Source organism: Phacochoerus africanus, chromosome 1, assembly GCF_016906955.1.
Source record: "Phacochoerus africanus isolate WHEZ1 chromosome 1, ROS_Pafr_v1, whole genome shotgun sequence".
Lineage (NCBI taxonomy): Eukaryota > Metazoa > Chordata > Mammalia > Artiodactyla > Suidae > Phacochoerus > Phacochoerus africanus.
This window is the reverse complement of record NC_062544.1, coordinates 141,888,664-142,032,842: the sequence shown is the minus strand read 5'-3', so window position 1 is coordinate 142,032,842 and position 144,179 is coordinate 141,888,664. Positions and strand designations below refer to the sequence as shown.

General features: G+C 40.9%; 2 protein-coding genes across 5 annotated transcripts; both read right to left on the bottom strand.

Annotated features, from left to right (window-relative positions):
* Positions 1-45,953: 45,953 nt before the first annotated feature.
* Positions 45,954-74,311, bottom strand: EDEM1 (ER degradation enhancing alpha-mannosidase like protein 1). Of its 4 annotated transcripts, none has more exons than XM_047779615.1 (12): positions 73,639-74,298; positions 67,423-67,495; positions 64,394-64,497; positions 63,277-63,448; positions 61,742-61,925; positions 59,564-59,738; positions 57,967-58,087; positions 57,335-57,505; positions 55,195-55,268; positions 54,310-54,406; positions 52,201-52,404; positions 45,954-49,926 (listed from the first exon to the last, which is right to left on the bottom strand). In XM_047779615.1, exons 1-12 carry the CDS (start codon positions 74,160-74,162, stop codon positions 49,837-49,839), a joined length of 1,989 nt encoding a protein of 662 aa, XP_047635571.1. In that variant the 5' UTR covers positions 74,163-74,298; the 3' UTR covers positions 45,954-49,836. The 4 variants fall into 4 exon arrangements, with proteins under 4 accessions (XP_047635571.1, XP_047635579.1, XP_047635587.1 ...); XM_047779631.1 differs by lacking the exon at positions 45,954-49,926 and adding an exon at positions 52,773-52,899 and having other exon boundaries at positions 52,338-52,404; positions 73,639-74,311; XM_047779638.1 differs by lacking the exon at positions 45,954-49,926 and adding an exon at positions 52,777-52,899 and having other exon boundaries at positions 52,341-52,404; positions 73,639-74,311.
* A 6,669-nt stretch (positions 74,312-80,980) lies between these two features.
* On the bottom strand, positions 80,981-136,972 carry ARL8B (ADP ribosylation factor like GTPase 8B). The gene is made up of 7 exons (XM_047779601.1): positions 136,635-136,972; positions 95,880-95,960; positions 93,815-93,888; positions 93,110-93,203; positions 90,074-90,141; positions 89,716-89,786; positions 80,981-83,216 (listed from the first exon to the last, which is right to left on the bottom strand). Exons 1-7 carry the CDS (start codon positions 136,929-136,931, stop codon positions 83,167-83,169), a joined length of 735 nt encoding a protein of 244 aa, XP_047635557.1. The 5' UTR covers positions 136,932-136,972; the 3' UTR covers positions 80,981-83,166.
* Between the last annotated feature and the right edge of the window lie 7,207 nt (positions 136,973-144,179).

The window sequence follows — 144,179 nt, the reverse complement described above, 5'->3', positions numbered from 1 at the left end:
GAATGTGCTTATTTGGGGAAAAGGTCTTTGTGGGTGTCATTAAATTAAGGATCTCCATGTAAAGTCATCCTGAATTAGGTGGTAGCCTAGCAGTTAAGGATCCAGCATTGTCACTGCTGTGGCAAGAGTTTCATCCCTGGCCCAGGAACTTCCTCATGCCCTGGGGGTAGCCAAAAAAAAAAATCATCCTTGATTCACTACATGGGCCTTAATCCAATGACACATATTCTTCTAAGAGACAGAGGAAGTCAGAGACACAGAAGAGGAGGTGGCCCTGGAGCCCAGGTGGGTATTGAGTGAAAGAGTAACAAACGAAAGGTGATATGGAGCCATCAAAAGCTGGATGAGGTTTGGAAAAATCCTCTCTTAGAAATTTTGGAGAAAACACGGGCCTGCCAGCATCTTAAGTGCAGACTTCTGACCCACCAAACTGTAAGAGAATAAACTTCTGTCATTTTAGGTCTCCAAGTTTGTGGTAATTTGTTATAGCAGCCACAGGAAATGACTACTGGTTTCTGGCTTTAAAGAAATTAGCTAAAGGGACAACACAGGCAGATTTTGCAGGATATTCACACATGAAGAGACAAAAGTGGAGTTCCCTAGCGGCTCAGCAGGCTAAGTATCAAGCATTGTCACTATTCCATGCCTGGCCCAGGAATTTCCACATGACATGGGCTCAGCCAAAAAAAAAATAAAAATACAACAGTAAAGCCCAGTGTTATTAGGTGCTATGTGAGCTGCACAGATTTTAGAGACCAGGTATTCATTCATTCCATAAAGATCAGTTGATCTCCTCTTACACTTCAGTCTCTGAGAACACAGCCAAAAAGAAGACAGGAATAATTCTAGCCTCACAGAGCTTAAAGACTGAGTAAAAACTGCAAAACTCAAAAGCCCTTAAGGGTCCAGGCAGGTGACAGAAAACAATGAGGTAGGATGGGTTGATCTTTCTTTCACTCTTCCACTTTTGATAAAACAAGCGTATCAAAAAGTACTTTTTTACTGTAAAAAAAATAGCACAATTATGATGATAAATTGCAACAACACTCACTTCATTTGGAGAAAGAGGATAGGAGAGGTAGAGACTGTGGCAAAGCAGAGCCACCCACACAATGTTGTAAATCAACTGTACTTTAATGAAAAAAAAAAAAAAGTAGATACACACACACCCCAGCTGAAGGGCAGCTTCCTCACCAGCCCCAGTTGCTGCCATATGGAAATGGGAGCACAGTGTCAGAATTTTTAAGACAAATCAGAATTCTAGGGTTTTGACTGCCGTCTCCTTCAAACGAAGGCTCAAACATTTTAAAATGATAAGCTGGAAAATAGAGCAGTGCACGTAATCCAGCCCTTGTGCCTCCAGACCCTCCGGCTCAGGTATGAAATTAGTTCGAAATAGGAATAGCTTGCTATGAACTGTACCAACCAAAGAATGCACGAAACTTGTGAGAACTGAGATGGACCTTTAAAAGTGGGGAATATTCTTGGCAAGAAGAGGGAGCATATTCCGGTTCAGGAGAGTCTCTCAGTGAATGGGAAGCTACCATCAAACCTCTTCAAGGCCTTTCCAACCCCAGAATGCATGAGCAATGTGCCAGATAAGGAGAGAAAAATGTGTGAAGGGTAAGAGAGACTGGCAAACTGAGATAAAAGAGCCTCCCTCTTTAAACTCTGCCCTCAGGTGGATCAAGTGGAAAAGCAGAGATTCCTGATTCTTTTCATTGTTCACACTTCGATTCTGAGAAGGAAAAACCATGTTTAACGATTCTCTCATGGGAATTCTAAAATTCAGAGACATTTTAGTGGAAGAGAAGGAAGAGAAGAGGGTTGAAAAAGCTGAAGCTGCTTTTATGCACTCATTTATTTACACTTGCAAAGCATCTGCAAAGTCCCAGCAGTTATTTTAGGAGCTGAGGATGAAGCTGTGAATAAAACAGGCAAAGCCCTTTTGTACAGGGAGCCTCTGTTGCAGTGACAGAGGAGAGATAACAAAGAAATAAATACATAAATATATAACACGTCTGTTGTGCCAGCCATGCGACTCTCCGGGAAGGAGTTCCAGTCAGAGGGAACAGAAAGTGTAAACGTCCTGAGGTGAAACTGAGAGCAGGCTGTTTGAGCACTAGTGTAGGGGGCAGAATTCTAAGAGGGACTCCATGATCTCCTCCCTCCCTTGCATTACTCCCATGACTATGTTAAAGGAATTTTGCAGCTGTAATTAAGATTACTAATCAGTTGACCTTTATTTAGGAAGATTATCCAAGTGGACCTAATCTGATCTCATGAGTACTTTAAAAGCAGAGTTTTCTCCAGCTGGAAGCAGGAGGGAAAGGCAGACAGATTCAAGGCATGAGAAAGATCCAAGTCACCCTTGCTGGCTTGAAGATGGAGGGGACCACGTGGCAAGGCATTTGGGTGGCCTGCAAGAGCAAAGAGTGGCTCTCAGCTGACAGCCAGCAAGGAAGCAGGGACTTCAGTCCTACAACCACAAGAAACTGAGTTCTACCAATAACCAGAAAGAATGTGAGAGTAAACTTTTCCCCAGAGTCCCCTGACAAACGCCTGCAGACCAGCTGATTTCAGCCTAAGCAGAAAATATGGCTGAGCCTGCCTATACTGTTGACCTACAAAACTATGAGATAACAACACAGAGGTGTGTTTTGAACTGCTACAATTGTAGAAAATTATTATGCAGCAACAAAAAGCAGATAAAAATAGCAAAGAATGGATTCCCACTGCAGCACAATGGGATCAGTGGCATTTCCACAGCGCCACAATGTGGGTTCCATCGCCTGCCAGCACAATAGGGTAAAGGATCTGGTGTTGCCATTGCTGTGGCATAGGTTGCAAATGCAGCTCAGATCTGATCCCTGGCCTGGAAGTTCTAAATGCTACATACAGGGTGGCAGGAAAGGGAAGGGAAGGGACAGCAGGGATGTCAATAGGACAAGAGAGGAGTTAACAAACAGGACTGTTGAGAAAATGAGATCTGAGACAGCCAAGGCCAGAAAATGCACAATTTTTGTGTGCCTTGATCAGGCCATCAGATTTATGGTAAATGAGATGGGACACCCTTGGAGGGTTTGAACAGAGGAAGCTTGGCCTTGACTTGTTCCTGAGAGCTCAGCACTGCTTAATGAACTGAAATCCATTGAAAAAATTCCACTGACAGTTCATGATGACCTCTGGGGGCGCTGATAAATACTTGATTATGAAATATTCAGAAGAAGCTGGCAAGACAAATGGAGAACAGCCAGAGAGACTGGGAGATGGAGCATATCAAATACAGCATTAGAGACAGGCCAGCTGCTGAGAAGAGCAAATCCATCGAGAGAGATTGCATGAAGCAGCCTGAAATGCAGCCATGCTTCCCACTCTCTGCAGCTCCCACATGCACAGGGGAATGCTTTCAGCAGACACGTTTCTCTAACGAAACACATCTGCGTTGTGCAAACTCAGCTTCAGGAATATCTGAGGTTTGCCCCCGCAGCACCCTGGCAAATGGTTAATGTATGATTAAACCTGATGATTAGCCAGGGCCAGGAATTTGATGGCTAATAGTCAGAAACTCAGGGAGCAACTTTTATTAGTGGTTTAGTGCCTGGCCAGAAACTGCCTCCCAGAGGGAAGTGGGGATGGGAAAAATGACTAAGGGGCTCCATGGTGGGAAAAATTAAACTGTAGACCCATGTGTCTAACAGCCATAGATAGACAGGCAGAGCTTCTCCCACACACACACCAAGTCAGAAATATCTCAGGTATAATTAAACCCTACTCCAGAAGTTAGCACCTTTTTGTAATAAGAATCTTTAATTGCAGCCCTCACTGTTCTGCTGCCTTGGCAAAAACCCTATCACTTGACATTTGAGAGGTTTCTGTCCCATTTTCAAAGAACAGTCCTGGTGAAGATAACCGCCTTGGTGAAGATACACTTGAAAATATGTCTTCTTACCTCTGAATGCCACCCCAACCTGGTGCTGAATCTGTCCATACCCTCGCTCTGCCTTTTCTGTTTTCCCACCCCCATTTGTATCATAATCCTTGGACTGGACATGCCATGGGGACCTAATCGCAGGAGGGTACCCCAGCAGAAAAGCACAGAGGTCTCCACATCCCATGGAGCTGGGGGAAGGTGGCTTTGTGTGTCTGGACTGGCAACTTGTCCTTGATCTTTGTTCCTGGGAACTGTGAGCTCCTGAAGCAGGATGAACTTCTTGGATTTGGGATTGGTGACTGACGCTTTCTTGACTTATGTCTGATTAGTTTTATCCCCACTGAGAATTTATCCTGCATTTCCATTCTTGCCCACATTTGCTTTCCCCTCTCTCTCTGAGATCCATGGGCAGAGCCTAACACTGTTGGAATAAACTGTAGCTAGGAATTCTGTAAATGAGATATAGTCATGAATCAATCACAAAGGGTGATTATGATGATTTGGAAGATAAAGCCCCCAGCAGGTGGTTGGCACATGACACATGCCAAATAAACATGAGCCATTTTTAGCAGGACAGCAGGTAGATGGATGAGAAAAGGATAAGGAAAAACAAGACTCAGAGACAGTGTTGTGTGAAGAGAGGAGACTTAGGCCTAAGGAAAAGAATTTCAGAATCCATTTACATGCAGGAGGCCCTATGCCACTGACCCTGTTTCACAAGCCTAGATTCAGTACTGTAGTCACAGAAACGCAGACTCTTGCACTTGAGTGTTTGCGTAAAAGGTGAGTGTTCTGTGTTTGATAATTCCAGGGATGGAAAACCCCTTTGAGTCATGATTTAGCCTTCTCCATCACAGTTGTGACAACAATAGTGTCTTCACTCAGTGAATATATATTGAGTGTGCAGGTATTAGGCAGAAAGCAGTAGGGGAGATAGATAATAAACATGCACCTACCGTAAAGAAGTCATTACGGTAAAAAAAGGTGCTGTGAATAACAGGAAGGTGTCTCTGATACAGTGGTCAAAGAAAGCCTTCTTGAGAAAGCAACATTTGAACTGAGATTTGAGGCAAAGAATAATTTATCAAGCAAGCAAAGGATGGGAGGAAGGCAGCAGAAGCATGATCTAAGGTAGGAAAATAGGTAATAATACTTATCAGATACTCATATACCAAGCCCTGGGCACATAATCTCCTGTGAACCCACAACGCTGCAAGGAAAGGTACAATTTTCCCAGGAAATAACTGAGGTTAATAGAGCTCAAGAAAATCACCAAGGCAGATGGCAAAGCTGGTGGATACTGAGCCACATCAGCATCTAGCTGTGGTATATGGCCTTGTTATGGAAACTCAAGGTCAGAGCAAGTCAATGAGCCAACCAATAAGAAGAAAAAGACAGTGGAGTTCCCATGGTGGCTCAGTGGCTAGTGAACCTGACTGGGATCCATGAGGATACGGGTTCAATTCCTGGCCTTGCTTGGTGGGTTGGGGATCTGGCACTGCCATAAGCTGTGGTGTAGGCCAGAAGCTACAGCTCTGATTAAGCCTCTAGCCCCTGGGAACTTCCATATGCCACAGGTGCAGTCCTAAAAAAAAAAAAAAGAAAAGAAAAAGACAAAACTTTCAGGCCACAGCTAAGGGCAGCAGCCACCATGACTGATTTCCAAAGATTCTTCCCAAGAGAATTGTCATATTAGCCACGGGGCTCAGAATGATGGTCTTGTGCCAGGCACTGTGCTAAACCCTCCACAAGCACTATTCATGCCCTCCTCCCAAAACCCCATAAGGTAAGAAGCACTGCACTCCCTGTTTTGCAGGATGAATAAAGGGATGTAACACCCCTCCCCTGCACCCCCTCCTCCACCACCACCACATCACACACATACCCCAAACAGAAGCCAAGACTTCCATCTGGAATAGCAGCTGCAAATGTGAGTGATAAGGGAGATTGTGAGACTTTAAACCATGTCATAGGAGCATTGGTTTAAACCAGTTTAACCTCGGGGGAAAAAAAAAGAATGCAGCAGAGAGTAGGGATCAGACAGGGCCTACAGGTATAGTTGATTTACAGTGTCATGTCAATTTCTGCTGTACCCATAGTGAACCAGTCATACATATATATATATGTGTATGTGTGTATATATATATAATTTTTCTCATACTATCTTCCATCACATTCTATCCCAAGAGATTGGATATAGTTTCCTGTGCCGTACAGTAGGACCTTGTTGTTTATGCATTCCAAATGTAATAGTTTGCATCTACTAACTCCAAACTCCCTGTCCATCCCATTCCCTCCACCCTCTCCCTTGATAACCACAAGTCTTTTCTCTATGTCTGTGAGTCTGTTTCTGTTTTGTAGATAGGAATCTAAAATATGGCACAAATACCTGCAGGTATTTAAAAGGTTATCTCTTAGGGAAGCTGAACTAGTTTTGTTGACCTCAGAACACAGAACTCCACTCATTAGGTGTAGCAGAGGCTGCCAGAGTCCTACCCAGCTCCCCTGTACCAGACCGGTCCTCTCAAACCCAGGATGCTGGGAAGGCAGGGTGCCAAGTTCTGACAGTAGCATCCTTTTCTGGAGAATTTGCACAGGGGATGCTACCACAAAGCAATTGAATGTTCATTCTATTGCAATCTATCAGAACTGAATTCTGACACATACAATGAGAAGTGCAAAAAGACTGTTGATTCAGAGATAAAATAAATTCCATAATATCCTGATTCCCTCCAGCAACTAGACACAAAAACTGAAAAAGGACATATGGCACCTGTGAAATATGGATTTGGACTTTCTCCCTGCTAATATTTTTTTTAATCCCTGGGGCTTTCCCTCACTTGGATTATTTACAGGTCAATGATTTCCATTCTCTTCACATTCCTAACATTTGCCTCCTTGCTTTAATCAAGGAATGATGGAGGTAAAATCAAAGATGTCTGGCTGTAGCAAAAAGCAGTTGTGAAAAGCAGTACGCCAAGATTAAATATTTATGCTGTGGCAAACTAGCTAAGTGATTGTAATATCAAAGGATAATAAATCATCTGGAAAAAAAGGGAAGAAAAAGCAATCCATGTGAACAGTATAATTGCCTTTCATCAGGTGCTGTTGAGATCTTGATTTTTTTTTTTTTGCCTATTCATCTAACAATGATCATTTCTGACTTTCTTTTTTCTTAAGAACACATTTCATTTCCCTCCCCTAAGGCACTCAGATGAACAGTGTTCTTAGCTAAAGTTTTGTGAAGGAAACACTAAATTCCATATTTTGTTCCCTCTGAGAGGAACATATATAGTTATCTGTAGCCTATGTCTCTTTTTTCAATGGCTCCCACTGTTGTTACATGATTAAGAAATTGATTGAACTCCAGGAGACTGGAGCATTTCAAAGAACAGCCATGTTCAAATTACAGATTTCAGTAAATGAGACATATGAAAAATTAACAGCAGCCAACTGGCCAGTATTTCTCAGCCCTCACTACCCTCCCCCACCATCAAGCCCAAGGGGCCAGCGGAATAAATGTAGATAACAAAAGAGAAATGATAAGACTAATGTGACATCTCTTTGCCGTTACTGTTTCCTAAAAACCTACTCTTATGGTATTTTAAACAGTACCATCCATCCTGTTGCAATTTTTTAAATATTTACCGTTTATTTCCATTATAAATCCTTCAACAAGGTCATAAATTGCCTAAAGACTTATCATCAACTGTTCATTTCCAGCAAAAATGACCTGATACTTACAGAAAGCTTAGCATTTATAGAATGTAGTTCTCCTGATTTTAAAATTTTATTTATAAAAGCTTTATCAAGATTTGGAGTTACTGTCGTGGCTCAGTGATTAACGAATCCAACTAGGAACCATGAGGTTGCAGGTTCGATCCCTGGCCTTGCTCAGTGGGTTAAGGATCCAGCGTGGCCATGAGCTGTGGTGTAGGTTGCAGACACGGCTCGGATCCCACGTTGCTGTGTCTCTGGCGCAGGCCAGTGGCTACAGCTCCCATTAGACCCCTAGCATGGGAATCTCCATATGCCGAGAACACGGCCCTCAAAAAGACAAAAATAAACAAATAAATAAAGTATACAGAGAGAGGACAAGATGGCGGAGGAGTAGGGGGACAAGCTTGTCCTCTCCCACAAACACAACAAAAAAAAGCACATCTACAGAATAAATGACTCGCACAGAACACCAACCAATCGCTGGCAGAAGAACCTAAACTCCAATAATGGCAAGAAGTTCGTGATATTATGGGGCAGAACGGGAGAAAAGAGGAGAGTGAGAGAAGGTGAATCCAAGCGGGACGGGCGCTCCCGAAAGGGAACTGCGGAGGAGAAAGGGATCCCGCACCCTGGAAAGTCACCTACACGGGGGAAAGATCAAACGAACCGGAGGAATCTCCAGATGCAGAGAAGAGTGTAGCAGTAAGTTGGAGTACAGAAAAGCCGATCAAGAACCGAACGGACCATCTGAACTACAGGCACAGTCACCAAAAATTGAGATGCCTGGGAGGGGGCTGGGCACCGAGACCTCGCCTCCGAGGGTTGGTCACCGAGAAAGGGCCGGGGGACGCCTGGGTGGGGGCTGGGCACTGAGACCTAGGCTCCAGAGGTTAGTCCCCGGGCTGGGGGGGCGGGGCGGAGCGGAAACTGCTTGGGAGATCTAGAAACCATTTGACCAGGCAGAGACTGCCTGGGAGACTAGAAAACAAAGCTGTCGCAGAGGAAGGGAGCAATACTCTAGGGGCAGGGAAGTGGAAAGCTGCATCAGAGGGAACCTGGGGAAAGAGCCTGGTCTGCGCCCGTGCTGGGGAGGGGAGAGAAGAAGGGGTGGGTCCCCATAGAATACCCCCCACGCCACAGCAAGCTTACAGGCCTGCTAGCTAGCTGAAAGCTGTGCTTCCCAGTGCATCCCCTCCCCCCACCCCCGCCACCCGCTACGCTCTCGCTGAACCTGGGGCTGCCTGCCATCCAGGAGGGCTCGCCTCAACAATTGCCTGAAGCCTACCACCACATCCAGGAGGGCTCGCCTCAACAATTGCCTGAAGCCTGTCCCTGCACAGGCCTGCTTGCCCTTTGGAGGGGCTACACTTCTGCAGAGTAGCACCAAACACCACCAGCCCCCGAGAAAAGGCCTGCAGCCCAGAAAAGCTAGAACAAGCCTAGCCAGGCAGTGAATAGATCTGCCTAATTCCCAGATGGTTTTTCTGAGTCAGGCTGCCCCAGGGAGGAGCCTCTTCAGTTTCCAATGGCCCTGCTACCAGCCCAAGCCCCCAGGGGGTGCCCTAGTGGATCAGCTGCATAGGACTGCCAGCTCCAGGCAGGACCCCCTACAGCCCAGAAAAGCTGCAACAAGCCTGGCAAAGCCGGGAAAAGATCTCAGACAGTCTTTCTGAGTCGGGCTGCCCTGGGGAGGAGCCTCTTGGGTTTCCAGTGGCCCTGCTACCTGCCCAAGCCCCCAGGGGGTGCCCCACTCCCACGGAATAGCTGCTCAGCACCACCAGCCCCCTAGAAGAGCCCCTGCAGCCCAGAAAAGCTGCAACAAGCTTGGCCAGACTGTGAAAAGATCTGCCTACATTCTCAGGCCAGCCTTCTGAGTTGGGCTGCCCTAGGGAAGAGCCTCTTAGGTTCTCAGTGACCCAGATAGCTGCTCCAGCCCCCAGGGGGTGCTGCACTCCTGAGGAACAGCTGCCCAACACCGCCAACCCCCTGCAAGAACCCCACAGCCGAAAAACACCAGAGCAAGCTCTGCATGACCAAGTGAAATCTGCTACCATCGTGCTGTGGACCTCCCAGTCCTGTCTGCCCTCAGGAAGTCCTCCTTTGCTTCAAAGAAACACTGTTAGCCCCATCAACATTCCAGAAAAGCCACACTGCCTCAAAAAAGATTGACCAACAACGCCAGCCCTCAGGAAATATCCATGGCAGTGACAAGGCAAACACTGCCCGATCACGGAGAGTACAACTCCTTCAGGAGAAAGAAAACAACAAGCAAGATGAAGAAGCAGAGAAACCACCCCCAGTCAAACCAACAGGAGAACTCACCTAAAACAGTCAACAATGAAACAGACCTCTGCAGTCTGACAGACCTGGAGTTCAAAAGAGAAATAGTGAAAATACTGAAGGAATTAAGAGAAGATATGAAGAGTAATGCAGATGCCCTCAGAAAGGAACTAGAAAATATAAGGAGGAGCCAAGAAAAACTAGAACATTCATTGGCAGAGATGCAAACTGAAGTAAGGGCAGTAAAAACCAGAATGAATAATGCAGAAGAACGAATCAGTGATATGGAAGATAGAATAATGGAAATCACTCAATCCGTCAACAGACAGAAAACCGAATCAAAAAACTGGAAAGCAGTATAAGAGACCTATGGGATAATATAAAGCGGGCCAATCTACGCATAATAGGAATTCCAGAAGGAGTAGAAAAAGATAAGGGGATGGAAAATATATTTGAAGAAATTATCGCTGGAAACTTCCCAAATCTAAAGGATACTGGGTTCAAGATACAAGAAGCACAGAGGGCCCCAAACAAACTGAACCCAAATAGACCCACACCAAGACACATCATAATAAAAATGGCAAAAGTTAGTGATAAAGAGAGGATCCTAAAGGCAGCAAGAGAAAAACAGAATGTTACCTACAAGGGAACCCCCATAAGAATATCAGCTGATTTCTCTACAGAAACAATACAGGCCAGGAGGGAATGGCAAGAGATATTTAAAGTGCTCAAAGGAAAAAATATGCAACATAGAATACTCTATCCAGCAAGAATATCATTTAAAATAGAAGGGGAAATAAAAAGTTTTTCCAACAAACAAAAACTTAAAGAATACTGCAACACAAAACCCAGGTTAAAGGAAATATTGAAAGGGCTTCTCTAAACCAAAAAGAAAGGAAGGAAAGGGAAGAAAAAAGAAAAGAAAGAAAAAAAAGAAGAAGAGGAAGAACTAGGACTGAGGAAACCGCAATCAGAGAGCAGTCACTCAAATAAGCCAGCATAACGATTTAATCATGAACACGCCTCAAACAAAATAAAATTAAAAAGAAAAAAATGAAAAAGAGTCATCAAAGCCATAAAATGTGGGCAAGGGACGTTAGGAAGTAAATAACACTTTTTTGTTTGTTTGTATGTTTCTCTTCTTAATTTTAATATAGTAATGAAGTGTTTGAACTAACAGGACCATCAGGCTCAAACACACAATTATGGGAAGGGGTTAGCATACTTAAAAAACAGGGCAACCACAAGACAAAACCAAATATTGTATTTGCAAAAAAATGAAAAACAAAAATACACTCAAGCAGATAATAACCGGAGACCATCCAACCAAAAAGAAAAAAGAAAAAAAAAAGAAAGGAAGAATGGAGAACCATAGAATCAACTGGAACACGAGGTTCAAATGGCAATAAATAATCATCTATCAATTATCACCTTAAATGTCAATGGAATGAACGCCCCAATCAAAAGACACAGAGTGGCTGAGTGGATAAAAAGGCAAAAACCTTCAATAGGCTGCCTACAAGAAATTCACCTCAGGAAAAAAGATACATATAGATTGACAGTGAAAGGGTGAGGAAAAATATTTCACGCCAATAGACATGACAGAAAAGCAGGAGTCGCAACGCTCATATCAGACAAAATAGACTTTAAAACAAAAGACATAAAGAAAGACAAAGAAGGACACTACTTAATGATTAAGGGATCCATCCAAGGAGAGGATGTTACTATCGTCAACATATATGCCCCAAATACAGGAGCACCCAGATACATACAACAAATATTAACAGACATAAAGGGAGATATTGATGAGAATACAATCATAGTAGGAGACCTCAATACCCCCCTCACACCAATGGACAGATCCTCTAGACAGAAAACCAATAAAGCAACAGAGATCCTAAAGGAAACAATAGAAAAGGTAGACTTCATTGATATCTTCAGGACACTACATCCAAAAAAAGCAGAGTACACATTCTTCTCAAATGCTCATGGAACATTCTCAAGAATCGACCACATATTGGGACACAAAGCTAATCTCAATAAATTTGGGAGCATAGAAATTATCTCAAGTATCTTCTCTGACCACAATGCCATGAAATTAGAAATCAACCATGGGAAAAGGAAAGAGAAAAAACCTACTGCATGGAGACTAAACAACATGCTACTAAAAAACCAATGGGTCAATGAGGAAATCAAGAAGGAAATTAAAAACTACCTTGAAACAAATGATAATGAAGACACAACCGCTCAAAATCTATGGGATGCTGCGAAAGCAGTGCTCAGAGGGAAATTTATAGCAATACAGGCCTTTCTCAAAAAAGAAGAAAGATCCCAAATGGACAACTTAACCCTCCACCTAAACGAACTAGAAAAAGAAGATCCAAAAAGACCTAAAGTCAGCAGAAGGAAGGAAATTATAAAGATCAAAGAAGAAATCAATAAAATAGAGACTCAAAAAACAATAGAGAAAATTAATAAAACCAAGAGCTGGTTCTTTGAAAAGGTAAACAAAATTGACAAACCCCTGGCCAGACTCACTAAAAAGAGGAGAGAAAGAACCCAAATAACCAAAATTATAAATGAAAAAGGAGAAATCACAACGGATACAGCAGAAATACAAAAAACCATAAGAGAATACTATGAACAACTATATGGCAACAAGTTTGACAATCTTGAAGAAATGGACAATTTTCTAGAATCTTACAGCCTGCCAAAACTGAATCAAGTAGAAACAGACCAACTGAACAGACCGATCACTAGAAATGAAATTGAAGAGGTCATAAAATCACTCCCTACAAATAAAAGTCCAGGACCAGATGGCTTCACAGGTGAATTTTATCAAACATATAAAGAGGAATTGGTGCCCATCCTCCTTAAACTCTTTCAAAAGGTTGAAGAAGAAGGAATACTCCCAAAGACATTCTATGATGCCACCATCACCCTCATTCCAAAACCAGACAGAGATACCACCAAAAAAGAAAACTATCGCCCAATATCATTGATGAATATAGATGCAAAATTCTCAACAAAATCTTAGCCAACCGAATCCAACACATACCAAAAAAATTATACACCATGACCAGGTTGGGTTCATCCCAGGTTCACAAGGATGGTTCAACATACGCAAATCAATCAGCATCATACACCACATTAACAAAAAAAAAGTCAAAAATCATATGATCATCTCAATAGACGCAGAAAAAGCATTTGACAAAGTCCAACATCCATTCACGATCAAGACCCTCGCCAAAGTGGGTAGAGAGGGAACATTCCTGAGCATAATCAAAGCCACTTATGAGAAACCGACAGCAAATATAATCCTCAATGGGGAAAAACTGAAAGCCTTCTCACTCCAATCTGGAACAAGACAGGGATGCCCACTCTCACCACTGCTCTTCAACATAGTTTTGGAAGTCCTAGCCACAGCAATTAGACAAACCAAAGAAATAAAAGGCATCCATATAGGAAGAGAAGAGATCAAACTGTCCCTGTATGCAGACGACATGATACTATACATAGAAAACCCGAAGGACTACTTGAACTGATTCATAAATTCAGCAAAGTAGCAGGATATAAGATTAACATTCAGAAATCAGTTGCAGGATATAAGATTAACATTCAGAAGTCAGTTGCATTTCTGTATACCAGCAATGAACTATTAGAAAAGGAATACAAATATACGATACCTTTTAAAATTGCACCTCACAAAATCAAATACCTCGGAATACACCAGACCAAGGAGGTAAAGCACCTATATGCCGAGAACTATAAAACTTTAATCAAAGAAATCAAAGAAGATGTAAAGAAATGGAAAGATATTCCATGTTCCTGGATTGGGAAAATCAATACTGTAAAAATGGCCATACTACCCAAAGCAATCTACAGATTCAATGCAATCCCTATCAAATTACCCATGACATTTTTCACAGAACTAGAACAAACAATCCAAACATTTATATGGAACCACAAAAGACCCAGAATCGCCAAAGCAATCCTGAGAAACAAAAACCAAGCAGGAGGCATCACTCTCCCAGACTTCAAGAAATACGACAAAGCCACAGTCATCAAAACAGTGTGGTACTGGGATCAAAACAGACAGACAGACCAATGGAACAGAAGAGAGAACCCGGAAATAAACCCTGACACCTATGGTCAATTAATCTTTGACAAGGGAGGCAAGAACATCAAATGGGAAAAAGAAAGTCTATTCAGCAAGCATTGCTGGGAAACCTGGACAGCTGCATGCAAAGCAATGAAACTAGAACACACCCTCACACCATGCACACAAATAAACTCAAAATGGCTGAAAGACTTCAATATACGACAGGACACCATCAAACTCCTAGAAGAAAACACAGGCAAAACACTCTCTGACATCAACATCATGAATATTTTCTCAGGTCAGTCTCCCAAAGCAATAGAAAATAGAGCAAAAATAAACCCATGGGACCTCATCAAACTGAAAAGCTGTTGCACAGCAAAGGAAACCAAAAAGAAAACAAAAAGACAATTTACAGAATGGGAGAAAACAGTTTCAAATGATACAACCGACAAGGGCTTAATCTCTAGAATATATAAACAACTTATACAACCCAACAGCAAAAAAGCCAATCAATCAATGGAAAAATGGGCAAAAGGCCTGAATAGACATTTCTCCAAAGAAGATATACAGATGGCCAACAAACACATGAAAAAATGCTCAACATTGCTGATTATAAGAGAAATGCAAATCAAAACTACCATGAGATATCACCTCACACCTGTCAGAATGGCCATCATTAATAAATCCACAAATAACAAGTGCTAGAGGGGGTGTGGAGAAAATGGAACCCTCCTACACTGTTGGTGGGAATGTAAACTGGTACAGCCACTATGGAGAACAGTTTGGAGATACCTTAGAAATCTATACATAGAACTTCCATATGACCCCGCAATCCCACTCTTGGGCATCTATCTGGACAAAACTCTACTTAAAAGAGACACATGCACCCGCATGTTCATTGCAGCACTATTCACAATAGCCAAGACATGGAAACAACCCAAATGTCCATCGACATAGGATTGGATTCGGAAGAGGTGGTATATATACACAATGGAATACTACTCAGCCATAAAAAAGAATGACATAATGCCATTTGCAGCAACATGGATGGAGCTAGAGAATCTCATACTGAGTGAAATGAGCCAGAAAGACAAAGACAAATACCAGATGATATCAGTTATAACTGGAATCTAATATCCAGCACAAATGAACATCTCCTCAGAAAAGAAAATCATGGACTTGGAGAAGAGACTTGAGGCTGCCTGATGGGAGGGGGAGGGAGTGGGAGAGATCGGGAGCTTGGGCTTATCAGACACAACTTAGAATAAATTTACAAGGAGATCCTGCTGAATAGCATTGAGAACTTTGTCTAGATACTCATGTTGCAACAGAAGAAAGGCTGGGGGAAAAATGCAATTGTAATGTAGACATGTAAGGATAACCTGACCCCCTTGCTGTACAGTGGGAAAATTAAAAACAATAATAATAATAAAATAAATAAATAAATAAATAAAGTATACAATTAAGTAGTTTTTTTTACCATTTTCACAGAGGTTTTTTTTTTTTTTAATAACCTGTTTTGAGTAATTCTCTTGTTTTTGTATTGGTCTTTTTTGGAAAGAACACCCTCAAGAAAAATCTAAAAGCATTTTTAACCTCATGAACTTAAACTCAAAGAATCAAAGTCTACTTTTGTCCTATCTTATGACTTCTTTGTAAATTTCTATATTACTTTTGGAAGAATTCATTCTACCAGCTGAAGCCATCTGTGCCTAATGTCAGTACAGAGGTGATTTAATTAGGTTGAAGCTACAACTGTACTGTGGAAAGTGCGGTCGAGCTTTCCTACCGGAAAATAAAATCTATGCTTCCCTCAGTGTTCCTATTGTTGTTGTTGTTGCTTTGTTTTTTTTGTTTGTTTTGTTTTTTTTGTCTTTTTAGAGCAGCACCCTTGGCATATGGAGGTTCCCAGTCTAGGGGTCAAATCAGAGCTTCAGCGGCCAGCCTATGCCACCACCACTGCCACAGCAACGTGGGATCCAAGGCACATCAGCAGCCTACATCACAGCTCAGGGCAACACCAGATCCTTAACCCAATGAGCAAGGCCTGGAGTGAACCTGTGTTCTCATGGATACTAGTCGGACTCATTTCCACTGAGCCACTACAGGAACTCCTTACTCAGTTTTCCTTAGGGACATTTTTGAGCCCAGATCATTGCCAGCTGATCTTCTCAACTTCACATTTGCTCACGGCAAGTGATTTATTAGCAGTGGCGCCAACATTAATTCATAGTGGAAAAATCTTTATAAAATATCAGTGAACCAAGTTTCCCTTTTCACTGTGCTGCCTACTTGAGTGTATGTGTGTTATTTGCATACACACACACATACACACACACACACACACACACACACACACACACTTGTCATTCATAGCATGGCTCATAGATCTGATTCTGTTATGTTTTCCTTTTACAAAAGAAGACAATTAAACATGAACAGTTACTGTTCATTCAATTCCCAAATGTCATTCCCTCTCACCCCAGGCCTCCTGAACCTCTGGGAGGAATAGGGCCCACAAACCTGTATTTTAAATAAAATTTCCAGGTGACTCTGATGGCCCAACACTGGGAAACCTAGGTTCCTCTGGCACATATAAATATTCAAAGTAAGCAGCAGATGGCTTCCCAGCTGATATTCAGGGAGAGTGATGCACCAGAATTAAATCCCAGACTCCTACTGTTTGCATGTTTTTATCCTCCCAAAATTCCTATGTATTAGGAGGTGGGGTCTTTGGGTGTTGATGAGGACATGAGAGTGGAGCCCTCATGAACAGGATCAGCTCCTTATAAAAGATCCCAGAGCACCCTCCCCTCTTCCACCCTGGCAAAACACAGCAAAAAAAGCACCACCCATGAACCAGGAAGAGGGATCCCACCAGAACCCCACCATGCTGGCACCTGGATCTTAGACTTCCACCCTCCAGAACTGTGAGAAATAAGTTTCCATTGATTACATACCACCCAGCTGTGGTGTTTCCTTATAGCAGCCCAACAGACTAAGACACTGTGTGTACTGCTAAATGTCTACTCTAGACCACATACAGGAACTACAGATAAACAAGACTCAGCCCTCGACTCTGTCTAGTGGGGATCTGGACACATAAATTAATAAAGTACAATAAAGTATTACAAGTACAAAAACAAAGTCTGTATGGTATAAGGCTGATTCAGGGAAAACTTTTTAAAAACACCTTCAGGTTTCCTATATCTCCTCTTTCTTCTGACCGACCCTCCCAATCGTCCACCCAAATACCTACTGCATACATAGAACACACATACACACACCGTATACGCACATACCACACAACATATACTCCCTGCTCATACAACAAATAGATAGGGTTGTCAGATCTAACAAATAAAATACAGAATGCCAGTTCAATTAAAATTTCAGATAAACATATTTGGGGCATATTTATACTGAAAAGAAATTCATTGTTTATCTGAAATTCTAATTTAACAGAGTGTCCTATATTTCACTTGACCTCTCTCTCTCCTACACACACACGCCCTCTACCCTATTTCCACACAGGTCTATTAGATGGCTGGGAATCCCCACAAGTAAAGACAATTCTGTATGACTATATTTTTTGCCTTTCTGTATTGTTTTGTTGAATGTTTAGAAGACATATTTTTTACATTTGAACTTAGAAATCTAAAAACTTTTCAGAAATTTATAAAACCCATATTTAGCTCCATTAAGCCATCAGCGTTCCTGAGAATGTTCTCCCTCCTCACCAGTGGAGTGAACTGTGAAAGGGAGTGTCATGTTTCTGGCAAAAGGTGAGAGCTTTAGAAAGGGCAAGAACAGAGGTCCACCACAAAGGGCAGCTAGGAATGGACTCTGAAGAAGGCAGCCAGGGGGACCCTGGACCTGGAGATGGCTAAACGCTGTGATGGTAAAAACCAACTACATCAGTAATAGTCATCAAGTTGGCTATGTTTGGTTGTGCAGTATGTACACAGCAAAAGGGGCTCATTCAAAGCACGAGGGGCTGTACCCTGCTTGCCCCTCCTGGTGTCCAGAGCACATCTTTTTCTAATTTACATAAAAGCCACATAGAGGCTAACAACAGCCTAAGTGAGTTGGCATTTAGGCAAAATTTTTATATGCTGGCTACTGTGCACAATGGCTTAGGATTCATGACACCCTATGGAGATCTCCCTGTCACAGAAGGAGCACCAGTAGGTAACCTGGGCACTCATCTATTTCAGACATTGAAAGCTGCCACTCTTTCTTGAGTCTGGCTTCCCTCCCAAGGGACTCCTAAGAGAGGTAAAGAATTGTGTTTGCCTAAAATGGCCAGCAATGTGAGCTTCCAGCCTGGAAACAATGCAGTGTTGCAGGTGCTTTGACCAATGTGAGTAGAGCAGAGTCACTGCAGATGGCTTTGGAGGTTGGGACATAACAGTGAGGCACTTTCTGCCTCAAGTCCAACCACCGTGAGGCTGCTGTGAGGAAGACACGCCAGGGACAGACTCTGAGTCATCCTCCTCCAGGCACCATGACTATGCAGGAATGAACCTTCAGGAGAGTCCAGGCCCCTGAGGGTACATCACCACCAACTTCTGAGTCTTCCCAACTGAGACCCTGACATCCTGGAATACCAACATGCCAGACATGGGGGACAATACTTTGCTTTGCTGACCCATGGCCTCCATAGGCATAAGTCACTGCATATTGCAGTAACTTGTCACACAGTCATAGTACCTGGGGCACCAAGAATCAGTAAGCAGCAAAGATGACTTTACTTTCTCATCATGGCTTTCTAGAAACAATGCTAAACTATATCCAGATTTTTACACACTGCTCCTCTCCTCTGGGAAAGTTTAGTTTCCTCAATAGTCAAACACCACTGGGCTTGCAGAGCCCTCTCCTCTGGGAAAGTTTAGTTTCCTCAATAGTCAAACACCACTGGGCTTGCAGAGCCCACTCAGCCATGGGGTGGGACAGGAAATCTTGCAGGTACAATTGGGCTACAGTTCCCCAAGGAGAGATGTTATCTGATGCCTTTTCATCTTTTTCCTGGAAAAAAAATTGTGAGGCTGTGTCGCTATCTGATCACAGCTCTCTTGGGCCTTTTGGAGGATATAAAACACAAGCTTCTCCCTAACGTGTATAAGAACATGCCTAAAAGACATAATAAGCAACCACAAGTTTTCAATCAAGGCTTGTTCAACAGAGGGTTTGCAAACATTAATAATTCTCTTATTTTGTGCAGAGGGAGATTCAGCCCATCTCGGAAAAGACCCAGAAACCTTAGACCCCACAAAAAGACTGTTAGAAACTAGCTACAGTTCATCAGTCCCATCAATCACCATGAAATAAAGAAGTCATTACATAGTGTCATCAGGGGTCTCAAGGCCTACTGCAGGGATTTTTCTGAGGGGCTCCTGTGATATTAGCATATAGTTTAAGTAAGCACTTGCAATGATTTAATAAGGCCCAAGAGGAGGTCCCAAATCATCTCCGTACCTTCATGGGACTCACAATTTAAGCTATTCATTGTTGCCAAGAAGTAGAGTAGCTAGGATCCACCAACAAGCTTTAGATCGTTTGAAGACATGCAGTGAGTGCTTTTTAGGAACAAAAATAACGGTGCTCATTTTCCATGATGACATCAGCAAGGACAAGAAGGATGTTCCACTTGGAGCCTCTGCTGGCAACAAACCATGAACCCCATGGTACAGAGAGCATGTTCCTGAGACTCCTCTTTAACCAGGCTTGTTGATGTTAGGTACTAACAGTCGGCCTGGAAGAGCCGGCATTAACCCCGAGTCTCATGTAGAAGGATGAGGTGCAAGTTACCACCAACTCTCCCAGAACTGACATGAAGTAATGGTCCAATTACTGGCCTCAGTCCAGTCAAATCCCAGCCTAACCACCATCCTACAAAATCTTGAGAAAGTCACACTAACCTCTTTGGAATTCTTTCTCATAATCTGGAAAATGAGGAATTTGGACTAGCATAGTTCTTCCTAGAATGTGTTATTTAGAATACTAGTCTTACAAGATGTTTCATAGATTAAAAAAGAAAAAAGGAAGATCTTGTGACCAGCTAAGTTTGGAACATGCCGCATATTGCATCACACCATTGGCAAATCACAAGATGCATTGACACATAAGAGTTCTGAGAAGTCCAACATTAAGGAAGCTTGTTTCACTTTGGTAACTCAGCATGTCCAAAACATGGTTGACCATGGAACAATCCTAAACTGTAACTCCTATTGACACTCAGGGAATGGTTGTCTGGAACCCATTTGGGGAAACACAGGCTATGTTACTTTATTCATTCACTCATTAGTCTTCCTAAGTTCCAGAAATCTTTCATTCCACCTTAGTTTGCTTGAGTGGGGCACCTGCCAAGGGGTTTATTGGAAAGCCAACCAGTCAGAACCAGATCAGAGACACAACATGCTTTCTGCCAAATTTGGCTGAGGGACAGCCCTAGGTGTCATCCTTAGGACTCTGGCAGGGAAAATAGTAAATAAAAGAGTTTTCTAGGAACAGAAAAAGCCTACAGAAGTGCTAAGAAATATGTTCATTATCACACTGAGGCATCATATTATTCTCTGTGATGCTACTACCACCTTTTAATGATTGCCAACTTGACTGGGATATGCCATTCCTCCTTAATAGCCCCCGCAAAGAGCAAAAATGTTCACCTTTTTCTCAGAAGTAAACAGTTCTGAACAATTTTCTATGACTGTTTGGGGAACTGAATATTTATCTTGCTCCACTTCCAATAAAATAGCTGTCCCTAATCCAAAGATAACATCTAGGTTTCAGACCTATTCTTACCCCTCCTAGAACTCCTGGGGAGAGGACTCTAAGGCCTTGCCTGGAATGATGGAGAAAATTTTCTGTGATTGATTAATGATGTCTACAAGGGGGAGCGGGGATAGATATGCCTCGGATTTGCTATCCTGGCTCTAAACTACAGTGTGATGGAAGCCACTCTTGCAAAACAACAGGATTGTTATAAAAATTGCCACAAAAATCAGTCATAAATTAGCAGAGGAAATGTAAGCAAATTCTTGTTTTTTTAATGTCGCTCTTTTTATACCACCAGCACTCGAAGAAAAAAAAAAAAACGTGAAAAATGAGTCCATTTTATTACACTCCCAGATCTTGCTACTGATTCTAGTGGGATTAGAGTTAATAAACTTCTGAGATGGAAGATTGAGTTGTAGTTGCTGCAATCCTCATTTTATTTCATTACAGATAATATGTACTCGCCAAAAGTAACTTTATTATTCTTCTGACAACTTTTATCTAATTCAGAAATGGGCAATTCTAGCTGTGAAATGTGTGTGCTGCATGCCAACATATTCAGAAGTTGGGTGATCCTTGAGTGCTGGTTGTACATGAAGAGGGGGCTGTGCTTCGTCCCTCTGGGTCTCTATGTAGCCTCTGTGGCTCTAAGATGAAATTCACATGAGCATCTTAGTCACAGCTGCTTCCTCCTCCTCAGTTACTACTTTGAAGTGAGGAGGGCAGGAATAACAAAGTTGTTCTGGACTCTGCTCTGTTTTAAGGGCACTTGGGTTGCACCAGCCTGTCAAGCATAGCCTAGAGTTGCTAACCTCAGCCCCTAAACACTGCCTCCTAACTGTGCAGGGAAACTGGTCCTGCTTTAAGCAGGGAATTTCAGAAGACCCATATTCTAGATGGGTGCTGTCCAGCAGCACTTTCTGTGACAATGGAAATGTTCTATCCTCTGCCTCTCCAATAGTGTACCCTATGTGTCTACAGAGCACTCATCATGCAGCTGATGTCTCTGAGAAAGTGAGATATTTAACTTCATGTCATTTTAATTAATATAAATAGCCACTATGTGAATTTGGTCAAGTAATTCAATTTCTCCAGCCTTCAGCTTCCCTAATGCAAGCTCTTCTAGCTGTCTCTACCCAGGATAGCTACTGTGGCCTCCTAACTTTAAACCTCCTTGCTAATTGCAGATGGTAAGCACTAATAAAAATAAAAATCGAACTTAAAAAAAAATTTAGCTAAAAAAAAAATCTATCAGTTATTTCTCAATGCTCTCAAGGTGAAGGACACAATCACCAAAAGGGCCAGCTGATAAGGACCTTTGTGGTCTGCTCCCTCCAACCTTCCCAGCATAATCTCTCCTTGTAAGGCCCTTGCCCTCTTGCCTCCAGCTAATTTGACCTGTCCTTGTCCCTTGAAGCTCTAGGCTCCTAGAGCATTTGCACACTCTTCTTTTACCATTCTTTGCCCTCCTCGTCCCTCTTTTTCTCTACTATATTCATTCTTTCATATCTTTGAGCTCTCAGCTCAAGCATTACTTCTCCAGGGACACCTCCAGTGTGGGTCCCAATCCCCTATTGTAAAATGTCTTATGATTGTAGTCTGTACCATCAGAGCCCCAACATCTGCTAATTTCAAGTTCATGGCTCCAAAATAAGGGGGACTATGGCCTACGGCCTTGTCAGAATTGTAGTAGCATCTCAGAGGGGGAGAACAGAGCTGGAATATTTAAGAGATTTGGGGGGAACTTAAGGCAGCTTATTCAATGAAAGTTCTGATGGGGCCTGGGAAAAGTTCATAACAATCATTTAGGATTGGTGGGCACTGCCAGGCAAGGACTCTGAACGAGTCTTAGAAAGTCATTTGATGAGCCTAGTTAAGAAAACTGTTGCCATGAAAAATTAGTAATTACCCTAATGAGAGCTAGTTGCAAAATCTCAATTTGGATAAATAGATTTTCCCAAGCAACAGAGCTATTTGTAACATCAACTTTCTGGAATGGTAAGTCCCGTTATTGTAGACAGTCAACAGTAACCTTTTGTCAGTGAATTCCTTGAGCTGGGTGCTGTGGATTTCTCTTCTTCTCAGCTCCAGTGGGAACTTGTAAGTATGCATATAGGTGATTATTTCATTAACAATTCTCTGTCCCTCTAGGCTGCAACCCCATGAGAACAGAGACTATATCACCTTCTCAAACCACTGCCGGGTCCTAACACTTACTCTCGCACAATGTCTGGCAGTAAATATTTTTTTCACAGATAAGGAAATGAACATAAGGAAGGAGTGGACCTGTGAGCTTTTGCACAGAGTAGGAGGTTAAGGGGGGAAAAATCCTAAGAGGAAGTAGTTGTTACTTGGAGAACAGCTCAGAATGAATGAAGCTCATGCCACTTGATTAACAAACATGTTTCTTGCTGCAGAGATCCCCTCAAGACACAATCTTGCTCTGCCTCTGTCTTGGGTATCTATAAATGCCTACTTCTGTGCCTTGCTCCTACTTTCAGGAATCTAGGCCCCATGGCACTTTCTTCCCACCTCACCCTCTTCTATAAAAAACCCAAATCAAACATATACTATCCATTTCAATGAATTATAATCATAGAGCCTTTCTTCCAGAAGTCTCCTCATCATCCATTTTGTTTCTTGTGGAACCAAAGCTTTCTCCCTCCTAAAGGAAACTCAGGCCTCAGGTAAGCAGAGGGTAATGCCACAAACATTCTCTGAACCTATTCTGTGTACACACACTTCCTGGGCAAGTCTGAGGCAGCAAAGGGGGTTGACAACACTTCTGACTATCTGCAAAGATCTCTGTACAAGGGTCCACCCTGCAAGACCCTGGAAGGCATGGTTGGGTTTCCTTCCTATGCCTGAGGGGTCATCCATGGTCCTTAGGAGCTGTGCTGGCAGATTGTACTTAGGATTCCTGTGTGATGAGGACTCCCTCCTCAACCAAACTTCATCCTGAGCCCTTTTATCAACTAGGCCTTGAACTTGACTTTCCACATCCTTGGCCTGCTGATCCCAGTTTTAACAAAGGATCCTAAGTCCATTTAGCAAAAATCTCCCCACCATTGCTATTAATTTTCTTTTAGCAGTTTTCCATCCATTGACCCACTCCCTCTATTCATGGGTTATAAATTCCTAGCTGTCTTTGCCATATTCAGAATTAAGCTCCATTCTATACTGGCATCTCCTCTGATTGCAGTAGCTTAAATAAAATCTGTCTTGCCTTTCTTAACAAATATCCAGTACAAAAATTTTCTTTTACATGTGAATTTACAAGGAGACTCCTATGAGTGGGGCATAGTTACTTATGTCCACATTAGCATCCTCCCATATTCCAGGTTCTGGGAATCCTGGAGTCCTGGACTAGGGTTCTCTTCTAATTGTTGAAGACAAAAATAGATCTCAAACAAGCTTAGGCAAAGGAGGAACATACTGGTTCCCATTTCTAGGGATCCCATGGCAGGACTAGAGATGGGGCTCAAAATTCATTCTGCAGAGAATGTCTCCCTGCATCTCCCTGGCTCCATTTTGCCTTTGCTGCCCTTAATCTTAGGCAAGGTCAAGTCTCACTTGATCTATTTTATCTATAAGGGAAATTTCCTCTCATTCCATCCATTTAAATCTCTCTATAAATGCTCTGAATGACCCTGCCTAGGTCATACATTAACCCATGGACCACTCCCTGGTCCCCAGACGAACCTGAGACCCATTTCCACCCTAGGGCAGAGATGCTCCACCTTTGGTCAGCAGCCTTACTCAAATCACATAGAGTAGGGAGGGGGAGAAACTCAAAAAACAAACCACATGGTGGCACTTGTCCACTACTCTAGTGTTATTGCGAGTGTGGTCCAGGGACCAGACATCACATGGGAGCTTGTTAGAAATGCAGGCTCCCAGACCCCAGCTCAGATGTGCTGACTCAGAATCTCAGCAATCTGTGTTTTAACAAGCCTTTCAGGTTATCCTTATGCATACACTCTCATCCACTGCACTTTTCTACCCTCTTGGGCAGAAGTCACAAACTGAGGAGCAGTAGTTGTCCCAAGAGCTGCTACTCCTGGAAACAAACATAAAGAATCTTGAAACAAGGCTCATCCAGCACTTACAAAGTCTTCTCCATCACCATTCATCTCCAAATGGGCCCTACAACGTGTCAGGCACTGAGCTAGAGCCTACATATCCAGAAACAAATAAAAGCCTTTTAAATCATACAGAATCAAAGATTTTTGGTCTAGAATAAGCCTAATAGAATAAGCTCACCATACTCTATTAGGGAGGTTATAAAATGATACAAAATTTCCAGAGGGAAATCCAGCAATCTATCCCAAGGATCATAAACATAATTGTGCCCTAATAATTCCACTTCTAGAAAAAAAAAATCCTAGGAAGTGAACAGTGATGTGGATCCAAGTTTACATATAAACCTTGGTAGAACCGTGCATCAGAAAAAACGATGAAGGCAATCAGAATAACCAATAATGGAGTTCCCGTTGTGGCTCAATGGATTAAGAACCCAAAGCTATCTCCATTAGGATATGAGTTTAATCTCTGGCCTCACTCAATGGGATAAGTATTCCCAGTGTTGCTTGGCTATGGCATAGGTTGGCAGCAACAGCTCTGACTCAACCCTAGCCCAGGAACATCCAAATTGTCCACAAATTTATCAGCTTAAAAAAACACCTTTTATCATATCACAGTTGGTGTGTCAGGAATTTGGGAACAGCTTCACAGGGTTCTTTTGTGCTGGTCATTTCATGGAGCCGAGGTCATCTGAAGACTCCCGCTAGAGAAGGTCTAGCTTCCAAGCTCACCTTGGTGGTTGTTGGCAGGACACAGCTCCTTGTGGCTTATTGGCCAGTGGCCTTCTTCAGTTTCTCATCACACAGAGCAGTTCACACCATACCAAGTAAGCCAGAAGGCAGGAAACATTGCCAGTAAGACAGAAGTCACAGTCATTGATGACTTGCAAGGGATATCCATTTCTTCTGCCATATTCTATTCATTCGAAACACCTGCTGACTGGGGTCGACCCTGCAAAAGCCCTTGCAAGCAATGTTGCCATTCAATGCTCAATGCCATTCAATGCCGAGATAAGTGTTCACCTACTGGCCCCAGGAGCTGTACAAATGGATTGCACCTATTGCTGTGAGCTTACAGAGACACCCAAGTCCAGCCCACACGCAAGGGGAGGGAATCCCACAGGATCAGAAGCTCACCTGGCCTTTCCCTTCACCCTCAGAAATTATAACAGAACAGAGCAGATTTTGAACACCTGTTGGTTTCCACTGAGCCAGACATCAGGGGGAACACAGAAGAAGCAGATGCAGACAGTGAAGAAAGGATTAAACATTTAGAAAGATCACCTGTGTAAACATCAAGACTGAAGATGACAAATATTAGAGAAGCACAGATGTGCAGCCAGAGGCGACTCGGGTCTCTCTCTGGAGGGTGTCCTTAGAACTAGGCCTCAGCCAAGGCCAGAAGAGATTTTTTTTTTAACTTCTGAAAAGAAACTGCACAGATACTCAGCAGAGTGAGAGCAGGAGTCTCTGCCTCCTGGGAGGGGCACCCATCCCCTACTCCCCACAGCACCACCCAGAGTATTGGGCCTCCAGAGGAGCACAGCTCTCCCTTCCTTGAAGAATTGTTCTCAGGTGGCAGGAGCCTGCTGTCCCAGAAAGCTGCATGCACACCCCAACTAAGGGCAGGGGGCCTGCCTGGAGAGGGGATAGCACAGTAGTGCCAAGGCCAGACCCCCTGATTCTCCAGCCCTAGTCTGCTCCTTCCCTTTAACCATATGCTTCCCTTACACACTTATATGATTTTTCCCTCAAAAGTCACATACATCCAAATATGCACCTCAAGTTCTGCTTATAGGGGTACTGACTTAAGATAGTGATAGAAGAGACAAGATGCCTGGCACAGCTGAAAGGGCTTGTCCCCCAGGGTGTATGCCAGGTACCAAAACATTGCAATTGGTAAAAGCTACATATCCTAGCAACAGGGAGGGTACTGAGGAGGAAGTATAAAGTGATCCTATGAAGAGAATTTGTTTAATGTTCATTGCAGCAGTATTTTCAATAGCCAAGAGATGGAAGCAAGCTAAATGTCTATCGACAGAGGAGTGGAAAAATAAGATGGGGTACATATATATAATAGAATATTATTCAGCCATAAAAAAGAATGAAATAATGCCATTTGCAGCAACATAGATGGAAATAGAGATTATAAATGAAGTTAGACAAATACCATATTATTTATATTCATAATCTAAACTAATTATACAAATGAACTCATTTATAGAATATACTCAAAGATCTCAAAATCAAACTTACTAAAGGGGAAATGTGGGAGATGGGGAGGAATAAATTAGGATTTTGGGATTAACATATACAAATTTCTATACAAAAAATAGATCACTAAAAGGACCTACTGTAGAGCACAGGGAGGTCTACTCAGTGTTCTCTAATGACCTATATGGGAAAAAAGAATGGATATATGTGTGCGTAAAACTGATTCACTTTGCTGTACACCTGAAGCTGATATAACATTCTAAATCAACTATACACTAATACATTTTTTAAAAGGAATATTTGCAATTAAAAAAAAACTCAATTGAAAAATGGTCAGAAGAACTAAATAGACATTTCTCCAAAGAAGACATACGGACAGCCAGTAGACACAGGAAAAAATGCTCAACATCATTAATGATTAGACAAATGCAAATAAAAACTAAAATGAAGTACCACCTCACACCAGTCAGAATTCCATCATGAATAAGTCTACAAATAAGACATGCCGGAGCAGGTGTGGAGAAAAGGGTACCCTCCTGCACTGTTGGGAATGTAAATTGTCAGAACCACTATGGAAAACAGTATGGAGATTTCTCAGAAAACTAAATATACAACTATCATATAATCTGGCAATCCCACTCCTGGGCATCTATCTGGACAAAACTACAATTCAAAAAGATACATGCACTCATATGTTCATAGTAGCACTATTCACAATAGCCAAGACATGGAAACTACCTAAATGGCCATCAACAGGTGAATGGATTAAGAAGATGTGGTACAATGTGTATAAAATCAAATACTACTCAGCCATAGAAAATAATGAAATAATGTCATTTGAAGCAACATGGATGCAACTAGAGATTCTCATACTAAGTGAAGTAAGTCAGAAAGAGAAAAACAAATACCATATGATGTCACTTATATGTGGAATCTAAAATATGACACAAATGAACCTATCTACAAAACAGAAATGACTCACAGACATGGAGAACAGACCGGTGGTTGCCAAGGGGAATGGGGGAGGGAATGGGATGGACTGAGAGTTTGGGCTTAGTAGACGCAAACTATTTCAATTAAAGTGAGGTCCTACTATACAGCAAAGGAAACTATATATAATCTCTTGGGACAGAACATGATGGAAAATAATATGAGGAAAATATATGGGTTACTTTCCTATACAGAAGAAATTGGTACAGCATTGCAAATCAACTATACTTTTTTTTCACAAAATAAAATACATGTATTTAAACACAATTACATTCACACAGATTATTATATCATGGATCTTAAGGAACAGATTAAGTGACTCCCTCTGGAGAAGTGGAATGGAAAATATGCTGAGACAAATAGGAAATTTATTCTATACTTTATCCCATTTTGTATGGCTTTCATCTTTACTATTTAGTATTATCTATTACATCTCAAGTTTTCTTTAAAAATTAGCATTATATTAAAATTTTTATATTATGCAACTAAAATTTATAAAGAAGAAAGCCTTATATACCATTAAATATTTTATATAGCATAATAAAAAGAATAACTTAACTGGAAAAAATAACAAAAATAATATACCCTCTGAAAATAAGTAAAATATAAAATGCATAAATTGGTTAAAAAACAGTGTACCTATATAAACATGTCCTCATGATTTGTTACATCTTATTGATTCTTCAATATAGGCATTACACCATTCTAGGTGATGTGATAAACAAGACATTATAGACCTTACATTGTACCATGGAGAGAAATGGTTATTAATAATACAATTGTAGAACTGTATTATTTAATGTACAGTTGCATTATTTAATAATAATTATCATAAATTCTTTGATGGAGAGGAAATCAGAATCAGATATAAGAAGACTTCAGCATTCCAAGAATGACGTCAAATGACCCCTTTCATGGTGGATTATGCACTTATTTACTATGAGATATATTTCCTCTCCAGAGATTCCTTGTTTTTGTACCAATTGTAGAATTTTGGTTTGCAGTTATTCTGAAGTTTTGATATAAGAGTCTATACGTAAATGAGATTGTTTTAAGTTGTTGTTCTCTTAATTGCAAGTTCATCTCCAGTGTCCTGCATTTGTACCCACCTCTTCTCAGGATTTCTGATTTTGGTGGTATAATTGTGCATAGATGATTTCGTATCTTGACTGTATATATACCTCTACTGGTGAGCCTTATCATTTGTGGAATTTTTGTCTCCTGTTGCTATCCTTTCTTTTCTGCCTAAAGAAGTTCCTTTAGTATTTGTTGTAAGGCTAGTTTAGTGTTGCTGAATTCCCTCAGCTTTTGCTTCTCTGTGAAGGTTTTGATTTCTCCTTCAAATCTGAATGAAAGCCTTGCTGGGTAGAGTAATCTTGGTTGGAGGTCTTTTCCTTTCATCATGTGAAGTATATCATGCCACTCCCTTCTGGCCTGCAGAGTTTCTGCTGAAAAATCTGCTGATAACCTTATTGGGGTTCCCTTGTATGTTACTTGTTTCTTTTCCCTAGCTGCTTTCAAGATTTTCTCTTTGTCTTTAATTTTGGTCGGTTTGATTAATATGTGTCTCGGTGTATTCCTCCTTGGGTTTATTTTATATGGTACTTGTTGTGCCTCCTGGATTTGAGTGAGTGGTTTCTTTCCCATGTTAGGGAAGTTTTTGGCTATTATCTCTTGGAATATTTTTTCTGTCCCCTTCTCTCTCTCTTCTCCTTCTGGCACCCATATAATACAGATGTTGGTGTGTTTAACGTTGTCCCAGAGTTCTCTGAGGCTCTCTTCATTTGTTTTCAATCTTTTTTCTCTTTTCTGTTCTGCATCTGTAATTTCCTCTAATCTGTCCTCCACCTCACTTATTTGTTCTTCTGCCTCCTGTATTCTGCTATTAGCTGCTTCTGGTGAATTTTTTATTTCAGTTACTGTATTTTGCATCTCTTCTTGTTTAACTTTTATATCCTGTATCTCAGTGTTTCCTGTAAGTTATCCATCTTTGCCTCCAGTTTATTTCCAATGTCTTGCATCATCTTCAGCATCAACAATCTAGAGTTTTTCCTGGAGGCTAAGAATCTCCTCATTGCTTAGCCGATTTTCTGGGGTTTTTCCTTTCTCCCTCATCTGAGTTATAGTTCTCTGTCTTTTCATTTTTATAGGTTTTTGGTGTGGTGACCTTTTTACAGATAATAGAGCTGTAGCCTCTCTTACTTCTGGTGTCTGCCCCCCTTGTGGCTGAAGTCGGTATGGGGGCTTGCTGTAGGCTTCCTGATGGGAGGGGCTGATGCCTGCCCACTGGTAGGTGGAGCTGATTCTAATCCCTCTGGTGGGTGGGGCTTAGTCTCTGAATGGGATTAGAGGCAGCTGTGTGCCTGAGGGGTCTTTAGGTAGCCTGTTTACTGAGGGGCAGGGCTGTGATCCCACCTCGATTGTTGTTTGCCCTGGGGCTTCTCAGTGCTGATGGGTGGGGCCAGGTTTTCCCAAAATGGCCACCTCCAGAGAGAGGCAGCTGCTGAATATTCCTGAGAGCTTTGCCTTCAATGTCACTCCCTCACAACAAGCCACATTCACCCCTGTTTTCCCAGGATGTCTTCCAAGAACTGCAGTCAGGTTTGACCCAGATTCCTATGGAGACCTCACTCTGCCCTGGGATCCAGTGCACGTGAAAGTCTGTGTGTGCCTTTTAAGAATGGGGTCTCCATTTCCCCCAGTCCTGTGGAGCTCCTGCGCACAAGACCCACTGGCCTTCAATGCCAGATGCTCCAGGGGCTCCTTCTCCCAGTGCCAGATCCCCGCACATGAGGGTTTGATGTGGGGCTCAGAACTCTCACTCCTGTAGGTGAGTCTCTCTCTGTGAACCAGTTGTCTGTGGAGCTTCCCACCTGGAAGGTATGGGGTTGTTTATATCACAAAATCACCCCTCCTACCTCATGATGTGTCCTCCTCTTTGTCTTCTGAAGTAGGGTATCTTTTTTAAGGTTTATGGTCCATTTGGGTAGGGATTGCTCAGCTTTTAGTTGTGAATTTTGTTGTTTTTAAGAGAGAAGTTGAGCTTCAGTTCTGTTATTCTGCCATCTTAATCCTCTCTCCCCAAGAGCATGTGCTTTTTTAAATCAACTATACTTTAATAATAAAAAAGTTTTGTTTTGTTTTGTTTTGTCTTTTCTAGGGCTGCTCCCATGGCATATGGAGGTTCCCAGGCTATGGGTCTAATCGGAACTGTAGCCACCAGCCTAACGCCAGAGCCACAGCAACTCGGGATGTGAGCCGAGTCTGCGACCTAAACCACAACTCACGGCAACACCAGATCCTTAACCCACTGAGTAAGGCCAGGGATTGAACCTGCAACCTCATAGTTCCTAGTCAGATTCATTAAGCAATGCGCCATGACGGGAATTCCATAAAAAAAGTTTTTTGAAAGGAGTATGTGTTGTTTATAAATGAACTGGCATCATAAACTCAGGTATTTGAGGGGAGAAAAAAAAAAGAGTAAGAGATCTGCTCAAGAATGGGGCTGCAATTCTCCAGGAGGTAAGTTAAGGTATTGACCCTGGACCATTATTGGTTGGCTGCAGCTCATGGTCACCAAGAGCATTATGGTGACAATGGTTCTGATCCTCCCCTCCCAGATCTGCACAAGAGAAGGATGATCAATTAGTGATAGCTGACCTCAAGGCAGGAGTGATGCACCACCCTACACGCCTTGGACAAGCCATCTCTGAAGAACAGAGGTGAGAACCAAGCTTTGGAGCCAGTGACTCCTAAAAATGCAGAATTGCTGACTAGCCGTAGGGCCTCAGGCAAGCCTCCACCTCCTCTGAGTCTCACTGTATTCATTTCCTATGGCTGCTGTAACAAATGAACACCAGCCTGGAAGTTTAAAACAACACACACCCATACTCTTATAGTTCTAGAAGCCCAAAGTCCAAAATCAGTCACATGGGCCCAAAGTCAAGGTGTCAGCAGGGCTAGTTCCATCAGCGGCTTTGAGAGGGGCACTTGCTTCCTTGCCTTTTTCAGATCCCAGTGGCTGTTTGTAGTTGTTGGCTCCTGGGCCTTTCCTGCATCTTCAAAGCCCATCACTCTAATCTCTGCTCACATCACCTCTTCTTTGTCAACTCTCTCTCTCCACCTCCCTCTTAAAGAACACTTATGATGATATTTAGGAACTAAAAGAGGAACAAGGATACCATCCCCCTTGCAAGACCCCTGACTTAAAATCTGCCAAGTCCATAGAAGGTACTATTCACTAGCCCCAAGGGATCAGGACCTAGATCCAGAGGGGCCATTATTCAGCCCCCAAACTACCCTCAGTTTCCTCATATGGGCAGTGGGAATATACCTGTCTTCTTTGCATTTTTTAAGGCCCATTATGACACTCAAATATTAAGCTCTTCCTCTTCTGTGAGAGTCCAAACTCTGTCTTCAAATTCCAGCCCCACTACTGAGCAGTAAAGAATTTCTTTTTGCCCAAAGATCGCTCTGGAATTTGTCCTCAGCTTCTGAGAGGTAGTTGATGTCCTACCTGAAGGGATTGTCTTTCTTTAAGGCAGGGACAGGCCACATCCAGTCTTAGAGTAGGGCTGGCCATACCTGTCAGTCATGGGGTTGGGTGCTGGCTATGCCCAAAACACCAAATGTGCGATCTGGGTTTGAGGGGTAAGCCTTGGTCAAGTTGAATCAGCTGACCTGGAGACTGTGTTCAACCACAAGGCAATCACTAAGCAATCAGATCTATATAATGAAGTCCCAGGAAAAGCTCTAGACCCCAAAGTTTGGATAAACATCTCCTGGTTTGCAATACTCCATGCATATTGTGACATATTGATGCCAAGAGGGTAATGCACCTCAAGGATCATAAAAACATCATGTGCAAAACTCTTCTAGACTCTGCCCCATGCATCTTGCTTTTTGGCTAATTAACCTATACCCTTTCCTTATAATAAACTGTAACCATGAATCCACTGGCTTGCAGTTATTTCTATGAGTCCTTGTAGCAAATTATTAATCCTAAAGGTGGCTTGGAAGAGGTCAGTAATTTTTTAGTTGACTAAAATTCCTTGTCCTTGGGGTCAGAGTGAGGAAAATCTTACACAGAAACTTTTTTCTTCAACTCTGCAGTTCGGTTAACTTGAGACAAGGACTTACCAGCTCAGTGATCTTGGACAAGTCATTTCTCTGCACCTCGGTGGCTCACTCTGAAATGGTGATAGCGGATAGGGTTGTTATAAGGATTAAATTAGCTAATATATAAGTAAGCATTCAAAAGAGAGCAGGCTTCCTACATATTAAGCCTGAGATCATGAACACTTAATGGGGACAATATCATCAAGTGGGTAAAATGGTTCTTGGAGGGAAAAAAATCTTATATTTTTATGCATAAAGCACAGGTATGCCTACCCCAAATAAACAGAAATGTAGTATACCTATGGTATGAAAATTTCATGATGCAGGCTTGGGAAGGATTAGAAGAGTTCCTTGTGGGGGAAAATAATGCAGAAATTGTTGAGAAACACTGCCCTAGATGGATAATAACTATGGTGATGGTGGTAACAGAGCCTCAAGGGTTCCAAATGTCTGAAATATAGAAATGGAATCATTCTGTTACTTGGGCAGATTCCGAGTTTAAGGACTGGTCAGTCCAATCTGCATTTCCAGCAGCCGTACCCCCACCCCCTCCAGATCCCCTCCCAGGCTATCAGGGCTTCAATCTGGGGGAAAAAAATGCTTCCTGCTTCTTCCAGTTAGCAGCACATTTACAGCCAAGCCTGGTGATTTTCTCCCCCACGTGCCTCACCCCTGCTTTGCATATTATTAAAACCAAATCATCTCAATGTCTGGGCTGAGAGAATTTTACTTCTTTCCTCACTGAAATCTATTTAGAAATTGATGGATGTGTGAAAAGCACATGCAATGTAGATTAGCCTCAGAGTGACTGGTTTTTCATAATTCTGAGCAAAAGAGAAATTACTGCCCTTAGAAGGTGTCATCTATCTGCATACAATTTGGGTTAGAAAGAGAACATTCTTATCAGTACTTTATTATACAGCTCTCAACCCAGGGCCAGGAAACAGTGTAATTTGAGACAATGAATATCATCAATGCCATGAATTCCATGTAATTGTATTTCATTGAGAAAAAGAAAAAACGTCTCTCCTCCACATGCTTGTGCTTCTTTGGGGAGGGGGAGGAGGAGAAAAGGGAGGGGTTGCACTAGACCATCTGGACCGCCAGAATAGAGATGAAAAATAGAACCATGGATCACCCCACCACTGAGAGCCTAGTCACATGTTTCTGAAACTCAAAATATGAACACAATTAAGCTAAGGTAAAAAGAAATCAGCTTGACAGCTAATTATTCTCTTCAATCAAGCCAATTTTTACTGAACTCCTACTATGGGCCAAGGGCTGTGACAGCTGCTCAGCAAATTCTTTGCCTTTGCTGAATCCAGCCCTTGTAACAGAAGAGGTAAAGACTTCACCAGAAAAGCGGCAGAGCCAGGATTTGAACCATGTTTTATGAGTCTAATATTATGACCCTATGAGACTCAAGGGAAAGAAAGAAGTTCTAGCTGAAAAAGTAAAGCACTGTCCTTTTGAGCTGAAAAGTCCAGGAGTAAGCACTTCAGGGATGGCTGGATCTAGTGGTTCATACAACAGGATCAGAACTCACTCCTCCTCTCAGATCCACTTCTTCTGGTGGGCTTTGTTTCTCAAGAAAGCTGATCCTGCATAGAAGCCCCTGAAAATCCCAAGCTTAAAATTCTCACAGCTTGGTAAACTGCAGCAGTTATTAAAAAGAGGCTTTTCCTTTCTTTCTCTCTCCACCAGTTTCTAGGACAAGCCCCAGGGCTGAATTTCCTTAGGGAAGCTCAGAGTCCATGGCTGAAGTATTCACTACTGGGGGCAGTGAAAAAAGGCTCTTATTGGTCAGATCTGGGTCAAGTGGCAACCCCCACAAACTGTTGGTAAGGATCACAGAAATTTTTAAAATGAGTAGCAATGGAGATCAGGATGCTTTTCCCAGAACAATGATTAGGGCAGCAAAATACAGCTCTGTATATCATCCAGGAAAATACAAGCAGCCTCTCCTCCCTTCCCCCACTTCCTCCCCAACCCCAAATTCTGTCCTCTTACCCTCTTTTGCCCTCATAGATCCTACCATGCTTTGACATTATAGTATAAATGTATTTATTTCTATAAAGGCACAATCTTATCAGTATATTCCCCAGTATCCAGTAGAGCACTTGGCACAGAATAGCTGTTGAATATTTGTTCCATAAAAGAATGAATGAATCAGAAGCACCAAACCTGCCTCTCAACTGGAAACAATATAGAGTTTAGGCGATGGAGCATGTTAGAGGGGAGGATAAATGACCAGCAGGCCAGTAGGTGTTTAGTAAATGCTCAGCACATGTCTACTCAGGAGACCAGCGAACTAGCCCCAACTCCCAGGCCTCTAGCAGGAGCAGGATAAACTGGATAAATACAGAGACCTGTCCCAGTGGGTTGGGAGGAAGCCCCACTGGCCCTCCCAGGAGGGCATCCTGCCACTCACTGCACAGCTTTCAGGCCCCACCCCCCAAATGATCCCATTCCATAATTCCTCTGTGGGTCTCATGAATATGCAATTTGGGTAATTTCCCAGGTGCTGCTGCTTCAGGAATCAGTCTGAGAACCAAGCTGTCCAGCCACCAAAGTGTTTTGTTTTTTTTGTTTTTTGTTTTTTGGTTTGTTTTTTGTTTTTTTGTTTTTTTTTGTCTTTTTTGGGCCACACCCACGGCACATGGAAATTCCCAGGCTAGGGAATCGAATCAGAGCTACAGCTGCTGGCCTACGCCACAGCCACAGCAATGCAGGATCCAAGCCGCATCTGTGACCTATACCACAGCTCATGGAAATGCCAGATGCATAACCCACTGAGTGAGACCAGAAATCAAACCTGTGTCCTTGTGGATACTAGTCAGGTTCATTACCACTGAGCCCACAATGGGAACTCCAAAAGATGGCATTTTCTAAAATATTTCCAATGTTAGTGGGCAGCTACTGAGTTCCAGGGTATCCATGGGACTATACAGCAAGGGAACTGCTTAGAAGAGCCAGATTCTTGAATTTTAATCCATCAGTCCCTGAAGAGAAGCTCTTAGACACAGGATGCTGTGTGGGTCACCCCAGCAAACTCCCAGAGTTGTGGTTCTCAAACCATGATGCTCTGACCACCGGCCTCATAACCTCCTGGAAAGATCCTTAAAAAGCCGATTCTGACTCAGGACCACCCAGGAATTGTTTAGCAGTCATACCAGGGGATCTTGTTTGTTTGTTAAGATACATAGAGATTTGGGAGTGGCTCAGTGGTTAACGAATCTGACCAGCATCCATGAGGACTCAGGTTTGATCCCTGGCCTTGCTCAGTGGGTTAAGGATCTGGCATTGCTGTGAGCTGTGGTATAGGTCGCAGATGCAGCTTGGATCTGACATTGCTGTGGCTGTGACATAGGCCGGCAGCTACAGCTCCAATTTGACCCCTAGCCTGGGAACCTCCATATGCCACAGGTGCAGCCCTAAAAAGAAAAAACAACAACAACAACAACAACAAATATATAGAGATTTGAGAGATTTGCTGTGAGGAATTGGCCTGGTGATGGAGGCTGAGATGTCCCACGGACCATTGACCACAAGCAGGAGACCCATGAAAGCCAGTTCAGTCCAGGTCTGAATGCCTGAGAGGCAGGAGTGCTGATGTACCAGGCAGAGGAAGAATGAGAGGCAGGGCAGAGAGGTAATTTGCCCTTCCATTGCCCTTTTATTTATTTATTTATTTATTTTTTTTTGGTCTTTTTGCTATTTCTTGGGCCGCTCCCGCGGCATATGGAGATTCCCAGGCTAGGGGTCGAATTGGAGCTGTAGCCACCGGCCTACACCAGAGCCACAGCAACGCGGGATCCGAGCCGCGTCTGCAACCTACACCACAGCTCACGGCAACGCCAGATCCCTAACCCACTGAGCAAGGGCAGGGATCGAACCCACAACCTCATGGTTCCTAGTCGGATTCGTTAACCACTGCGCCACGACGGGAACTCCCCATTGCCCTTTTATTCTAATCAGGCCTGCCATGGATGGGTGACAGCCGACCACACTGGTGAGAGCAACCTTGATTCCTTGGCCAGCTACCAGGGTGGAGGTACCAAGCTTTCCCAGCTAAGATCCCCAAAGAGACCAGGCATGGTCCTACATCTCCGAGTTGAACAGGAGATTCATATTTAAGTGTGGGAACCGCTGCCTCAAGGACTGCTGGGTTGTGCCTGAATGTAACTAGGTCAGTAACAAGAATTCTCCAGATTCTCTTAGAATCAGTGCCCCCAGCCACTGAAGCAGCTGACTGAAGGCAAGAGAGGAAGAAAGGAAAGAAGGATTTTCTAAGCAGATGTGTGCCGCATGTGCCAGGCCCCTTATATACACAATTGCTTGAATCACTTGCAAAACCCTCTGGGATGGGATGAATTAGCCCCATTTTCCAGATGAGGAAACTGAGACTCAGAGAGGTTTACGAGCATGCTCAGCTAATAAGGAGCCAGGATCAAACCCATAATGTGGACTCCAAATACTGCCAGCTGTCTGCCAGATCAGATAATGGGAACAAGGCAGGGCAGTAACTGTTAGAGCAGGCAGATAATTAGGTACGAGCAGAGAAGGGGGACAAGGGGCCACATGGCAGGAAACCATGCATCATGCAAACAGCAGGGTCCATGGGCAGACAAAGCAAACCCGGAACTTCCAGACTGACAGGAAACCACACATTTTGGGGTGACAAGTGATTTGGGGAGGCAGACAAAGAAAGGTGGAAAGGGGTAGGAATCTTCAGCATCCCAAAGTAAACTGTTGCTTATTATGCCCTGATTATAATAAAATTAGCTATGCAGATTAAAAGTACCCATCATGCACTGACACCATGGCACTTACAATAAAAGCTAAATAAGGGCAAAAATTCCTCCTCCCTTTGGGAAGGTGGAGCTGGGTTGAAAAGTAAGGAATATGACCCCCAAACCCCACTTTCCCAGTAATATCCTGCCCATGCAATTGGAGGCCCCTTATAACCAGCATGTCAGAGGAGGGCAGAGCAGCTGCTCACCTCTCTGCCAGCCTTTCTTTTAGAGGTATATTTCTCACTTAAATAAATCCTCCTTTTTCTTTCTCAAGTTCTTCCTCATTTCTGAATTCTTTCTGCAATGAGATAAGAACCTAACCTTTAGGAACATCACCAGCATAAAGTTCTAGAAGATAAGATTCCACAGGAACCAGAAGGCTCTAAGGTTCAGAGTGGAGGCTCATGGTGAGACACCGTGAGGAAAGACAGCCCAAGGAAGTGATCATCTGGGAAAATCCGAGATGTGCAATGCTCCCTGGGCACTGAGAGACCCCCTCCCCAGCTTTCTCTAGAAGGATGCACCTGTCCAATTTCATATCAAGCTGAAAGCAACCTCACAAGATAAAAATGAAACCATCCACCTGAACACTGAGGAAGGCCTGGTGCACTTCCAACAGGCCCATGCTTGTCCTTTCTTACTTCTTCTTGTTCTGAAATATTATCACCTAACTCAGCAACTTGTGATATTTCCCCAGTTTTACTCCCTGGAAAACAGCAACCTTGGAATTCCCGTTGTGCCTCAGTGGTTAACGAATCTGACTAGGAAGCATGAGGTTCTATCCCTGGCCTTGCTCAGTGGGTTAAGGATCTGGCATTGCCATGAGCTGTGGTGTAGGTCACAGACTCGGCTTGGATCCTGCGTTGCTGTGGCTCTGGTGTAGGCTGGTGGCTACAGCTCTGATCAGACCCCTAGCCTGGGAACCTCCATATGCTGCGGGAAGCGGCCCTAGAAAAGGTAAACACACACACACACACACACACACACACAAACAGCAACCTCAAGACACACGACATTTTGAGTCTTAACAATATCTGTAAAAGAGCTTGATCTTGGGAGGCAGACCTTACATTGACGCCCATTGTCCTCACTGTCATTCTTACTCTTACTCATATTTCAATGGGCAGCACACGGCCAGAATCCGATGCAAGATTCCGAAGGACCATGAAATTACATTTTTGCATGCTGTGTTTAAGGCATGCCAATGGCATTTTTTTCTGTACCACTGGGGTTAAATCTCTAATTTTAAAGGCATCACAAGAAAAAGTGAAGCAACAGTGGTCTCTTGTGGAACTTAACAGTATGTACAACAAATTTATAGAACTGAAATCATACAGGATATTTTGAGGCCCATTGGTAGAAAATGCCCTGTTTTCAGAGTGGATGGTTTGGGAAGGTGCATGCCTAACACCTGAGGCCATATTTGGGAGCCTTTCCTCTGGGCCAAGGAAATGTTCTTCCTTCTGTCCTCCTCCACTACCCAGGTAAGTCTGGAGCAGGTGTTCAAGAGACATTGCTGAAATTCAGGGTTCCAGTGAGTTGTACTGGCATTGTGTTATGCCTACAACTGTCCTTTCTTCAAATATCACTTTCCAGGTGGGGCCACACTACTTGAAAGACTTGCCCTCCTGGACGCCCATTGAAAAATGGGCTGGAGCCCACCGACAGCCTCTCCTCTTGGTTTGTGTTTATGAAAGTCAAGGAAAGCCTGAGACTGGCATAGGTGTAACAGAACTCAAGGGCTTGGATGATGCTCAAAATACTTGGAGGATTTCTCTAACAAATGATGCACACTGTTTTATTTTCCTCAATTTTGATGAACATGTTGCCTTTTTTTTTTTTTTTTTCTTTTACAGCTGCACCTGCGGCATATGGAAGTTCCCAGGTCAGGGGTGAAATTATAGCTGCAGCTGTGACCTATGTCACAGCCACAGCCACATCGGCTCTGAGCGGCCTCTCTAACCTATGCTTGTGGAAACACTGGATCCTTAACCCACAGAGAGAGGCCAGAGATGGAACCCACATCCTCACAGAGACAACATTGGGTCTTTAACATGCTGAGCCATACTGGGAACTCCATCTTGCTAATTTTTTATGCTGTACTGGAGCAAACTAAATTGTGACTTGTATTTCCTGATTTGGGAAGTTGATTTCACATACAATGAAATTCATCTATCATGAAACTTGATAAACATCTAAAAAACATGTGGACCAAACAAAGAATGCAATTAAGAATGGGTCCAGGCTAAGAATAACACTGCTGGCCCTGGGGTGCCTCTCCCTCTCTAAGCATGTTCTCTCCAGGGGTGATCCCTGTGCTTACTTTTATGATAATCATTCCATGGGTTTTCTTGATAGCTCTCCACCCTTGTTTGTAGTTCTAAGCAAGACATTTGGTTTGGGTTGCTTTGGAACTACAAATGGCCCATTGTTAAAACCACCCATTACTGAAAAAGGCAGAGGAAGCAGCTGTCTCAGTGGTTTCCAAGGGACCCCAGGTCTTGTAAAACTGGCTGGATGGGGGAGGTAGGAAGTTAGGATGGATGTGCCTAGGGAGGATGTGCCAAGTAGATAGGGTCCCCATTCCCACCCCTACTTCACCAGAGCTATGAGTTCTGGGTTACTTGCTTGTGGGGTAATCTGTTTTATAAATTCAATCACTGTGTATTTTTTTTTTGAAGATTTTATATGCTTGTTTAAAAGATTATAAACCATTGTTCATATTAGTCTAACTTACAGAAAGCCACTTCAAGAAACTGCCCATGGATATACAGCTGTCCCTCAGTATCTGCAAGTGGTTGGGTTTAGAACGCCTGTGGACACCAAAATGGGCAGAGGCTCAAGTTCCTTATGTAAAACATCATAGTGCAATAGTGCCTCCATTTCCATGGATCCAGAAAGCTGACTGGTACAATAGAGCTAGTGTTTAAGATCTGGGTGATGAAGCCACCTACTGGCTGGGTGACTTTGGGCTGAAGCTTCACTTCTTTGAGCCTCTTTCCTCATGTGAAGAATGGGAGTAATGACTGAACCTCTCTCATTGGGTTAGTCTAAGTGTTAAAATAGATAATGCATGGGAAAACTTGCTATGTTTCAGGCTTAAAATGTAAGCACTAAATGCTGGCCGTTGCTGTCTTAGTTGGTTTTAAAAAATCCAATCAGAAATATAATGTCATATCCCTTACATAAATCCATGTAAACTTTTCTGCCTCAGAAACACTTGTCTTCTAATGAAGAATTAGGCTTGGCTTGGCTTGAACAAGATGCCAAGAACCCAACTCCTTTCCCTCTTTGCTCTAGCTGCCAGGAAGCTGAGGCTCTGTAATCAGAGTATTGAGGGTATACATTAGGAAAAGAGTATAAAAAAGAGCCATGAAATGTGTATATATTGATATAAACATACAGAGAGTAGTCAAAGGGTATGTAGCCAAAATAAGTATAGGAGCAAAAGAGGTGAATCAGGTAGTTTTAATTAAAACACTGTAATTTTAATGGATTTTGTGTTATTGTGGTGTTTGTTAGCTTTTTAATCATTGTGCTTTACAGCAATTTCTCTTCTCATCCTAAATCACCTTCACTTTTAGATTCACTTTCATAACTTTAGATGATTTTTCTTAAAGGTATCCCTCTAAAACTTGAATCAACCCCTGCAGGACATGGAAAAAGTGAAGGCGTCCTTCATTCTGGGAGATTTTCCAAGTGGCACAATTGCAAGGAAAGCTTTAAGCAGGGGCCTCATACTGTGGCCCCAGATTGGCAGCATCAGCCTGACCTGGAAACCTGTGTGCAATGCATATTCTCAGGTCTCACCCCAAACCTGCTGAGTCATCAACTATGGGCTGCATCCCAATGATCTGTGTTTTCACAGACACTCCAAGTGAACCAGAGGCACTCTCAAGTCTACAAACCACTGGCTGTACTGGAATCCACTTCAGGTCCTCAAGGCAAAAATATGCATTTGTACTTGTACCTGAAATAGATCAGCTTGAGACCTGACCTTTCCCTGTTCCTACTGGTTGGCAAACAATGTCTCACTGCAGACGTTGGTTCCATGAGAACAGAGGCTGAACCACTTCGGCTCATCCCTGCTGTCAACTATAGCACAATTCCTGCTAACATCCCTCCATCCTAGAACTCAGAGGGAGGCGCTGACACTGGCCTTGTGTCGCTACATTTGTTAGGACTGAAAAATTAAGTCAGACTTTTATGCTTAGCGTATAAGTCTGATAGGGCCAATTAGTTTGAAAACAAGGACCAGCTTGGCCAATTCAGTTAAATGATGGTTGTGTTTCCTAAATTACATGAGTTTGGTCTACAGCTACAAGGTTTTGATGTAAATACATTTGAGAAGTCATAAGATAAAGGCACTTATTTTTTGATATTTATTATCAGAAAGATATCACAATTAATAAATTTTTTAAATTTCCCAACACTTTCTGAGTATTTCAGGCAATACAAGATTATTCTTTGTTCTTCTTGAAAAAAAAACAAAAAATAGAAAGATAACAAGATTCAGCCATGAAAAAGAATAAATAATGCCATTTGCAGCAACATGGATGGGGCTAGAGACTCATACTAAGTGAAGTCAGTCAGAAAGAAAAAGACAAATACCATATGATATCGCTTATATCTGGAATCTAATATATGGCACAAATGAACCTTTCCACAAAAAAGAAAATCATGCACATGGAGGAGAGACTTGTAGTTGCCAAGGTGGAGGGGGAGGGAGTGGGATGGACTGGGAATCTGGGGTTAATAGATGCAAACTATCACATTTGGAGTGGATAATCTGTGAGATCCTGCTGTATAGCACAGGGAACTATATCTAGTCACTTGCGATGGAACATGATAGTGTGAGAAAAAGAATGTATACATGTCTATAATGGGGTCACTTTGCTGTATAGCAGAAATTGACAAAACATTGTAAATCAACTATAATAAAAAGATAAAAATCTTAAGAAAAATAATAATCACTTGATAAATCTTGGAAGGCCTTTCAGGAACATATGCCAGAAATTGCAGAAGTAAATGAATGATTAATGATTGAACAACAAATATTTTTGCAAATCAGTGGTTTCCTATTCTTTGCTTGCAATGAAAATGAAAGAAAGCCCCATTAATTTGTCAGCAAATGGATTTTTAAAAATAAGTTCTTATCATAAATTATTGTGTAATTTTTGGCATATTGCTCAGAAGTTCAAAGAATTAAGATATCTGTATCTATAGATATTTACTGTAGTATATTTAAAAACTCTATCTAGTCCCACACACTTATTTATATGAATGAGGTTAGATCTACAAATATGAGAACTACGATGATAATTGGTACTGAAACCCACCTCATTCTAGCAATAAGTAGTGCTCATCCAGACACACACAATTCAATTAGAGATGGGGGGTGGAAACCTGCTATCAAATAAAAGGAAATCTTACCAACAAAATACTAGTAAATTTATAAATGTTGTTAACATAAATAATTATCAAAATGTTTATGCTCTTTACATACTAATTGTAATGTTAGCTTAAGCCTGAAATTTCTTTTTTTTTTTTTTTTTACTTTTTGGGGCAGCAGCTGCCAGCTATGCCACAGCCACAGCAACTCGAGATCTGAGCTACATACGTGACCTACACCACAGCTGATGGCAACACCAGATTCTTAGCCCACTGAGCAAGGCCAGGGATTGAACCCACATCTTCATGGATACTAGTCAGGTTTGTAACCTACTGAGCCACAACAGGAACTCCAAATCCTGAAATTTCTTAATACTTAGAGCCTCATGATCACAGAAAATGTGTTAAAACTTCTATTTGTCAAATTATATATGTTTTTGTGGCACAGTTTGATTGCATACACAGCAAATTTTAAAAGATCAAAATGTACTAAATCTGTATGAAATTCTGTGGTGGAAAAGGAAAAAAAAAAAAAAAAAACACTTGTTTGAATGTATTTTTAGAGATGATGAGAGTTCCCATCATGGCTCAGTGGTTAACAAACCTGACTAGTATCCATGAGGATGCGGGTTTGATACCTGGCCTTGTTCAGTGGGTTAAGGATCTAGTGTTGTTATGGCTGTGCTGTAGGCCATTGGCTGCAGCTCCGATTTGACCCTTAGCCTGGAAACTTCCATATGCCACGAGTGAGGCCCTAAAAAGAAAGAGAGAAAGACAGACGGTGGTAAGTAACAAATCGCAATGGTTTGTAGATTTCACTAGATGGATTTAAAAGTGTAAATTTCAGTATTATTTTAAAACCTCCCTATTTATCCAAAAGATCAGTTTAGGGTGGCCCACATGGGTTTTCCAGCAAAGGAAGCTGGTTCCTTGGCTCCCTTTTGGTCTTCTTGCTAAGCAGGTGTCAAGCTTTTCAAATAATCAGGCTGTTTTCTCCAAGAATTAGATTAGCCTGCCATTAAAGGTGGCCCCCTAGCCCTGCTCCCCTCAGAGCAGGGCTTCCTCCATACACTCCATGATGCAAGAAATTCTTGCCTTGGAAAGGTAGATATTTGAGGACCAAACTCATGAAATAGGGCATTTCTGTTGTGTGAGGGAGTCTTACTGCCTCCTTCACCCATCCCCACACAGGCAGAGGTTATTCCGAGTTGTAGGGAAGGGCCCTGTTCCAAGCCTCTCCATGCCAGCCTCAGTTCTTACCCTTCTTTGGGGTCCCAGTTTAAAGATCCTAGAGCTTATACTGGGTATCAAATCTAACAGCCCTGATTACAGGAAACACACACACAGAGCCTGTTGTGTACCAGGTACCATTGCAAGCATTTTACCCATATTAATCCATTCAATCCAACCTATGCATATGGACCATTATTATCATCTCCCCATCTAATAGATGGGAAAACTGAGGCCTAACCAGATGGTTTAAGAGGTTTAACCTGGCACCAGGTATGTCACTGGAAAAGCTAGGACTGTACCTCACACGGCATGGGTGCTGAGTCCCCTTGCTCTCCAGCCACGTCCACACATAATGCTCCAGAGCACTCACTCCACGCCACCAGGGCCCAGCACCTTATAGGGAAGATCCCGGCTAAGGCGGGATCTGTGGCTTTTTAGCTGTTGGCTTGGCTACTGGGCCTGCCTGAATTTGTCAAAAGGATTATAAACCCAGAGTACTTCATTAACACGCAAGGTTCTGACGTCAGCAAGTGCTTCCAATCTCAACTGCCCTTCACCCTGTTGTAATTCATGGTTTTTCTAAAGGCCCATCAAGTTCACAAAAACAAAGAGCTGGGACACCCAGATGTTGGAGAGGCTGAATCAGCCATCTCCTTCCAGCTCCCATCATGACTCAGGCAGCAGTGGGCACAAAGGCCATCCCTCTGAAGCCCTCCTAGCTGGGGCTTCCCCTGGACCCACATCCCACATCAACCTCATTGTACCACTACTGCCATCCTCAGCTGTAAAAGCTTAGCAGAAAGAGATTGCCTTGCTTCAGATAACACAGAGAATGGCTTCCAGGCTCTAGAGAGACTCAGATAAATGGCACCAAGAAGTGAGAATGGCACCAGATAAATGGCACCAGTCAGGGCCTGGGAGAAAAGAGGCTAAGGCAGAGAGGAGAGCAGGGATAGGACAAGGCCATTAAAAGTGGCTCTGACCCATACATGAAGGACCCTTAAATGAAGGGGCGAAAGACAAACCTGGAGTGGTATTCCTCAGGGTCTACCCGTAAAAACAAAAAAAAAAATTTTTTTTTGCTTTTCAGGGTTGCACCCGTGGCATATGGATGTTCCCAGGCTAGGGGGCTGAATCAGAGCTGCAGCTGCCAGCCTATGCCACATCCACAGCAATACAGGATCCAAGCCACATCTGTGACCCAAGCCACAGCTCACAGCAACACCAGATTCTTAACCCACTGATGGAACCAGGGATGGAACCTGCATTCTCATGGGTACTAGCCAGGTTCCTTACCAATGAGTCACAGTAGGAACTCCAACAAAATAAAATTTTTATTCATCTGGTTTACAGTTTTAAAGACTTTGTTCCCTTGTTTGTCCTGTGTGTAACGTGTACATGTGAGTATATAAAGGGGAAACAAAATGACAACTCAAAAGAATCTTTTAATAAAAATTACTCATAAAAATGCTAATAAATTTCAAAGAGCAAGATATTCCTTAGTACATTTATAAAAGAACATTTGATCCTTTTACAAAAACCTCCCTTTTAATTTAAATACATTTCTTATTTACAGATTAAACATAAAATATCATCTATAGTTGCAAAGCATATTGCACATTACAGAGAGAAGCATTTGTATATTTCAATAGAATTTTCCCCAGAGTTTCCAACTCTAGATTTTTTGTAAAAACAGATTTACCTTTTTTGTGCATAATAAATAAAAATGCAGCTTGCGTTTTGCTTTTTAAAACTAAAACAACATACCTTTAAAAATATTATTTCTCTGCCTCTCAGAAAGAGGGAAGGAGATAACGAATCAGGAAGGTCCACAGGTACTTAACACTTTCACCAGATTCACATCCCAGTTCAATAACCCTGAGCCCTGCAAAACCAGGGGACACACAGCCAAGCCACCCCACCTTCTCACTTTCCTAAGAGTCCCTGCCCTGCAGGGGACAGGCTGGATACCTGGGAATGGAAAAACAAAGAACTTTCTTTAATGTCCCTGCTCAGCCACCCTGGGGCTAGGGCAAACATCCAGCCTGATCTGTTAACAAGCACTAAATTGGAAATCCACACAAGAGAAAGACCTCTGGCAAAAAAAGAATGTCTGATGTTGAGTCTACAAAACCCAGAGCAAAGGATTACAGTTTGCAATCATTTAGTAAACTGAGCTAAGAAAATAGCTAAGAGGGTTATTTTTCTTTGGTGGGGGACCTGTAGGTGGAGGGAAAGAGGGAGGAACCAAACTCAGACCGTTAGAATATACAACTAAACTTATCTGTCTAGGGAGCTGTAGACACCATCCTGGTGCCTAAGTAAAGAGCCAACTACAGAAGTGGCGTGTGCATGTCCCATGATTCACGACCACCTCAAGAACCTGGTGGTTCCCGCACAGAGCGAGTTCTGGCAGAAGATTTGAAAGTTCTGAAGGAAAAGATGAGAAAATGAAGCTGTTTTTTCATGAAGGCCAGCACAACGAGCAAGTCAGCAAACACTTCCTTTGTCACCTCCTCCTCCAGGAAACGGAATTCCTCAGTCACACCATCTCAGCCAGCAAAGGCTGCCCTGTAATGCTTGGGAAATCTGGGGTGGGAGTTTTCAGCTCCACCCAAGCCTTACCATAAGGCAGCTTTCCACAAAGATTTTGCAAAACCATTTTCACTGTGTCAACCGAATCAGTCTAGATACTAGCTCTGTGTGGGAATACAAGGATGGTGCAGGCTCACAGCAGTTCCAAAGGATGATGTCGGATCAAGATCAGGGTGTTCCTAGGGCAAATCTCCTCTCCTCGGTCCTCCCCTCCCAGATACCTCAGGACACAGAGCACAAGGAACAGCAAACACCTGGCAGGATCTGTCCAGGTGTTGTCATTCTGACCTTCAAAAAGAAATTAAGTTTTGAACATGGCTCAAAGAACCTTCTCTGTAACTAGCATGGGACAGCATTCTGGTATCAAGTAGCACCGTTCACCTAGGCGAGGGAGTCTAGAAGCTCAACAACCAGGATCAGAGTGAGTCACTCACCCCCAGACTCACAACTGGTACAAGTCCAGTGCCTGGAAGTCAAGAGGGTCTGAGACGTAATACAAAACATACATCATGTCAGCCGGTAGCCCCTGAGGTGTCTTGGCAGCACAAGAGCCCAGGTCCCTGATCCAGAGCAAGAGCGGTGGGATGCCTGAGCCCACAGGAGGGGGGAAGGTTGGGATGTGATAACCTAACAGTGTGAGCACAGAAGCTGGAGCAGGAAACCAGGGAAAACCAGGGGGTGGGGGCTGCAACAAAGGAAACAGATACACGAAGGGCCCACTTTCTTCCCTGAGGTGCCCCATTCTCCCAAACAGTCCCTCCTCAGTTTACCTGGAGAAAAGGTACAGGGACATTTGTGCATGTGTGTGTATTTAAAATGGGACACTTTGGTTTTACTGAATCAATGAAAACATTTTAAATATATATAATATTCTCAAAGAAAATTTTCTATTCAGTAGACAAGACAATGTTGATAAACAGAATGCTTCTGAAATAAAAAATAAAATAGAAGCATTTGACTTTTTTTTACTTTAAAACAATTGGCACACCAAATATTTAAAAGGCAGAGGTGACACATTACGAAAATCCCTTTTCTAAAAATCTCAAAGAACTGAATTACATAACTATCTTAAAATCCACTAACACTTAAATTTTCAAGAACAATAAAATTTCTCCCTTTTGATTGAAAATGCAATGGCTTACACAGTACTTCCTTCTAGCTTTAAAAAGACCAAAATAAAATCTTTTGAAGTATGCCAGCAGTGACGGGTACACAACATGACGAGTGAAGTTGGAGGTTTTTAAGAGACATCCTCCCCTTTCTGCTGAGATTCATTTCAACCTCTGACATTACAGGGAAGCCAAGCTCGGAGTTCAAACCTACCTCAGCTTTCTATGAGCACTCAGCACAAGTTTAGAGAGACATAATTCCGTTTTGGCTTAGGAAATAAGAACAAAAAATGAAGGAGGCGTTTTAGCACAAGTTTCTCCTTATATATGCTTGCTTAAAATATCAGATTGAAAGGCAAGGAATGGCCAAGGCATTTCCAGAATCTTCCTTATTGATATCCATCCCATTCCCCTTTCACTGTGGTCCCACCACATAGCAATATAGAACCAGCCTGTCAAAATCCTAGCAGCAGCTGTGACATCCAGTGGCCCAAACCAAAATAGTATAAGGCACTAATCTAAAGCCTGTATTACACAGAAAAGTGGCTCAAGGATGCCAGAAAGTCATCTGATCATTTCTTTCTCCCTGACTTAGCTAATTGGCACTAGACACAGTAAACAAAAACAAAATAATTCTAACCCAAACATGGTCAGAATTAAGAATCCTTAGTTAGTAAATATAAGACAGATGGAAGCTCAGATGATCATGGGTGTTTTTCTCTCCCTAAAAGGCACCTGTTTCTGAAACTGTGGGAGCTCCTCGGGTAAATTCACAGTAAATGTAAAACATCGTCCAAAAGATCTACTTGTTAAGCTCTTAAATGGTGATATGACAACTTAACAGACTGCCTGTTATACTCTGGTTTCTCTTCAGGTCGTATAAAGCTTTTGCCTTTTTTTTAAAAGACTGCCTGTTAGAACTCGGATGAAACTGTTTTTCATTAGCAAATAATTTGTAACACTGTGATGATCACTTGGGGCACAAAGGCATAACTGGATGACTTTTCCCAGGTGACCGACGATCCCGGGTGGGGAGCTGGGAGAAACCCCACCTTTCCAATGAAAGAGAGAGGATGACAAATGCAGTAAGTAGGGATGTCAAGTGAACCTCAGGCCCTCTTGCACAGAAATCAATCCATGGACAATCTTCGGGCGGAGAGGTAGCCAGGCTTGGCGATTCCAAAGTCGGGAACTCTAAAGGTCCAGCCAGACGCCTGTCCAAGTTGCTGAGGAACAGCAGCCTGTCCCAACGAGCTGATTTCCTCATACCTTCTCACCTCAGAGTAAATCCTTAAGACAAACAGGGTGTTTTATTGAACAGAAGAGAAACACTAAAGAATGCAAGAATCTACGTGCTGAGGGGAGGAGCTGGAGAGAATTCCTGCAGCATCGTGGATGGCCAGGCTCCCATCCTCCTCCACTTCAGACTGGGTCTCAGCCTATGTCCAGCTGTTTTAGGTCCAGTTTCCAATGAGGCCACACGGGGGAGAGCAGGTCAAATCAAGCCAACCATCTGGTCAATCTGCCGCATGTAGATGCTCTTTAAGGGCAGGGAGTATCTCCTTTCATCAGGAACACGATTGCACTGAAAGAAAACAAAATGAGGGATGGGTTTGAATTCTGAATTAAAAACCCATGTGTTATTCCTCAGGAGACGTGACTGGATGGCATCACCTGGGGTTTCTTAACTGAGGGACTGTCAACACTGTGGGCCTGTCATGTGCGCTGCAGGATGTTAACAGCATCCCTGGGCCTCTCCCACTAGTTGCCCCCCGCCCTCCAGCCCCCTGTATAACAACCAAGAGTGTCTCCAGACACTGCCCCATTCCCCTGAGGACCACCAGTGTAATTTAATTTCCTCATTTTATAGAAATGGAGACCCAGGAAGGCTAAAAGACATGCTCGTGCAAGTGCAGAGTGAGCAGCACTAAAAGCTTCATCCTTCTTGGGGTCCTTAATCCACCCCAAATTGTAAAAACTGCTTTAGCTAGTTGAAAATACCATTGTTTCTCTGAGGTTATGGTTCTTTTCACCCACAGCTAAAACCTACATGCTAAGGTGCCTTTTTTTTTTTTTTTTTAATTAAAGGTTTCCCCTCCCCTCTCTTTCAAAGGAAATTTAAGTTTGAGAACCCAACATGCTGTCTGGAAACAGTTTCCACATACATTCATTACATGCTCTGCCCCAAAGAAGCATTTTCCCACTGCTATGTACTTAACTCGCTACGTCCCGATCCTCATCTTGGCAAGACCAAGACTGACAGGCCCTTTGGCTGGTCCTGACCCTCCCCCACCTAGCTTTCTGTAGATGCTGTGGTTTCTATCTGGACGCCCTTTCCTGAGAAGTGCCCCTCACCATTCCAGGAGCTACTAAGATACCATCTCTTCAATGAAGCCCTCCCTGTTTTCTAGGCAGACTAAGTCCTCCCTCCTCTGTGTTTCAACAGCACATCACACAGTCTCCCACTGGCAGTGGCTATGGGGGAACAAATCTCTGCACTGGGCCCTGAGCTTGTGCAGCACCAGGACCCCTCTGCTGGGCCCACAAGCCCAGGGCCTGGCATAACCGGATCAGGCCTATTAGAGGAACATCTCCTTCAGTTCAAATCCTGGCTCCACCACACAGCTCCATGTGACCTGAACCTCTCTGTACCTCCCTCTTCCCATCTGTGAATTGGGGATATTGAGGGGACCTACCCCTCACAGGGCTGCTATGATCAGTGAACACATCCCAGCATTTACAGTGCTCAGCATGTGATAAGCTCTATAAATACATGTTGGCTATGATTATTATTTCTCCTTCTAGTGGCCTTCCCTTTCCTTCCCAATCATGCTCTGTTCACCTAATCTACACTCCACGGCCTGATGGACACTTCAGGGACTTATCTCTGCTCGGGCCTATCAGTTCAGTTCAGAGGCTGATGATGTAGCTCTAGGATGAGACATTAAGGGAAAAATACAGTCTGGGATGAGAGGGCCTGTAACCAAAGTGGCCTGGGGGTGGGCGGCAGGGCTCTTGGCACCTGAGTCTTTTCTGAAGAGAGAGATGGCATCCCAATCCATTGTGAGCAAACGAGGTTTGAGTCACCTAATGCAGATTTAATATCACCTGATGCAATGTCCACTTCCCGATCCTCACATCCAAACCATCCTGTTAGATTCAAATCAACACAACTACTTGGGACAGCTACAAGAATCAAGGATTTCTGCTCCCAAACCTTCCCCAGCGTGTCCGGGTAATATCCAGATATGCTCAGCAAAGCCCCATTTTCAGTGAAACCCAGTACTTCCTGCACTTGGACAGCACACTCATCAAACATCACAATGACTGCCGATTGCCATTCTTTCCTCTCCAGCCGGGGGATGATTCTGCCGTTTGCCCCTCTGGAGCCTCTCCATCCTCCTCGCCACCCTGGCCCCAAAGGCTGGCAGGATGGGCTCTATCAGTAGGTTCCCTGGTCTCTGGCTTCTAGCAAAGCCAGCTGACGGGAAGCTCGAACAGACCAGAAGAGGGAGAAGGAGCACAGTGTCCACTCTGCTGGCTCCCTTCCTACAGTCACTGAAGCCAACCCAGAGCAGTAGTTCCTGCCCACCCCCTGCCAGTGCCTCTCTGCGGCCAGTGCCTGTGACCACTCCCTCCCCACTGTCCCCTTCAGCCGGAAGTTGGTAACGGGCCACTGGTCAGTGGTTTCCTTACATCCTGATGACACCTACAGAAATGGCCTCTTTCTGAAACTCTTCTCACATTTCCCCATCTGAGTGCACCATGGATACTCTACCAGGAAACTCTGGATGAAATTGTGATTAGTAGTATTTTCTCTTCCTCTACATGCAAACCACTCCTGGAAAAAGCAACTCACATTGGAGCTGGAGTTGATGATTTTCAGTTCGTGAGATTTAGGCCTGTGCACAGACTTTTCCACTTGGTCCTGCCCTCCCTCTTCAGAAAAGAACTCCTTCCAGGGTGATTCGCGAAGATGTTCATCCACAGACACAATATGTCCCTCAGTTGTAAACATGTATCTGGTTCCAGATTTGTGTACTGGATTCTCCTCATCAAAGAGCTAGAGGAAGAAATGGGAAAGAAGACTCAATTGTAGCATGTTTAAAACTAACCCCCAGGGGTGAGTCCCAGACCTCTTAGCAAGAAGCATCTACTCCCTCTAAGGCTAAGCCTGGCTGCAGGGCAGGATCACCAGCTGTGTGAAAACGCAGATGCTAGCACTTCCCTGACCCTGCCTAGACCTAGAGATTCAGAAAGCCGGGGACTGAGACCCAAGTGCCACTAGCCTGTAAACACCGTGGACAGTCCCCCCTCACTCTCCTGAGAGTTCCCAAGCTGCAATTCACCTCAAACACACCTAAGCCCTAAATTGTAAAATGTTGGGAGGAAGGAGGTACATGGTCCCCAAGGCCTAGCACAGAGCCTTACACACTTGCCACCGTCGGGTTCATTCTTGTTGGGGCTCTGCTGGCACAAGGGCACCCAAGGCAGTCCTTTCCTTCAAGAGTGGGTGTGGGGAGGAGGAGGGTACAACAGAGGCATCTAGAAAGAACACCTAACCCAGGAGGGGACAGGTAGGTGTGGAGAGAAGGCAGGTGTTCAGTGAATGATGAATGAGGCAAAACTTAGAAAAAGAACTCAGAGATAGATGGAAGAAACTTTATAGTCACCTCAAGTATGTTAAAGATGAGGAAAAACAGACTCAGCCCAGCATGCCTGTGTTTACACAGCAAGGGTTCCTCACCTGCCCCAGACCCTGAGCTCTTTCCTCTGGAGCACCCTGCAGGGACTCTTTCATTCACTCTAGAACTTGCCTGTGAACATCCCAGACACGAACAAACCAAGAGATGCTGGAAAGGGATGCCTGCCAGTCTTTGGGCAGCTGGTCTGAGCCCACCTACTGGGCCATGTGTGAGACCTCCGCTCACCATGGAACCTGGCAGCAGGACAGGTGACGCCCTGCCCCCACCCCCACTAAACCCTGAGGCCAGCCAGTGAGCACGCCGCCTCTGCTGTCCACCATGAAGAGTGACGCCAGCAGCAGCAGCAGCATCATCTTAAAGGATTAGATATATGTTTCCAAAACCTGGCTTTGACACAATCATTTGAGCCACTTGTCAAAATGATGGATTCCTGAGCCTGCTTCTAAAGAGTCTGATTCAACACGGCTATAATCTTCACTGGGTGATTTGGATCCAGCCACCCCCAGGCCTGGGAAACTGTCGCTAGTGATGGCTATCTTTGGATCAGCCCAAATTCTCCACATTATTTCCCCACCAGAAAATCCTGACCCTCTGTGCCTTGAGAAAGTATCCCCTCATGTGCAGCCATACTAAGCACTACCAGAGGGGAAGAGCACAGCCTCATGCACTGATGCAGACCCCACGTGGCCTATGGAACTTTGATGTGGAAATGGAACTGGACAAAGAGCCAGGACTGGGCATAGGGCTCAGATCTGCCATGCAGTCACCCCGAGAACCCATGAAGGTTGCCTGACCTCTCCACATAGATGGTAGTTCCCATGAACACTGGTTAGATGGTCCCAAAGGTTCCTTCCAGGTCCAAAATTTACTCTCTCCCCAAACACATGTGGATGTTTTTGGACAGAAAGCCAGGTGGGATGCGGGGTTGAGAGCACAAAGGAGGTAAGAGCTAAGGTGCTGCTCTCTTCCTCTGAGAAGCTGCCCCAAGCACCTCACTAATGTGGGTCCTCTGGGAACTGTTACCAGTATGTCATACAACATGTAACTGTAAGTTTCTCTACACGCACTTGGCAAAGCACGAGGCCCCATGAGGCTGGAAACCATGGAGGAGATAGCAATACACCTTTGCTCTGAGAGTGCTATGTCTGCACAAGGTCCAGTCCAAGGGCCCAGGAAGTTATGTCAGATGGAATGCAGAAGGAAGTTCTGGCTTTCAACAGTACCACTGGCCGTACTCTGGAGTGACCCTACAGCACACATACCAGATACAAATATTTGCAGGTCTCACTGAGAAAGAAGCTCTCCATCCGGTCCTCCTTGGATTTGTCGATGACGTGATGCAATGTAGCATACCCACACCTGCAAGACAACTGTCCAGTGAGCCTTGCCTCTGCTCCTCTCCACCTGCTTGTTAATTTAAGAAGCTGAGCAGTCTACTAATAGAATAATCAAATACCACATGAAAAACTAATTACGGCAGGTTTAAGGGCTGTCTCTTTTAGCCTAGATTGCCTACAAATTCATTAAAAAGTGGTGTGGCTGCCAAATCATCACATTAATGATAGGAGAAGGGGGTGAGGAGTGGAGAGTATTTGCCAAAAACGTAACACAACACCAAGAAAATGACTGGTAGCAAATTCAAACTGAATGATTTAAATTTTATGTCCCAATACTTGTAAACGGACTTACCATATATGGATAGTCGAAAATAGTATTTCGTAGGAAAATACTTACAATATTATTCTAGGTGAAAAAAGTAGGTGACAAAACTGAAATATGAAGTTTTTTATATATACATACATTATACACACACACACACACACACACATGAATGTATCAAAAAGTATAAGCCTATGTACTTAAATGCTGATTGTGATTCTCTCTGCACATGGAAATACATTACTTAAAAAGAACCATATAATCTGCAAGAACCTTACAGGGATAACAGTGAAAAACATTTTTCTTTTTTTGGTTCCCACTATAATGGAAAGGTTCTACTATACCAAAAACAAGTGATTTCCCTACAAAATTAACATTAATGACCTGCTGTAGAAATTAAAATGCAAAATAGAACAACATTTCCCTAGAACAACTCAAAATAAGTCAAAGGTGGCCAAGAGAAAAAGGAAGGAACTTAGAAAACTAACTTGGCTTTTGTGTACTTTTCCAGACTCTGCAGAATATCCATTCCTACGTGGAGGTAGAAGGGATTCTTGGTTGCCTAGAGAGAACATGAGAGAATGTGATCCAGCAAGGGCCTGGAAAACACACTATCAGCAAACATCGTGGTGACTGCTGGAATTTCCTGAAGAGATGAGTCACTGGCCAAGGGAAGGCACAGACTGGTTCACTTCATCGTGAAAGGTGGCGAATGTTAAAGGACCAAGGCGCTCACTAGGTTCACGTCAAAGTGCACATTCAATCTATTTAACAGAGACCAAAACATGCTCCAGAGTAACAAGACACCCCATCTTTGGCTCTCCTGAGGCCCACCCCAATCAAAAATGAAACAGTGCCTCACTGACAGTCCCATATCTGAGAACAAACCCAGCTTCTATCTTGCCTCAGAGTGCTAGAAACTTAAGCTTCAGGCTCAGAGAAACAGGACTCTGCACCATTCCACCTACAGCTTATGAAGCAGGGCTAGGAAACAAGACTACTCTCAAAAGATCTGAAGAGGCCTCCACAAGCTTTGCTCTAATTGCCCTAAGAACTCAATAACTAGGGTATTTCCTCTTCTGTCACATGCTCATAGATTGCTCTGTGAGGGGAAAAAAATTTCTCTGGGAAGATGAGACTTTTACCCCAAAACAGTCTGAAAGTCAGGGATCATCTACAATTTGTACCCAGTTCCAACCTGCAGCAGCAAAAGCAAAGGCCCGCAAGGTTAGCTGTCTTTGGATTAAGCGAACAGAGTGGCTTCAGAAGGCAAAGATAGAAAGCCAAAGATTTTTCTGGATTCTAAGAAAACAGTCAATGTGAGGAAGAAGCTGCAAGAGGAAAGATGTAGCAAGAGATACAGAGGCATAAACCCAAAGGCAGGAGTCCCGATGGTGGTGCGGCGGAAATCAATCTCACTAGGATCCATGAGGATGCGCGTTCAATCCCTGGCCTCACTCAGGGGTTAAGGAACTGGTGTTGCTGTGAGCTGTGGTGTAGGTCACAGACATGGCTTGGATCCTGTGTTGCTGTGGCTGTGATATAGGCCGGCAGGTATAGCTCCAATTCAATCCCTAGCCAGGGAACTTCCATATGCCTCAGGTACAGCCCTTAAAAAAAAAGAAAGAAGAAACTCAAAGGCAACAGACACAAGCTTCAGAGGAGAACTTGGGCAGCAGCAGCACATCCTCCTCAGGGCATAAGCGGCCTGACTCTATGCTGAGCTCAGGGAGGCCGAGGCCATCTCCTCCCACTCCTGAGAGGCTACCTAAAACTCACAAGGTCTTTCTTTAAGCATGGGGTCAACAAGCATTTTTGTAAGATTTCTCCCCATTTCAGAAACAGATGTCAGAGGTTCAATATTAAAAAATGATTAAATAAATCTATATCACAGTACTAATCTTACTACCAGAGCTCATAAAAATAAGCTTGCCCACTATACACACCTGTTGCAGGTCTGCTGAGTGCATACAAGGCCTGCATATTGCAAAGTGAGCAGCTCCTGCCGAGGTATCTGTGAATGGCTGAAGCTTTTGGTATGGATGCATGTATAAATACCTGCCTTAAACTGTGGGAGAGAGGACTTCTCACAGTTCAAGTGAGATTCCCTCTGGCATTCAAGTAATTTCACAAAAAATGAACACTAAATTTTTTTTTTTTAAGAACCAAACAAAAATAGATGTTCAGACGAAACCCAGATGATTCCCTTTCCAATTAAGAAAAAGAACTTTTTTGTCTGAATAATTTACACAGACCAAGGTCCCATAGGACACGAGTACAAAAAAAAAGCATCCCCAAAGAGTTCTTTGGTCAAATAAACTTTGGAAGACAGTGAGTACCAAATCCTCCTCTTAACTGTTTAAGGATATGAGAAACAAGCCCTCCAGTAAAGATACGATTTGGCTTTGCAGGATGTAACTTAAAAACATACATGATAACAGATACCTTCCCCCGTCCTGTGGAACTGTGATGGCCACTCGGCACTAATGAGACTCTGGGCAGGCGATGGCTCCAATAGCGTCACTGTGAAACAGCACAATTTCCCACTGGGCAGCAATTGTGCTAAGAACCAACTACTACAGGTCTCCCCAATACTTAAACTCACACAACTTTAACCAATTCTAGTACCTGGTATAGGAGATAAGTCGACTCCACCAGCTCTGGTCTCAACGGGTAGAAAAGCACGTCAGGGGCCTGCAGCTGCCAGTTGTACCTCTCGGGGAGGGCCCCATAGCGCTTCCATATGGCATAGTAAAAGGCATGCAGGCAGATGGCATCTTCCACATCGCCTATCAGAACCTAAGGAGAAGCGTGGTCACCAGGCTAAGATACTTTTCTCAGAATATTGAGACCTGACACAGAGGCCCCTCTACCCACCGTTTATCTGACCCACCAACATGACTGGAGATGAAACCAACCCAAAAGTTGCATCCCAGACAGACACCACCCCTCTTCCCCCAATCTGGCCATCAATGCCAAATTCATCTGAACTGCACAGAACAGGAGGTTCAGTGTATCCATAGACAAAGTCGGACAACTGATAGATGGATCAGCCAAAAATCACACATAGTCACTTTCCGAGCATGGCTTTGCACATATTTATGGAGTAATTTTCAGAAGGAACAATAGTGATACATTATGCTATTAACATCCCAAATCAGAAGGAGCCAGAAAATGTTCTGGTAGCATAAAAAGAAAAGGGGGACAGGGGAGCCTTTTCTAATGACTGCTTTTTCTCAGCAAATGTGATTGCAAAATACCTGCAGTCCGGGGAAGAAGGCCTGCAGAGAGTCAATCCACGTGTTCATCAGCTGCCCACTGAACATGTTCACATTGACGTAGAGTGGCGGGTCCCCTTCTCCTTCATTACAGGCTTCCCGACTGAGGATCCAAGCAGAGCCAAACAGAGACATCAAAGGGAAAGAAGACCCACACCCACAACAGAATTCCAGCTCCGTCCCTCCAGCAGCCTCTGGCAGTCTCACATAAATGGAATCAACATTAACCTTTTCTCCTCACTCTTTAAACCTTTGGAGACAGACTGCCTCTACCGGTCACTATGAGACTCTAGCATAAAGAGGACATCTACCATGGAATAAAAGTTCTAAACTCAGCCATGGCAACACCAGGAATTCACTGCATTTTGCAGAAAGCACTTTAACACTCAGGCTTGAAAATACTTCCACATAATTTGGTATACAGCACAGGCCAGATTTGACCTAAGTGAGGAAACCTGGCTATTTCTGCACCCCCAAAAAAAGTCTCTTCTTTAATAAAACCCTGCACCTTGGGCCTGGAGGAACACAATAGAGCAAGATGCTCAGGTATTACTATTCAATTTATATTGGGGCTTTAAGAAGAATAAAGAACTGAACTCTGGCCAAAGAGCCTCTTACTAAAAACACAGCACTTGCGTGAGTGAAGGTGGAGATGGGTTCCAAGAAAATCTTACCATGCAGGCAATTAAGTAGCTTCACTTGCATCAGCAAAGAAATATACACAGGTACACAAGAGAAGACCCAGGGAAGAGAGAGGGGGAGTCAGGGTAGAAACCACTGCAGCTTCGAAGGGCAGCTGATTGCAAATGGACAAGCAGCAAATAATGCTGTTTTAAATAAATCAGAGGAGGGAAATGTGGTAATTGTCCTTTCTCTCATCAAGTATAAAGGCTAATCAAAACAGTTCTTTGGGAAGTGAAAAGAACCCAAATAACTGTGCTATATCACAGCTGTATCTGCAAAGCCCCACGGTGAAACAAAGGGATGTGTCACTTCTTGTGGCAGTCAGTCTCCAGGTGGCCCCCAGTGACCCCTGCCTCCTGGCTGTCACATCCTTATCAGTCCCCTCCCATACCACATCAGCCTTGGTCTATGTGACCAAAGTCGGGCAGAAGTAGTGTTTGTTATTCTGAGACTAGGGCATTCATTCTGACCTCTCTCTCAGATTGCTCATTCTGGGGAAGCCAGATGCCTACAGAGGCCCACATGGCACAGAACTGAGACCTCCAGCCTCCAGCCAAGCCTGGAAGGGGACCATCCTGCCCCAACTGAGCTGTGACATGGCTGCGGCCCCCATCAGTAGCTGTGGACAACCTCGAGAGAGACCCTGCTCCTGGTTTCCACTCAGAAACTGGGTGTTAAGCCAGTTTTAAGCCACTACATCCAGGGTAATTTGTTAGGCAGCAGTAAGTAGCTAATATCCTCTTCACCCCTAAAGGCCCAACAAACAACTAGGAGGCAGTAAAATGAAAAAAGAGACCAAGAGACCCTGTGAATTTATGTTGAGAAAAATATGAACATTTCATGGTACATTCTATTTTCTTTGCAGGGCAATAAAAGAGATGTTGAGGAAGCATACCCTCTTCTTAAGTAGTTCTGAATACTCTGATACGCAGCATTAAACATTTCTAGATCTTCTTTTTCTCCAAAGAGAATGTAAGATTTCAAGAGGTATTCATAGAAGGAGTCCAGTCCGGCACCCAAGCCACTCTGCTTTCCAACCCAATGGCCCGTCTGAATGTTGACAACATTGCCTGTGAAAACAAGCAGAGCTCCTCAGGTCCCAGTCAGGGGGCATCTGGGACTGGGGGAATAGGGAAGCGGAGAAGTGGAGGCCTCTTCTACTTCAGCCCCAGTGCTCCTCAGCACCTTTGTCCCTCACAGGGAAGAAGAGAAAGACTGACTGAGTGGCCCTCACAACTGGGATCGGTCCTATCAGCACCATGAACAGTCAGGAGATCTTTTGAAATATACGGTGTTTAACCACTGACACAAAAATGGGGAAAACACTGAATTCAAAAGAAAAACAGGTCTGTCTGCCATTGTGCTTTTCCAGATACACAATGCGTTTCAAAATCCAGGAGTGTTGTTCCTCAGAGAATTATGAACCACATGATTTGTATTATGTATAAAATGGAAAAAAAAAAAAAAGAGAGAGAGAAACAATCCAAAAGTCCAACATCAGAAGAAGAGTTAATGGACTGTCATGTAGATTTTTAAAGACACTAGCTATGAAAACAAGATAACAATTTGAAACACCTTCGTGACTTGCCAAACATTAAGGCAGAATAAAATATTTATATTATAATTTGAAAGGTTACAAAAGATGCAAACACCAGGCTGTAAGGGCTTATGGAAATTTTAAAGTTGATAATTTGGGGTGATATTGGTGATGGGGTGACCAATGGGGCAACTATTTTATTCCTACTGTTATCGATAAATACAATTTTGTAAACAAATTTAAGAACTTAAGGAATAATCAAAAATCACTTTTAGAAGTTCTTGTCATGGTGCAGTGGAAACAAATCCGATTAGGAACAACGAGGTTGCAGTTTCAACCCCTGGTCTCACTCAATGGGTTAAGGATCCAGTGTTGCCTTGAGCTGTGGTAAAGGTGGCAGATGCGGCTCAGATCTGGCATTGCTGTGGCTGTGGTTGTGGCGTAGGCTGGTGGCTACAGCTCCAATTGGAACCCTAGCCTGGAAAGCTCCCCATGCCGCAGGTGCAGCCCTAAAAAGACCAAAGACAGAAAAAAAAAGATCACTTTTAAAAAGCAGTGCTTTTGCAATGACATTCTATGGCTCCAAGGCCAGCAATCCAGTTCCCATGAAATGGGGAAAAAGTTTTTTTTCAATATAAGACAAACAAGAGGCAAAATCTATTTTAAAATAACATCTGAGGAGGTCCCAATATGGCTCAGTAGAAACGAATCTGACTAGTATCCATGAGGACATAGGTTCAATCCCTGGCCTTGCTCAGTGGGTTAAGGATCCGGCTTTGCCATGAGCTGTGGTATAGGTTGCAGACGTGGCTCGGATGTGGCGTGGCTGTGGCTGTGGCTGTGGCTAGGCCAGCGGCAAAAGCTCTGATTCAACCCCTAGCCTGGGAACCTCCATATGCAGCCCTGAAAAAGGTAAAAATAAATAAATAAATAACATCTTGAATTGGCAAAATACAGATAATTATTGAAGGTAGATGATGAGTACATAAAGGTTCATTATACTTCCTCCTACTTCCATATGTGTTTTAAATTTTCTGTAATTTTTAAGTAACATCTTAACCCAAAATTCTCAAGAAAAACAAAATAAAACAATATCTAGTACAGGTTTAATCTGGGCTTTCAACCTACTACTCCATGCTGAGATTTTTTAAAAAGAGAAAGCCACTCTGCCAGTACCTCTAGATCCCTCTATTTGGAACCTTCTACTGAAGCAATATAATCTACCTCAGAGACAGTGCTCTTTGTAGCATTCCCATTAGCAATTATTTCCAAGCAAAATATGCCCAGAGAATCATATCAGAAGGGAGCCCTCAAATAGCAAAAGACCTTCTGTCCCATCAAGCCTTACAGCCTCACTCTAAGTAAAAAGTCCCAATAGAGAAATTAGATGCAGCTGACACCAAGGGCCATTCTGAGTTGTCAATTTTCAGAGTCAGTGGTACAAAAAAGGAGCAGTGGAGAGGAGGGAGAGTTCCAGAGAGATGGAGAGAAAAGGGGCGATGCATGCAGTCCCAAGGGCCTGACAGGTGCCCATACCTAACAATCCTGTGCCGTTGCTCCGCAGGTTCCAAAGAGCTTTCACTGCTCGCCTGGCCACCCACTCAAACGTGGAATCCCCCAGCAGTCGGCTCAGAATGCCAAACTCCACCAGGAGGGAACCAGCACCGGCCGTGCATGTCTCATTATTGCTGTCAGGAGGAACACCAGTCTTTAGATTCACCTGGGGACAGGAAGAGACAAAGAACTTGTGGCAAAATTCAAGGAACCCACAGGGCTAGAAGGCCAGGTCACAGCTACCACACTCCACTAATAATCAGGCTTCCTGCAGCGTGAGTATCACTGCCTCCCACTTTACATCGAGATGAATATAGGAGTAAGTTTAAAAGACACAAACAAGATAATACCAATAGCAGAGCCTTGTGCTATTAACAAGAATAAGTCCTGGGGGAATCATTATAACACTACTCACTAATCTGCCTCTTTTCAGCAGGTTCTCTTCATGGTTACACAGCACCAGGCTTTGGCATTAGGAACAAAGGCAAGCTGTGGAATCACTTAGAAATCTTAAGTGAGCTGCTATGAACTCACTCCTGCTCAGCAAACAGAAACAAATCTCAAACCGGGAAAGAATGAGTGAGTACGTGACAGCCTGTTTCATCACTGAGGCTGGGTGGTCAGGCAATTATCCACTGGTTACCTAAAGGCTGACTCAATTCCCAGAGGAGTTCTGGGCTCAGCAAATCTAATGCCACAAAGATAGAATCTCTTACCAGATCTTGCATTTAAATCTGCAGCTAATTTGCTGGTGTGTGCAGGCTTTATTTAAAAGATCCACTCGAAGTGGTTTTTTTGTTTGTTTGTTTGTTTTGTCTTTTTGCCTTTTCTAGGGCCGCTTCCGCAGCATATGGATGTTCCCAGGCTAGGGGTCAAATCGGAGCTGTAGCCACCGGCCTACACCAGAGCCACAGCAACTCGGGATCTGAGTCACGTCTGCAACCTACACCACAGCTCACGGCAATGCTGGATCCTTAACCTACTGAGCAAGGCCAGGGATCAAACCTGCAACCTCATGGTTCCTAGTCAGATTCGTTAACCACTGCGCCATGACAGGAACTCCTCGAAGCGTTTTTAAGAACATTCACTGAGCTCCTACAATATATGTACATGTGAAAGTGTCTGGGAAATGGACCCAAGTCAGAAATGATAAATTCCCCCCACTGTTTGGTAGCATTGGATATAAATGCCACATGCAAAAGGACTTAAGAATACTGAGCCTGGAAAAAAGAAAGAAAGAAAGAAGGAAGGAAGGAAGGAAGGAAGGAAGAATACTGAGCCCGGGAACATGACTTCCTTAAGGGGAAGAATGAAGTCAAATATGTTGCTGCATGCCCAGCACACAGCAAGTGTTCAGTAAATGATGAATGAATTAAAAACTATTTATATCATATTTAGGTCCAAATTCTTCTCTCAAGGACATGGCTTTCCTCTTCCACATCAGCCCCACTCCTACCCCCAATAAATTCATCAACAAGGCATTTTCCCTCAGGAAGGTGGTGAGGCAGTCTACCTACCCGAGGGTAGGGGATGCCTGTCTTGGTGTTTTCAAAGGCAGGGAGGAGCCTCACGGCCAGGTCATGGGCCATATGCAACAGCTCATTGTCATAATCCTTAATCGTCATGTCACCAAAGGGCTGCTTGGAGTCAGTTATTATTCTGTGGGCAGAGAGAAGGCTTCCCAGGACCCTAATGAGAGGAAGAACAAAAAAATAATAAAATCATGTTGACTGTAAATGTGTACAATCCAGTTCAGAATGACAGAAGCAGGCTCACATTCCCCATGGATTTAGCACTATCTGAAATCAGAGGGACAGAACTGAATATACCCCTGAAGTTCTCTCTGCCCTAATAGTAAGCCATCAGCTGTTGGCGAACCACAGCGAGAAAGCGAACCATTCATCTGAGGCTACTGAGAATAATCCCACTTAAAGTAATAACTATGTTTGGTAATCTTCATCATCCCATCGGAAGGGAGCGTGCTACTCATTCTCAGAATAAATATCACCTCTTAGTATTAATAAACTACTCTTGGTTTCTCTGACTTGGAAGGAAAAACTTAGCTGTAGAGAAACATAAAAGAGCAAGACAACAAATACTAAGCAACTTTGTAGTTCTGGCTGCCAAGCAACAGGAAATTCTCCAACTTCAGGCAGAGAGGCGAGGTGAGGAAGAGAAAAAGAAGATGACTGACTCAGAGGTAGGGGCCACCAGCTTCCATCTCCATCCCTGAACAACCATGAGTTCATGTTCCATTCCAATGATCCAAAGTGGATCATGATATTTTTTCAGAATGTTTTCATAACTTTAGTTTTAAAGAAGTGTTACATCTGCAAAGTTATATGGTAATACAATTTCCAAAAAGTTTAAATAGAAAAGGAAAACAGTCACAATCTAGCAAACCAAAAGGGCAAGATATAACACAAGGGCCCAGCACGTTAAGAGGGAGGGAGGGAGGAAGAAAGACACATGAGGAGCGAATAGACCCAAATGCTCAGCAGTGGTCTATCATAGGTGGTAGGCTATCATAGGCTTGGACCCTTGACCTGGACCTCGTGGCTGGTGGACCCTCACAGGAATTTTCTCCTTACACACATAAAAGAAGGCTTCAATCCGTTTTAGGTACTCTTTTACCTTATTGTGGCTTCAAAGACTTGGACGGTGGAATCTTTGTCAAATGAAACTGTGTTGATCACTAACTTGACTGCTTTCTGGAACTCGGATGAATTTCCCATTATCTTTAAAAAGAGGAACACAAACCATTACCACAGCCTGAAGTGAAACTGAGGCTACATGATGGCAGGGAGGTAGGTCACTTCATCTGAGTGTCTCTAATGTGTGGTTTTACCATTTGTGGGAACAGAAACACAAAAGGCAGAAAAGCACAGTTATCTCTTAAAATATGTTCTGGGACAGACATCAAGTCCATTTCCAACAACTCAAGAGTACTAACTCCAAATGGCGAAACTGGGAAAATAATTCTTCATAAGATCATTAGCACTCCTCATTGATCACACTCCACTCTCCCTCAACTTCAACCTGATCTTATTTAGCATGCAAGGCATTATAGTTCCTGAAATTCCTGAAATGAGTAAAAATAAGCCCCCAAACTGAACAAACAAAAAACATAACTTTGCTCCTCAAGTAACTGGACAGCTTCGGCGCTTGGCTCCCAGGAGACCAAAACATCTGGGAAACTGACTTGTGACTTGTTACCCAGATATCTGAACAATTTGAGAAACAGGGTGTTATCTTTTAGAGCATAACAGCATAAAACTAATGACATTCAGGACAATCAAAACATAGACATAATCAGCTCTACGTCCTTTGTAAAAAGTGATCTAGAATTATGATTTCTATCTTGGGTGCATGAATATGGTATTCTAAGCTTCTCTCTCCTATATGAAGTGCAAATTGGGTGTAAAATTTGATACTTAACACTGAACTGAAATGCTTTCATGCTATTCAAAATTTCATGACAATTCTGGGACTGTAATGACATCATAAGGACACACATGAAAACTAGAAAAAACAATTTCATTCAGACACTACCTCTTTCAGGTATGTCTTATTTCCTAGTATTTATTGGTCGTGTGCATTTTTTTTTTTCTTTTCACCCCCCTCATTGTTATTTTGCTGTAACATGCAGAAAAAGTACAGACATTTCTTTTCTGGCTTTCAGATCTTTCTTTTTAAAGGATTATGCAATCACGCTGCAAGTTGCATCAAATGGTCAAGGGATTGCTATCGTCCAAATGTTTCCAAAACACACCCGTTAAAGTTTGTTTAAAATGTTAGCAAAAGAAAAGGGAAACCTCAACAGAAGTGACACCTGAAAAATAAGCCTGAAGTATACTTTAAAGACCGGATATTCTGCAATGAAACCACAGAGATGGGGTTGTTTCCTTACAGATGTTCACCAGCAGCAATATCTGTTAGCAGCTGCAGGTGCTAATATGGTCTAAATCACGTGGGGGGTGGTGAAAGAAGCCAACAACTTTCAATTACGTGTTGTAATTTACCATTTTAGACAGGAACAGAAGAGAGTAACGAGGCTATGAAATCATTCACTTAAGAAAAGCTGGATTGGACAGAAGAGTTAAATGGGTTTCTCTACTGTAGAATTTCTCAGAGCCTTTAAAATGATGGTGTATACTGTGGCTCTCCAATTAAGATCACAGACTTGGAAAATTTCTCCAGTTCATTTGGAACAGAATTCTTCTTTCAGGGAATTTACCCTTGGAATCTGTGTTGGGAAATGTCAGATTAGTAGAAATTCATTTTCCTGACATATAATTGCACTCCTACTAAGTATCAGAAACCATTAGGTGTGGAGAGAGAGCAGTGATTAACAGAGACAAGGTCTCTGTATTTAATGAGCATGGCAGGGGGATAAACAGACACAATACAGCAAAAAGACAGAGCTCAGGGAGAAAAGACCAGCTTTCATAAGCTATCTATGAGTCCTGGGACTTTTTTTAAAGCAACACTTGCAGGCTGAGTCAGCCTCTGCCACCTTCAACAAGTTAAGTGTAATTAGGGTGAACATACGTGTCTGGGCACATTCTGATCAGTGATGGTGGATAACTCAAAAGTGGAGCAGCAATAACTTCAGAAGGAGATATTGGGAAACTTTAACTGCCTTGCAACTGGCAGGATGAAACCCCGGATTTCCTATTTGACCAGCCTAGGAGGATGTAGACAGACCTCTCAAGTTCCAACAGTTCTACTACTAACAAGATCCTGCTCATTCATAGTGTAAGCTTGAAATAGCATCACCCAATTCTAATTCTGGACAGCTTTAAATTCTTTTTAAGGAAAGAAAATGGAGGATTGACATTGATGAGAGTAAAAATTTTCTACTGGTAAAGGCTGGCTGGACAATGAAGGGGAGCAGAGGTAGTAAAATCTTATTTACTCAGAAAACTTTTAAACGCTATGTGGAACTGAGTCCCCTTGCTGGATTCTAGAGCAAAAAGTCAGGAAGCAGAGCAAGCACACATGGCAGCCTGGTAACAGGTACCCTCCATAGGGCTTTACTGCTTTCAGTGCGCTTCTACAAATCTGTTCCAAGGTCTCCGGAGGCCTTGAGGGAACCAAGAGATGAGGAGGTAAAGGTGGTCCCTGAGTTGGCAGCCCAAGGCTGGAAGGGGGGTGTCCACAAAACACGGAAAGCAAATAAAAGGAAGCTGTTAACAGAGAGGGTCTCTGTGCAGAGGTGGGGGGCCAGGGCTCAGATTCGCTCTCGCTCTTGGGATGCCAGGCCCCAGCTGACGTTTCAGGGGATCTTGTCCTGTGAAGGCCTTAAGATCCTGATGACTTATCTTGTTCTTCTCAAATCTTAACTAGAGTAACTGTACACTGGTTCCTTTAAGGAATGAAATAGTGGGAAGCTGGGAGAAAAACAGCTTCTCCCAAAACAAAAATACTTTCTTCTCCCTTTTTTTAGGGAAATCACATTTCCCCTCTTTTAACCTCCGACGCTTTTTTTTGCTCCCAGCATTAAGCTCATTAAAATAAACAAAAGCTATCAGAGCTATGAATACATTTTGAGTATTAAGCTTCCTGGAACTCTCATTCCTGGAGGAAAATTAATGTTAATTAACTCCAAAATACTTTATCTTAATTAATGTTTAAAAATAATAACAAAGCTGAACACTTACTGCAAGTGTATCCAATGCATCAACAAGAGTCAATGAATAATTCCCAAGGACATCATTGATGTTCAAATTTGAACTGAAAAACAAGGAAAATTAAAATTAAACAAAGGCACTTTACTTTAAAAGAGAAAAAAGATAATAAAACTAAACAACCATCAGAGACTAAAATTGTTGGAACCTCTTGTTTATTCAGGGATTATTGTGGGTGGATCAGTATGGTGATGGTCCTTCTACCTCACAAGTGATGGTTTCTGTAGTGTCACAGGATAGCAGACACATGCACACTTATACTATGGTGGAAAGAACACGGAAACAGGAAGCCAGGGGACGGGAACAAGAGTCACTGCGCTCTCTGAGATTCTGTTTTATCACCACAAATGATCTCTCCGTCCAGCTTCAAAAAGCTCTGATTTCGAAATCGTTAGGAATGAAAAAGGAGAGCCTTGTCACATGACCTGCAAATAAAACTTCAGAAACCAGACACTCCAGCAGATTACACACAAAAAGAAGCAAATAAATACCTCAGTTACAGTCTCAATATCACTCATCTGTCCTGTGGGTGGGGGTAATAAATTATTTGCTTTATTCCCTTTCTTTTTTTTTCACTAACATCTCACCCAAAGGATCCCCTCCTGCTCCATCAAAACTAAAGAGCTGTTTTTTAACATGAACCAAGGCAGGACTTCTCTTTATCGGAGCTGCATTAATGCTTCTGCCACACACCTCCTGCCCCATAACCAACACCAATTTCCGACTCCAAAACAATCTTAAGACACCAACCTCAGGACTACAATAAGGATAAATGAGGATAAATAAATAAATGACACTAAAAATGACAAAGATGACACTAGTACATCTGGGAAAGGTGAGGAAAGATCAAGAGTGAAAGTAATAAAGTCAGCTTGACAAATTCTAGGCAGTTCAGTTATTCCTCTGTCCCATTCCCACACACCCAGCAAGTAACTGCAGAAGCTTAAAAAGACTTGAAAGTAAGGCAGAAGAAAAAGATCTAAGTAAGAAGAGAAAGAGGATGACGACTGAAGATAATGTTCATGAAAGACCAGTGAAAAAGCCCTGGTTTTCACCAGATTCACCAATATTATGATGTCTTCCATCAATTCCCCAGACCACTTTACTTACTCCTTGGATGTCTCTAACGGGTTGCCTCCCTGTGGCAGTAACTCCTGGGTCCCTGATGGCTGGCTCTGCTCTAGGCCTCCTATGTCCTCTGATCCTGCCTGAGCCTCTGTTTTATGCTGGATATGCCACTTAATCTAGGCAAGCAGAATCAGAGATGCGTTTTTTGAAACATGCTATCTAGAAGGGGCTATCTAGGAACCAAAGCTTTCATCTCTCACAGGCTGTGAAGCCAGCACACTGCATGGCTGAAAAACTGCACCTGCTTCTTCGGGTGGCTGATTTCTTCCAAATACATTTATATGATTGCAAGAGGTCCTCGAGAGGCAAGAGCTGTGGGCTCAAATAAGCACTTCAAAGGCAGTGCCAGCCAGGAAGAATATAGGAGGTGTCGAAAGCTGGAGGAGAGGAGAAGGTCGAAGTAGAAGGGAAATCCTTATTCTCAATTCTGCCAACTCAAGAACATTCTGTTGACCTTAAATATTTATGTATGTTGCTCTGCTGCCCAGAAACAGAGCTGGCTCCAAAAACCCTCCTTATCAGAAAATGGGTACCTTGTCTTTTTTTTTTTTTTGTCTTTTTGCCATTTCTTGGGCTGCTCCCGCAGCATATGGAGGTTCCCAGGCTAGGGGTCTAATCGGAGCTGTAGCTGCCGGCCTATGCCAGAGCCATAGCAATGTCAGATCCGAGCCGCATCTGCAACCTACACCACAGCTCATGGCAACGCCTGATCCTTAACCCACTGAGCAAGGCCAGGGATCAAACCCATAACCTCATGGTTCCTGGTCGGATTCATTAACCACAGAGCCACAACGGGAACTCCCATCATTCAGCATGCAGCTAGATGGCAAGTGAAGCACATGTAACGGCTCTCCCCTGGGTAACACCCTCATCTGTGGCATGTCACCCTCTACCTGCACCAGCCCTGGCATGTCTGACTAATTTGGATCACTGCACTCCTTCCAGATTTTACTGTGCTTTTCCTTTCAGGCTATAACTAAAATGGATCCAGTTTTTAAATGCTTCTCCATAGAACATCCAAGCAGTCGCTGACAATGAACGATTGTAAGAGTGGCCACGGCGGCGGGGGGTGGGGGGGGGAGCCTATTTGTAATAACCGTGGTGGTTTCTTCTCTCCAACTCAGACAAATGCACTCAAAGATCTAAGCTGTTAATTCTCTTCTACCAGATAATTGCTACATACTCTTTCAAAATGTGCAGAAAGGGAAAAAAAAAAAATGTGGGGAGGGGAAGGGAGGAAGAAGTAGACTCCACAAAACCCTATTGGTTTAACAGTATCAAATTATCATGATTCCACACATGCCAGCCTACCATGCAGGTGAGACTGTGCATTTGTCCCATGCAGATCTGGATCCATGGCCAGCCTTACCTGATCCCTTCTAAGTGCCTCAAGCCAAGAACTCAATCTTTCAGTACAAGGCAAGGCTCAAAAGTGCCCATATTTCCACACAACCAGCTGCTGAACCATGAAGACTCTCCACTTAATTCACCATGTGTGACTGTTCATGACATTCCCCCCACTCTGAATTTGTAAAGTTCTTTTCACCTCAAAACAGAGAAGTTGGAAAGAACTATGGCCTCTGATAGAATATTTCTGATTACGCAGCTAACCTAATGGTAAAGTAACATGTGCAAAATTAAACCTATGTGTTAAAAAAAAATTCCCACATATACTTAATCTGTCACAACTGTTCAGAAATCTATCTGGTGCTGCGTAGGAAGAAAGGTAATATAAGAAGTAGTCCCTGTGTTCAAGGGATTGATAATCTGGGGAGACAAGACAAAGGGAAAAGAAGGAAAGCACACAACAGTACTCAATTCTCAGTCAATGTCAAAATGCGAAACAGCAACTCAGAGGAAAGGAACTAAAAGGAGAACAGAGTAGACAAGGACAATTATCTTCAAACACCTCAAAGGTGTCATGGAAAAAGGCTTGAGCCTGACCGTGAAGGAGGTGAGGATTTCAGAAAGAGGAATGCAGAGGAGGCCATGTAAAACTAGGGGTGCCTAGGAGTCCTTCTGGAGGCCAATATCCATTTGGTTTGATTTGCTTTTTTGTTTGAAGAACAATATGGCTGGGGAGAAAGCAAAGAAGGATCATGCGCCCAAGGTCTGAACTAATAATATTCACAAGATTGCAAAATGTTAACATCCAAATTTACTTGAAGAAACTTTTGAATTTCGATCCTCCAACCCAAATTGGGGATGTGAGAGGAACAGAATTTGCATAGTGATATAAAGCTGGGCAGAAAGATTTGCTATTTTTAAAATGTGCTCAGGTTTTATCTACTTCATGTAAATACTCCTTATCTTACCTCCAGTCAAACAAAAGAGGCAAGAGAAGCCTCAAGTAAATGTGACTACAAAGAAAAGACACACAAGTTTAGTGCTTATATTTTGCTTGTGTACCTTTCACCTAATATTCTTATGGTCATGCCATTCTGGTTTTTCAAACAAATCACTGAAATACACTTGATAACCATCATTAGAATACCTTTGATTAAAATAAGTATCTGAGGAGTTCCCTTCATGGCTCAGCAGTTAACAAACCCGACTAGGATCCCTGAGGATTTGGGTGGGATCCCTGGCCGCCTCACTCAGTGGATTAAGGATCTGGCATTGCCATAAACTCTGGTGTAGGTTGCAGATGTGGCTTGGATCCCCTCAAGTTGCTATGGCTGTGGTATAGACCTGCAGTTGTAACTCCAATTGGACCCCTAGCCTGGGAACCTCCATATGCAGTGGGTGCAGCCCAAAGAAGCGAAATAAATAAATAAATATCTGAAAGAATTTTTATTACTGGTTGCTTATTTCAGGGGATGTAAGTGTGCCAGAATGACAAAACTCTGGTTCTAAACTTGCCTTGAAAATACTAAAGTCTGAGAGGAATTAAGTTAAAGGAAAAGGAGCAAGAAAAATTAACTTTCCAGTCTTTTCAAGTGGCCACTATGAGGATCTAGTCAAGGCCGCTATAACCCGAGTTCTTTTACCTTCTGAAAGACACCAAGGTTTACCAGCCACAAGGGTGATTATTACCTGTGGGCACAACCCTTTCCAAATGCATCGCCTCAGTCTTTCCACTTCCAACTTTCCAACAGCAGCATATCTACTCAAAGCACCCTGACCTCAACTTACCCAGATTGTCACTTAACAGTCAAACCAAACCACACCTCAGCAGTCATCATCCCGAAGCAAAGCCCCACCAGCAGCTACCACAGGGCCCCAGCAAGCTAGCCAGGGCCACCTCACCCTGCTGGAGGGGGGCTCCAACTCTGCAGAGAGTTCTCAAGGTTTATTAGGAAAAGCATTAAAATGTCATAAACTCACTCCCAGACCATCATATTCTTAATAGAAAGTGTTATCACAAGTCCTCCTTAAATGGTTCTCCTTAGGTCTATGCCATAAAAGGAAGCCTGAGAAAAAAAATCTGTGAGGGAGAATAACTCAGTGTGTTTGCTCTTGCAGTACCATGAGCACTGGTGAGAAAATAAAATTAAGATCCGAAATACGTACACACACTTTGATTTCAACTACATTAAAAGTGTGCAGGCATCTGGGCAGGAGTTGGCAGGAAAAATAAATTAAAAATAACTGCCTGGTGGGATTTTAGGCTTTTTTTTTTTTTAATTTTAACTTTTTTCCCCAAAAAACTGAGATCAAAAGAAAACACATGGTGCCACGGGAGCGGCCCTAGAAAAGGCAAAAAGGCAAAAAGACAAAAAAAAAAAAAAAAGAAAAAACACATGGGTATAAAGTCTGGTATAGTTAAGCTAATTAGGGAAAACAACTCAATTTCATACAATATGAAAAGGCCCAGTAATTTTTTCCAAAATTTAATAAAAATTTTTCTCAAAAAAATTGACTAAAAATATATTTATACATATGGCCAGTTATACATTTAAACTATATCAGCCTTTACATGTAAAGTGAAACACGAAAAGTACCTCAACAGTTTCCTACAATTTTAGAAAGGCCCAGTCCTTTTAAGTTAACCTGCCCTGTGCCCTCATGCTCTCAAATTGAAATTTATGACATGAGTTTGTAGATAATAAAACCATTTTTAAAGCTCTTCTGCCTCCTTTACTCTATGGGCTTCCTTTTTAGAACCTGAGAAGTGGCCTTTGCTGCTTTTCACCAGGTGAAGGAAAACACAGGGCTCACTGTCAAAAGGGGCCAAGCAACGGACTCTTCCACTCCCGCCTGAGAGGAGGAACCCAGAGGAAGACAGTCACCTATCCAGCCATCAGGGTCAGTCAGAGCACACCGGTTCCCTCCAGCCAAGAGGTCCTCAGCTGGGTGTGCTGTCCTCTTGGACTCTGAAGTCAACAGCAATGACCCTTGAAGCTCACTCTGCAAACAAGCCTGGTCCAAGGGCAGGACTGGTCCACCTTTCCTGACAGCCCTGCCACCAGACCGGGGAGAACCTGCAGGACAGACCCTACAGTAAGGCAAAGGAATCCCATCCTGAGCATCAGGAACCCAAATGTAGGCCTCACAGCCTCCCTCCCTTCCACCTAACCATCCTCAGCCTAAAAAGCAGCCTCTGTGATGAAGGAGAAAGATTGTAGCCCTGCTCTGCCTCAGATTCACTGCCTGGCTTTAGAAGTCCCTTCCCGGGATCAACTTCTGAATTTGTATATTTCTATACAGAAAAGTGGGGAGTAGGCTAGGTGGGGGAAGGTAAGGGCTAGTTCTGAAGCTACATTTACAAGGGATTTCATCTTGATTTTATGTTCACCTGGAGAAAGGGCTGAAGATGGGAGTTTAAGGTCCCCCCAAGTCACCCCTTGGTACTGCCACTGTGCCCTCTGTTCTCTGAGCCTCAGTTTTCCCATCTGTAAAAGAGATTGCGCAGACAGCAGTCCAGTAACTCGGATTCCGGAAGAATCAGGACAGAGGGCAGACATCGGCCCTTCCACTTACCCCCAAGCCCCCAGCACCCTAAACACCCCGGCACCCTTAGGGGGACCCGGAGGACGGAAGGCAGCACCCACCCCCGGGGTCGGAAGGAAGTGCGTGCGGTGAGCAGTCCCGGGCGTCCGGCCGGCGCGGGGTACTCACGGGTCCCCGCGGTCCGGCCCTCGGCCGCGGCAGTGGATGGGGTTGAGCTCGTCCTGGGGAAAGGCGTGCGCCATGTAATTGTCGTAGCCGAAGACGAACATGCCCCGCGCCAGGTCGCGCATCTGTGCGCGCAGCTGAGGCGGGAAGGCACCACTGTAGCGCTTCTCGTACTCGTCCCGGCCGCGGTCCCGGCCGCCCAGCACGTAGCCCCAGTGGGCCGGGCCACACACACCCGGCCCTGGCCGCCTCGGAGCCCGCCGCCGCCCCGCAGACGCCGCCGCCGCCGCCGCCGCGGGAACCGGCGGCTGCAGCCACGACGGCCCCCCAAGCGTCCCCGGCCTGCCCGCGGGCCCCGAGGCAAGAGACGCGGGGCCGTCGGAGCCCCTCAGGCGGTGGAAGCCGAAGCTGAGCGGGAAGCGCTGGTAGAAGCCCATGCTGGGCCCCAGCCCGAAGACGAGCCACAGCACTCCATGGAGGCCAAGCCGGAGGAGCACCAGCCCCAGGACAAGCGCTCGCCATTGCATGGTCGCGCGGGCGCCGCGGGCATTATTTTAAAACGCTGGGGACCTTCCCCGCCGACCACCGCACCCCACGTCCGCCTCGTAGCCCCGCTCACTTCCCCTTTAAGGAACTTCCCCGTGACGCACCAGGAACTAGCCCATTGTCCCCCACCCCCAGCATTCCGGGCCCAGCCGGCCAGGCCCCGCATTCGCCCGCCCAGTCGCCCGGATTGGCCCGGCCCCGGCCCGGCCTCGCTGGGCGAGGCGTGGGACTCCCTCAGGCGCCATAGGCCACCTGGTTGCCCCCAACGCCACGAGGCCCCGCCCCGTCCTTTCGGCCCCGCCCCCAGGGCGGTCCGGAGTCGGCCGGGCTGGCGTGGCGAGTAGGAGCAGCTCGGGCTCCGGAGGAGGGAACTTCCAGCCAATGGGAGCGCGGCACGGAACCTGCAGCTGAAGGCTGGACAGGGACGTGGCCCAGGACCCGCCCCGCTCCAGTAGAACCGGCTCCGCGCTGGGACCGGAGCTGTATGTTAGGGATGGTAACAATTAAGACATAAGGAACGAGGAACGAAAAAAGGACATTTCTATATAAGGCAGCTACTTTGGCATACCAAGGGCAAGTTTTTTTTACATGGTGGGGGGTGGATGTTGCGGTAAAACGTTATCTTCTTGAATTACTTTTATTAAAACACCCTAATTTGTTTTCTTTTAACTTTTTAAATTTGAACCCTTTTTATTAAAACGCCCTAACTTGTAAGAATCGGTCATGGTGATTGTAAAATACACATTCCCAGGTCCTGTCCTAGACCTATAAATAGAGGGCCCGGGCAATGTGTCTAACAAACACGCTTCGGCAATTCTTAGTATCCGACAATTCCAGGAAATACTGAGTTAGGCTGAGTTGCCTTTGTCTCAGAAATACGACCACTTTAAAAAAAAAAGATAAAGAAAAATGCAGGGGGGAGGAGTCAAGGCTGCTTGCCGCCACCACCCGATTATTTTTACCAGATCTATTCAATCATATCACCTCCTTCCCCTATCTCTCCTGTGCACTGTAGCAGTGACCTAACCTTTGACGTGTGGGATAGGTTCCTGGTCAAATCACTTTACCTCTTAGTATCTACTTACCATAATAAGTAAGGTTGAAGATGTCAGCTCTGAAGGGCTATTGCTTTCATGTAATGGCTCAACGGTTTGGGGGTTTTGTTTTGTTTGCCGCATTTGGAATTGTCTGCTAAGATTTGCCCTCCTTAAGTTTAGACCATGTGCCTATTATACTGAGGTTCCTGAAAAGCTCAGGAAGCAAGACCTGATGAGTGGCTCAAGCCAGACTGGCAGAGTAACCAAGGGAGTGACTAAGAAGATGACAGAGTAGTCATGTGGCACATCCTCAGGGTCAGAAGACTTTTAGCAATACAGAGGAGGTATAATGGAGACTCTCTGAGAAGGAGCCCGAAGAAACATGATTGTAACACAGGTGGCTGGCACACAGTAAGACCCTTTTTGTTGACTGACCCTTATTCCTGTCCAAAATACCGACAGGCCTGCCCAAGCATCGAAGGAATGTAAAAAGAGTTTGAGCCAGGGTCTTTTGCCTACAGGTATTCTTTTCCTACTTTTTCACCTAGGGACCCTGATGAAAGTTCAACATCAGGGCTTGATCCTGAACGTTCAGGTCTGCCTTCTTGAAACTTGCAAACTGAATATGAATATTAAAGGTCATATTATATATTTCCTTCCTAAGTTATTGCAAATTTTTACTTACCAGCAGTCAACTACAAACCACATTGATAATAGCTCCTGTCTTCACACTGGAGACAAACTCTAATAACAAATCTTTTTTCATAACCAGAGAAAACCCTCTAACTTCTAAAAGATGCTTTTCATGGAAAAACTGACAATAGCTGCCAGCCATATATGTCTGGCAAGTTTCAAAATACTTTCCACATGTGTTCTTATTTAAGCTTCACAAAAAACCTTGTAAGGTGTAGTCCACAAGCCATAAGGGAAGAAGTCAGGTTGGGGGGACTCAAGTTCTCCAAGTGAGTTGGCTCTAGGAAGAAAAAAAGGCAGATCAGGCTGGTCTTTCACACTTCCGTCCCAGTTTACTGAAACCAGCTAGCCCTCAAAAGCCAAGAAAGACTGGTCTTTCTACTCTTCCCAAACCAGCAATGCTGACATTAGTGTCCTGCAAGGCACATCCCAGGATTCAGGGGCCATAGTCAGAAAATGTTTTCTCCTTGAATTAAGCTGAACCAAGGGGGTACAGAGGTAATTGTGTTAGCTCTCTATATTAGACTAGACACCCCTCAAGGTAAATGTGGCTGAAAAGACTGGGACAATACCCATATCCAATTAGAAAGGCCAATCTTAAAAACCAACTCTTTAAGAAACTGTTTTGTACTGGGTCGTTCCACAAAGTATCTTACAAAAGCGTGAGGGGACTGATTAAAAAGAAGCCTGAAATGCGTTAAGGTAAAAATTGCTTTACTCTGGGTGGCGCCAAAGAGACAACTAAGAACCCAGATTCAGAAGACTGCCAGAGTTTAAATCTTAGCATTGCCCTCTGAGTGACCTTGGGAAGTTTTAACTTTTCAGGACTTACTTGCTTGTCTGTAAAATAAGGGTGATAAGAACAGTACTTACTGCATATGGCTGTGAAAATTAAATTTATTGTATACAGTGTACCTACAACACGAGTAAGATAAAAACTCAACTCTTTCTTGAGACCAGCATTTGATAAAAGTAACTGAAACAGACACAGCTGAGGACTAATTCAATAACTAAGCCCCTATTTTCAAAGCACTATTTTAGAAGAAAAATGTGTCTAAGGAAACCAAGTATAAAATAGAACAAGGGCTAAAACTCAACACAGTTCAAGAGCAGTTGCAAAAGCTTTGAATCCCCAAGTCTAATTCCAGTTCTATTCAACTCAACCTATTCCAGCTTCCATACATCACAGTCTTCAATCTCTGTGATTTGGGTTATATCCCACAAGGTGACCCAAATTCAGTCTCCCTCTTTGCGAGTTGAAGATGACTGCTAACATCTATTTCAGTTCCTTTAAAGATACCCTCCACTGAGAATAAATAACAAACATTACAGTTTTCAGGATCAGTCTTGTGAGGCTGAATGGGTGAATCAATGCACTAGGTTTCTAAAACAGTAAAATCAGAAGAAAGCTCTGGCCCTTTGATATCCCTAAAGGGTAGTCTCAGAGCTTCTTAGATTAAATATCGGGGTTAAAATGGCCTATTAAAAGAAGGGGGTTTTCTATTTTAAGAAGTTTATAAGTGATTTATTATCCAAAGCAATAATTTAAAAAAAAATCAGGTGATGTGATGATGACTTTTAAAACTAATTACTGCTTCTCTCTGAAGCAATACATACTTGCTTTATAAAAGAGGGGTTAATCTAAAGAAAAAAAAGAAGGGATTACCTACAATTCCATAATTAATTTGGTAAAGATTCAACTTCAGAAGTCTAGCAATATTGTTTTCTCAGCTAGGTATGAAAAGAAAAATTTCAAATTTGTTTTAAAATTGAACAGTAATTATCACTCCTACCCATTTTATGGGCAGAAGTCCAGAGGTTTGTCAACACATTCTGTTGGCAAGACACAGGGGACACAGACTGGTAGGAAAAAAACCCAAAAAACAAAAAACTAGCACATCCCCTGAGGACAATTTATTAATTCCTAGCAGAAGCATAAATGCATCAGCCCTCTTTGACTCAGACATGTTTCTGTAAATTGCTGCATATGTGTACATAATGATCCACTGCAGTATCATTTATAAAAAGCAAAAAGTTATAAACAACCCAGCTATCAATAAGAACCACTTAAATAAATCATGGAACCCCTACACAGTGAAAACCACGCACAATGAAATGGGAGCCATATTGCTGTGAAAGAGAATGAGGAATTCTCTACGTTATTGTCCTGGAAATATTACCAGAACAGAGTAAGTGCGAAAAAGCCATGCTCGAATACCTCTATACAAGCAATTAAAAAATATATATACATATACATGTATTTCTGCTTGCCTTTTGTAAGATGTTACGTCCAAGTCCAGGGTAGTTTCTCAGTCATGGATGGGATCTAGAGTTCACTTATCTTTTTTATATATTTTCCAATACCTAAGTCATGTAACTTACATAGGAGAAAATCAACTTAATCAAAAAATAAATGGGGGAGTTCCCATTGTGGCTCAGTGGTAACAAACTTGACTAGTATCCATGCGAATAAGGGTTTGATCCCTGGCCTCACTCAGTGGGTTAAGGATTCCATGTTGTTGTGCACTGTGGTGTAGGTCAGAGATGAGGCTCGGATCCGGTGTTGTTGTGGCCGTGGTGTAGGTTAGCAGCTGAACCTTTGATTCTACCCCTAGCCTTAGAACTTCCATATGCTGCAGGTGTGGACCTTAAATAAAATAAAATTTAAAAAATGGAACTAGAAAAAAAGTGGAGAGCTCCCCTTACCACTTGTTCTAACTACTAAACCATTAAATCAAATGCAGCAATTTTCCATCGAGGACTGATACTCATCCCCACCCATGTGCCATACCCCCAGCCTTTAAGTTACTGATGCTCCAGAGAGAGTAGAAATGATAAGTTCTTAATCCTTCTTTGAAGGGTGAGGAGAGCTGGCAGTTTCACAAATTGCCATGTCGTATGACAGACAATTTCTTCTTCCTTAGAGAATTATACAAAGAGAAAAAGGAGTCATCTAATTCACGTACTGGGTAACAGTAGATAGAAATGATGGACCTCTTGAAATGTAGAAACAAAATGGCACATTATGTGATACTGACTGTACAAAACTGAAGGTAGACCAAAGCTGTAGATTACAGAAGAGCTGGCTGGAGACATCATTTTTCTGCAGTCTGGGAGAAACACTTTTAAAATTTTTAAATGATTTTCAAAGTATAAGCCTGTGTGAATACAGCATTTCCTTATGTAAGTTACTGTATCATTCTGTAAAATGTCTGTGACCTCCAGCTCTTATCTATGTTAAAAATAAAGCTATGATATGTAAAAGTACCTGTGGTTTTGGATTATTTTCAAGCAGAAGGAACATGTAACAGAAACATAATCACTAGAACACTAGGACCAATGGGCATTTTCATCTTTCTTCCTTGTTTTCTGTTTCACCACCATCCAAATCTCTAGGCTGCTAGAACCACAGCATGTTAGTGGGATAAATTAATTAGAAATCCTCTACTCTTCATTTTACAGATGGGAAAATTACAGAGCCAGAGGGTGTTGAGGAACTCACCAGTCACATAATCAGTTAACAGCAAAGAAAAGAACTCATTCTCCTAAATGCCTTTGATCCAGCACTCTTGACAGAACCAAGCTACATTAGCATTACAAGCTGACAATTCTTTCCCCACCACAACCATTTTAGGAATGCAAGCCCTGCAAGGCCCAGTAAAATGAGGCTACAGCATCCTCACACCTCCTGATTCCAGCCAGGAGACTTTCATTACTGTAGTCACCAGCCACATGGGGATTTTAAAATAGAACTCCCTTACTGAAGAGAGGGCTTGTTAATGAAATAGAATAATAAATGACTACTGACTACTGTTGCTCAGATTAAGGAACTTCCCATTGATTCTGTCTAGCATGTCAATGACTTGCTTCTGTTTCCCTAAGAATATTCAAGACATACCAATTACAAAAGTACCCATTTTTACTAATAGCTGAATTTTAAACAGAAATTGTGTGGAGGATATTTACTAATCAACAGGAAACACCTGCCATGGGTGTTTCCCTGCAAACTGAAGGGAAGTCGAACAAGCCTAGTATCTGCTTTAACTGTCTTCCTTTTCAAGCATCTTCACTGATAAACATGTGGCTGAGGGTACAACCAAATGAAAATATTTCATGTACTAAACATGGTGGTTTCCCCCCAATGCCACATTTTTAGAAAAAAAACAACTCAGCCAAATGGATGTTATAGTCATATTGCCAGCTACAGTAAATTTAAGCTTCTGCTCCAGTTCTCAATTTGCCAGACCATTGAGAGGCTGGAATTATCCATGCAACAAGATTTCAGTGTAAATGGAACCCACAGAAATAGAATACACAAGGCAATTAGTTCTTTGGTCAAAAACAATAAATACAAAAGCACACACTTTCTAATACATCCAATTTAATTGACTAATTCAAAGGACTAATTTTAGAAGTCTCGGTTTTTGAAAGCAAATATAGACCTAGAATGGAGAGTAAGCTAAATCTATATCCTCTCCCCATGGCCGCCCCTAACATATACCCACCTCCTTCAAAAATCTTTAGTAGGAAGGTGATGAGAAGAGGACCAAACTGATTGCTGGACTGAACAGCTTGGCTCTACCCATCCAACAGAAGAATTTAAACCTGATATCCCAGGTACCTCTGTCCTAGAAATGCTAGATCACACATTCGATTGGCCAACAAGGTCTGGCTGTACAGAACGACAGTGTGGAGAGAGGAAGAGCCAAGCTGAATGTCTCTCAATAAAAATACCTGAAAATTATTTCCCCCATAGCTGTGATGGGATAAATGTTCACTTCTATAGTGCAAAAGACATACTGAACAAAATAGGCCAAATGCTTTACTTTTCTCTTTGGGAAAGCCATGTTTGATATTTAAAATCTTTTCATTCTGAAACTGAAGCAGTAAGTAGATATGTCTTGTAATTCCAGTTTATTAATAGTTTTGTTATGATTTTTTAGAACAAGTGGATTACAAAATGCTTAACTAGCTCTTGCCACTTATATTTAAAAATTTGGTGTATTTTGATAGTAGTAGCATTTCCTTGACCAACAGCACCCCTCCAAAAAATGGCAATATCAATTCTGTGGATATTTAAAAGTTTATTTCTACTTTAACTAGCCCACAGACCCAATTCTTTGAGAGCTGAGCTGATTTCCTTCCAGCACATTGTCTACAGACCCTGCTCATGGTAACTTTCTTTCCACTCCTTCCAAAAAAATCAGCACCTTCCATCATGGTGCACATTTTAAGTTAAAACTGTCAATACAACCCTCAAAATGCAAGTTTATTGAATAAAACTGAGAAGAGCAGTCAACAGACAAAAAGATGCATCCACCTAAATAAAAAAAATTACGTATTTACAAAGTTCAGTAACTGTTAAGTTTCACATGCAGAGGTTAATGCACAGGAAAACGTTGATAGTAGTGTTTAGCTGTCTTGAAATGCTGGAAGCAATGAGCAGACACACAAACACATTACGGTTTAGCTTCGGTCAATTAACGAACCTTTGCGGTCCCCACATGGTCACATATTTTAGTTCTGATTCCTTCTTTTAGGCACAAGCAAACTGCCACATTCTTTGTAATGGTTCACAGTGACCATTAATGGTGTTGAAGTACAGAAGCAAGTATAAACACCCCTTCATTTACAGAACCATCCATCCTATCAGGGAAGTATGCAACATGCTTCAAAGAGTAAGAACAGAATTTTAAAAGCTGAGATTCTACTCATAAAAATGTGAATGGAGAAAAGCAAGTAGTGTCTGTGCAACACGGTGCAGTATTTTGTACAGAATATTGTTAAGGCCATGGCAGTCTATAAATTAAAAAAAACTTCATGTCGACTGCACTTTGAGTGCTCAACACGTTTGGAAATGCACTGTTTACATGAGTGCTGCTTAACAAAAGAAACAAAATCACACATAGTGTGAGGCAACACATAAGCGCATGTACCATAGCGTTTACCTACTACAGTGGTCTATGGGAGTAACAATTTACATGTGAACCAGTATTAATATGTCCCTCTATGTATATGAAGATTACTAAACTACAAACATGTTCATTTAAGGTTTCATACATCTCCGTATCATGGAAGCAAACAAGAGACAGCATCACTTCCTCAGTTCTCTGTGATTATTCGACGACCTGCAGACGTTGTGCATGATTACATCAGGGAAAAGCAGGCAGGTCTAGAGTTGTCACAATAATCAAGATGTCTAATGGCATCGGACAAAAGAGTGTCAACCTTACATCAATAAGAGAGAAAAATAAGAATTTTTATTTGCAAGTATCTATTGTGCTGAAAGTCAACTTTATGACTGGATATAAAAAGTCAAGAGTTAGAGTGTCATGCAGCAGCACTGGTTTAATGACCAGAGACAGAAAGAACAAACAGGTGTTTGAAGAGTCTGACAGTCTTAACACATTTTATTACATTGGCTGGAATGCTCTAAATTCATGAAAGCTTTTGAGAAAATGAAGCTTCAATTCCCAACCCCTTTAAAAAGTGTGTTGAACCAGGAAAAACAAAAGAAGAAAAAAGAGAGAAGTAATGATCTGGACAGATACAAAACAGCATGTCTCAGTTCCTCCCATATCCCGGCTGCTATCTGAAAGATGAAGAATCCTCAGAAAGCAGAATGTTTTCAAAATTCATCATGTAAGATCTCACCAGTGTAAAGAACCAACACCAACACTGATCTGGTGCCTCTGCTCACTCTCTGCAGACCAATTTTTAAATTCCTAAGGTGTAATTATACATTTCACATGCATTTGTGAGATGTGTCAACATTATGTTTATATCCCACGAGTCAGGCTAAAGATTTTCTAAATACTGTGTGGCACTAGAAACTTCATGCTGTATCAAGTCAGTATCAGTATTAAGCTACTGGACTCTATAATGAAATATCATAGATAGACATTTACTGAAAACCAATATAAAAACCTGGCCCAGAAAGACCAGAACAGAAATATGCAATTTTCTTGACTTAAGATGGTCAAAGTGTGTTTTTTAGAAAAAGCTCTACACACTGTTTAAGACAAGTATGTATAAGAAGCCTTTTTGAGTGTGCTGACTTTATCATGACAACTCTAGATGATTCTTTATGAAGGATTAGGAATACACATCTTCAGCAGTGCACATGAGAAATAAAACTCTTAAAAAGGCAATTTCTTGGGTTTAGGAAGGACCGTATTCTGGGAAGTACTTCAGAGGAACTGACAATAATTCTAGGATGATAGCCAGGAAGGACTGGAAGACTTCAGGAGATGCTTCAGCTTCTTCTGGATTTTGAATGTTGAATAAGCCACTGAAGGGTGATATCTAAAGATGGAGGGAAAAAAAGTGAAGACGTTAAGAAAGCAAAGTTGAAAAATTAAATACCAGAGATAATATCTAAAATGGCAGCTATTTCAGGAGTTCCCCTTGTGGCTTAGCAGAAATGAATCTGACTAGTACCCGTGAGGATGAGGATTCGATCCCTGGTCTCACTCAGTGGGTTAAGGATCCAGCATTGCTATGGCGTAGGCCAGTAACTGTAGCTCCAATTTGACCCCTAGCCTGGGAACTTCCATATGCCAAGGGAAGGGCCCTAAAAAGCAAAAAAAAATTTTTTAAATTTAAAAAATAAAATAAAATACAGCTGTTTCAAAGCATATGCTGGGTCTCCCCTCTTCTTTTCTGCTCCTTTACTACTATACCCATAGGTATCTATGTCTATCTATGATTCTTCATATCTGAGTTTTTAAGAGGTTAATCTGGAACAAGAGACTGAAGAATCTATGATCTAAAAGTTAAATTGTGTACAGAACAACTCATGCTTTCCTTTCTTTTCTTCTTATTTATTTCACTTTTTAGGGCTGCACCTGCAACATATGGAAGTTCCCATGCTAGGGGTTGAATCTGAGCTACAGCTATAGATCTACGCTATAGCCACAGCAACACCAGATGTGAGCCACATCTGCGACTCTATGCTATAGTGTGCACCAATGCCAGATCCTTAATCCACTGAGGAAGGCCAGGGATCAAACCTGCATCCTCATAGAGACAGTGTTGGGTTCTTCACCTGTTGGGCCACAATGGGAATTCCAACTTGTGCCTTCTTTTTTTCATTTAAAAATTTACTGATTGCCTAAAGGATCAAGTATTGTATGTGAAGTTCCAGGAATGCAAAATAATGGGAGAACCCCTCTCTGCCCTCAACGAGCCTTTAGTATTATAGTTGGAAAATATACAAATAATCATTTGGGTTTGGAGGATGGTCTCCATAGAATTCCGGAGAAAGAAACAGCGAAGGCAAAAGAATAAAAACAAAGGCATGAAACTATGTAGAGCTCTGGATGGATTATAAGTGAGGAGATGTGGCTGAAGCACAGGGATGGAGAAGGGGGTTGCCACTCAGCTAAGGCTAAGCAGGGGATTTCAAGCTCACCCTCTGACATCTTGGGCTGGATAATTCTTTGCTGGGAACGGGGAGGAGAGAGCCTGTTCCATGCACAGCAGAGTATTTTGCAACACCTCTAACCTTTACCACAAGATGTCATTATCACCACACACACACACACACACACACACACACACACACACACACACTCATCCGCAGCTCTGACAGCAAATAATGTCTCCAGATATCCCAAATGTTCCCTGTGGAGCACAACTGCCTTCAGTGGAGAAACACAGGCCTAGAGGGAACCAGATAATCTTGCATGCCATTTTAAGATACACCCCGAAGTCTGGATTTTATTCTCAAGTAAATAGGAAGTTATTGGAGAATTTTAAACAGGGAAACTATTTTAGTTTATTGTACTAGGATCGACAACGGCAAAAGAGGAGAGCAACCTGGAGGGCTGCCATCATAGAGACTATTATCACAACAGGAAAATGACGAAGTCCTGAAGCAAATCAAAAATGCTATAGGAATGGAAAGGAATAAAACGAGGTGCATGTTTAAAATATAGAACTAACAGGACTGACCAAATGTACCAGAATCTACTCTGGGCCTGAATAAGTGTGTGTGTCACAGAGATGCTAACTAACCCAGTGGCTAAAGGAAAAACAGCCTTGAGAAAAAAAGATTAAGAATTCAGCAATCAGCACAGTGAGCCTCAGGTGCAGAAGGTAACACATGGAGCTGCCGAGCAGGTCATTTCAGTTTTATGGATCTAAGGAAGCGATGGAGATTGCAAGATATCATCACAGAGGTGGCAAATGAGGATTCAGTGGCCAAGATAAGCCAGGAAAAGCACTTAGACTGACAGGAGAAAGCAGCTAAGGAGAAACACTGAATTACTGTTCTTAGGTTCTTTAAAATGTGTTATCCACATCTATTAGAAGCAACACTCTACTCTTCAAGTCTAAAGATATGGGTACCTTCAATCTCCCAGTTTCCCAGCTAACATGAACTAGAGGACTTGTAAGCCAAACACTATATATAAAGAACTGCCTAGAACTGAGATCTGAATACATTAGAGCTGTGGAAATAATGATTTAATCAGATGGCTGAAGCTGGTCCTCTGCACTTAAGAAGGAGGACAGCAGTGTGCAGTAAGAGCAAAGCCACATTCATCTGAACTGAATGGAAAAAAAGGTAAATCTGGAAGTGAAATGACTAGGCTTAAATACTGAAGAAATTCACTAAAAAAAAAAAAAAAAACACCTTGTGGACCCTAGACATAAGTTATACCCTAAGGACAGATGAATCCTTAAGACTACATTAATAAAGGCAAAAAAGAAATAAGACATTCAGAGGAAGGAGGAATCCTTTCCCACAACACGAAGGGCCACATGTATGAGTTATCTCTGCAAGGATCATCTTCCCTGAAGTATCTGTTCTATGTGTAGTTTGAAGGCAAATTACTGATGAAACTAAGGTACTTTATGTATCATATAAGGAAGCTGGGGAATATTAGGAAATATTTTTGGAGCAATTTAGTAAATTCATAAATTTGGTACTAAAATATGTTAAAAAAAAAAAACTGAAATTAAGAAGGGAATTCTGAAACTTCATCACCCAAGAAGTCTAACTGACTTGGCAGTCAGTTGTAATTCTTGCTCCAAATAAAAAGGCTTTACAAACTAATTTTGGAAAAAAAGGGTGGGGTAGTTCCCATCGTGGCTCAGTGGTTAACAAATCCGACTAGGAACCATGAGGCTGCGGGTTCGATCCCTGGCCTCGCTCAGTGGGTTAGGGATTCAGCATTGTGTGAGCTGTGGTGTAGGTTGCAGATGCGGCTCGGATCTCAATTTGCTGTGACTGTGGCGTAGGCCGGCAGCTACAGCTCCAATTTGACCCTTAGCCTGGGAACTTCCATATGCCTCCAGTGCGGCACTAGGAAAAAATTAAAAAAAAAAAAAAAGACAAAACAAACTAATTTTGAATCTAGTTAAGGGTGGATTCATTTTCTTAGGCTTGATAACATAACATGAACCAGGAGTTCTACAATCATAAACCTGGTGACAATGGAGCTCTACCACAAACTATGAGGATCAGCCTCAAAGTTCTCACCAGCCCTTCTGCATCTGCTTCATCAATGAGCTCACAAGATTTTTTCAGGAAAGTATTTGGCTAGTTTGTCACTGGTAAAACAAAGGATTTTTTTCTCCCTTCACTCCCCACCACCCCCATTTTAAAAAACACCAGAGAAAACATAAGGCAGTAATGGATTTATAGAACAGCACATGGTACTAAAAATTATGGTTAGTGTAGAACAGAGTTTCTCAATCTTGCCACTACTGACTTTTTTTTTTTTTGGCACATGGAGGTTCCCAGGCAAAGGATCTAAACGGAGCTGTTGCCGCCGGCCTACGCCACAGCCACAGCAACACAGGACCTGAGCCACATCTTCAACCTACACCACCATGGCTCACAGCAACGAAAGATCCTTAACCAACTGAGCGAGGCCAAAGATTGAACTCGCATCCTCATGGATACTAGTCAAGTTCATTAACTACTGAGCCACGACAGGAACTCCACTACTGACATTTTAGGTTGAACAATTCTCAGCTGTGGAGGCTGCAGGATGTCTAGAACTACCCTGGTCTGGTCTCTATCCACTAGACACCAGCATAACTCTCCTCATTATGATAACCAAAAATGTCTCCAGACATCACCAAATGTCTCCTGAGGGGAAAATCCCTCAATGAGAACCACTGGTGCATAAATAAATACTCAGGAGCAAAACTTAAAACTTAACAAGAGCTTCCTCCAACCTAGGAAAAACATTTAAAATAAACTCTAAGTAACCCTAAGTGCTTGAGCAGTCTGTCAAACTAACCACATGCTCCAAATTCAACAAGTCATGTATTCTATCCATTTAATAGAGGAGAGTTTATGTCCATCAGCAAAGTATGGGCTCAGATTGCTTTGGCTGATATTTAAAGGAAGCCCAGAATCAGCCAGAAAACTATCAATTAGCTAATTAGAACATGTTTGAGGGGAGTTGGGAAGGAGCTGAGATACAGACTTGGAAAAAAGTTAAGTATGACAAGAACCTATACAAATTGAAAGAATGACTGCTAAAGAAAAAAATGTCAGAATACCTTTTAAAAACAGTTTTGGTGATACTGACTTAATACATTTTATTTCAAAATGCTTTTTTTTTTTTTTTGCCTTTTTAGGGCCATACCAGCGGCATATGGAGGTTCCCAGGCTAGGGGTTGAATCCAAGCTATAGCTACAAGCCTACGCCACAGCCACGGCAATGCCAGATCCAAGCTGCATCTGTGACCTACACCACAGCTCACAACAACACTGGATCCTTAACCTACTAAGCAAGGCCAGGGATCAAACCTCATCCTCATGGATACTAGTCAGGTTCTTTACCATTAAGCCACAACAGGAACTTTTCAATATACTTTTTAAATTGGAGATATGACTGGGAAAATGGTCAGAGAGAGATAATCTGAAGGGGGAAGAAGCCATGAGCCGCGAGTTCAGTGCAGCCAAGAATGCAGGCAGTCTCTAGAAGCTGAAAAAGAAAATAATGGATTCTCCTCTAGAGTCTCCAGAAGGAGCATACCTGTAATTTTAGCCCTTGATTTTAGCTCAGTGAGACCAGTAACAGCCTTCTAACCAACAGCACCAAGAGAAAACAAATACAACCATATGATGTACACCATTCATCAAACATTGTGCAATTCATCTTCTCATCGTCCCCATTTTATAGATAAGCAAAAATCGGGGACCAGGGAGTTTAAGCGCTTTCCTGTCTGAGGCTGCCCTACTCCAAAGCCCATGCTGTTCCTGGCCACTACACTACACTGATGGAGAACCTCTTTTTCCACAGTGACTCGCAGAGAGATTTTTTTTCCACCAGTGACCACTGAAGTGGGAGAAATGAAAGAACCACGAAAATCCTTAGAACCATGAAAATCCTTAGATTCCTACCCATCTGAGGCACATCATTAAACTCTCCTTTCCAACTTTAGTTGAGCATATTGTGCCAGACAAGACTGAGCTTGAGATGGTTGTCATGAAGGTATCTTTCATTGTTGAGTATATTTTATTGCACTGTTACAGGTCTTTTCATTCCAACAGCTGTCTGATATGATGAATAGCCTTTCCCCTTGTCACACAATTGTTTAGCTTTCTTTTTTTTTTTTAACCTTTTGACCCTCTTCATGCCAATACACTTTTATTAAATAATCCCTCACCAAGTAAGTTAAGAGACCAAAGTTGAGTTGGACGTACTTATTCTTTAAGGATACTTTACTGGATTGAATGGTGTCACCTAAAAATTCACACCCACTGGAAACCTCAGAATTTATTTGGAAATAGGGTCTTTGCAGACATAAGATAATGTCTTAGGATTAGAATAGGCCCTGATCCCCCAACATGTGCCTTTATAAGAAAAGAAAAGAGACACACAGACATACACAGAGAGAAGGCCATGTGAAGCCGAGGGCAGAAAATGGAGTGATGCATCTACAGCCAAGGATGCCAAAGACAGGAGTTCCCATCGTGGCTCAGTGGTTAAAAAATCCAACTAGGAACCATGAAGTTGTGGATTAGATCCCTGGCCTTGCTCAGTGGGTTAAGGATCCGGCGTGGCCGTGAGCTGTGGTGTAGGTTGCAGATGTGGCTCAGATCCCGAGTTGCTGTGGCTCTGGTGGAGGCAGGCGGCTACAGCTCCGATTAGACCCCTAGCCTGGGAACCTCCATATATGCCGCAGGAGCAGCCCCAGAAAAGGCAAAAAAACAAAACAAACAAACAAAAAAGGATGTCAAAGACAAAGCCAGGGAAGGCAGGGAAGGGATCTTCCCCTGGAGCATTCAGAGAGAGCCTGGGCCTGCTGACACCTTGATTTCAAACTTCCAGACTCATGCACTTTAGAGAACAAATTTCTGCTGTTTTTAAGCCACCCAGTTTGTGGTACTTTCCTATGGCAGTCCTAGGAAATTAATACAGACATTAAGTAGATAAAGGCTATTTTGGTTTATACTTCCCATAGAGTGCCAACATACTACAGTAGTATTCTATTGGTTCAGTAAATTAAACATCTGTACAGTGCCTATAGACCAATTTTTGTAAAGCCTTATTTTAAAAATATCATTTTGTTATACAGCACAGCTGGATACTAGCTCTGCAAAAATTAACGCAATATTTGATATCATATAATGTTTAACCTCATGTCTTTATTCTATTTATTTCTTTAAATAGCATAGAGCAGGTTCAGGATATTATATTTGTTGTCAAAAGGTATATCTACTCTTTTTCCTGAGGTGAAAGCAACAGTACTTTATAAAGGAAATCACTTAAACAGAACTGGTGATAGTAAGAAGCATGAGACACTCCCTCTTCCACAAACACTAGTCATTTCTTACCTATATTATCCTTTTCTTTGCAGGAAATTGAATAGCAGCAAATTTCTCTATCCTGAATAGCAGACAGATTCCTATAAGAAGCAGAATTAAGAAAATAAGTCTGTGCCCAAAACAACTGTCATTTTATTACTCTTTTCTCAATTTTACTCGATTTTTAAATTACAATACTTAAGGAATTATTTTATTTCCACTAAAATTTTACTTTGAGTTCACTTTGAAAGTATGTCAAGTTACCTACCCCAAAATATGGCTATGATCATTACTTAACAATGCACCAGTGCTAAACAAAGCAGGGGGCAAAAGAGTATAATTTAGAACCATTTTTTTTTTTAAACCACTGTTCATTCTTAAGACATACATTTTTTCAATTAGCTGTTTCTCATCCAAGGCATTAGGAAGATCTCTCTTATTTCCAAGTACTAGCACCTTTAAAAAGAAAAGATATTAAAAACAAACTTTCATGTAAGACAGTATCACAGAAGCATATCATTATTCATATCTGTAGACATTAAAAATAGGATGTTACCTTATGCAATAATACTGAAGCATATTTATGTGACTGGTGGCCTATCTCATTCATTTAATCATTGCAACTAGCATTTACTTTAATTTCTACTGTGCAGATATCTTTAATTCAATACATGGCTACCAACTTCTATTTACAATATTCTAAGTCTATGGCATGCATTCTGCTATCTCTTAATAAATCTTTACAAAAATTTGAATATGATCTCAACAGCCAAGGATAGAGGAATGATTTTCAAACATTTTTATCTGTTAGTCACTAATTTAACTGTGAACATGTAAATAAACTTTTAAAGTTCTACATCCATCCTATAAAATACCAGGTATAAATATTCTAAGACAATGGCTAAGTCTGGAAATCAGGATAAATATAGCAGCCATGAACTCTGAGAATAAATGCTGCCACCTGATTGCTAGATGTGCTCTGAGAAGAGAGGAAAGCAGAGATGGGCTTACCAATCACCACTCTATCTTTCCCCGCTATATCTTTTCTGTCTTATGAAAAGCAAAAATATGAGTACCTACAATGTACTTGATAACATCCTTACTTGGAGTCGATGTTTTCTAAGAACTTGTATCTTGGACCAATCCTAACAAAGTGCATGTCATGTCTTCTTTGTCATCTTGCCAACACTTTTTGACAAACATTGGTCAAATTTATTTCTTTCAATTACTACAAGACCCCACCCCTGACTACAGACACTGTCACTAATTCTACTCATAGGCCCAAGACTCTAATTTCACATAAAGGAGACAGAGCCACCAAGGACAGAGGCACAGAAAGCCCAGGGTGCTGGAGGCTCTCAGGGAACGCTAAACCAAAGGGAGTCGAGAGCCAGAAGCCGAATCTCATCACCTTGGGTCAGCCCGTCCTCCCTTCCCCAACTCCTTTACTCCCCTCAAGTATTTAAGTCACTCCAGGTTCTCAAGCTGGACATGTCTGAGTTTTTAAAAATACATCACGGTCATGTGAAATCAGCTGTCAGTTTTGGGTTTGGCTGGTATCTTAGCCCTCTTTCTACATTTAAGAAATCTCCCAACTTAAGAACTTGTATTGCAATAAGGCTACTTGCTTCTGCAGACAACTTCTTTTGCAGCTTTCCTCTCAGCTAGAGAAGGGACAATAAGATCCATCAACACTCAATGCAGAGCCAATACTGCAAGAAAGCAGGGATGGAGAACCCATTTTGATAAGGAAGGGGCATCAACTAAATGACCTTCCAATCAGAGCAATTGGGTCTGATGTTCAGAAATCACATGGGGTCACAAGACTTACTCTATGGTGTAAGTCTGGATGTGGTCTTAGCAGTGGCTTAGCTTCCCCTATTTCCTGAACATGGTGAAGGACAGCCTTCTCAGATACTCTGTGAGCTAGCCAATATCCTTTCAGTGAATTCCTTTCTACTGAAATTAGCTTTCTGTTGCTTGCAACTAAGAACTCCTATGGTGACAAAGATAAGAATGATTTTTTTTTTATCTTTTTAGGACCACGACTGCAGCATATGGAAGCTCCTGGGCTAGGGGTTGAACAGGAGCTACAGCTGCGGCCTACACCAAAGTATGTGGAAACATCGGATCCTTAACCCACTGAGGGAGGCCAGGGGTCATACCCCTACCCCCATGGATAGTAGTCAGATTCTCAACTCACTGAGCCATAACAGGAATGACAAGAATTATTTTTTAACTGATGGTATATAGAACTGGTTTTTAATATAGAAGAAAAAGGCTTTGAAGTCAAAAAGACATGGATTCAAAATCTTCCTATGCAACAAACTATGACCATGCGGTCATAAGTGATTAACAACCATTCAATACGTTGTAGGGATTAACTGAGATAAAATACCTCAAGTATCTGACACTCAAGAACTTGTCATGAGGGTGAAGGCTCGACTTTTTCCAGCATTATTAGCTCAACAAATGAAACCACCTTCTATCTAACTATATGAGCAAGGAACTAAGAATTACTCTTTACATCTTCCCTTCTATTACATTACCAAGTCTGGTGGACTATCTTCCTAAATATCCTTTAAATCAGTTTCCTTCTCACAGTCTTGTCTATAACCACTCCAATCCATGGTACCCTATTTTGCCAGGACAACTTCAACAGCTTCCTAAAACTGTCCTCTTTATAGTCTCCCTTCAATTCATCCTTAAACTGAAACCAGAATGATTTAAATAATAAATGGATCATTTAAAACACTATAATGGATTCCCACACAGTCGTGCCCAGCACTGTGTCCTCTACTTCCCAGCTCCCATGGGCTGGTCATGTCTCCCCCTCCCCACTGTTGCCCTGTGCTCCAGAGACTGGCCTCCTCTCGTTGCCCTACTTCCTCTACCAAATACCCTTTGTCTGCAACTCTCTTCTCTTCCAAATGTCACATCCCTCACATGCCTACATATCCCTCACATCTCAGCTCAAGCAGTACTTCCTCAGAGAATTCTTCCTTCTTCCCTCAAACCTGAACAGTTTCCCTTCTAACTTAGAAGTCCAAGAGCTCCTTGAACCTTTAGTTCATAGCACTTATCAGAGTTGTATTATTCAAGTGATTTCACATCATCTACCTAGTTTCCTACCAAACTATAAGCTCCATAATGGCAGGAAGTGTGTTTCTATTCACTGCGGTTCATTACTATTTCCGCAGGACTGAGCACTGCTCCTACTATACACAGTTTAATAAATAGTTGGTTAAGAAATTAATAAATAGCACACTGCCCAGTATATGACAGATATTCAGTAAATATAAGCATTCCAGATTTTAGAACAGAAGACATTTTACTCATTTCAAACATAATAAGTGTATAATTATAATAAAATTACTAATATTATAATCATGTAATATAAAATTAACTAGTACTCCATACTTACTGGAATTCCTTGTAACTGTGGTTTATCTAGAAGATTATGTAGTTCATTTCGAGAAGCCTCTATCTTTTCACGATCTGCAGCATCTATCATGTAACTTTTAAAAAAGGGATTTGAGTATGCCTCCTCCACATTCTTTAATGATTACAATTAATAGATTTTTAATTTTCCTAATAATTTACACTACTGAAACTATTAATACAAATCAAGTCCTCTATTTAAAAAGGCTTAGCACCCCAAAATACTTTTTAAAAGACTGTTCTAAATAAACAAACTACTAGATATAAAATTAGATAAGCAACAAGGATATACTGTATACCAAAGGGAATTATACCCATTATCTTGTAATAACTGAGAATATAATCTGCTAAAACACTGAATCACTACGCTATATACCTGAAACGCAATACTGTAAATCAACTATACTTCAATAAAATAACCAGATAGACAGGCAAAGTGTTCTTAGGGGGCTAATACATGAAAATACAACATTTATAATTCCTTAGCTCTTAATTGTAGAAACAAAAAAACAGAAATAAAGCTCTCAATCTATTATATTTTTAAAGTCTTATGTTAATGGGATTATACTAAAAAAGACTGTTATGCCTGCAATAAAAAATTGAGCCTTTAAAAGTATGAAAAACAATTTTTCCCCTCGAAACCCCAACTGACTGCAAGGGGGGGAGGTAGGGGGCAGAAGTGGCTTACACAATAGCGTTGACTCCTCTGCAGTACCGTTCCCACATGCTCCGGAAGCGGGGTTGTCCTCCTATGTCCCAAATCTTCAAATCAAAATAGATAACTCTTAATAAGGATATTTCAAATAATACACTGAAGACAAAAGTAGCAGAAGGAGGAGGGGAAAGATCAAGCAGACATGCTTGTTTCCACAATGTTAGAGCCAAAATGCTCCTGAAAAACTTGAGCTCAAACAAGCTCTTAATTTGGAAGTTTCTGGGGCTACTTCTCAACTTGAACTTCATATTTAATCTGTTTACACTAGATCTATTAAGTGCTGCTTGAGCAAAGATTTAGTTTTTGTGTAGTACTTTCTTTGCTTGTTAACCAATAAACTCCCAATACTGAAAATATATTGTTTTAAGATAACACTCTTAAGAGTCTTCATAATCATGCATCATCCAGATTTGAATTTCAAAACAAGAAACAATGGTTCATCCAAAATCTATTAAAGTTTAATTGTCTAACTGGGTATATATTAATGTCTAATCATTTTTAGTTATCTTGTATATAACAAAGAAAACATTCTTACCTAGGTGCTTTTCTTACATAAAATTATTTTATCTGCATGAAAGTGACTACCCACAATCTCACTATTATGTCTACACTGTAGGGCTATGTAAAAAGTCATGATATTTATCTTCAACAGGCTTCCAATTTAGCTACAGACACTGGGAACATGCATAAAGACACACACATGAAAAATTAAGCTTCATTAGATAATCTAATGAAAAAATTTAGTAAAGAGGCTCTGTGAGCCACAAAAATTGGGCAAAATGGCCATAAGGGCTCAGGCTATATATGTAAACTTTCATGAACTACAAAGCCTAATTAATCAATTAATTAATTAAACTGTAACCCCCTGGAGTTCTCATTGTGGCTCAGTGGGACCCAACACTGTCTCAGTGAGGATATGGGTTTGATCTGTGGCCTCACTCGGTGGGTTTATAAGGATCCAGCATTGCCACAAGCTGTGGCATATGTCACAGATGTAGCTCAGATCTGGTGCTGCCATGGTTGTGGCATAGGTCTCAGGTGCAGCTCCAATTTGAACCCTAGCCCAGGAGCTTCCGTATGCTGCAGGTGTGACTGTAAAAAGAAAAACAAAATTTTTAATAATATAAAATATAAAAATAAAATATGGCCCCTGATAAACAGTCCAAGAATCCACAATTCAAACCCATCAAACTTATTCTAGAAACAAAATCATGTTAAACTAGTTAATTTTTTCCTATTTTATATATATATATATATGTGTGTGTATACATACACACACACACACACACACACACACACACACACACACACACACACACACACACACACACACACACATATATACACACACATATATTTTTTTTAATCTGTCTTTTGTCTTTTTAGGGCCATTCCCGCGGCATATGAAGTTTCCCAGGCTAGGGGTCGAGTCGGAGCTACAGCTACTGGCCTACACCACAGCCACAGCCACAGCAACACAGGATCTGAGCCACGTCTGCGATCTACACCACAGCTCATGGCAACACCAGATCCTTAATCCACTGAGTGAGACCAGGGATCAAACCCACAACCTCAAGGTTCCTAGTCGGATTTGTTTCCACTGCACCACGACGGGAATGCCCCTATTTTATATTTTTAATTTTAGAGCTTAGTAGTAAAGAAAGGGAGAACCAGACTACCGTATTAGCTTCCACAAATATAATATTAAATAACTGATATTGTAAATATTTAATGTTATTTCAATATAAAATATTATTCATGAAATAATGTACTATCACATTCCAAATACTCTAAAGATGGGATTTTCATTTCCTAGTTACACCTGAATCCCAATATTACTTCTGTCAATCCATATAATAAGTTTTTTATGGGCACTTAACATTTCAACACCTAGAGAAAAAACTGATTTATACTGTTTTGGACCATGCTCATTCATTAAGAACTGCCAATATTCATGTAAAAAGCAAAGAAATAAACAGAAAAATTCCTAGTTGTATATGCTAACAACTTAAACCAAATATGCAAGAAGCTGACGTACCTTTATTGTGACGTTACCTTTAGTTACTTTCCTCATGTTGAAGCCCACTGTGGGTATCATATCTTCACTGAACTGACCTGACTGAATCAAAGAAAACATATGACGTTAGACTAATATTTATTAAAATATGTAACACTGCATAATTTTTACATTGACAATGCCTCTGTACCCATCTTACCAAATAATTACTTTTTTAGTAATGGTAACCATATGTCTTAAGGAAACACTCCTGGAGTTCCTGCTGTGGCACAGAGGGTTAAGGATCTGACATTGTCTCTGTGGTGGTGAGGGTTAGATTCCTGGCCTGGAGTAGTGGGTTAAGGATCAAGCATTACCACAGCTGTGATGCAGATCAAAGCTACAGTTAGGGCTCAATCCCTAGCCTGGGAACTTCTGCATGCCACAGGTATAGCCAAAAACATACACAAAACACTCTTGACAGCCATAAGTCTTGAAGAGGTGCATAGTTTTTTTCACTCAAAGACATATTCTCCTATTAAAGGTATTTGTGAAACCAAGGTAGTTTTTTAATATATTTTTAAGCTTAAGAAATACCATACAATTACATATGAGAATGTATTAATTTCCCCTATCCATACATACAATTTTGCAAAGCAGAAGTAAATCAGAAATTCAAAGTTTTCTCCTTTTAGTATTTAAATTATTTTGATAATACTGTTAAAATTTACTGTTGCTTTTCTGAATTGATCTTTTTTTTTTTTTTTTTTGCCATATCCACAGCATGTGGAATTTCCTGGGCCAGGAATAGAATTTGTGCCACAGCAGCAACCCAAGCCGCAGCAGTGATAATGCTGGATCCTTAACTCACTAAGCCACAGAGGAACTCCTGAGTTGGTCTTTTAACAAGTCTTAAAAAATGTTTTTTTCATAAAAATGATCTTCTTTTTATACAATTCTGTTTCCTTCTTTATGACCTTCCTGTTTATAAAACTAAAATTAAGTACCTTCTAATAGTATTTGTATTTTTAAATTTAAAATGTTTATCTGGCTTAATCTCTAGAATATATAAGCAACTTATACAACTCAACAGCAAAAAAGCCAATCAATCAATGGAAAAATGGGCAAAAGACCTGAATAGACTGTTCTCCAAGGAAGATATACTGATGGCCAGCAAACACATGAAAAAATGCTCAACATTGCTGATTATAAGAGAAATGCAAATCAAAACTACCATGAGATACCACCTCACACCTGTCAGAATGGCCATCATTAATAAGTCCACAAATTGCAAGTGCTGGATGGGGTGTAGAGAAAAGGGAACCCTCCTACACTGTTGGTGGGAATGTAAACTGATACAGCCACCATGGAGAACAGTTTGGAGATACCTTAGAAATCTATACATAGAACTTCCATATGACCCCGCAATCCCACTCTTGGGCATCTATCCGGACAAAACTCTACTTAAAAGAGACACATGCACCTGCATGTTCATTGCAGCACTATTCACAATAGCCAAGACATGGAAACAACCCAAATGTCCATCAACAGAGGATTGGATTCGGAAGATGTGGTATATATACACAATGGAATACTACTCAGCCATAAAAAAGAATGGCATAATGCCATTTGCAGCAACATGGATGGAACTAGAGAATCTCATACTGAGTGAAATGAGTCAGAAAGACAAAGACAAATACCACATGATATCACTTATAACTGGAATCTAATATCCAGCACAAATGAACACCTCCACAGAAAAGAAAGTCAGGGACTTGGAAAATAGACTTGTGGCTGCCCGATGGGAGAGGGAGAGAGTGGGAGGGATCGGGAGCTTGGGGCTATCAGACACAACTTAGAATAGATTTACAAGGAGATCCTGCTGAGTAGCATTGAGAACTATGTCTACATACTCATATTGCAACAGAACAAAGGTGGGGAAAAAAATGTATACATGTAAGGATAACTTGATCCCCTTGCTGTGCAGTGGGAATAAATAAATAAAAATAAATAAAATGTTTATCCATCTAGAATATGATTATACAGCCTAAGGAAGTTCCTTTGTAAAAATGGACAACCTATAATCATCTCACTCCTCATTTAAAAATCCACATTTCCCTAACTAGTTTGATGTGATATGCCAAATTCTATATAGAGATAGTTGTGTATCTGAGTCCTCAATTGTTTTCCATTAATCCATTTATTTCTAACTATGACTACATGAATTGCTATATATAGTTTATCTTATGTATTATTCTATGTAGCAGATCAAGAATTTGGAATGTTCTGAAATGTAGTTCATTTCTCACATTTAAAGTAAACTTTAGAAATTAATAATTCTGTTAAAATACTGACTGCCCTTTATTTAACTCTTGATATTTTTTGATATTTAACCAACTCTCTCCATATAAGCACATGGTTTATCCACTCAAACATTTAAATCTTTTACATCTTTCAATGAAGTATCATAATTCTCTAACAGGTCTTCCATCTTTCTTGCCATAGTCTTTATTTTGACTTCAATTAATGGGTCACAATTAATACTGATTTTATATATTTTTATATCTATGTATTTTATTTACTGATCATTTATTTCTCAGTTCATCTGACTCTTATTTATTAGGTAAACAGCTCAGGATTATGAAATATATCAACTTGGGACAGATTAAACAAAGGGGACTATTTTCATGGCCCTAACTAACACAGGTCAATTGTTAGGCTAGCCACACATTCATGCCAAAATTGTCTATACAACCTAACCACAATGAATTCCAATTTTACAAATTAATTTCCTCTACAAAGCCCCAAAAGTGTCCTGTTTCTTTTTACCTTCTTTTCAGTGGACTGATCTCAGAAAAAAATGTTAACACAACCAAATCACTACTTTATTCATACCTATCAGACATTATAATTCTCAGAACTTTCACACATATGATGTATATGTGAAAACCTAGTCATGATATCAAAACTACTCATGATACAATAAGAAAATATAACCTGATTAAAAAATGGGCAAAGGCAACAGCAAAGCCATGATCTGTGAAAGAAATAATAAGCTAACATTAAAAACTTCTGCTCTGCAAGAGACAATGTCAAGAGTTAGAAGACAAGCCATAGAGTAGGAGAAAACATCTGCAAAAGACAGACTCATTAAAGGACTGTCATCCAAAATATACAAAAAGCACTTAAAACTCAACAATATGAAATGAATAGTCCAATTCAAATATGAGCCAAAGACAGTAACAGACATCTCACCAAAGAAGATATACAGACGGCAAAAAGCGTGTGAAAAAATACTCCTCATCATGTGCCATGGAGAAATGCAAATTAAAACAATGAGATACCACTACACACCAATTTGAGGGCCCAAAACTGGTATTCTTGGATAACACCAAATGCTGGTGAAGATGTAAAACAAGAGGAACTCTCAGTCATTGCTGATAGGAACACAGAATGGTACAGCCCCTCTGGAAGACAGTTTGGCAGTTTTCTTAACAAACTAAATATACTTTTACCATACAATCCATCAATCACACTCCTTGGCATTTACCCAAAAGACTTGAAAATATAAGTCCACACAAAAACCCACACATTAAATGCTTATAGAATCGTTACTTGAAACTGCTAAAACTGAAGGCAACCAAGATGTCCTTCAGCAAGTGAAAGGATAAACAGACTGTGGTACACTGAGACAATGTAATATTATTCAGCACTAAAAAGAAATCAGCTACCTAGCCACAAAAGACATAAAGGAATCTTAAATGCATATTTAAAGGGAAGACTCAATCTGGAAAGATTACCTACTGTATGATTCCAACAATACGACAACAAAAAAGTCAGAACTATGAGAACAACAAAAGGACCAGTGTTCAGGGATTGTAAAGGCAGAGAGGAATGAATAAGCAAAGCACAGAGGTTTTTTGGACAGTAAAAATAATGATGGATACCTTTCATTATACATTTATCCAAACCTAAAGAATGTACAACACACACAGAATACTGACTTTGGGTAATTATGATGCATCAAAGGTAATTATGATGCATCAATATAAGTGTATAAATTACAGCAAATGTACTGCTCTGGTATGAGATGGTGATAACAGCAGAGGCTGTGAACATATGAGCTGGGGGTATGTGGGAAATCCCTGGTCCTTCCCTTCACCTATGCTGTGAACCTAAAACTGCTCTTAAGAGACTTGGCAAAATGAGGAGTTCCCACTGTGGCTCGGTGGAAACAAACCTGACTAGTAACCATGAATTTGAGGGTTCAAGCCCTGGCCTCACCCAGTGAATTAAGGATCTGGCACTGCTGTGAGCTGTGGCACAGGCCTGCCGCTGTAGCTCCGATTCGACCTCTGGCCTGGGACTTCCTTGTGCTACACCTGCGGTGCAAAAAAGCAAAAAAGAAAAAAAAAAAAAGAGAGAGAGAGACTTGGCAAATGAAAGGGGAGAGATGACAAAGGATATGAATAAACATTTTTCCAAAGGGGAAGAATAGCTAATAAGCACATGAAAAGATGCTCAATATTACTAATCATTAGGGAAATGCAAATCAAAACCACAAAAGATATTACCTCACATCCCTCAAAAAGGCAAGCAAAAAAGAAACCAAGTAACCCCCAAATCAAAACAAATGTTTGTGAGGATGTGGAGAAACTGGAATCTTGGAGCACTGCTGGTGGGAATGTAAAATGGTGCAAATGCTATGGAAAACAATATTGTGGTTCCTCAAAAAATTAAATATACAACTACCACATGATCCAGCAATTCCAGTTCTGAGTATAAACCCAACAGAACTGAAAGCAGGAACCTGAAGAAAGATTTGTACAACCATGTTCACTGGAGCACTGTTCATAGCCAAAAGGTGGGAAGCAACCTTAGTGTCCATATGCAGATGAATAAAGTGTAGTCCATTGCTACAAAGCAATATCATTCAGCCTTAAAAACCTTATTCATGCTACAACAAGGATTAACCTTGAGGACATTATGTGCTAAGTGAAATAAGCCAGTCACAGAAAAGACAAATACTTAATGAATCTACTCATACGAGAAACCTAAATTCATAAAGATAGAAAGTTGAATGGTAGATGCCAGAGGCTAGAGAAAGTGGGAAATAATAGGTAGTTATTGCTTAGTGGGTATGGAACTTCAGTTTGGGAATATAAAAGATTCTAAAGATGGATGGTGGTGATGGCTAAAGATGTAAATATAACTTAATAGTACCAAACTGTACACTTAAAAATAGTTAAGATGGTAAATTTTATGTTTTGTATATTTCACAATTTAAAAAAAAAAAACTAGTATGCTGTAAAGGGAGGCAACTATCACTACCATTTTATAGAACAAGAAATATATTTCCAGGGTCACATAGCTCAAGAGTGGTTGATTACATTTTTCCTAAAGACCGCCATTGTGAATTACATTAGGTTTTCAGTAACATCGGAGAAGAAGTCTGTATAAGATAATGCCTCATTTATTTGGTACCATTAGGAAAAGGTGTTATACATAACGAAGGAGCCAAAATCATAGCTCAAGTTTTTAGGTACCAAACCTTTTAACATAGCTTGCACAGAAAGTTTTCTAAAATGCAATACATACTTGGCTAACTTCTCACAATCCAAGGAACATGATTTAATGTGTTCTTGGTGTTTGGGGGTTATTTTATCAATTGTAAAACAAGAAAACTAAATAACCCTTAAAGGCCCTTCTGGTAGTAAAATTTTATGATTATGATCATCAGTTATAGCACCACCCCATAGTAAGGTGAAGTAGGGGCTGCAGTGTACCTAGCTGCCCCTGAACTTTCAATAAACATTTATTAGCTCTGATGAATTTTGTGGTATAACAATTTTATAGACTTGGAAGCATTTTCTACTTTTTTCTTGGTGTCAGTCAAATCTTAATTGTCACTTCTCAAAGCTTGTATTGAATGACTAAACCACTCAGTTGGCAGTTATACTCTGAATAACACAATTTATTTCTATGCTATCAAAATAACACTAAACAGACTAATAATTTAAGAAACAATGAGATGATTTAAAAATATTACTTAACTGTGTATCATGAATTTTATTTTAACAAACACCTAAATAACATGAAGCACTGTTCTAAGCACTTAATAAAATATTAATCAATATTAACTTAATCCTTAAAACAACTCTATGAAGTAGATAGTGCTATCCTTAATTTTTCAGATGAGAAAAACCAAGCTGGAGACAGATTAAGTCATTTGCCCAAAGTCAAAACCACAAGCATCACCTTACACCAGTCAGAATGGGACACCAATAAGTCTACAAACAATAAATGCAGGAGAGGATGTGGAGAAAAGGGAATTCTGCTACACCACTGGTAGGAATGTACATTGGTACAACCACTATGGAAAACAGTAGGGAGGTTCCTTAAAAAAAACTAAAAATAGCACTATAATATGATCCAGTAATCCCACCCTGTGCATATATCCAGAGAAAATCATAATTCAAAAAGATACATGTACCCCAATGTTCACTGCAGCACTATTTACAGCAGCCAAAACATAAAAGCAACCTAAATGCCCATAGACAAAGAACTGGATAAAGAAGGTGTGGTACACATATTTGCTAGACTTTGATTACTTCCAGTGCTTTTACATAGCCTTTTAAATATTTTGCCCAGAATTTATAGCCATTATCTGTCAGAGATGAGCTTTTACAGGGTATTCTGTCATTATTGGATGTGGAACTTTCTGACCACATAAAATTTATGAAAATCCCTATAGACAAAATTAAAAGACTAACACTAAGTTGGAAAAAATATATTTACCATGCCCATGACAGATAAAGAGTTAATTTCCAGCTCTTAAAAATTGTTAAAAGACAAAGCATCCAATAGAAAAATGTTCCCAAGATATGAATAGGCCCAGAGAAGAGTAAACCCAAATGGCCAATAAACATATGGCTGAACCTTCTAATACTCAGGGAAATGCAAATTAAAGCAAATTCTCACCCATCAGATTGGCAAAAATTCAAAAGAATGTTAACACCTACTACTGACGGGAGTGAAAGGAAAAGTATATTTTCATATATAACTGGTGGAAAGAGAATTGATATTGTCTTTTTGAGAAGCAATCTTTTAAAAAAATCTATTTGAGAAGAAGGTGTGGTACACATATACAATGGGATATTACTCAGCCATAAAAAAGAATGAAATAATGAGCCACTGACAGCAACAAGATAGACCTAGAAATTATCAAACTAAATGAATTAAGTCAGACAGACATTGTAAGATATGAACACCTATATGCAGAATCTTAAAAAAAGATACAAATGAACTTACTTACAAACAGACTCACAGACTTCGAAAACAGACCATTTCCAAAGGGTACAGGCAGTGTGGGGTGAGGGATAAATTGGCATATGCATAAAATGGGGATCTGTTGTATACCACAGGGAACTCTACCCAATATTCTATAATAACCTATGTGGGAAAAGGATTTAAAAAAAAATGGTTATGTGTAAAACTGAGTCACTTTGTTGTATAGCAGAAATTATCACAACATTGTAAATCAATTATACTTCAGTAAAATTTAAAAAAAAATAGAAAATAAACAATTTTAAAAATAAAGTTAAAAAATTTATGACTTTGTTTTATTCATAAGCCCCTCACTTTAAAATACACTTAGGAGAAAATAAATAAATAAAATAAAATATACTTAGGAGTTCCCACTGTGGCACAACAGGATCATTGGTGTCTTGGGAGCACTAAGACTCGGGTTTGATCCCTGGCCAGGCATGGTAGGTTAAGGATCTGATGTTGCCGCAGCTACGGCTTAGGTGGCAAATTGCAACTTGGAACTAATCCCTGGCCCTGGAACTCCATATGCTACAGGGCAGCCAAAAAAGAAATAAAGATAAGGAGTTCCCTTTGTGGCACAGTGGTTAACGAATCCGACTAGGAACCACGAGGTCCCTGGCCTTGCTCAGTGGGTTAAGGATCCGGCACTGCCATGAGCTGTGGTGTAGGTTGCAGACGCAGCTCGGATCCCGAGTTGCTGTGGCTCTGGCGTTGGCCGGTGGTTACAGCTCTGATTCGACCCCCTAGCCTGGGAACCTCCATATGTCATGGGAAGCAGCCCTAGAAAAGACAAAAAGACAAAAAGACAAAAAAAAAAGGAAAGATAAAATATACTTAAGGAAGAGATGTATGTCTAAAACAGCAGAAAAATGTGTCTCTTTTTTATAAAAAAATTCATTAGTATGCCAAAGGCTAAACACAGACCTTGTCCCATAATGTTCTATTAATGTCAACTCCAGCACATAGAGCTTACCCACATTTATAACTGCAGGTCCTAAAATGAGGCAACTAGAAAAGGGGAAAGAAAGAGAAGGACCAAGGTTAAAAATTAATACCAAGAAGGCAGAAGACATGAGGCAGTGGATCTGTTAATAGTGAAAGGACACTTCACCAACCACACTCTAAGACACTAAGAATGGAAAAGGGGTCTATTCTTTGTAAATAGGTTAATGTATAGAGATGTACCATGGGTGCACTGGTGGCTTATATACCATAACTGACACTAGTGAGAACACAGTGAAATACGCATACATTTCAGTGCTTTAAAGTAGAGAGGTTCCAAATGGATTAGATTAAATTTTACAATTGTTCTTTTAAATGATGAATTGCAGAAATCAAGCTATTGACAACATGGCAGAAGATGCTTCTCTTCAATCTGGTAGCAGTCCAATCCAGTATAATAAACTTTAAACACAAGTGGAAGAATACCTGCTCTGACAAATGTCTCAATGTTTTTTCTCTAAGAATCTTTATTACTTAAGGCTTTAGTTATCTAAGCTACTCTGTAAAGAAAGAATAAATAAGGAGCACAAAACAAAAGCCTTATAATAAATTTCTCCTCTCAGCCAGAACTACTTTTACATGCTTAGTGGAGTGGTCTTTATTTTAAACACATACTATGACTCAATTGTTTAACTGCCAAAATTTACACATTTGACAAGTGAGAAGAAGATATGGCCAATTAATATACAAGTTAGTTATTTTTTTTCCAAGAACTTTTAATTCAAGTGGAAAATTGTTATTCCCAACACTCATTTTTCTAATCTGCAGCATTATTATGCTTCTTATATTTCACTGATATGTGGAATCACTAATAATATTACTCTTATATTTCAACTTAACAGTAAAAAAAAAAAAAAAAGAATGGCAATCTATTTTTTGCTGAAGTTATTAAGATAGAGCTGAGGGGAAATTTTGATGAGCAGTAGGATATTTCCATGGCCTTAAAGCATACCCTCACAAACCACTCATCAGTTGCACAGGGAAAAACAAGTAATTATACAGTGGAGGATCCAGACAACATCTTGACTTCATATGGACTTCTCAGATGGACCTCATGTGCCTACAGAAGTGTTACCATGAGAAGGATACAATACTCCTTTTGCAGTATTTCAGTTGAGAATGCATAAACTAAATCTAATCATGAAGAAACAGACACTCAAAACAGAGGAATATTCTGTTCCTTGTGAGAGAGCGAAGTAATTTTTCAAAGATGCCAATGTCATAAGATCCAGGCCATAAAAATGTTTCAGACTAGATTGAGGGGAGCTGAAAAGACATGACAACTAAATTCAGTACCTGACCCTAGAACTGATCTTGCACTGGAAGGCAAAAACACTATGAACAACATCATTAGGTCAAATGACAAAACAGGAAGAGATAAAAGCTGTGAAGTATCATTTTTTAAAATAATAAAGTGGGTAACTATTTTTTTAGTCATGCCAGTGGATACGTCTAAGCTTAGAAAATATAAACTTAAGTACTGAGGAATAAGAGCCATGGTGCATGGATCTTACAGAAAGGTGACACACACAGCATATGAATGATAAAGCAAAATGTTTGACCTCAATAAAAAGCATACAAATGTTTTTTGGAATTCTTTTATTTCTGCAGCTTTTCTGTAAATTTGAAATTATTTCCAAATAAAAGATTTTTAATTTAATGATCACATTATCATCTTCATGTATTATTATATCTAGGACACATCTAGAACTAGAAGATAAATTACTTACTACAATAATAGTGAAATTCTTGGCTACATTCAATCATAAGGAATTAAGACCACTAGTTCAGGAAAAAGTCATTGCTAATCTTGTTTTGTTCTTTAATATTCTAAAAGGATACTAACTTACAAATGTCTTCTAATAGAAAAATCCATGTTTTATAGTTTTGGTATAAGGAAAAAGCCTCTGGGCTTTAAAACTGACATTTTAAAATCTACCCCAATGTTTCAATGTTTACTTATAAGCTGGGAAATAAACATAGGGTGCTCCTTCCAAGTCTAAGTAAATTCCTCTTAGTTTTGAGGAAAACTATCCCACTTGACACATTTTCTTCTTTTCTAAGTAATTCATACAGAGGTTACCACTCTGAACACATACATCATATCTGAGGATATTTCTCTGATGAAGTCTCTTTTTAAAGGGCTAGAAAAAAATAGATTCATTCACTAACACCAATATTTCAAGAATCCTATGTTCATTTTCTCCCTATTTTAGAACATTTTGGGTAATTTTTCCTTAAATAATTTCCCAAAAGACAATAATACATTCTTAGTTTTAAGTGCACATCCAAAGTTACTCCCAACTACAGACATAATTCCTTCCCACAGGATGTCAGTTTAAAAGCACATAATTCAGCAGTTCTCTTGTGGCACAGCAGGTTAAGAATCCGGCTTCATCACTGTAGCAGCTTGAGTTCAATTCCCCAGCCTGGGGACTTTCAGATGCTGCAGACACAGCAAACAAAACAAAGCAAAATAGCATAAGATTCATTTGAGAGGTAAATCTTATTAACCAAAGAGTTAACATCTCTCAAAATCCCAGTGGGTTTTTGTGTTTGCTGTTTGTTTTAAGAAGGAGAGATCCTCTTCAGTCTTTACTATATAGAATTAAGCAGCATGCAGTATTTTTTAATTTCAGGTTCCTAAGGGACATAATTACTTAATGCTTCTCATCTCTGAATCGCCTAAATTCTCAAAATAGGCCTTCATTCCAAATAAACTAAACTCAAAAGTTATTCTTCTGAAGCAAATCAAGTAATAAAAACTTTCTGCAAAATCATTAATTTCCAAGACTATCCTTCAAAAAAATGACATAATTTGCAACAACACTGATTCATAAAACTTCTAACTCTTCAAAAAAACACTAGCCAAAAAGATTAAGGTATCCTGAGATTCTGGCATGAACAGGTCCCCTATATAGACTGTGGTCTATGCCAACATTTCCCATGTGGTCGGCCAACTCAGACTGGTGATAGCTTCCACCTGGGCAATGGTGCTATGAATGATGTGCTCTTCTTTCATCTGTGTTGTCTACACAGATGAGGGGGAAGTGGTTGTAGCTCTCACACTAGGCATTTATGAATTCTGGTCTAGATGTTCTAATGTAGGCAGGCCAATTATAACAGCCTGCCTCACAGATGATCCAATCACCAATAGCAGATATAGATAAAGAATTTGTGTTATACTGATTCACAAACACCTATTACTATTCACTCCCTCCTTGGCGGACTTATCAACCCACAAAGCTACTCTGCCTCTGCCTTTGTTCATTATTCACTCATGATTTAATAACAAAGGGGAGGAAAAGAAAAAAAAAATGAGGAAACAAATACAAAAAAGTATCACACAATGAACATAGGCTATAGATGAGGCAGCAGAGCATGAATGGGTATCTGAGGAAGGCTGAAGTAGTGACATTTAAGCCTCCAGACCCACTTAGACCCGTAACATGTAATATTTAACCCTTAATTTCTCCGCTGGCCTTCGCAAACCACTCAAGAATTGCCTCTCTGCCCTCAGAGACACTCTTGATCTCCTTGTAGCCTGAGGACCACTCCTGAACTTTAAGGCATCTAGTAAGGCCAAGTCTCCAGGTTTTAAGACAGAAATTGCCAGTTTTGTTTTGTTTTATGTTAAATTTATGGTAATTTGGCAATCAGTTTGGCCTTGGGATGGACTTGGGGTGCATAGTTTCTTTTTCAAGTAAACTATTGGTAGGTTTTATTTATACATTCCAAACAGTTGTAACATGAATTAAATATTTTTAAGAGGCAACACTAAAACTAGATGAAAGACATTATGTTTTCTTTGACATTAAGCTATAAAAACTAAATATAACAGATAAGAATTCTCTACATAAGAACTTTTTACAAAGCAAAATAGCATAGGGAAATCTCTACTAACTAAATTCCTGTCATTCTATTTCAACTCATTTCAAACAACTAATTAATCCCTACTACCTAATACCAATAGAGCCACTATGCTGCAATCTCTTCTACAAAGACTACTCTTGAGGATTAAAATGTTCTCAAACCCACAATTTCAATTAAGAGTCTGAAAACTCTCATTCTTGGTAACCTCTATTCTTGAAGAAAATTCACTTCTAAAGGTCTCTAATGACTATTTTGTATGTTCACTGTTTCATTCTTATCTGTAATATTCAGTTTCATTATTTGTATGTTACTAAGTTTCACTTTAGCAATGGTTTTACTAAATCTATACCCAAAGAACAGAAGAAGAAAATTAGACTTGCTTGTTGGTAGACCATTTGCTAGTGAGCATCCCTGGGCAACCAAACCACAGTGCAGCATTTTCACTAAGAAATTCTGATGATGAAGTAACAATGTAAAAAAGAGCCCCCAAAGAAATCGGTGCTGGAGAGCTTCAGCAAGTATAGCATTTGCTAACTTGTCAAGTCATTAATGTCTGCATGTATTCCCTCTGAACATCAAGAGTTCACTATGGTCTATAATAAACACCCACATCTTCATATAAAAAGACTACTAATCTTCACTGTAGGACAAAGCAGCTTCTATAGTCAAAGTATGAGGGTGGGGGAATTAGCATAAAAGCCACATTTTCAAGCCTTGATGCTATTATACCGGTTGGTCTCTAGACATTTCAATTACTTTTTTATTTTCACTTTCTTTGTAACAAATATCTTTTCATAAAGAAGTGACAAGAGGAGTTCCTGTCGTTGCTCAGTGGTTAACAATCCGACTAGGAACCACGAGGTTGAGGGTCTGATCCCTGGCCTTGGTCAGTGGGTTAGGGATCCGGCATTGCCGTGAGCTGTGGTGTAGGTTGCAGAAGCGGCTCGGATCCCGCGTTGCTGTGGCTGTGGCATAGGCCAGCAGCTACAGCTCTGATTCAACCCCTAGCCTGGGAACCTCCATATGCCACGGGAGAGGCCCAAGAAATGGCAAAAAAGACAAAAAAAAAAAGTGACAAGAAAAACAAGTAAGAAGAATCCAAACTGGAAAGGAAGAAGTAAAACTCACTTTCCGCAGATGACATGATATTATATATTAAAATTCCTAGGGGTTCCCATTGTGGCTCAGTGGGTTTAGAACTGAACTAGCATCCATGAGGATGCAGGTTCGATCCCTGGCCTCACTCTGTGGGTTAAAGGTCACAGATGTGGCTTGGATCTGGTGTGGCTGTGGCTGTGGCATAGGCCGGCTGCAGCTCCAATTCGACACCTAGCCTGGGAACTTCCACATGCTGCAGGTTCGGCCCTGAAAAGAAGAAAAAAAATCCTAAAGACAGCACCAAAAAAACTCATCAATTCAGTAAAGTTACAGAATACAAAGCTAATATACAGAGATGTTGTGTTTATATACACTAACAATGAACTATCAGAGAAAGCAAGAAAAAAATCCCATTTGTGACTGCATCAAAAAGAATAAAATATCTAGGAATAAACCTATCCTAAGGAGGTAAAAGACTTGTACTAGGAAAACTTAAAGACACTGATTAAACAAATGGAGGATACCTCAAATGAAATGACACACTGTGCTCCTGGACTGGAAGAATTAATATTGTTAAAACAAGCACACTATCCAAGGTAATCTACAGATTCTGTGCAATCTCTAACAATATATCAATGGCATTTTTCACATAGTTACAACAAATTAACTCTAAAATTAGTATAAAAACACAAAAGACTGAGTAACCAAAATAATCTTGAAATGAAAAATAATGTTGGAGCTATTTTACAAAGCTAGAGTAATCAAAACAGTATAGTACTTCATAAAAACAGACACATAGATTAATGGAGAGAATAAAGTGTCCAGAAATGAAACCACACTTGAAACCAAGTTCCCCTAAAACCAAGTTCCCTTACCGTGTTTATGATTACTCTCTCTATGTAAAACTTTATACCCTTTCTTGTCCCCTCTGACCTCAATCCTGTGCTAAAAGAACACTAATCAACCAGAGCCAGATAACTAAAACTGCTATTGTTGATAACATCACTAATGTACTAAAACTGCTATTATAGATAGCATCATTAAGGTATATACTCAAGTTGTTTCTCCAGGGCAAGATGAACTACCAGACCCCTGAGCCATGCATGGACTATCTGGCCAAATACTCATAAACCAGACTCCCAAAACTATAATTACATGTCATAGAAATGTCACATGATGGTGATTAATCCCAGCTCTTTGTTATCCCACGCGCCCCCCCACCCCCGCAAAAAAAGAAAAAACCGTAACTCAAAGACCAAGTTGGAGCAGATCCGAGGCTTGCTTCTCACTCCCTCACTTGTTGAACTGAAATATATCCTTACTTTGCTGCAAACTTCCAGAGTCTGACTTGCTGTGCCATGGGTATACATGCCCTTTGCTAGGTTTCACACTTACATGGATCAAATAACCTATGATAAAGGAGGCAAGAATAAACAATGAGAAAAGGCCACCTTTTTCAATAAATGGTGATGGGAAAAATCAGACTGCTACATTAAATGCAGAACTAAAGTCATAAAACACCTAGAAAAAAATAAAGGTAGTACATTCTGACATCGGTCTTGTTTTTTGGATATGTCTCCTCAGGCAAAGGAAACAAAATCAAAACTAAACAAAAGTGACTACATCAAACTAAAAAGTTTTTGTACAACTAACGAAACTATCAACAAAACAAACAGGCTGCCTAATGAATGAGAAGATTATCTGCCAACAATATAAGGGTTTAACACCCAAACATATAGAGAATTCATTCAACTCAACATCAAAAAAACCCAAACAACCCAATTAAAAAACAGGCAGAGGATATGAACAGACATTTTTCCAAAGACGACATACAAATGGCCAACAGACACATGAAAAGATGCTCAACAACACTAATCATCAGGGAATGCAAATCAAAACCACAATGGGGATCACCTCACAACAACCATCAGAGTAGCTTTTATCAAAACAACATCAAGGGTTGGCAAGGATGTGGAGAAATGGGAACCCTCCTCATGCACTGGTGGTGAAAATGTAAAATGGTACACCCAATGTGGAATAATATGGAGGTTCCTCAAAAAATTAAAAACTGAACTACTATACAATCCAGCAATTCCACTTATGGGTATTTTTTCAAAGAAAACAAAAACACTAATTCAAAAAAAAAATGCACCCCATGTTCACTGCAGCATTATTCAATAGCTGATATAAGAAAGCAATCTAAGTGCCATAAATAGATGAATGGATAAAGATGCAAGGTCAAAAAAAAAAAAAAAGTAAAAGGCGTTCCCGTCGTGTCGAGGTGGAAACGAACCCGACTAGGAACCATGAGGTTGTGGTTTGATCCCTGGCCTTGCTCAGTGGGTTAAGGATCTGGCATTGCTGTGAGCTATGGTGTAGGTCGCAGATGTGGCTCAGATCCCGTGTTGCTGTGGCTCTGACGCAGACTGGCAGCTACAGCTCCGATTCGACCCCTAGCCTGGGAACCTCCATATGCCACAGGTGCGGCCCTAAAAGGACAGAAGACAAAAAGAAAAAAAAGAAGATGCAGGGTGCATGTGCATGTGTGTACATGCACATACCTACAATGGAATATTAACCACAAAAAAGAATGAAATCTTGTCATTTGTGACAACATGGATGGACCTGGAGGGTATTATGCTAGGTAAAATAAGTCAGAAAAAGACAAACATAGTATTTCACTTACATGTGGAATTGAAAAAAACAAGCGAACAAACACAGCAAAACAGAAACAGAACCACAGGTACAGAGAACAAAATGGTTACCAGAAGGGAGGAGGAGGGAGGGAGTGAGTAAAAAATGTGAGGGAAATTAAGAGGTACAAACTTTCAGTTACATAACTGAGTCATGGGGATGAAATGCACAGAGTGGGGAATATAGTCAATAATAATATAATATCTATGGTGACAGATAATTATTATGGTAGTGATCAGTTTCTAATGTACTAAAATATCAAATTACTATACCATGCACCAAGAACTAACACTGCGTTAGGTCAATTATACTTCAAAAACAAACAAACCCACAGAAAAAGAGATCAGATTTGTAGATGCCAGAGATGGGGGTGGGGGAAGAGGGAGTTGAATGAAAGTGGTCAAAAGTACAAATTAGAGTTAGAAGACAAATAAGTACTAGGGATATAATGTATAAAGTGATTAATATAATTAACACTGCTGAATGGTACATATGAAAGCTATTAAAAAAGTAAATCCTGGAGTTCCCGTCGTGGCACAGCGGAAACAAATCTGACTAGGAACCATGAGGTTTTGGGTTCAATCCTTGGCCTCGCTCAGCAGGTTAAGTGGAGTTGCCATGAGCTGTGCTATAGGTCCCAGAGGCAGTTCGGATCTGATGTTGCTGTGGCTGTGGCATAGGCAGCAGCTATAGCTCCAACTGGACCCCTAGCCTGGGAACCTCGGTATGAGGTGGATGTGGCTCTAAGAAAACAAAAAGCAAAAAAGCAAAAAAAAAAAAAAGAAAGAAAGTAAACCCTTAGTGTTCCAAAGGAAATTTTTCTCTTATTTTGTCTCAGATGATGAATTTCACAAAACTTACTTTGGTAATCATTTCATGATGTATACAAGTCAAATCATTATGCTGTATACCTTAAACTTATACAATGCTGTATGTCATACCTATAAATAAAATTAGAAGAAAAAAGTGATTTTGTGTCTTTAAAAGTTTATTCCTTTCTGGGAAGAACTGAGTATTTAGGGAGCTAAAATGAGAGACTTGTTTTTTACTCTATACCCTTCTGTGTGTTCACGTATAGATTATAAAAAAAAAAAAATTTCCTTCAAGTCCTGAAATAGGTCTCTATTACTAAATTTAAACAGGGGGATTCCTAGAACCAAACGAATGCTACAAAACAATGAGTTATATATGTAACAAAAGTCCTTTAGCCTTAAGAAAAAACAGTGTGACAGAAACCACAACTTTGTAACCTACAAATAATAAAATGAATTTTGAACTTTCTTTTTTAAAATTTTTATTTATCTTTTTTTTAAATGGTCACATCAACAGCACATGAAAGTTCCTGGATGAGGGACTGAATCTGAGCCACAGCTGCAACCAATACTGCACCTGTGGCAACGCAAGATCCTTTAGCCTGCTGCACCATGCTAAGGATCAAACCCACACCTTCACAGCACCCAGAGCCACTGCAGCTGGAATTCTTAACCCACTGCGCCACAGCAGAACTCCTTGAACTCTTTAAAACAAAATAAGGTCTAGTCTTTAATGACCTATTGGAAGAACTACTGAAGTAAAGCCACAATCAGAGAAATAACTTTAAAATTTTTGAATATAATTAATAAGGCCTATCATAGAAAAATAAAATCATGAAACATTAATAATCACTTGAGTATAGTTTAAGCAATCCCAGTGGCTTGGGAGTATAAGAAATTTGCTCATGTTCTCAGATAGTGAATATTAATGTTAGCCTGGTGGTTATGACTGGGACTCTGGAGACAGTCACACTGGGTAATTTACTACTCTGTCTTAACACCTGACTGTGTAATGTCCTTGCATGTTCCTTAACTTTGCAATTCTTCACTTTCCCCAAATGTAAAATCAAGATAACAAGTCTCTATCTCATAGAGTTGCTTAAAAATTAAGTGAATTAAAAAATACATAGCATTTAGAACAATGAATCCTTCAGGCACTGGTATAAGTAGAGCATTTTGAATATTTGCTACCATCACCATCACACAGGGTCTATGAAATGTGAGGTTAAAAAATAGTTCACAGGGCTCTGGTTAAATTTAGGTAAGCACACTCCATCCTGTCCCTTCCACTGACTGTAACTAAAAACTGTAGACAGAATGCATGCGGCAGCTGTGAACTCTGAAAGTTAAGAGAAGGAAATCGGAACTAAAGCACAAGCAATCTGATGCTATTTCTCAGTTGTTTTTTTTTTTCTTCCCTCTCAACTGTGTCCCAAATAACCGGATATATGAAAAATTAAGAAAATTTCAACTAGCAAGGGAAAAAGACATTGAACAGATGCCAACATCAAGATGACCCAAATATTAGAAATATCAAAGACTAGCTATTATAACCATAATCCAAAAAGGGCAAACATTCTTGAAGAGAATGGAACAGAAAGTTTCAGCAGGGAGATGTGGGTTTGACCCCTGCCTCATTCAATGGATTAAGGATCTGGCATTGCCACAAGCTGCAGCATAAGTTGCAGCTGCAGCTCAGACCTGGTGTAGCTGCAGCTGTGGCTGTGGTGTAGGCCTGCAGCTGTAGCTCTGACTGGACCCCTAGACCAGAACTTCCATATGCCACAGATGTGGATGTAAAATTAAAAAAAAAAGTTTTAGTAGGTAAATAAAAGCCATAAAATAGAACCAAATGGAAATCTTAGAACTGAAAAATACAACAACCAAAATTAAAAACAAACAAACAAACAAATGACCTCACTGGAAGGGCTAAGAGAAGAATGCGGATGACAAAAGAAAACTCAATGAAGTTGAAGATAGAGCAAGAGAAATTATTCCAAGCTGAAAGAAAGAGGAAAAAAAACTGCAGGGGGGAGGGGGAATACAGAGCCTCATGGATATATAGGACAATATAAAAAGGTCTAACATTTATGTCACTGAAATTCTAGACTAAGAGAAAAAGAAAGGAACTACACTTTTGTCACATAGTCACAGCAATCCTGAGAAAAAGAACAAAACTGGAGGCATCACATTCTGTGATTTCAAACTCTATTACAAAGCTGAATTACAGTATGAGCATAAAAAGCCACAAAGGTCAATGGAAAAGAATAGAAAACTCAAACCTACAAATGTATGGTCAATTAATTTACAACAAAGCAGCTAAAAACATACAATAAAGGACAGTTACTCCAACAAATGGCACTGGAAAAACTGGACAGCCACACATAAAAGAATGAAACTAGACCATTATCTTATACTATACAAAAAAAAAAAAAATTAACTCATTGTTTTAAATACTTGATCATAAAACTCCTAGAAGACAAAGGCAGTAAGCTCCTTGACAAAGGCCTTGGCGAAGATTTTTTTTTTTCACTTTTTGCTTTTTAGGGCTGTACCGGCAGGCATATGAAGTTCCGGCCAGGGGTCAAACGGGAGCTGCAGCTGCCAGCCTACACCACAGCAACAGCAACAGGGATCTGAGCCACATCTGCAACCTACACCACAGCTCAGGGCATTGCCAGATCCTTAACCCACTGAGCAAGGCCAGGGATCCAAAGCACATCCTCATGGATACTAGTTGGGTTCTTAAACCCAGTGAGCCACAACAGCAACTCCTTGGCAATGATTTTTTTTTTAATGTAGTACCAAAAGCAAAAGCAACAAAAGCATAAATAAACAAGTGGAACTACATCAAACTAAAAAGCTGCTGCACAGCAAAAGAAGCCATCAACAAAATGAAAGAGCAACTTACCAAACAGGAGAAAATGTTTACAAATCATGTATCTGATAAGGGGTTGATATCCAGAATATATAAGAACTCATACAACTCAACAGCTACCCCAAAAAGCAACTGGTTAAAGATAGGGGGAAGATCAGAATAGACATTTTCCCAAAGAAGACATATAGATGACCAATGTGCACATGAAAAAGTGCTCAATGTTACCAATTATCAAGAAAATGCAAATCAAAACTACAATAAGATACCACCTCACACCAGTCAGAATGGCTATTATGGAAACAAAAACAAAGAATAAGTGTCAGCAAGGATGTGGAAAAAAGAAAACCCTTATGAGCTACTGATGGGAATATAAACTGGCATTAATGGCCACTTTAGAAAACAGTATAGAAGTTCCTCAAAAAAATTAAAAACAGAACTACCACATGATCCATTAATTCCAAATCTGGGTATTCACCTGAAGAAAATGAAAACTCTAACTCAAGAAGATATATGTATCCCCATATTTAGGACAGCATTATTTACAACAACCAAGATACAGAAAAAACCTAAGTGTCCAATGATGAATGAATAGATTTTTTTAAATATGTAACAGACAGATACACACATATGAACACACACAATGGAACATTACTAAGCCTTAAAAAATTGGCTTGCCATTTGGAACAACATAGATGGACCTCAAGGGTATTATGCTAAGTGGAAAAAAAAAAAAATCAGAGAAAGATAAATGATCTCATTTAAAAGTGGAATCTAAAAACAAAATAGGAGTTCCCGTCGTGGCGCAGTGGTTAACGAATCCGACTAGGAACCATGAGGTTGCGGGTTCGGTCCCTGCCCTTGCTCAGTGGGTTAGCGATCTGGCGTTGCCGTGAGCTGTGGTGTAGGTTGCAGACACGGCTCGGATCCCGAGTTGCTGTGGCTCTGGCGTAGGCCAGTGGCTACAGCTCCGATTCGACCCCTAGCCTGGGAACCTCCATATGCCGCGGGAGCGGCCCAAGAAATGGCAAAAAGACAAAAAAATTAAAAAAAAAATAATAAAAAAATAAAAACAAAATAAAACAACAACAACAAAAAATCAAGGTTATAGATACAGAGGACAGTGGCTGCCAGAGATGGGGGATGGGAGTTAAAGAGAAATGGGTGAAGAGAGTCAAAAGATACAAACTTCCAGTTATGAAGTAAGTAAATCACAGGAATATGATACACAACATGGTGATAAAAGTTAATAATACTGTATTAAATATTTGAAAGTTGCTAAGAGTAACTCTCAAAAAGTTTTCAAGAAAAATAATTTTTTGGCAACTATGTAAAGTGACAGGTATTAACTATACTTATTATGGTAATCATTTTGCAATGTATACGAATACTGACTGCATCATTATGCTGCACACCTGAAATATGTTAGATGTCAACTATATAATGAAGAAAGAGAATGACTAAAAATGTCCAAAATTTCATGAAAGACAAATTTATAGAATCAAGAAGTTTAACAAACCCAAAGCAGGGTAAGCTCAAGGAAATCTACACCTGGGAGTTCCCCTCATGGCACAGCAGAAACGAATCTGACTAGGAACCATCAGGTTGTGGGTTTGATCCCTGGCCTCACTCAGTGGGTTAAGGATCCGGTGTTGCCATGAGCTGTGGTGTAGGTCACAGACATGGCTCAGATCTGGTGTTGCTGTGGCTGTGGTGTAGGCCAGCAGCTACAGCTCCGATTAGATCCCTAGCCTGGGAACCTCCATGTGCCGCAGGTGCAGCCTTCAAAAAAAAAAAAAGACAAAAGACAAAAAAAAAAAAAAGAAATCTACACCCATATATGTAACTGAACTGCTGAAACCAAAGACAAAGGAAGAACAATCTTGAAAGTAGTCAGAGAGAATTGATACATAATACATGAGAATAATAATTTTAATGATTATGAATTTCTCATCATAAATAATAAATGTCTATTCAAAAGTTCCAGAGGAAAAAAAGGACTATCAACCTAGAATTCTATATCCAGCAAAAACATCCTTTATGAATGAAAATAATAAAGATATTCTCAAATGAGGGAAAACTAAAAAAAATCTGTAGCCAGCAAATATGCTCTAAAAGAAATACTAAAGAAAGTTCGGCCATAAAAGAAACAGAGGGAAACCTGGAGCTTTGGTAATTAAGGGAAAGCAATAGAAATGTTAATATATGGGTAAATATAATAAACTATTCTCTTTCCCTTGACTATTATGAAATGCTTGATGGTTGAAAGTACTGTCTGATGGTTACAACACTGTCTGGTATGGTTTTCAATGTATGTAAGTAAATATGACATAACAAGTACAACATAAAGAGAAGACGGCAAAAGGACCTATATGGTGGTAAGGTTTCTATATTCCACATGAAGTGGTAACATGTTAACTCTAAGTAAACCAAGAAAATTATGTATATTGTAATCCCTAGAACAATCACTAAAGAAGCCATACAAAGAGAACAGTCAAAACCTCAAAAATTAAAATACTGAAAAGGTCTAAATGAGTAGAAAAAGGGAAACAAAAACAAATGATAGAACTAAATTCAAACATATCAACAATTACAGTAAAAGTAGTCCAAACACATCAACTAAAAGACTGTCAGAATGAGTTTTTTTTTTTTTTTTTTTAATGCCCAATTATATGCTATCTTCAAGAAACCCACTTTAGGAGTTCTCTTGTGGCCCAGCGGGTTAAGGATGTGGCCAGGGTCACAGCTATGCTGTGGGTTCAATTCCTGGCCCAGAAACTTCCACATGCCAAAGGTGTAGCAAAAGGGGTGGGGGGTGGGAAGCACATAACATCCTAAATGTGTATGCACCTAAAAACAAAGCTCCAAAAAACATACATTTACAATTGATGGAACTAAAAAGAGTTATAGCCCACAGTTATTCAGGATTCCTCTCATGCTAATTCATAGAATAGCAAGAAAAATCAACATGGGTCTAGAATTTAACATTACCAACAATCAACTAGGTTTAACTGACATTTACACTTAACACTCCACTTAACACTCCACTCAAAAGAACAGAAAACACATTCTTTTCAAGTAAACATGGAACATTCATTCAAGATAAACCATATTCTAGCCATGAAAAATCATACTCTAGCCATGAAACAAAACTTAAGAAATTTTAAAACGTTCAAGTCATCCAAAGTATGTTCTCTGACCACAAAAGAATTAAACAAAAATAATTAATACAGAAAAATCTGGAAAAAACCAAATATTAGATTATATATAATCTATGCGAGCAAAGAGGAAGTCTCAGGGAAAACTAGAAAATATTTTATTTTTTATTTTTTTTATTTTTTGTCTTTTCTAGGGCCACACCTGCAGCATATGGAGGTTCCCAGACTAGGGATCTAATCGGAACTGCAGCTGCCAGCCTACACCACAGCCACAGCAACACCAGATCTGAGCCGCATCTGGGACCTACACCACAGCTCATGGCAACACCAGATCCTTAACCCACTGAGCAAGGCCAGGGATCGAACCTGCAACCTCATGGTTCCTAGTCAGATTCATTAACCACTGAGCCAGAATGGGAACTCCATAGAAAATATTTTAAACTAAATCAAAAACATATCGAAATTTGGGCACCTAAACCAATGCTTGGAAGGAAATTTACAGACTCTAATTTATATTAGAAAAGAAAGATTTCAAATTTACAACTTACGAAATTAGGAAAATTACAAATATGTACATGATGACTATAGTTAATACTATTGATAGTATATTTGAAGATATTAAGAGAGTAAATCCTAATAGTTCTCATCACAAGAAAAAAAATTTTCCTCTCTTTTTGTATCTATCTGAGGTGATGGATATTAACTAAACTTGCTGTGATGATCATTTCACAATATGAGAAAGCCAAGTCATGCCGTATACCTTTAACTTTCAAAGTGTCTATGTCAATTATATCTCAATAAAACTGAGGGAGAGAGTAAAATAAATCCAAAACAAGCAGAAAGAAATAGTAAGAATAGTAATTAATACCAAACAGAAAATCCATAGACATAAATCAACAGAACCAAGAGTTGATTCTCTAAGGATAAATAAAACCAATAAACTGACTAAGGAAAAAAGAGGAGACAAAAATTCCAGCATCAATAATGAAGGAAGAGATATCTCTAAGCTCCACAGATATTAAAGGGATAATAAAGAAATACTATGAACTCTATGCATATAAATTCAATGAAATGGACTAATTCCTTAAAAGCTACTATCTACCAAAGTTTATCCAGGAAGGAAAACTTTTTAACAGACCTCTATTTATTAAAGAAACAGAATTACTAATTTTAAATACTCTTAAAAAGAAATCTCTAGACCCAGATAGTTGCACTGGTGAATTCTACCAAACATTTAAATAAGAAATAACACTAACTTTACAAAATCTCTTTCCTAAAAATAAAAGAGGTAGGAATATTTCCTATTTCATTTTATGAACCTAGAATTACCCTGATACCAAAAAATAGTTTACAATATTCAAAAATGTTGATATACTGTCCTAAAAGAAATGTAAGACGGAAACAAGAAGCAAAAGGGATGGATCACGGGTTACCATCTGTTCAATGGTCTAGGTTGTCAAAACAGTCAAGTCTGTTCAACCAAATGCTGGTGTGGAGGGAAGTGGGAGAATACCAAGCTTCCTGCCAGGAGATTACTGGTGATTTTCAGAATACAACCAATCACAGTTCCACACAAGTAGCTGCTTCCTAAGGGTGTCTTTTCTTTTCTGACTATACCTATGTTTCAGTTTTAAGCAGTCTGAATGTCTGCTTCAAGATTCACTAAATAGAGAATTAAAGACAAGATTAATCTTTGTTGGAATTTATCCATGAGGCACCAACAGGAGAGCATTATTTTTTAAATGCCACGCATGATCTCCAAAGTGAAGAAAACAAGCTAATCACATCTTGTACAGGAAGAAGATGACATGACCACTACTACCTTTGAAAGTGCATGACTAGGAAGGCCACTGGGAACCCTGTAAGCTTTGTATCACATATTACCCTAATTTCTTTTTAGACATGACAGCTTGTAGGAATTGCACTGACTCACTGAGAACTCCCAAGTCCAATATCATCCATTAACTACTTCGGCTTCCTGTTCAGCTCCATTTCTTGAAGGAAAGTTAAATTTTTCTGGGCCATAAAGAAATGCAACTGGAGACAACATCTTACACAATTTTCTGAGCCTGCCTCATTCTACTTCCAGGGAAATATATTCCACTGCTCGTTGAAACCATCACTTCCATTAGTGTTAATTGGATCTGCAATTAAGCAAGTGCCAATGACATTACAGAGAAGTTACCCAGAAACTGTCTCCTAGTTTAGAACTTAACTCATGACTTCTACCACTACTTGGAACACTTAAATGTTAGAATGAAAAATCCCCCAAATGTAAATGAGAATTAGAGCATATCATGCCAGATGACAGCATATGCATGGGCTCTTATCAGTATTCTTTTCCATCTGGAAGATAAATGAAGTTACTAAAACACTGCTCCACAGTTACATCCTAAAACAAGCAATCTTCCCCTTAACTTTTAAAAACTAGCCTAGGCATACTCTCTCTCTCCCTTTTTTTAAAAAAGCCTAGGCATTCTTGACAGTAGTAGTGGAGGCAAGAAAATGTTTATAAACACAATTCTGAGGTCAGACTCTGGAGAAAGCAAATTGTGGCACCTGTCATTAGGATACATTAGGATGTATTAGCCCTTTACTGCATACTTGTAACATTTTCCAGCCTTGTGGATTTGCAACCTTATCTCCTCTACTAATAACACTATGTGGATTGCTTTGTCTTTTTCCACTATAAAATGTTTAGTAACACTGTCTACTTTTATAAAATATTGAAGCTATTAATTCCCTAAAAAAATTTTAAACTATAGTACATCAAACATTTTAGCTATCTGTTTATTTGTATATCGGTAGAGGCATCTCTGATTGAACATTTATCAGCTTGGCAGTGCAATGGAATTGCTGCACAAAAATGCCATGGTCTGAATGCATCCTCTTTCAATGGCTATTTTTCACCTTCTGGCTCTCTGGGCACGAAGAAACACAAACACTGCTAAGTTACTCCCTTAGCCCAGTCAGTGTTATGAGAACTGCTTCAGATGAAATTCAGCTCTTACATGATGGACAGTCATGAAATACTGAGTCACTGTACAATGCTCAGGTTCCAAATTGCAGTGCCTTATAAGATGCTAACATCATTATTTATTCAGTAGCTGTCTACAATCCCACTTACTACCATCCGGGTAGGGAGCTTAGAAGAGAACTGAAAGTACAAGAAGAGGCTGGAGTAACAAGAATGTTTCCCAGTTATATGTGATTATTGCATCAAGAATACATCATTATTATTAGCTAGGATACATGTCATTGGCTTACTCTATTAATAACAATAAAAATAACAACAGCAGCACATCACCATTCACTTTACTTAGACTCACTTTACAGAAAAGGAAGCCTGACAGCAAGGTCACAAGATCACACACTCACCTAAATAGGGGCAAAACAGATTTGAACCCAGGTCTAGTCTTCAAAGCCCTAATGTTACTCTCTATTCAAATACACTTCAGGTATTTGAGGGTTGTTTGTTGATAAATAAGCAAGTATCATCATTTGTACAAAAGCTTTAAGCCAATGTTAGGTTGCTCGACAGCAGCAACAACAAAAAAAACCTCAATGGTCAATTAAGAGGCTGGAGATAAGATACTATGCTAGTATTCTACTAGCATATGTAGTAAAATATCAACTTAAAGCAATGAGAATCTGCTCCACCAAGCCAAAACTAGTAACCACAACCAAATTTACAAAATGGAAGACAAACTAAATAGACTAGCAAATCTTTTAACAGGTTGCTTCAAAAATCTTAGCACACCTACAGCAGATTACAAGAAAGGACAGTCTTTTATTTTAGTATCTCTCTCACAATAATGGGAAACCATCAAGAATCAGAAACTGCGGAGTTTCCACTGTGGCTCAGTGGTAAGGAACCCGACTAGTATCTGTGAAGATATGGGTTCAATCACTGCTCTCGCTTAGTAGGTAAGGAATCGGCGCTGCAGTGAGCTACAGTATGGGCTGCAGATGCGTCTTGGATCCTGCGTTGCTGTGGCTGTGGAGTAGGCCAGCAGCTACAGCTCCTATTCAACCCCTAGCCTGGGAACTTCCATGTGCCTCAGGTGCAGCCCTAAAAAGCAAAAAACAAAAGGCGGGGGCAGGGGGACCCTTGATATCTTGGGTGTCACATTCTCTTTCATTCCAACATTAACTTAAAAGGCCTGCTTCCTCCATTCTTGGTAAATTTCACTGACAAATTTAAGACCCCCTCCAAAGTCTCATGAAAACAAAACAAAACAAAAAACTAAGATTTAAAAATGTTCCCCGGAAAGGTAAAATAGGGACTATTTAAACAACCACAAAAGGAGTTCCTGTCATGGCTCAGTGGCTAACGAATCCAACTAGGAACCATGAGGTTTCAGGTTCGATGGATCCCTGGCCTTGCTCGGTGGGATAAGGATCCGGTGTTGCTGGTGCCCTGTGGTGTAGGTCGCAGACTCAGCTCTGATCCCACACTGCTGTCGCTCTGGCATAGGCTGGTGGCTACAGCTCTGATTAGACCCCTAGCCTGGGAACCTCCATAAGCCTCGGGTGTGGCCCTAGAAAAGGCAAAATGACAAAATAAATAAATAAAATAAAATAAAATAAAATAAACAACCACAAAAGCAGACTCAAAGCATTTGGCGACAAACAGCCAATGAAAACTAAAACCGCATATGGAACATCACACAGTTATGTCCAGTTTCCAAACAAGTTTCAGTTGCAGAACTTGAAAGAGCTGTATTTATCAGGCAGGAAAGCAAGATCCCAAAGAGTTTGTCTGTAAACATGGATTCGCCATAGCTCACCTTTTTTATGGAATTAGAACATTCGGGCTGAGAGTTGGAGTTGTATTCCAGACCCATCTAAAAACTGTGTCACTTGAAACTTTTTTTTTAAATATCTTTATTTTATGGCCACACCACCAGCATATGGAAGTTCCTGAGCCAGGGACTGAATCCGAGCCACAGCTGCAACCTATGCCACAACTGTGGCAACTCCAGATCCTTTAACCCACTGCGATGGGCCAGGAATCAAACCCATACATTCACAGAGACTCAAGCTGCTGCAGTTAAGATTTTTTTTTTTCTTTTTATGGCAGCACCTGTGGTGAATATAAGTTCCCAGGGCAGGGGTCGAATCAGAGCTACAGTTGCCAGCTTACACCACAGCCATAGCAATGCAGAATCTGAGCTGCATCTGCAGCTTACAGCAACACTGGATCAAGTCCAGGGATTGAACCCATATCCTCATGGATACTACTCGAGTTTTTAACCCACTGAGGCACAATGGGAACTCCCCACAGTTGGATTCTTAAGCCACTGTGCCAGAGTAGGAACTCAAAAACTTTATTTTTGTATCTACTTAACAAGGAAGCCAAAAAAATAATAATATAATCCATTGTGTGTGAAAGCACTTCAAAAAATCAACTGTTTCATTAACTAAATAAATGAAAATATTTCTACTGATGCCCTGTGTTACAGAGAAAGAGGAAAAGGATGATTAGGAAACAATAAGGTCTAGGAATATTCTTTGTGTTAACTATGCTTAAGATGGACACAGTGTAAGTGGTAGAGCCATTTCCTGTCTTGTTTTATGGTGATGTCCACATCCAAGATGAACTGCTGTCTGTGAGCACTATAAATCCACAACAGACTGCACTGAGTCTCTAGGCAGACATCCAACAGCCTTACTCAGAGATAGGAGGGCTGAGGATCACTTTATCTTTTCAACCACAAGGTAAAATCATCAGTAATGTAACCTGACATGAGAGAAAAAATCATATTCTGAGCCTAATACTATCCACAAGCTTACGCAGCACCTAAGTAAAATCCCAACTTAAACCCCAAGAGATCACATAAAAGGAGGTCAAAAGATACAAACTTCCAGTTATAAAATACCTGAGTCAGGAGATAAAAGGTACAGAATGGTGACTATAGTTAATAATACTGTACTAGTTATTTGAAGTTGCTAAGAGAGTAATAATCACAAGAAAAAAAAATAGGAGTTCCCGTCGTGGCGCAGTGGTTAATGAATCCGACTAGGAACCATGAGGTTGCGGGTTTGATCCCTGCCCTTGCTCAGTGTGTTAATGATCCGGCGTTGCTGTGAGCTATGGTGTAGGTCGCAGACTCGGCTTGGATCCTGCTCTGGCGTAGGCTGGCAGCTACAGCTCCGATTAGACCCCTAGCCCGGGAACCGCCATGTGCCACAGAAGCGGCCCAAGAAATGGCAAAAAGACAAAAAAAAAAAAAAAAGAAAAAAGAAAAAAAATAGTTGACTATGGTGGTGATGTTAACTGGACTTACTGTGATGATCATTTCACAATACATACAAATATAGAATCATTATGTTAATAAACCTAAATTATATGTCAGTCATACCAATTTTTAAAAAGCATACATTTATACATACATAAAGGAATAGGGGAAAATGTGATGGACATACAGCTTAATATTAACAGTGATTAAATCTCCATGATATTAAAGATTATTTTTTCCTATTTTTGTATCGCCTCACTATTTTTTTATTTGAATATTAAATGAATTTTATTTTAATTGCATTATACACTGTTAATAACCCCTCACCTTTATCAATTAACTCATTCAACAAACATTATTGAGCACTTCGTATGTGCCCTTATACACAACATACTAATCTAGATTTCACATCATATGACAAAACAGCAAAAAAGATCCTACACATTCACTTTCATGAAGACTCCTTTGGCCTCCTTTACTCACACTAGAGGCTTCTAAACCACTAAGCAAGGGCCAGTTTGCTTCCTATGTTCAACTCTATACATAACTTCTCCCATCTACACAGGCCTCATTGCTCTCTGCTTTCTTTCCTTGTCTTGAAGCTTATTTATCCTAGAAAACCTCCGGTCTGGTATGTTAATGACCCATATTCCTAATACCATATATTCATTTCAACCTTGCTCTTAATGGAGATACCTCCACTGCAACTTTGGTTTAATCTTGAGGAATGGTATCTATCATGTGCTGTACAAGTTCATTTCAATTATGAGAGAGGGCAATGTAATGAAAAACTGAGTAGAGCATAATCCGCAGAGGCCCTACTGTTACCCTCTTATATAATTTAACTATGAGGAGCTAAGCTCTGTCTTTCCTGAGTTACTGACACTTTAGAAAGAAACAGATTCATTTTCTTATATTTGCATTCTGTTGCCCTTTAAACCTACATATCTTAAATCAATAATTTACATGTATAATTTAAATAATAAACATATCTTCAGTGTACAGCTAAATAAATTTTTATGAAGATGTGTATTTATGTAGCCCTCACCACAAACAAGATCTAAAACAACACTTCCTCTCAAATGGTTTTCTTGTATCACTTACAAGACAATCTTCTTGTAAGATTTGACTTAGGCAGTCACTGATTTTTTTGGCCATTACATATGTAATTTATCTTTTCTACAGTTTTATAAAAATAGGATTGTCCAATATGTATTCTTATATAACTGATTTCTTTCACTCTGCATGTTTTTGAGATTCATTCCTATTATATCTATTAGTATCAGTGAATAGTATTGCATTTTACAAATACATTTCACCATGTTTATCATTTCACCTGTTGAACATTTGGACTGGTTCCAGTTGGGGGTTATCAAAACAAAGCTGTGGTGCCATTCCTATTCAAGTTTCTGTTTGGATATATGGTTTAATATCTCTCTTTTTTTTTCTCTCTTTTGTTTTTTTAGGGCCTCACCCGCAGCATATGGAGGTTCCCAGGCTAGTTGAATTGGAGCTGCAGCTGCCAGCCTGCACTACAGCCACAGCAACACAGGATCCAAGCCACGTCTGTGACCCACACTGAGCTCACAGCAATGCTGGATCCTTAACCAACTGAGAGAGGCCAAGGATCAAGTCCTCATGGATACTGGTTGGATTCATTAACCATTGAGCCACGACGGGAACCCCATAGTTTAATTTCTCTAGGCAAACATTTAAGAAGGGAACTACTAGGCAGTAAGTACTCATTGTATATGTAAATATTTATGAAACTGCTGAATTATTTTCCAAAGTTCTTGTACATTTTACATTTGCCAAAGAAGTGTTTGAGAATTCTACTTTACTCCATATTTAGACCATCAAGTGATAATGCCAATTTTTATTAACTTCGGTCATTCCAGCTTCATCACACTATGATTTTAATTTTCATTTCCTTGATAACTTAAGATATTATTTAACTCATCTTGTGCTTACTGAACACACAAATCTCCTTTCATGAAGTTTATTTTCTAAGATTTTGTCTGCTTCTTATTGGCTTTCTTGACTTCTTGTTGAATATATGTACACATTTTAAATATAAGTCTTTTGTCAGATATATGCATTATAAATGGATTCTCCCAGGCTGTATCTTGTCTTTTCATTTTCAATGGGCTTTTTTTTTTTTTTGGTCTTTTTGCCTCTTCTAGGGCCACTTCCCATGGCATATGGAGGTTCCCAGGCTAGGGGTCCAATCCAAGCTGTAGCCGCCAGCCTACACCAGAGCAACAGCAATGCAGGATCCAAGCTGCATCTGCGATCTACACCACAGCTCATGGCAATGCCAGATCCTTAACCCACTGAGCGAGGCCAGGGATTGAACCCGTGTCCTCAGCGATGCTAGTCAGGTTTGTTAACTGCTGAGCCATGATGGGAACTCCAGAAGTTGTTTATTTTTTAGAAAATGGTTTGTGTCTTTTGTGTTCTATCTAATAAATCCTTGCCCGATCAAAGATTGCAAATATATTCTCTTGTGTTTTTGAGGCAGTTATATAATATGTTAGCTTTTAAGTAAAGTCTGGCTCTATTTCAAATTATTGCTATGTATCCTATTTTTTAAGCAATGTGGATTTTGCATTTTTTTAAAAAACAAATTATTTTCAGTTTTTAAATTCAGAAATAGTAAAATCAAAGTAAGGAAACCAAAAGCTAGTGGAGTGAAAGCGGTAGATTTTGGAGGGGGAAAAAAGTGAGTTTCCCCCATTTCCTAGTTTTTCCTCTGATAAGAATGTGCAGAAATGATAAAACCTACATTGCGCAATCAAGTATTCTCCAGACAAAATGAGCTTTCAAGAAAAAAGAAATAATAAACCTAGTGATCAGTGTCTAAAACAGACCTTAAGCCACCTTGAGAGGAAACTCTTTGTGACAAAAGCCCTTTCTGACCCAGTGTGCATGCAGTCTACAAAGCCTACCTCTCATCTAGAACTGGCCAACACAGACTCAACATATTGCCTATTGGGGCCTGCAAATTTACAGCTGTCAGCAGTGATTAAAACCCACTTGAATCTTAAATCCGAGTTAAAAACTTATGACAAATACATGCAAACAGCAATATTATGGGCTTATCCAAGTTCAGAATTTTAATTTAAGCATATACTTGTATGGGATACTTAATTTCTAGAGGGCAAGAACCACTCAAAAGGGCCACTCTTCCTGTTGGGAACAGTCTACCTTTCTTCCATAAAACTGCAAACCATAAATATAATACCATAAAACTGCAAACCATCTCAGGTTTTCTTCTGGCAAGAGGCTGGGATTTTATAACTAGCATCTTATATTGGAGACCTTAGACTTTTATTTTATTGTTTGGTCTATGAGTAAGAGTTCTAATTCCTGGTACAAGAAAGCACCACTCACTCTCAAACAATAAGGTTCTCAGTGTTTATTCATTCTTCATAAGCATCAAAACTGATGAACAGAGCAATTAAATGACTTGCCCATAATCTTGCCATTAGTCAGTGGTGGGACAAGCAAAAGAACGACTCATGTTTACAATCCCTTGTTCAGAACTGTTTCTACAACAAATACTGCAAATATAGATACACACACACACTCCAAGAAGAAGTGTGTGTGTTTGCGTGTATATGTGTGTGTGTGTCTTTTTTTTTTTTTTTTTAGGCTGCACCCATAGCATATGGAGGTCCGCAGGCTAGGGGTGAAGGCTATAGCTGCCGGCCTACACCACAGCCACAGCAACACCAGATCCAAGTCACATCTGCAACCTACACCACAGTTCACAGCAACACCAGATCCTTTACCCACTGAGCAAGGTCAGGGATCGAACCTGCGTCCTCATGGATACTAGCAAAATTCATTTCCACTGAGCCACAATGGGAATTCCTAGGAAGAAGTATTTAGAGATCTAACTTCATCTACTAAAATGAAGAATTATATAAGTAGGTTCATCAAAATCACTAGCCTATCCAGGAAGCTAAAACATTTTTTTCCATCATCTTAGCTATCAAAAAAATTCAATGCAATAAAATTCATATTCAAAAATGTTCCAATAATTAAACAAAAGCTTACTTCCTAAACAAAAGCTACTAATATTTAAATACAATCAAGACACATCTAAATGGTAAGTGAACATAAAGGCTTATTATTACATCTAACCTTATTCCTGATACCTAAGTTGCCATTTATTAAGCACTCTCTATGTGCCAGGCACAGTGCTAAGCACTTTGCATGCATTCATTTACTTCTGACAACTACTCCATGAGGCAGCGCTTTGACCATCTACATTAAACAGAAGAAAAAATGAAACATATGCCAACATAAGTGATACACGGCCAAGTCAACGTTCAAATCCAAATCTGTCAGACTCTAGTACTCTCATTCTTAACATTATGCTTCACTTTGCATACTAAAACACTAATATGGGTTCCTAAAGACATTTGTTCTTAACTTTATATTTTAAATATAACATTTGTCCATTGGAAAATATATTTAAGCACCTAGGGTGTGCCAGACACTCTTTAAGGCATTTGGCATACATTAGTGAACAAAACAGAAAAAACTCCTTGCCCTCAAGAAGATCACATTATAATAATCTAGCAGCTAACAAGCCTTATTTTGATCACTATTCAAAACGTTTTATAAGTATTAACACATAACAACTCTATGAAGCAGAAACTACTATATTGCCATTTTAACAAGTAATGAAGTAGATACTGAGGGATTAAATAACTTGACAAAAAAAACACAGATGGAAGAGTCAGGATCTGAACCTAAACTGTCTGACTCTCAACTCCTAACCTCCACACCATTTTAACTCATCTAGCCACTTCACTTAGTGTAGTAAGCTCGAGCACACTACATTCACATGACAACAAATTTAGCCTCAAAATATTCGTCCAGGAACACTATTTTGGTAGATGTTTAAGTAATTGTGATCAAATAAACTGGTACAGAAGACATTTTTTAAATCATTTTATCAATCATCATTCAAGTTTAAAAAAAAAAAACACAACAAATGATTACTTTTCTAACCCAGTTTAGGAATAAAGTCTTCAATTTTCAAGAGAAGTATCACTACTTAAGATACCTGAATCCTAAAATTATTTTGCCAGTATTATAATTTTTTTTTTTTTTTTTTGGTCTTTTTGCCATTTCTTGGGCCGCTCCTGCGGCATATGGGAGGTTCCCAGGCTAGGGGTCAAATTGGAGCTACAGCTGCCAGCCTAGGCCACAGCCACAGCAACGCAGGATCCGAGGCGCATCTGTGACCTCCACCACAGTTCACGGCAACATCAGATCCTCAACCCACTAAGCAAGGCCAGAGATCTAAAACCTGTGACCTCATGGTTCCTAGTCAGATTCATTTCCGATGCGCCAAATAGGAACTCCTAAAACTTTGTTAATGTTTTTAATTTTAAAAAGTTCCTTTCAGGATACAAAATAAGAAAGTTACTCTACTATATAAAATTGGGAAAACTATGAAATCAGATCCAAATACAAGATCTAATATCTAATTTAGGAAACAGTATAACCTTAAAAAAATAGCACAATAGACTGTAAGACTTGTGGTTTTGACTTGAAGAAAGAAATTTACTCAAATTACTCCATTAGAGATTTCAATTTTGGTTTGTCACATCTCAGAAAAACTAAATGCCTTAAATTATCATTTCATTTTGACCTATTCAGCAAATAGGTTAAAATGTTTTCCTTTTTTTTTTCACATGTGACCTCAAAGGACATGAATCAATTTTTACAAGCATAAATGATACTCAAGTTATGAATTTAAAATATTCATATGCTGTAGTTTCACCAAGTGATTTATCTGGAAAACTTTCTTAGATTCCGGTTTATAAAATATTTTGTTTTCTTTTTTGGCCTTCCCTCAGCATATGGAGTTGCTGGGCCAGGCAACAGATCCAAGACACAGCTGCAACCTACAATGCAGCTGCAGCAATGCCGGATCCTTTAACCCACTGTGCTGGGCCAGGGATCGAACCTCCATCCTGGTACTGTAGAGATGTGGCTGATCCCATTGCACTACAGCAGGAACTCAGAAGAGAATGGTTTTTTTTGGTTTGTTTTTTTTGTTTGTTTGTTTGTTTGTTTTTATTTTCCCACTGTACAGCAAGGGGATCAAGTTATCCTTACATGTATACACTACAATTACATTTTTTTTCCCCACCCTTTGCTCTGTTGCAACATGAGTATCTAGACAAAGTTCTCAATGCTATTCAGCAGGATCTTCTTGTAAATCTATTCTAAATTGTATCTGATAAGCCCAAGCTCCCGATCCCTCCCACTCCCTCCCCCTCCCATCAGGCAGCCACAAGTCTTTTCTCCAAGTCCATGATTTTCAGAAAAGAATGTTTTTAACACCACATGCCCATCCCTTCCCCAAAAGAGCAGCATCCCACTACACTAGGGCATGAATAGGTAAGGACTGCATAAAAATATGCCAAAATTCTGGAATACAAACTCTTAATGCAATCCACCATAAGTTTAAAGCAAATTAGATTGTGGTAGCTCAAGGGGATGAGCTGTATTTATATGACTTGCCAGCAAAGTTCAATAAAAAAGAAAATTAAAAAAGGAATTATGTTCTCTATAGTTTCAGTCTTGGCAGCTGATGAAGCATAAATAGGTACTTCTTAAAGCATGAAACACAGAAACAGCAATTATCTAATAGGACAGTTTTCAAATACTGCAAGTTAACTTTATCTCACCGACAAAACTAAATATGCCCTAAAATATACCAAAGGACAAAGTGCTTAACTGAAGCCTAACTTTATACAGTATATAAAATCTGTTCAGAAGACCTTCTCAGTAGGAGTGTATACTTTCTGGAAAGCAACCTGGCCATTTGACAAGAAATATGTTCACACTCTTGACCCAGTGATGCCAACTCTAGAACCCATCCTCAGGAAATGCAGATCAAATTGATGTACAACAGCAAAACCTTGGAAACCATTCAAATGCCCCAAAATGAGGAAATGATCAAACGTATTATGGTATATCCACAAGATATGCCATAAGAGAATAAATTATGAAGGCATTAAAGATGGCTTCAGACACAGAAAATTTCATACACTATAATCTAAAAACAAACTAGGATACAAATATTATAAAGAGTACCTCAAAACTTTTTAAAAAGGCACTTGGATGTATACATTTAAAAAAAATAAAATGCAATACTTTGAAATGCTGACAGTTAACTACTGGATAGTAAACTCTAGATAGTGGAAACAATAAGTAGTTTCTTCTATTTCATAGCACTCTTTTCAAATTCTACTAATGTCCCTGTACTATTTTGATAATCAGGAAAAAAGATCTTCCAAAAATTATTTTTACAGGTACAAGACATCTTGTGTCCCTGATGGGTGACAATTTCCATTTTATCTTAGAGAAACTTGGTAAGAGCTTTAAGTTGTGAAATACCCTCTAAGTTAGTCATTTTAAATGCATTATTGCCCTCTTAACAGCTTCTTAATGAGAGCACTTTGCTTTGAGATTCTAGGCCTGCGTGGAAAAAATAATAGGAGAGGGGATGGGGGTAAAGAACTTAGAACAAATGCTCCATGGCAGGATGCGTCCTGTTCTACAACTCTGCATCTGGATCTGAAGATGGCCTCACTGGAAGGCTAGTTTCTATAGTAAAGTTTCAGAACTGGTAGACTTTGGAGTTGAGCTAAAGCATGTTTTCTTTAAAAACTATATTTGCCATTCTGACCCCAAAGTGATTCAGTAATATGCACTTTGATCACAGAATTATTTGTTTAAAGATATTAAACATAGTTCCATAACCCAACAATGCCTGTTAGCCTGTTATTTAAATGTCCAAAGAAGTATAATATTCCACTTTCCTACTTCCAACAGATTATCATACTTTCCTCTAATTCACATCCTCAAATATACACACATATATACACAAACCACTGTGTGTGTAGAGTTTCCAAATGTTAGTCAATATGCTTAAGATGCACTTACTATCAAGGTCCTTTTTTTTTGGCAGAAACTGCGGCACGTGGAAGTTCCCAAGCTAGGCACTAAAGCCCACACCATAGCAGTGGCTCAGGTCACTACAGTGACAATGCCAGATCCTTAACCCATTGTGACTCAAGGGAACTCTAAAACACTATACAAGTTCTTAAGAGGAGTATAATTATGTTCAAAGCAGATATTGGAAGGATTAAGATTTCCCAATTCACAGTTCTATGGTTCTAACTTCAAGGAGATCTACAGAGGCAGATAAGAAAAGTAGAAAGTGCACTGGCCCCGGGTTCTAATTTTATCTCTGCTACAGATTAGCCTTAGGAATCCACTTAACCTTTCTAGACTGCTTAACTACATCTATAAAATGAGGGTAAAATCAGACTATAATTAAGATTTCTACTAACTCTTCAATAACATTTTGGTAAATCATATTAAACATTTCTTCCTAACTATCCTATAATCCATCAAAGAGTCTCAGTTAAAAATAAAGATTACTCAACATACATTACACGCACAAGACACATGATTTATTATGCAATAAGTCATAATACTTAGCAATTGCAGTATTTCATTCCCTAACACTAACAAAAAAAATTTTAAACTAGAAGTGTTTTTTTAATGTTCAAATCTATGTATGTTAAGTGTCTCTATGTACAGTATTATCATACTTTCCTCTAATTCACATCCTCAAATATACACACACATATACACAAACAGTGTGTGTGTGCAGAGTTTCCAAATGTTAGTCAATATGCTTAAGATGCACTTGCTATCAAGGTCCTTTAAAACCTGAACATGAAGTATCATTTCAGGTTTTAAACCATAAGCACATTAAGCATATGAATTTTAAGACTGAAACTCTGTAAACAAACTGTCTAATTTCAGACTGGACCAAACACTATATATAAATAATTCAGCTTTGCAAACCTTTTGAGTAAATGACATTAAAGTTTTCTTAACTTTAAAGTCAGAAAAACATAGCCACATTTTAATTTGATGTTTACCAAAAAAAAAAAGTTGATTTTTATCTAAAAACCTGGCTTCATTTGAAGCTTTTTACATCCGGGAAGTCACTTGTTGAATTTGAGAAATAAATGGCCAATTTTCTAAGGGACACAATGTGTTCAACATGTCTGAATTTCTGAGTTTAAACAAACACTTTAAACAAAGAATGGTGCAGTAATTTTTTTTAAGATAATGATAAATTTACTACCTTGGACACATTGTTTCTATCTAAATCTCTGTAAACTTTAATTACTTTTTCCTCACCATCCATATATTCCATAAGAATCACAGATTAAAGTCTGAGGTTTAAAAAAAAAAAAGGTATGAAATTTAGAGATCTTTTTCAGCATCCTAAAGCCCACAAGCAATTACAGCCCCAACTTTTTTTAACAGAACCTACCCTCATCATCATTCAAAAAGACTACACTAACGTTAAAATAATAGCTCCCTTTGAGTTCCAGATGTTGTTAAAATAATCTAAAGCAATAAAGGGGGGAGGAGGAAGACATGAAGTAATTATTTGCCACAATCTACGAAGCCCCATGGCAGTCCACATCTGGTATACATACACAAATTCAAAGAAGGACATGACCACAGCTAATTCCCTTCTGAATATTTTCCAAAATATTGTTCCTGCATTAAACGAGTGTAACCACTACAAATAACAATAGCATTACCATTTACCTAGCCCCTTCTATGAGCAGGCATGATGCTAGTCATTTAAATCTGTCACTTCAAGTACTCACAGCAACTCTGTAAGAAACCTATTATTATCTCCTTTTAATAGATGAGAAAGCAGGACTGAAAGAGGATACAATGCTGCTAAGTGGCAAAGCCAGAATGTGGACCCAGGATTGTTTTACTTCAAAGGTCATGCTCATTACAATAAGCTACAATGTCTACTAAATACATCAGCAGGGAAGGTATGCTACCAACTTTTTCTAACTTTCCTAAAGATTTACTAAACTTTAGGTTTCCCAAGCACAACTACTTCTCTGTAACAAATGCAATTGTAATACACCTATCTACACTACAAATTACTTCAGTCTTGTCAAAAAGACAGGATTTCAAGGAGATACCAATTCTTATCTCAAAGGACTATCAGAAAATTTACAGCTAAATGAGCTCAACTGCATTGAAGCTGATCTTTTCTATATCACATAAAAGTTCGAATATGGACACTTAGCCCGAAGTTTTTCGTTATTAATTTTAGTGGTATCAAATACACATTCCATTTTTCTTGACCTGTTAAAAAGAAAGTCACCTCAAGATACCCCCACCAAAAAGAGCCAAACAAGTAGCAAATGTTCTTTATGTTTTTATTTTTATATGCAACATTCCTCAAAGGAAGTTTGTATTTCTGCTAATCTCTATCTCTCCAAGTCTTATTCATTCCTGTTGCTCTAAAACTGCAAGGACTAAGATCACAAGTTACACAAGCTGGTGTGTTCTCCAACAACGGAGGTATATTTGAATCATTCCTGTAACCAAACCAGTTGGACAGCTAGTCTCCTATTAAATAAGGATTGCACCCATCATCTAAAGGGTGGAGGAACTACTGCCATCTCTCTTTGGAATGGCTCTAAAGTTCATCCCAGACAAGCACAAGCCCCTATCAGCGAAGACTGAGTCACAGGAACTCCTGGGCTCTAAATAAAGATTGGGGAGACTCTGTCGCGCTTATTCCTTCCCCAGTCAACCAAACAGGCAAAATTTAATCATCCTCTTTCCCCTCAACCACTGCTGAACAAACACCACATAGTATAGAGGTTCGCAGGGCAATTTCCCCTCCCAGATACCCATTCCCTGGGCGTCGAATAAACTCTGTTCCCATCCAGTCCCTTTCTCTCTCTTCAGTTAAGAAGCACCATCACAAAACACCAACTCCTCTTTTTCAAAGTAGTTAACTTTACGCTGCCTGCAGATCCGTCTTATCCCGTACATGAGAACTCTAGAAAAGCAGAGATTCCCCCAACTCCTTGATTTAATAAAAGCTGTACACTTGTAAGTCAACTGTACTTCAATTTAGAAATAAATGATAAATAAAATAAAAGCTGTCCACCACTGGGAAATGTCTGTCTCTCCCCAGCTTCCACCCGCCAGCGCAGCGCAATCAACTGGATCTTGGCCCCTAGGGGAACCGGTGAAAGCCAGTAACCGAATTACAGGGGACGGGCTGCCCACAGAATTCAGGAAGAAGCCCACACTGGTCCCGCGCGTTCCTCACAATGGGGCTCCTCGTCCCGAGTGGCTAGTTGAGAAAGGATCTCAATTTGTATGCATGCCTTCTCAAGGAACAGCGAAACTCGCCACATCCCACCCTTCGGGAAAGTGACAAGCTGGAGTTAACCCTTCCGCCGCCTCTACAGACCAAACCCCAAGGAAACCCCCATCCCCCAAAGCGCCTTAAATACAAGTCCAATTCTAACTTTTCCAAGCCCAGGCGCCGATGAAGACGCGGCGCTTCGAAGATGACCAAATGGAATTAACCCTTCAGCTGCCGACCCCAACACTCCACTTCAGCTACCAACACGCGGGAAACTCTAAATCCTGGTCCTCGGGGAGGTGACAGGCACGGCGTGCGCTGCACCGCACCCCACCCCCCCGCCGCCCCACATTACCTAGAGCTCCGCCGCGCGGAGGGGACCCCCAGGACAGGCCCTTGGGCGGCTGCCGAGCGGACTCGCGGGCTTCTGCGCCCCGGGCCGGTTAGCAAGAGCACTCACCGCGATGACATTGACGAAAGTGGTCTTGCCCGAATACTGCAGCCCCACGAGCGTCAGCTCCATCTCCTCCTTCCAAAAGAGCGAGCGGAACCAGTCCAGCAGGCGGGAGATCAGCGCCAGCATGATGGCGGTCGGGAGGGAAGACTGATGGGCAATCGGGTGGGCAGCTGCGGCGACGACCTCCACACGAGCGGGCCTTGGCCCGGACCCCTCGCAACGGCTCCTCGGGGCCCCGGCGCGACGCTGGCGGACACAGGCGGGCGGCGACGGCAGAAGCCAGGAAGCAGAGCAGGTCATATGACTCGCCCTACCCCCAACGCGCGTCCCGGCGCCGCTGTAGGCACACACGGCAAGAGCGGCGGGGCCCGCCGGGCCAGGCGCGTGCGCCGCCTGCAGCGCCACCTGCTGAGACCTCCGCGCAGCAACGCCCTCTGGCCTTGGGCTCCCTTTCTACCACCCTCCTTAGCTAATTAATGCAGGTCAATTCACCACTCATTCTCTCTATGATTGTTTATTTACAGTTAGCTACATGCAGAAAGACTTCACGACTTTGGAGGATTCAACACGAAAGTCCCTGTCCTACAGAGCAAAAGATGGAAGCCACAAGTGTTTATCAGTAGGGAAGTGATTAAATAAACTCTGGTAAGTTCTCAAAAGGGACTAATTTAACAGCTACTAAAAATAAAAATAAAAATGAGGACTTCGCGTCATGGCGCAGTGGAAACGAATCCGACTAGGAACTATGAGGTTGCGGGTTGGATCCATGGCCTTGCTCAGTGATTTAAGGATCTGGTGTTGCTGTGAGCTGTGGTGTAAGTTGTAGACGTGGTTGGGAGCCTGTGTTGCGTTGCTGTGGCAGAGGCCCGCAGCTACAGCTCCGATTCAACCCCTAGCCTCGGAACCTCCATATGTCACAGGTGCAGCCCTAAAAAGCAAAAAAAAAAAAAAAAAAAGAATGAGAAGCAGTGCTTCCTTGCCTGCCCGCTTGTACCTCCCACAAGCGTCATATCATAGTAAATCTATTTCTTGCCTATCAATAAATAAATAATAAAAATTTAAAAAGAATGAGAAAGTTCTGTATAAACTGATAAGAAATAATGTCCAGGAAATATTTTTAAGGAACATGAATGCAAGATGTCAACTATATATTAAATGACACTTTGGGTATAAGATGAAAAACAACAATATACATGTATATGTATATGTACAAATACATATATCTTTGCATAAAGAAATACTCGAAGACTAATAAAAATGATTTTCTGGGGGGAAGGGGAAACTGGATGGTCAGAGGCAGGAATGGAATGAGAAGTCTCTGAATATCTTTTATATAGTTTTCACTTTCAACCATGTAAATGAGTTGCCTGTTCAAAAGTTTAATTTAATTAAAAATTACATTAAAATATCTGCAAGGCTTTCAAATTAAAAAAAAAATTCCTTCCCTGAGGAGCTTACATTCCAAATAAGTAAAAGATATAATACCATGCATACAACAAAGTGATTCAGTTTTATATATATACATATGTATGTGTATATATATATTATTCAGATTCTTGTAAATCAACTGTACTTCAATAAAAAATAAAATAAATTTTTTCTTTTTTTTGTCTTTTTAGGGCCATACGTGCGGCATATAGAGGTTCCCAGGCTAGGGGTCTAATCGGAGCTGTAGCTGCCAGCCTACACCAGAGCCACAGCAATGCAGGATCCCAGCCACATCTGCGACCTATACCACAGCTCTCGGCAATGCTGGATCCTTAACCCACTGAGCAAAGCCAGTGATCGAACCCGCAACCTCATGGTTCCTAGTTGGATTCGTTAACCACTGAGCCACCATGGGAACTCCCCAAAATTAAAAAAATTTAAAAGATACAATGCCATGTAGTACTGAGCATTATAAAGAAAACTGAACAAGAGAAGGATACAGGAGTGGCCCCTGTTTTAATCAGGGTCAAAGTAGTTCTCTCAGAGAAGGAGGGCTTGGATGGGAAAACCTGAGAATGTGAAAAGCAGAGCAAGGCACACAGAAAGAAAAGCAAAGGCTCCGGAGGAGAAAGGTGTTCTAGGAAGAGAAAGACAGTGTGGTTAGTCCAGGTTAATAACAGAGGGAGTTGAAAGGAATACAAATGGAGAGAGAGTCAGGGACCTGAGGAAGTAAGGCTTGGTGGCCGTAGATCAAATTTTACTCTCACTGTGATGGGGAACTGGGAGAGTGAACCAATTTGTATTTTTAAAGGTTTGCTCAGGAGGGAGTTCCCTTTGTGGCTCAGCAGAAATGAATATGACTAGCATCCCATGAGGATGCAGGTTTAATCCCTGGCCTTGCTCAGTGGATTAAGGATCTAGCATTGCTGTGAGAGTGTCTCAGATCCCACATGGCTGTGACTGTGGTATAGGCCAGTGGCTACAGCTCCAACTTGAACCCCAGCCTGGGAACTTCCATATGCTGTGGGTGAAACCCTAAAAAGACAAAAAATAAAATAAAAATTAAAAGAATAAAAATAAAAGTTCACTCAGACAGCTCCTTGAAGAACTAGGTGTAGGAAGTCAAAATGGGTTGAATCCCTCCCCACCCCCACACACACACTCAAGATAACTTGGAGTTCTAAACCCCAAGTACCTCAGAATGTGACCTTCTTTGGAAATAGGGCCACTGTAGATGTTATCAGTTTAGATGGTCTTAGTGGAGTATGGTTCGCCCTTCATCCAAAATGACTGGTGCCCTTAAAGGAAGAGGAGAAGATACAGACACCAGAAAGGAGAGATCCATGGGTCAACAGAGGCTGAGGCTGCAGTGTTGCACCTGCAAGCCAGGGAATGCCAAGGAACTGCCAGCAAACCACCGGGAGTTGTTGAAGCAGGCTGAAACGGATGCTCCATCACAGCCTCAGAAGGAACCAGCCTTGCAATACCTTAGATCTTGAAGTTCTGGCTCTAGGACCATGAGACAATACATTTCTGTGGTTTTAAGCCACCCAGTTTGTGGTCCTTTGATACAGCAGGCCTATAGAGTTAATAGAGAGAGAAAGAGCAGCAGTAGTGAGACGGGTCAGGAAGCTATTACACTAGTACAAGGGAGTAATGATGGTAGCTGGGCCCACAACTTGGGACATGCTTAGGTGTCAGCCCCTGTGGAGCTTCCGTTCTGGTGGGAAAGACAAGGGACAAATAAAGAAATACATTAATTTCAAAGTGAAATATTGAACATTACTCAACATTTACACTGACCATAACTCCCCCTCTTTTTTACTATCAAATCTAGTTTTAATTTTCTATAACAAGTCTTTCTGCCCTCCAACCCATACACCCCTACTGTACCCAGGGTATCGGTAAGAGTGCAGGCCTCCCCTCTTCCCCTTGAGGCCAAGGTATTGGCAGTAGCAGCAGCCCCTTGATGAGAGGCCTCAGGGCAGTCCTTAGGCTCCTCTCTTCACCAGAGAGCCAGTTTTTAGACAATTACCAGCACACCACTGAGAGTACCAAATACATAGCGTTAAAATGAGAATTAAATAAAACAATGGTAAATTAGATTAAGTAAGGTAATGACAAGCATGATATAGTTATTGTATATACTGTTCATAGTTAGAATAGCTGATTCTGATGCCAGTTTCTCTACCTTTCAGCTGTATAAACTATGCAAGTTACTTAACCTCTGTGCTTCTATTTATTGCAGAGAGAGAGGATTGTTATCAGCCTCAATAGATTATTTTTTGTTGTCATTTTGTTGTTGTTTCTGGGCCAGGGATCAAACCCATGCCATATCAGCTACCTGAGCCACAGCAGTGACAACACTGGACCCTTAACCCACTGCACTGCCAGGGAACTCCTCAAAGGATTATTGCAAGAAATAAATGAAAAATTCCCCATGAAGCTCCTATTTTAGCACCTGCTGCAGCATTAATATTCGCTAAATGCTAGTTATTATTTTTGGAACATAGTGACTCAGGATATTTGATTAACAATATAGGGGCTCAGTTTCTCATCTGTAAAATAAGGATAAGAATACCATCCTTATCTGATAGTTTAACTGGAGAGACATTTTTGCTGGGCTCAGTCAGTAGTGTGCAACATACTATGAGTGTACTATTCCCTTTGAACTTGATCTCAAATTAAGTTTTAAAAATGCAGGATCTTGTGTTCAGACACATGCCCAAGTCATAGGGAAAAGTCAAGGATACCAGTGTCCTGGGAAGGCAGATGATGAGGACAAGGCAAGTGACAAGAACGACCCATGTGTTTACTATGTGGTTGTTGTAGGAGAAATGGAAAATTCTATAGCATCGGAGTTGGATATATCCTTGAAGACCATTCTGGCTTTAGCTATCAGATACCTGAGGCACAGAGGAGGAAATATCACAGCCAGGGACACGATTTTAAGTAGTAATTTCCTTAACAGAAATCAGTTCTAATTAAGCCAAGAGAGCCATTTTGAGAAAATGAGGAGGTTAGTGTCTCAGTGTTTCGTCAGCCTCGAATTTGTCTAATGGGATAATAATTTTGGACAAAGAATAAAATGGGAGTAACACATTCCATATGTTCCCCCTGGCCTGATTATCAGCATCCCAGCATATTAAAATGACAACACCTGAGACTTCTCCACAGGACGTGTCTGCATTTTGGCCAAGTCAGTCAAGGAGCCAGAATCTTTCATTAGCCATGGATGTCAGTCCAGGTCTTAGAGACAGCCCTTCCAAATCTACAAGGGGCAGAATGTCAGCTCTGTCTTTTAAAAGGAGTGTTGGCTTCAGGAAAAAGGAAGCAAGAACCAGTTAGGGAGTTCTCTTTAGAAGGAACACTCTTCGTTATTCTAAAACTAAGCTTGTTGCTGTAAAATTTGGTTGTGATGATTGTTGTACACCTACAAATGTAATAAAATCCATTAAGTAAAAAAAAATAGTTTTAAATATAAAAAAGTAAATAAAATAAAATAAAAATGAAAAAATAAAACTGAGCTTGTTAACCCCATTGTTTTATATATATATATATATATATATATATATATATGTATATATATATATGTATATATATATATATGTATATATATATCTCATTTGAGAATTCCAAAGGTAGAAAATGGATACTCAGCCTAGCTTGGGGTTATGCAAAGAGCACTCTGCTAAGAAGGAAAAGCCTTATCTTGAATAAATTCTTATTCTGGTTTTAAAAACTAAACAGTGACCTTGGGCAAGTCACTTTCCCTCTGGGCTTTGGTGTCCCTATCTATGAATTGAAAGTTTGGGGTAAGATAAAGAACGCCTTGTCTCTAAAGTCTTGTGATTTCATAGCAGCGTGACTGAAATGTGCAGGAAGGGATTTCCTACCTGGGAAAGGGAATAATTCTTTTTAAAATAGCCTTTTTAGAGAAGAGTTTTAGGTTTACATAAAATTGAGCAGACACTACAGAGAGTTCCCATAATCCTTTTGACACTCCCAACAGCTTCTCCAATTATATTTGTTTTATTTGTTACAACTGATGAATGAATGTTGCTACATTATTAGTAACTAAAGCCCATTAGGCATGTTTGGGTTCACCCCTTGTGTTATACAGTTCTATGGGTTTTGATAAATGTATAAAGTCATGTAGCAATGATTACTGTATCATACAGAATAGGACATAATGAATACCCTAAAAATCCCTGAGATAACTTTTCAACTTTGATGGTCTATTATTTTGAATATTTAAGAGAAACGAAGATGTATAACTGCTTCACTTCGCTGTCCAACTGAAACTAATACAATATTGTAAGTCAACTACGCTCCTATATATATATAGGAAAAAAATATATATATATATTTTTTTTTGGCTGTGCCCAGGGCAGGCAGAGATTTGGGACCAGGGATCCAACACCTGTCATGGCAGCAACCCAAGCCACTGCAGTGAACACCATGGGACCCTAAACCCACTGTGCCAGAAGGGAACTCCTATACTCCAATAAATTTTTTTTAAATAACAGAACTTACACCAGAACTTTATATGTAAATCAGAACCATCCTGTTCAAACTGGGGTATATGGTCACTCTACCCCTGAAGCACAGACCCAGTGGAGGCAAGAAGCCAGGTGTGGGGGCCAGAAAATGTTAACTTGATCAACACAGCCAGGATAGATGCTGGCGCTCTCTGGGTGTAGCACAAGTTTCAGGCTGATTGTTTCTGTCATAGAGCACTGGAAATATCTCATGTTTAATTTGATGGATTCAGGTGAATGCAACTCTGTTTGAGTGGGTGGCTTGAGGATTCTTTCTTTTAGCATCAGAGTATCCAGGCACCTACTGGGAGGCCATGGACATGACTCAGGACAGCCCCACCTCAGTTCTCTCCACAGGTGGTCAACATCCAGGCCCCTGGAAACACTCAGTATGCTTAGCCTTCAAAAACTGTGGAGATAAGATTGCCCCCAGTGTGTGAATGTCTTTTACTCTTCATTCAGAACAAGTACCCAAGCTCAGTGCTTACATGTTTTATGATACCCAGGCAGCCTCTCTAAGGGGTCCCTTTAAAGCCCCTTCCCTAAGAGTTCCCAACCGGGCTCAGCGGTTAATGAACCCAACTAGTATCCATGAGAACGCAAGATCGATTCCTGCCTTGCTCAGTGGGCTAAGTATCCAGTGTTGCTGTGAGCTATCATATAGGTCGCAGAATCAGCTTGGATCTAGCGTGGCTGTGGTGTAGTCCAGCAGCTGTAGCTTCTATTTGACCCCTAGCCTGGGAATAGGACATAATGCCATGGCTCTATATGCCATGGCTGTAGCCCTAAAAAGACACACACAGACAAAAAGCCCCTTCCCTAGGTTTCAGTTCATAAGAACTAGTCCCACATCCTCCCTCACTGGGGGTGAGAGTTGAAGGAAGGACTCAATTTATCAACAGCCTTCACTGAACACTTTTTCCTTTAATTGCCCCCTCTGGGTCCTGTTCCTACACAAAATGGGGATGTAGAGTTCAGCACCCCTAAGCCACCCCTTTTTGCAAGTCCTGCGTGGCAGCCTCACACATCTTGAGCTGTGACATCTATTATTTCGGTCCTTCAGCCAAAAGCAGAACCAAACGGTTTTGTTTGTTGTAACCGTCTCCTAACCCTATTAACTAGACTGAGGCCTTCTGAAGGCAGGGATTGTCTATCTCAACTTGGCGTCCCCAGTCTCTGGCTCAGGGTCTCACACCTGGTAGGGGAATCTGTAAATGTTTCCCAATGAATGAAGTAATGGCCAGTTTCCAGTCCTCTCCTCCTTTAGATCCTTTTCCTTTGACAACGTTTCATTTTGATTTTTATTAAATCCCTAAAGCAGGCTTTGATAATGGAATAAAGAGACGAGTGTAGAAAAGGGACGTAGGTGAACACCTGTTCAGCTTTGGAAAGGAGGCCACCGGTTCGCTCAGGCGGGATGCACCCAGGCAGCAGGCGGGGGAAGCGGACGCGACACCGCCGCAAGGCTTCCAGCAGACTCCGAGCCGCGCTACTGCCTTTGAGCTCCAGCTGGCGGCTGCGGGGCGCACTGCAGGGCTCCTACTGGCAGCAGAGGCGAGAACACTGTTTCCAAACACAG

What these genes read in the sequence shown, in the direction of transcription:
- EDEM1 (XM_047779615.1), bottom strand. Translation starts at nt 74,162, where the DNA reads ATGCAATGGCGAGCGCTTGTCCTGGGGCTGGTGCTCCTCCGGCTTGGC. An exon ending in ATGCATTGGATACACTTGCA is followed by an intron (nt 64,498 to 67,422) that starts GTAAGTGTTCAG and finishes CTCTTTTTAAAG; the next exon opens with ATAATGGGAAATTCATCCGA. An exon ending in CCTGCAAATATTTGTATCTG is followed by an intron (nt 52,405 to 54,309) that starts GTATGTGTGCTG and finishes TTCTTCCTCTAG; the next exon opens with CTCTTTGATGAGGAGAATCC.
- ARL8B (XM_047779601.1), bottom strand. Translation starts at nt 136,931, where the DNA reads ATGACCTGCTCTGCTTCCTGGCTTCTGCCGTCGCCGCCCGCCTGTGTC. An exon ending in AAGGTAACGTCACAATAAAG is followed by an intron (nt 93,889 to 95,879) that starts GTACGTCAGCTT and finishes TTTGATTTGAAG; the next exon opens with ATTTGGGACATAGGAGGACA. An exon ending in CAAAGAAAAGGATAATATAG is followed by an intron (nt 83,217 to 89,715) that starts GTAAGAAATGAC and finishes CTCCATCTTTAG; the next exon opens with ATATCACCCTTCAGTGGCTT.